The sequence below is a fragment of the Argiope bruennichi genome, chromosome 4 (assembly GCF_947563725.1).
Source record: "Argiope bruennichi chromosome 4, qqArgBrue1.1, whole genome shotgun sequence".
NCBI classification, from domain to species: domain Eukaryota; kingdom Metazoa; phylum Arthropoda; class Arachnida; order Araneae; family Araneidae; genus Argiope; species Argiope bruennichi.
Window position 1 is genome coordinate 30646258 of NC_079154.1, and position 144179 is coordinate 30790436.

At 27.9% G+C, this 144179-nt stretch overlaps 2 protein-coding genes across 3 annotated transcripts; one reads left to right on the forward strand and one right to left on the reverse strand.

Annotated features, from left to right (window-relative positions):
* Positions 1–10166: 10166 nt before the first annotated feature.
* LOC129967095 (centrosomal protein of 83 kDa-like) lies at positions 10167–27316 on the reverse strand. 2 transcript variants are annotated; one of them, XM_056081762.1, is made up of 12 exons: positions 27069–27316; positions 26824–26974; positions 25407–25628; positions 22886–23134; positions 20706–20952; positions 18868–19012; positions 18400–18549; positions 16686–16860; positions 16415–16558; positions 15185–15285; positions 14322–14514; positions 10167–10429 (listed from the first exon to the last, which is right to left on the reverse strand). In XM_056081762.1, the coding sequence occupies exons 1-12, from the start codon at positions 27182–27184 to the stop codon at positions 10247–10249; spliced, it is 2076 nt and encodes a 691-aa protein (XP_055937737.1). In that variant the 5' UTR covers positions 27185–27316; the 3' UTR covers positions 10167–10246. The 2 variants fall into 2 exon arrangements, with proteins under 2 accessions (XP_055937737.1, XP_055937739.1); XM_056081764.1 differs by having other exon boundaries at positions 27056–27178.
* A 1510-nt stretch (positions 27317–28826) lies between these two features.
* On the forward strand, positions 28827–106080 carry LOC129965617 (reelin-like). Its single transcript, XM_056079668.1, has 62 exons — positions 28827–28948; positions 29319–29591; positions 36440–36677; positions 38349–38419; positions 39952–40154; positions 40856–40907; positions 40982–41078; positions 41626–41866; positions 42794–42942; positions 43023–43174; positions 44976–45103; positions 46328–46536; positions 47842–47970; positions 48087–48196; positions 49289–49352; positions 49492–49606; positions 49809–49927; positions 50060–50221; positions 51927–52166; positions 53594–53729; positions 53834–54003; positions 54905–55042; positions 55903–56089; positions 56790–56998; positions 57739–57898; positions 58998–59165; positions 59393–59607; positions 60452–60618; positions 61458–61662; positions 62522–62766; positions 63420–63602; positions 64339–64609; positions 65558–65695; positions 67745–67922; positions 68014–68184; positions 68270–68381; positions 68887–69037; positions 69163–69262; positions 71042–71265; positions 72166–72386; positions 73275–73425; positions 74510–74774; positions 76654–76795; positions 77617–77727; positions 78324–78492; positions 78955–79095; positions 80795–80972; positions 82396–82589; positions 84493–84823; positions 88366–88580; positions 90068–90260; positions 91263–91438; positions 92415–92521; positions 92712–92986; positions 94177–94302; positions 96290–96374; positions 96467–96623; positions 98033–98202; positions 99990–100221; positions 102285–102453; positions 103885–104012; positions 105783–106080. Exons 2-62 carry the CDS (start codon positions 29333–29335, stop codon positions 105808–105810), a joined length of 10230 nt encoding a protein of 3409 aa, XP_055935643.1. The 5' UTR covers positions 28827–28948; positions 29319–29332; the 3' UTR covers positions 105811–106080.
* The last annotated feature ends 38099 nt before the right edge of the window (positions 106081–144179 follow it).

A 144179-nucleotide genomic window follows, 5' to 3' on the forward strand; every position in this document is an offset into this window, starting at 1 on the left:
ATTTATCATAAATTTCATTTTTTTTTTTTTACTTACAAAAAGAATTAAATGACGTAAATAATAATATTTTATTTTGCTTCAGTCAATGAATGTACTTCTAAAAAAAAGCTACATTTTATGTAGTTTTTTGCCCTAAGGAATCACATTCAATAAAATATTCTTGACACTCCGACATAAATAAATAAAATTATTCTATCTTTTGCGTTATCAAATTTGACCAAGTTATGAATATCATTTCTTTAAGACAATCAGCAATTTTATAATATTATGCAAATCAATCTCGGGAAAACTCCGCACGTTGATTGAAATATCTTTTTTGAAATGGAGGATGTTTAAATCTCAATTTTTGATAAAATAGATATATTCAAATTTTCATAACTCACCCAGTTTTAGTCGCAATAGTTTAGTGGGCCTTCCTTGTTATTTAAAATGTTATTATTTAAAGAATATTTTATTAAATATGAGACATAGGATATGTATAAAAATATAAAATTCGTAATTCATCAGAATATTTAGTGACCCAACTGCGTGAAACAGTATTCATTACTAAGACCATTTTTTTTATTAGTTGTATATGCCTAATACTAATTTTTTAGAAATTATGTGTTGAGACCTGGTTAGAGTGAATATATTGCATATATTAAACCATGTTTGCTGCAAACAAGATAAAGCGATTTAAATAATAATATAAATATTTTAAAAGTCACAAAAACCATTTTCTTGCATTTATTTTTCCAAAAAATATCATGATTCATAAGCATTTTATTTCTTACAGACACATGCTAAAATTTACATTTTCTATGTTTGATTTGCAGTGAAAATTAACATAAAATCTTTTAATTTGAACATATGGCAATACGTTGATAAAAGTTAATTTTTTTTCATGCAGCATAGTGTGCTCATGCAGATTAAATTTTATATTTATTGTGCATAATATATATTGATTAAAAGTACGCTTAATATATTTTATTTTTAAAAATTGAAAAAAAAAATTATAGCAAAATTATAGGTGTTATTGAAATGGCAATCTTTTGAATTTTAAGATCATGTAAAAATAATTTTTTACCGCAATATATTCGGAAGTTATCACTAAAAAATACCAATATTAAGCTTAATTTTTAATTAAATAAAATCCTAATTCCTATTAATTAAAATCGTACCAAGGCGCAAATTTCCACCTTCCGAAATATATATATATATATATATATATAAATATATATATATATATATATATATATATATATATATATACAGGGTGGTCCAAAAAAAACTTCCCCTATATATGAAACCCTAGCGGCCTATCCGCTCCACCAATCGAACCAAAATTTCAGACATGGTTGTTTCAAGGTATGCGCTGGAGATTGGGATAATTCTAAACAACGCAGAGCTCACGGTTACGGTTACAGTGAGAGAATTTCGAAATTTTCGAATGGCAACACCCACTTTTCCTTGTGCAAATTGATCAGCGTATTGAAAAACCACAAATGGCGTTGGAACGATTAGCGTGTGACGAAAATTGCCGCCGTAAAGCATATGCAAAGAAGAGCATTATAAAGGAATAATGACAACACATAGAGGAAAGAGAAAAAAAGTTTTTATTGGAATGGAAAGTTATAATTACAGGTTTTCAACGTGTTCATCTTCGCAGGCGGCAACGCATTGCATTCGGGAGGTTGTGGACAACAATGCCGAACGTAACATGAAAGGAAGAATCTGCATAACTTTACGTGTTATCGCATCTTGCAATTCTGACACAGTTGCAGAATTCCATTATTCCTGAATTGCAGCAAAGAAATGTCATTAGGGACATGTATGGATGCAAGATGGGGCTCCTCCACACGTCGTCCAATGTGTTCGACCAGTGCTGCAACAACACTTTGGTGATAGTGTCATCTCTAGTAACTTTGCAGTTTCGTGACCACCGCGATCCCCCGACTCACTCCTATGGATTTCTAGTTCTGGGGTTATCTGAAATCTAAGGTGTATACGCCTGGTCCACGAGATGTGTCAGAATTGCAAGATGTCATAACACGTGGAGTTATGCGGATTCCTCCTTTCATGTTACGTTCGACATTGTTGTCCACAATCTCCCCAATGCAATGCGTTGTCGCCTGCGAAGATGAACACGTTGAAAACCTGTAATTATAACTTTCCATTCCAATAAAAACTTTTTTTCTCTTTCCTCTATGTGTTGTCATTATTCCTTTATAATGCTCTTCTTTGCATATGCTTTACGGCGGCAATTTTCGTCACACGCTAATCGTTCCAACGCCATTTGTGGTTTTTCAATACGCTGATCAATTTGCACAAGGAAAAGTGGGTGTTGCCATTCGAAAATTTCGAAATTCTCTCACTGTAACCGTAACCGTGAGCTCTGCGTTGTTTAGAATTATCCCAATCTCCAGCGCATACCTTGAAACAACCATGTCTGAAATTTTGGTTCGATTGGTGGAGCGGATAGGCCGCTAGGGTTTCATATATAGGGGAAGTTTTTTTTGGACCACCCTGTATATATATATATATATATATATACACACACACACAAGGATATATATATATATAAACACACACAAGGATAAATTCCTTTTTATTCTAAGTAAAGATTATTTAAATTTCTAAAAACATTAATATCAATTTTGAAAAGATAACATATTTGAAATTTTGAATATTTGCTGCAGTTAGAGCTTATGAATTAAATTTAATTTAATACAAATTCTTCAAAATTAGTTTCAATGATCAGAAAATTTTCTGAACCTAACACTTGGAAAGTTATCTTATGTTTTCTCTTAAAAAAATTAAAACAGTCTATGTATAGGATATAAACTGTACATTTAAAAGTAGAAGTAAGAGAATATCATTTATTAATTTTTAAATTTGGAGTATCTTTAATTTTCCACTTATGAAAATTGGAATACATGATTCCACATATATTAGCGATGACAGCAAAGCCAGATTATTGAATAGGAAAAGTAGAAACAATTGCCTGGGGAGGGGGAACAATTTTTAAAACTCCAAAACCTCGAGATTTTTTGCATTAATTTAATAATAATTTAATTTGGTATTTTTATTGAATTTAAGAACACCTGTACTCGAGTTTTTTGAAATTAAAAATCAACTATTATTTTAATTTGGAGCATTATTCTAACAACATTCCTATTTAATTATAATTTGTAAAAAATATCCGCTAACTAAATAGAATTTAAATTGTGTTTAAAAGTGTTGTTAATCCTTTCAATGATTTGTATAAAATTATTTTAAAACCTAAATTTTGTATATTATTATACACGATATATTGGAGTCAAATTTTTTGAAAATTATCTGAAATTTAGTATTTTACTATTTCAGTTTATCAAAATGTGTTACTTAAATTACTTATCTAGATTACATTCAAATCAGTTAACCCTTTCTAGGGCCGTGGGAAGTATACTTTCCACCAAATTTATCAATCTTTGTATGAATTTATGTAGGTTGGCATAAGTTCTGACAAATTTTTTTAGAAAGACAGAAACTTAGATGCTTCAGTTCTTTGTATCAGACAAAATGATGTGTCTTAATTTATTACTTAATTATTAATTAACCAAATTAATTAATTAATCAAATTAAATTTATCTAATAAGCTAAACGATTCCCTTGTCTTATTCTAATTTCAAGCCTCAAAATATTTTAACATAATATGACTAGAAAAAAATGGCCCTTCAAAGGGTTAAATATATATCTGACTTACGACGTTGGGCAGAGGGAAAAGGAAAGTCTGAGAATCCCATCGCCTAAAGGATCCTAGAAGGAATGATCTGACAACAGATGATCATAAATTTTTTATTGAAGACTCACTATCTTCTTTAAACAAATCCTTCATTCTCGTATGTATTATGTTTCAATTATAAATTGCTATCATTCTAATACATCGGAGTGCTGAGAAAAAATATGGAAATCTAAATTTGCCTTAGAAATCTAATTTTGGCAAATTGGTAATATTGGTCTGCAGCTTGGCGAAATAAAAAGAACTGACGTCACAGGTTAGCATAAGGCACAGTGAAGTTTGAAAACATATGGGTTTATGTTTTTGATTTGATTATTATATAAAATAAATTGTGACAGTATATTTTCACTTTTTGTTAAATGATTTTCACAATGCAATCAACATCGAGTCTTTTGTTTAGAAATGTAGTGGATACAAAAAAGACTTAATTTATTAATATATATGGACATAAGCATCCTTTGAATGGATCTCATTCAAAATTTGATAGAAATCGACACATCTGATCACAAATTGCATTTTATCCGTCTATCTCGAAGCGTTTTTGAGTCTTCGTATTCACAGAAAAATGTAATCCCAAAAATGTATTTTTCATATTCGGAAAGGTTTAAAGCATGAACAATTGTGAAAATGCCAAGTTCGAAATTTTAAAATTATTATTATCGAAAAAATAAAACCAGCGGGAGTGGCCTCCATAAAACTTTCTAATAAACTGGTCGTGCCAGAAAATGCCTTGTATGGAATTGGCTTACAATAGTTACGAAATATTAAATTTTGATGCAAATTTAGCATCTTTACTTATTTTATCGTGTCATCCTTGGCGAATTCTGTGACGGTTAATCCCTGCATGGGTTAAAAGTATCCAAAAGTCGAATTTGTGTTTTAGACACGTTTTTCTCCTCTGATTGAAACAAAAATTTGATACAAAACAACACTTACAGTCACAAAATCCCATACCAAATTTGTTGTATTTAAGTCATTGCGTTTCTGAATGTACAGACCAAGAGTCAATCCATAGTTGGATGTGGCTCACACTTTAGATGTATACCGAATTTTATCCGTCTACCTTTCTTCGTTTTGTAATTATCGTGTTAACTTACGTTCGTACAGACGAACTTCGTCTGGGTAGATTTTCACTCGTAATTTTATAGAAATCTACAAATTTGTGTAAAGTCCGTACACTAAATTCAATGCTTTTATCTCAAAGTTTTTTTTGAATTATCTTTATCACAGACAGACAGACTGGCATTTTTCAAAAACGTCTTTTTCGAGCTTGGTGAGATCTAAAACGTGAAAATTGTGAAAATTTCGAGTTCGAATTTCGTGGCGATTATATTAAATATATTCTTTAATGCGCGTGTTATCGTTATTATAATTAAGAATATGTTTAAGATATAACTTAAAGGTGGACAAATCAAAACTAGGGTTTATACAAAAACCGACTTTTTGAAAAACCGGTTTTCGAATTCCATATTTCCAAAAAACCCGCTTTTAGCCGGTTTTCGAATTTTTGTCAAAAAAAAAAAATGAATATAAAATAACAAAAAACGAAATCAATATAAAAGTCAAAATATAAAAAAACAAAATTAAAGATTACATATACATATTATTTACACAAAATAACGAAAACTTAAACAAAAATTTTGAATAATACTTATATTATTTTCACTAATTTTAATTTCTCCTAAGAAAATAGGATTTAAAAAAACATGAAATATCCACTGAACGGTGGCTAAGCCTCGTTCTTATTTTGGACACACTATTGCCTGAAATTGAAAATACTCGTCCACTAGTTACTGAGTTTGGCATCAAATTACAAATCTAAGTTTTTTGTTCTTTCATTCGTTTGTTCAAATAATGGAAATTCAGCTTTCAATGTCTTTGGATTTGTAAGTTTTTCTTCGGGGTCTTCAAGAAACTAAACAATTATATTATTTCCGACAATTATTTAATGAACTGCTTTCAAATGATTATGTAGATTGCTCGTAAATGATCCTTTGCAGCTCAGCATTTTATTACAATGATTTCAGATTGCCTTGCTTATTCCGAAATTTTTGCGACTATCCCAAACTTCCGGCTTATTCATTTTTATCTAAAAATGAAATTAAAGTTATTGAATAAATATTTTTGACGTTTATTTAACAATTTTATTATTTTAACTATTAATATTAATGCAATTTAAAATAATCTAATCTACACATTTTCTAGGAATTTCGAAAAAAAAAAAACACCCCTTAATCTAATTCCGATGCTTGCTAAAGACATAATTTATGTTAAAACGTTGCGAAAGGAAATATGGAATATTTTAACACCCTGTGTTTTATTTAAAATTCCATTAAACAGAAGCCAGAACTTCTTATTTTACACTAATTTTTGATAGAAGAAATTTATATAATAAAATTTAAATTTTAAAATGTAAAATAGAAAATATAAACATAAAAATTAAACATACTTAATACTCAAGTTATTTTTTTTCACGTGTATGTGAGTGTTATGTCATTTCTGACAGCATTTTATTTTAACTGAATATTTCATATTGATATGGCTAGTTCAAGTGGTGTAAAAAAGCTTTCAGGAGTGGTACGAAGAAAATTTTATATGATATCATTAAATACTATGATCAAGAAGCAGAAAACGGGGAATTATTTATTCCTTTCGCACGTTCTTCGAAACGAGTCAGTCAAATTGCTGATGTTTCCATTAGCACAGACTTCATACCGATAGACAAAACATCCGACGAGAAGCAAGAGATGAACTTTATCAAACTTTTGTTTCACCTAGAAAAAAAAGTGAAAAGGGATGTTCATGAAAAACATAAATTGACGAATTCGAGGTGCAATTGTGCAGTGCACAAGCATTAGCCAACGCAAATTGCAACGTTGAAAAAAAACGTATTTGCTGCCCGTTGCATAGAATGAATAGCAAATTAAATAAGTTCAAAATTAATTTTTACATAATAATATGAATTCTTAAAACCGGTTTTCGAATGTGACACATTTACTTTAAAAAACCGGTTTTTTAAAACCGTCAAACCCTAATCAAAACTAAAACTTCTTCCTGTTCTGTGTTTTGAAAGGAGAGATCCGAATCTCCTTTAATTCCTGTTTCTCAATTTTGGAAATTAATACAATAAAATATTAGTAATGACTATTAAAAAAGTAAAGAAATCTGCGGTTTATATAGATACGTTTTGCATGAAAAAAAAGTGTGTGATAGATCTGCCAGTTAATAAAAATATCAATGAGATTTTTTTTATTGGACAGTATATTTTATTACTCATACTCATTTTCAATATATTATAAATAGCCAGACAATTAATTACATACTTATTAATTGCCTGACTTGATTCCCTCGGACTCTTGTGTGCCCGTAAATACAAAACTAAGTAACATTAAGCGCACTTGTATTTAATCTTAGGCTCGTTTATTGCTAGAATGTCGGTTCACCTCAATATAAAATTTCAATTTCTCTACTAAAATAAATTTTGAAGTTGAGAGAAGTTTAGGATGCTTCTTTACCTCACCAAGGACCCTCCCCCGGGGGGGGGCACCTCGAAATGAGGATAATATGCTTCCGGTACGGTGGTTGGATCTTGCCACCCTGGAGGGTACACAAAAAGGTGGGGGATCTGGCTCCTCCCATCGATGAAGGGACGTACTTCCTTCGGGAAGGGTTGTACCGTGGCCGGTGATGGCTCTTAAGACTCAACCACAGTTCCCGCCAGTATTGCTGTTGCGGCGGTCTGATCATTCCGTATTATTTATCCGTGTGCCTTCGGGCGGATCGGAAAGTCAGTGATATGACTTATCTCACCAAGGATGTCAAGTTTAAAATCAAAATAGCTAACGATAGCAGTTTTATAGTTTTGTTTATCTAGCCAGCCCTCTTCGTGGGAAACTTGACATTGTTGGCCAGAAGAAAGGGTACCCTAAATTAGATTTTAACCAAATTAAATACACTGCGTCAAAAGCCGATAAAAAAAAATCCTATCTACCTATCTAATTCATTGCTGTAGGCTTTGTACTAGCTGATAGAAAGGAACGTCGGTAACAAAAAATAATAAATAGACTAGAGATGGCTTCAAATAACGACAACAGCAGTAAACAACATAAGATTATACAACAAATGCGTGAATCAGCAACAATGTAGTTCTCTACTTTCAACAAGCTGTACATTAAAATATGCATTGTAACGATTTGGAATGCTAACTTATTTATGTTTCTTATTTTCAGAGTTCCCTTCAGATGATCACACAAGAACATTCCGAGTCTAATTCGTCCGTTTCCAGTAACCATGATCCTTTGCACCGTTTAACTTCCCTTCCTCCAATGTCCTAGATAATACACAGTGGGTTGTTTTTTCCCCCACTTTGCACTCCTTAGTCTTCCTATAGCAACATTCCTCATTTTATCAAACCCAACACAGGAAATTTATCAAACTGGCACCAAAATACTTCTCAAAATAACAAAATCCATGGCGCGAATAATGATGCTTCTACAAGGGCAGACATGACACCATCATGGTTGTCATTATTACCAATTAAGACATTTTTTGTCACAATTCCTGTTACATGTTAATCTTTTAATATATTATTCCCTCACACTTAATTCTTATGCTGAGAGGGTGTTGTTTAGTTATAAACCTTATTAGATCGGTTACATCCCACTGGCGTTATAATAATTCACTAAAGTCACCTCCCCCCCCCCCCCACACAAAACAATTCTCGTGGGTTCGGAACATCCAATGACGGAAATCAACAAGTTGAATATGCCCTTTTATGGAATTTCTGATCAATTTCCAGAATGGCGACGGCTTCGGTGTGGGATGCTCTTAAACAATTGGTTTAAATATGACCAATCACTTGTGGTCATATATTTGCTGCATACCTTTAACAGACTTTGTCAATCGACAATACACTAAGAATGACTCCAAATGTACATGAATTTCTTTAAATGGACTTCTAATTTATGGTGCACAGAATGATAATCTTGCTCCACCTCATCTAGAAATTGCTGGCCTATTCACATGATAAAATATCAACAAGAAATATTTAACTAAGTAAGGAATCAGCATTATAGAAGAGATATGAAGATTTTGCCACTGATTACAAATATTAAATTCAAAGAATTGTATGAATCTCAGCAACCTCTCAATATCTATACATTGCTTTTAAGATGAATAAGCAAATCAAACAGATGATATAGCATGTATATATATGTTAGTATCTGTAAATATTGTTTTTAAAATAAAGAAGCCAAACAGTTATACGATATACCAGGTATCATATTTTTACAGATCACCGGGTTCTTTTAAGATTTGATGGTCGATGCAGAAATAAACATTTTAGTAGAAAACAACAACGACGTTCATTAAACACAAAAATACAGACGACAAATATGTACAGCCGAGACGAACACACAGGACAGCACACTACAACAATCCGTAGCCCTCAAATAGAATCGACCACAGCACACAAAGCGGCCGGAAATAATCCAGCAGGAAAGGGGATCCTCGGAGTATCGCTCTACGGTCTCTCCAAAAGACTGCACATTCTCCACTGTCTCCTCGCTTTAGCTGTATCCAGCTGCCGACACACTACTACACGACTGGCTACTCCTCACAGAACTCGATGCTATTTCCACAATAAACAACAAGGACTCGGCACACAACCCAGTTCAGCAATAGCTTGGACTCCACACGACGTTGACACTCCACCGCTGCTTCGCTATTCTCCCGAAGACTCGTTACTTGTCTACAACTCCGACTTAATTCACAACTCCTTGCAGCTTGAGACCTTTTATAGTTCCCGGGAGGCGGGCCTAGAACCTTCTGGGCCAATCAGGTGTATCTCAGTTCCTAATGGATGGATTGTTAAAATTCTCGAAGTTTCCAGCATTATCCACTTTGTTGCCAAGCTCTGAGATCACTGGCTCGGTACTCGAGCAGCATCCAATACAGATGATTGTAAGAAGATATGTCAATCAATGTGGACGTTTCCAACACATGGCTGCCAATTGGGAGGAAAAAAGCTCACCCCCCCACAAAATGAAATAACTTTGTAAATGAATTATACACTAAAATATTAAAATCTTCGCATTTCAAACATCTTAAATTCGAAATCGACTTCAGGAATTTTCACAAAGGACAATTGCTAAAAGGAACAGAAAATAATCATTCAGCATATTGTTTGATAAAGCATCATCAGTAATAATTAAAATATAATATAATTATGAGATAAAACATCTGCTTAGTAAGCATATCTCTCAAAGCAAACAGAACAATTAAAAAAAAGTCGTCAAAGTTTCAAGTAAAATTTCAAAATCTATTGGATTGTGTGATATTTTAAAAAGGAATAATATCAGACTATAAATATATAAATAATTTAATTATAAAAATATAAATCACAGTTTTCATCATTCAAATTAATACACTGATTAAAACACATAAAAATTTGATCTTAATACACATATATCTTGATTAAATTCTGTGTCATAAATTGTGAAGATCCAAGTCACTACTTGAACTAATAATGGGACTAGATATTTTGGACTGTTGTGCCTTTTCTCTCATCTTTAATGATTTACGTCGAGGTCGAACTATCTTCTTGGAAAGTTCTTTCTCAGTAGAATTTTCTTTCGTGTTTTGAAGCAAGCCAGTTTGTCCATCCAAACCCTGTAAAACAAAGAGAAATTAATAACTAATTTGACACTTGTGAGCCAGTTTCTTTCCTGGATAGCCAGGAAGTCTATCTTCACTGACACCATCCATCTCATTTTGGGTCTGCCTCCTTTTCTATTTGTTAGAGGTTTATGTATTTTTTTTTTTTTTTAAATATGGAATCATCATCCATTCTAAATATATGAGCTGTCCAGTTCATCCGATTTATTTTTATGAACTTGATAATAGCTGACTCTCTATAGATTTTATATCTTCTTCTCCAAACATTGTTGATTTCTATCCCAACAATGGCTCTCAGAATTTTTCTTTCAAAAATGGCTATTTTATTTTCTCCAGCTTTGGTCAGGGTCCAGGTCTCTGAGCAATAAGTATTGGTCTAATTAAGGTTTTATATACTAAAAATTTTTATAGTAGTGAGGATTTAAAAAAATCCTTTTAGTCTGTAAAAGGCTTTATTTGCATTTATTAGACGACATTGGATCTCCTTGACTATGCTATTGTCATCAGTAACTATAGAACCAAGATAAATAAAACTTTTTACAACCTGAAATTTGTTGAAAGCCAGTTGGGATTAATGGAAGATTCCATTACTTAGTACAGGAATATATTTGCTATTTATGATGTCTTTTCGCTATTTATGATAAGTATCATGGTATTAGCAGCATGCTCTGAAGAAAGAAAAGCACATTTTAATGCAGAAACAGTTCTTGAGGTGATGTCAATATCGTCCGCATAGGTCAAAATTTGTGTTCATTTTGAGAATATATTACCTTTGATGGTAATTCCTGAATCTCTTATGACTTTCTCTAAAGCAACGTTAAAAAGAAGATAGGATAAAAGAATCACCCTGCCTGACTCCATTATTGACACTAATTTCTTCTGATAAAGATCCTAAAAATTTGACCCTGCAAGTGGTATTACACATACCTGCAACTACAAGTCTAATTATTTAAGCGATATGTATTAATACTATCAAAAGCTGCTGTGATGTCTATAAAAAGATGATGTGTAGTATTACCAAATTCTCTTGTCTTTTCCAAAATTTGCCTAAGTGCAAAAACTTGATCTTTAAGAGATTTTCCCTTGCGAAAACCACATTGATAACTTCCAATTTGAGGGTTTATATATTGTGTAAGTCTTTTGTATAACTAGCCAGCTCAGCTAAATGGAAAATGCGATGCAAGCTTAACTAGAGAAATTGACCGAGGGAATGAAAGCCCGACAAGAGAAACTTATGGAGGAAATGAAAGCCGGGCGGAGTGAATTAAAGAAAGACCTTTCGTCGGTGAAAGAAACTTTAGAAGAAACACTCTCTATATGGGTAATAGAATTAATCATGAGGAATAAGAAAAGGCCGAAGATCGAATGGTGTCACCGTAAAGGAGCTTAGGAGGATGAATAGAAGTTTAATAGGGAGAGGCATGAACAAGGAGACTGAACAAATAATTTCAAGAAAAATAGCTTGCGGTCAACTTGCAAAGCAGAAACAATCTTCTCCGAATGAGAACCCTGAAGTGGAATCGAAAATGCAGGCTCTTGGGGATGAACTCTGTTTGGATGGGCCTATTAGTGTTCGATGCCAATAGATACAGGAGTTAATGCGACCCTGTTTCGAATGGATTCGTCCCAGAGGTTAATAGGACAATCTCTTTGTAAGCCTCTTGGTATCTCTTTAAGGAGTGCTACGGGTGAAGACTACGTGGCTGGAATCACCGATCCCAGTATTCTCGGCTTTGATTTTCTTCAAGAATTCAGCTTTGCTGTGCATTTAGAATAGGAGTGTAATGTAAATAAGAGCCGAGGAATCTCCTGCAAATCCGGACAAATTACGTCGTCGCAGAGGAACCTTCCAGCAAGGGCAGGCGCGCTTGTTTGAAGATCTTGTGTTGAGAGCTGCGGACAGTTCTCGAGTGTCGAGAATGAGCCGGGAATAGGTGAAAATATTTTCGTGAAAACTTTGCCGATGAAGGCGAATCCCCCCCCGATGCCGAATCCCCCTTTGCCGATGAAGTGGAATCTGGAAGGCATTGTTCGACCATCCTAATATTCGGTTGATTCGATGGAGGAAGTTCAAAATCGACCAGCCTGGCTAGAATTCGTTCCACAGAATTCTGTTACAATACGATGTTTGGCTCGATGGGACACTTTACATTTTAAAGAGCGAAATCAAGTTTGGATATACAATCCGAAACGACGAAGAGGTCTAAGTCAAAAGCAGCGAGAAGGTTCGGAAAGATCCTTAGCTGTCACCAATTTAGTAAATGATGTCATCACAGAAAGTGCGGAAGTCACTCAAAGCCGGATCAAAGATTGTTCACATCGATCGGTGGTTTACGGTAGCTGTTGGATCGTAGTGGGACTGTCGGGGCGTCAGTCCTTAAAGAGGGGAACAATGTTACAAATCTGTAATATTGCTTCCCAGCACGGTTAGTTCAAAGACAGTTTTACGATCAGCTCTATTGGATGCCTAATCAGTGATCTCAAAGGTTAGCGACAAACATGGCGACAAAATAGATAATACTGGAATCTTCCAGAATTTTGGTGATAGAGCCAACAGGAGCCTAGATATGACTGATTATTCCAGAACCTTCTCTTCCTGGCTAAAGAGCTATAAAAAGCCGGCAGTTTGAGCTGAAGACAATCGTGGATAGTCGTCAAGAGGTTTAGAGCTGCATAGGCAGTCAACGGCGGAATAGTTGGATTAGTCCAGCAAAGCGTGAGCGTTATGTGGAACTCAAGCGATTGCTGAATTGAGCTGTGTGCCGAGTTCTGGAATTTATAGTAGGAGCAGCATTGAGTCGTGTTAGGAGTACCCATTCGCGTAGTAGTGAATTGGATACAACTAAAGCGAGGAGACTGGAGAATTGCAGCCGTTTGGAGAGACCGTAGAGAGTAGCTAAGATTCCCTCCTCCTCCTGAATTCTGTCAGGCCGCTTTGTGTGCTACAGTTGTTATTACTACCGATTACTACTTGTGGGCTGCTGTTTGTTGTAGTGTGCTGCTGTATGTTACTTGTGTACGTCTCGGCTGTGCATTTGTTGCCTGCGTATTCTGGTTTTGATGTTAATAAAATCGTCATTTGTTACTGAGGCATGTTGATTGTGTTTCTTCATTGACTAATAAAATCGAAAGAACCTCGAATTCATAAAAATATGATTAAAAAATTCATTAATTAAAGACTAAAATTAGACGAGTTATAGTCATTAACCTAAATAGAACCATATACAAATTTATTTTAAAGAAAAAATTTATAAAAATAAAATGCTTGGAGGAAATCAAAAGTTTGAACATAATTTTTCATTGGTTCATAATTTTGATAGAAAAATATTTTAAAAACATGACGGGAAAACTAAACCCTGGTTATTACAAAATAAAGTAATATTTAAAATGCGATTATAATCAATAATTATTATATTACAATTATAATCAAAGTTCTAGTCTGTATGGACCATCATAACTAACGAAGTCTCATCTCAACGAAGTATTTCTTCCCACATACCCCCATTACATAAAGGTTAAAGAATCAAAACGTAATATAGAAAAGTTAAATACCCACAAGCAATTATTGAATATACATAAAGGGACATCAGCATGCTTCACATAATCAGGCATAAAATGGACTATCACATGGATGCTCAATAGGTGGTCAAAGGAAGTTAGGGAGAAAAATAATTACTCAAGCAAAATTTTTAAATTTCCATGAGTATTGTGTGGAATTTTTTCTCTCTATTATTTATAAGAAAGTTGAGGCAATTAGAAATCAATGCAATTGCTTTGAATGAACTTTCATAAATACACAGAATCAAAGAAATGAAAGTTTAAAATTTTGTTAGGAAAATTTTTTACACCCCCCCCCCCCCGCATATTCTTGGATGAATAAACTTACCTGTTGAGGTAAAGTTTGATACTGAATATTTTTTATATCTGTCAGCAACTTGTCAGAAAATGATGTGGATGGTATATTTCTTATGGATGGACTTGGATCAATGCCAATTAGTTGTCGATATCTTTCCAATTTTCTATGTAGTTCTGTTAATTGATTTTGTACTTGTAAATGAGTTTCAGGAGGGATGTTTTTCCTAGAAAAAGTATTTATTTATTCAAATAATGAACTTAGATGTTTACTGATCCTTGCAGTAATTTTATAAGGGATACTTCATTACAAAAATCAATTCTACTTCTTTTTTTTCACTACTAATACATGGTTTTATAAATTAATATAATTTGTATATTATATATATATAAAGTATATGAAATATTTGCATGGAATAAACATGCTCCAAATCATGTAGTGATGAAATATTTTTTGTACAAACTATATTAGAATACTGAAACAAAGAAGTACATTTTTACATTAAAATTTAATAAAAGTAAATTAAAATTTTACGGAAGCTTGTATAAAAGTAAAGATGTGAGAAGATTAATAAAAATTTAATAATGTTAAATATATTAAATATGATTAAAAAAATTTTTTTAATTAAACTGAAAAAAGTGGTGAGAAGAGATTTAATAGCATTTTAAGAATTTAAACAAGAATACTAAAATACAATTAACTTTAAAAACATAATTCAAATTGGACAGGACATTAAAAGTTATTATAAATACATATAATAAGAAAAATAATGAGTATTATTTTTCTATTTAAGAGTTATACAAAAGAAATACAGAACAGTCATGAAAATCAAGAATATCTTTTTGATTTTAAAGGTTAATTTATCTAAACCCAAAAAAATAACTTAAAAAAATTACTTTAAAGTATCTTTCTGATGTTCCAGCTCTTCATTTTCTTTTTTCTGCAATTCTAACCTTTCTCTTAATTTATTAATTTGTTTTGTGTATTGCTTCAATTTCTAGAAATTAAAACACAAACTGGTAAATACTGTGCAATTAAGGATATATTACTCATAATAGATATTTTTTCATCACAAAAAGTAAGTTATACATAATTTAAAATTCCTCAATTTCGATACATTGAAAAAAAAAAAGATATATATGTATGCACATCAGAAAAAGTATGTATTACATAAAAGATATTTAGAAAAATCTGCATAGGTATATATAACATTTTTATACAAAAATTTACAGCATTATCTTAAATAATAAAAACTACATCAAATTTAATTTCAGCACCATTCTTTTGATAAATTAGAAGACCATTTAGCAGTTTTATAAATGGGAACAAAAGCAATTAGATATTGTATACAGCAAAACATATTTATCAATTTACTAAACAATTTTAATAAGTCAGAAAAACATGCATAAATTAAAGAATTAATGAATAATTGTTTAGTAAATTGATAAAATTCGATTGTTTCATTTCATGAGGAAAAGTATCGAAAATACATTTAAAATTAAATAAAATGATACCTTACAAAAATAATTTCAAAACTTGAATTGGTTGAAAACGATTGATTTCGAAACAGGATCAAATATAATTAATAACTGCCTGCAACTTAAAAATATATACAGTTCTAACAGAGCATTTATTAAAAAAAAAATTTATAACATAAACAAACAAAAAGAAAGAAAAACAACATTACATATGCCATGGCATTTAAAAAAAATTCCATCTAATGGTTTTCTTTAAGGTAAATTAAAAATTAAAACTAATAAAATATTTATGCACATAATACTTTCTAAAATTAATTCTTATAGGAAGCAGCAAAGCAGAAAGAAAAACCACAATAAAATATGTATAAGACCAGTTATATCACTTTAGCTAATAATTAATCTCTTCAATTTTTAAAAGGAATCTAACATTCAAACATTATTTTCGAATTGGGGCATGAAAAATCCAATGTGGCAATTCATTTAAAAATAAAGAAATGATATCTACAGATTGAGACAATGTATATTTTTAAAAGATATCTGAATATATCTATATGATATTTTGTGATTAGAAATATACATAAATATATTTTAAGTAACTATTACTAATGTAAATTATTAAACTATACTTATAAATAAAATATTCCTTACAAATTCAAGTTCTCGTTTTTCAGCCACTGAAACACTTCTAGACTCCCTTAACTGAGATTCTAATTCTTCTAAACGCTGCTGGAATTGAAGTTTTTGCTGTTCCCAATCTAATTTTAGCTGCATTACTTCATAATCGGATTTAGACTAAAGAGATTCAAAATGAAATTTAAAAATACAAATATACTGATTTTTGTCAATTTTTTTATCATAAAAAATGAATAGAAGATATATATATTGTTAAATTATCTATACCATTCTTCATATTACTCACAGCTGATTTGGTACGTGTATTGTGAAAAGTATCTCCTAGACTTTGTAAGTTGCCAGAAGATAATAAATCAATTCTTTCTTTCAAATCTCTTATTTCTTTTTCATAATTTAATCCCTGATGAGAAGGGATTTCATTTGCTTGGTCTCCAACATGTTTTGAGGCTTCCAACTGTTCTCTGAAATAAAATGCGATCATTATTTGGACAATCTAAATTACAATTCTTCTTATGGCAAAGTGAATAATAATAATGAAAAAAGATTCTATTGGCTGGAGATAAGAGATAAATCAAACTTTTTTTAGCCTAAGAATGCATATATTTTTTGAGCACATGTTGAATATTCTGTGGAATCTAGCTTCAAAAAAGTCAACTTTCTGTCTTGAAGTGAGACTATAAAGAGGCTTCTGCACTATTGATGGATCCAGAACAATAAACTTATATTATGATCTTTTTATTTATGAGTAGGGTTATAAACTCATAATATCTAAGAAGTAGGAAATAACAACAACAAAAAAACTTCTGAGTACAAACATTATTTATTATAATGTGGCAATTATTCCCCTAATTTGAATAATCTTGCTATTTTCAATTAAAGAAATAAAGAAAATTTCAACCCCTACCATATTCTTCCCTTTTAACCCTATGAGCCCTGACCGTCCAATATCGCCCCATTCAACAGGGACCTGACTCAAGCACTTTGGGGTGATTAAATGAGTTTAAGGGGTGAAAGGGATTTCTCAACGAGTGCTCATTTAAACTAATTTAACATCAACAAGCTTGAGTCAGGCCCTGTTGAATGGGGCGATATTGGGTGGTCAGGGCTCTAGGCTAAAGAAAGATGTTTAATTTACAAACTCAGCTGATAATTTCATCTGTTCTACCACATATTACCTGTCGAATAAAACTAATTAAAAATACCTACTATTATTATATATGTATAAGATAGTATAGGTACAACAATACATAATCATTGGACAAAGAATAATTTTGAGTGTTGTGATCATGACTATCTAGAAATGCAGAAACTTCCCAACAGTTACATCAAAAGAATTATTGCAATATGCATATCTACTAAAATAAACTCATCTATTTAAAGTCGCCTGAAAAAATCATAATACAATGTAAAAGAATGAGAATAGTTTATTAGTGTAATTTTTATTTAATGAAAACAGTGTCATAAATAAATGAATCATAAAAATTACAAAAATATGCATTATATTCTATAAAAATATTTATTTTAAGTACATGTATGAATTTACAATAATACAACCATGCTTTATAAATGATGAATAAATGTGCATCCTACATGTATTTCTATAGCTCCTGCATTTCTTATATAACATTCATAAAATCAAATAATCCATATCTTACTCAAAAATTTTGTGATTGATTCAAAGATTTTATCGAGTAAATTAAACCATCTGCATTATAAAAACAATATAAAAAGATAAAAACATGTATTTTCAATAATAAAAAGTTTCAAAAAGCTGAACATTAGCACTATATAAATTATTAATCATGGGTAACAATTTGAATTTAGTAAACTGGAGATGGGGGGGGGGATGAGGGAGGTAAAAAATATTACATCCCTACTTTTGAAATTTTATGTAGTATTTTACTTTTTCCAAATTACTAAGAAAGAAAATATATATATATATATATACTCCACCCCCAAAAAAAAAATGTTTAACTCAGTACAAATATAATAATGCTAACCTGAGAGATACAACTTCTTTTTCCAATTCTGCTTTAGACGTAGAACAAAGATTTAATCTTTGTTTCAAAGCTGCAACTTCTTGCTTTAGTTGAGAAATCAGATCATCTCTCTCAGCCTCCAGATCTCTAATTTTTCTTTCAAATTTCTCTCTAAAAAATATAATTTCATTACTTGAAGCAATTTAAAGCTTCATAATTAGTTTAGTAATTAATAATAATTTAACTGTGCCTTTTTTTAAAGATAGAATCAATGCTAAAAATTTTAATATAACAAAATTTATATTAATACATTAACTGCTGCAGAACTTTGCCAGATAATCTTGCAAATTTGATAATTTTTTAATGTGATTTCAAAAGATAAAACTATTCAATATATATATATATATATATATATATATATATATAGAAAAAATACATGAAATAAAAGTAATAAAAATAATAAGTAATTTATTTGAAATAATAACTAACTTCTCTTGATTCATTTCTCTTGATTGTTTCCAAAGTTGTTGCCTTAAAGCTGATAAGCTTTGCTGTAGATCTTGTTCTTTGGCAATCATAGACTGACGTTCTTTTGTTAAATTATCATTCAGATTCTGTAATTCTGACTTCAATCCTAAAAAATCAATTCTAATCTTTACACATTTAAGAGATTATTTAGCAGTGGGGTAAACCCCTAAATTTCAATTTTACAATTCAAATCAGAAATGTCTTGCATATAATCCTTATTAAAATGCAAAAATGCTTCATGAAATATTCTAAGAAATAAAATTTCTATTAATCATTATATATAAATGCCACATTAAATTAATAGATAAATTGCTTAAATAAAAAAAAATTATTTTAATATTTGCACAAAATATAACAAGTATAAAGTAATATATATCTTTTGCATATGTAAGAATATATATATATATATTTACATATGTAGGCAAAAAATTTAACACCTGTAATCACACATTGACTACTCCAATCCGCTCTGAAACATAGGGATAAAACTGAATGACTAGACCTCGGGATCTGAGGATGAGTCTTAAGGGCCATCACTAACCATGGTATAAGCCTTTCCATAGGAAGCCTGTCCCATTGTCGACAGGAGATAACTGACCCCAAATGATATTTATATCCACTCAGGTGGTAAGAACCAACCACCATGCCAAAAGATTCTTATCCTCATATTTGAGGTGCCCCCAGATGGGAGTTAGCATTGTAACTTTTCCCTCACATGGTTAAGGGCATCCAGATCAGATGTAACATCCTCTGTTTTCCCACACATAGTTAAGCGTATACAGAGCTCCATATGTGGATCTTTCTCAATAGGAAAGCAATTGTGTCTGATCAATTGTTACTATATCCAGGTGTAGGAAAACAAATGTTTATTCCCTCATTTCAAATAGATCCATCATGTCTTCAAGGGAGAGGAAAATTAAAAGATCTGGATACTAAACTTTTATTTTTATGAAGATATTCCTGACGACTACTCAAGTCATCAGGAACCGATAATCACCAGCAATCATTATCATTAAGTGTCGAACCCCAGTGCATTTCAGACGGTATTAGCTCCAAATTGATTGTAATTGACATGTGATCAAAAGGCGGTCGGCCACAAAGATGGTTCCTTTACATACACTCCCTCAGTCAGGTTTAGACCACTGAGGAAGCATTGTTGAACAGATATTGGATGATAGGGAACAAGTTCACCAATGGGAAACCAGAGGAGGGTATCTGATGAAAATAATGAAAAGAAAGAGAGAAAAAAAAAATGGGAAGAGCGAATTAGAATTCAGAGAGGCTTTGGTGTGCAGAAAAGTTGCTCCTGTTTTTTTTTTTTTTTTTTTTTTTTTTTTTTTAGAAGCTCTGTGTGATTTGGGATTTTGTGTAGGGATTTCTGAAGTTACCCTGAGTAGCCATTTAGAGCTAACAGCCCGTAAGCAGTTTTTTGATGACTTATTCTCCAATTTGATATTTTGTGTCTCAACACTATTTCGTAATTGAACTGTCATTTGATTTTTGTAAATAATATCAATTTAGATTAGAATTTAGATTAGTTGTTCTTTGTAAATATATAAGGCTTTAATAAAAGAATTATTTTGTTACACTACTCTCTTTTTGATTGGTCTTGATCAAGATATTACAACACTTGCAAGATCAACTTCCATACACTAAAAAATATTTTACATGGAGTATTGAATAAACATAGATAAACTAATGGAACACTATAAAAAAATCATAAAATTCATTTATCTTTGAAAACCATAGTAATAGAAACCATCTTATAACAAAGAAATTTAGCTTTTCCAAATGCTTACTTGATATTTCATCCATAAATTGCTCATGTTCAGATTCTTTAGAGTTTTTCCACTGTTCCATTTCTATTTGAAGATTTGTCATCATCATGTGACATTTATGTTCACATTCTTCCAGTTTGTTCTTTAGAGTAAGAACCTCTCGCCTACTAGTACTGAGTTCATTATTTAAGATTTTGCGATGTTCTTGAGAATTTGTAAGTTCCTTTTCTAGGATTTCTTTCTGCATTATTGCCTTTAGCTTTTCTGACTGAAAAAAAAAAATAAGTAAGTATTTTCAACTGAACTGACCAGTTGAACATGAAAATTTCCAGTAAATTTTTCTTAAATTGTAAATAAAGACATATGTAAAAGACAATCTATTAAAATAATGAAATATTTGTTAAAATATCTACAATAATAAGGAAACATTACTGCATATAGTACTACTTTAAAAAAACTGCATACAAAAGTAATGCTCATTTTGAAACATATTATAATGAATTTCGATATTAAAAATAATTCTTTAATATCATTTTATGTGACTGCATTACATCAACAAACAGCTAGGAAATAAAGTTAATTAATAAAATAATGTAAGACAACCAGGCAAGAAGTAATGAAGAGGAAATAATTGAATCAAATAAGACAGATGAAATGGACCTCTCAAAACTTTCTCACATATTCTCTAATAAAGGTGTAATTCCCTTCCTCCTGCATAAAATTGTGAACCTTAGACAAGGCCGGAAATGCCACAAAAATTCAAAATTTTTATTTCTAAAATCATACATATGAGATTTGTATGCTTCATAGTACAGTAAAGAAAACAAAGTACTTGTTTATTAATTGCACAGCATTGGCAAACAATTAAGAAATATCAATCTTTGGCATTAATTGAGTGTGCAATTTTTGGAGAAAGATCACTGGCATGCAGTTAATATACAAGTACCAAAGAATCAAATAAGTATTTAGAATGTTCTTTTTCCAATTGATTGGAAACAAAATTTGACAAAGAATTATAATTGTAGTCACAAAATTGCATATTATATTTACTTCCTTCAAGCAATTGCATTTATATGCCTACAAAAATAACATGTACCTAACGCCTTGATGGATTTGGTTCCGAATCTGATATAGATCCACATAGTCTCTAATCTATATACTCAAATCTGATACTATCTATATAGATGCTTAACTTATTAAAAAAATTTGTCAAGCTAACTCTACATTTTCTAATTTATCATGCCCATTTTTCATTGAACTGTTGAGCACACAAAGTTCTCCCCAGATTAGGTTTCATTTATAATTTGAAAGATATCTACAAATTTGGCATAAAACATATATACTGAATTTTATCCATGGAGCTTAAATGTAATTTTGAGTTATCCTATTCACAAACATATTACAAAAATGCGTTTTTTGGGACCAAACAGGTTTGAAATGTGGAGATTTATCAAAATTTGAAGCTTGAAGATTACAATACTTTTGTCCTCAAATACAATAAAATAATAAATAATTAATTATTTCATTAAAACATCCCAATTATCAAATTCCTATAAGAACGATGAAATTGATTTAGTTTAGTTTAGTTATATTAACGTCCCATTTTAAAGCAATACTAGGGCTATTTGGAACGGACCTCGTAATTCTGAACCTTGGTCAGATGACGAGGACAACACCTGAGCTAGCAATCCCCTCCCTCTCCAAACCACACCAGCAGGATGACGAAATTGAAGTAATTTCTATAGGAGTATTAACATTATCAATAGATATTTATAAGGAATTTGGAACCCATTATGTACTTTATTATATAATTCCTAATATTTTCTTTTATTAATACTACATTTTTTAATATGAATCTTTTCTGGAGTTGCGGCAAACTTTAAAGAAATGATGTTTGCATAAAATAATAAAATATTTATAATTTCATAGTTTGATATCAAACAGCAGAATATATGAATAACTCTTTAAAAATGATAGAGATTTGTATATTCATTTGCTAAATAATTGAGAAATTTATTTTTTGAACAATGATATTATAGATAAAAATGCAATCAATATAATTAAGCTCAACAGTCAATAAATTCAAACAGTCAAATTTCTTATACAAAAAGAAATTAAAATAAATTCATAAAAATTATTATGATTTAAGCTGTCAAAATCAATCTAATTATAATAATTAAACAAGCACTATAGAATTATACCTCTAGAGTTCTGATATTAGCTAAATAATTTGATATTTCTTTAGAGTGAGTTCTATTTATGCTGTTTAGTTGCAAACTAAGGTTTTCATTCTCAGCTCGTAATTCTTCACATTCTGCAAGTAGAGCCTTCATTCTGGAATTTAATTGCATTACTTCTCGCTTGGAAGATTTTAACTCTACAGCATAGGTGTCCGACGGAAGGATTTTTTCCTTTTCTAGAGATTCAATTCTATTCTGCAACTGTTCAATCTATATAAAACAAATTATAAAATTAATAATTGGCAAAAATAAAAAAAAGTCTGTTCATAATTTAAAAACTAATTAAAATGCCCAGAAAATTAATAAATAACAGATTAATTTTATATAAATATGAAATTCAAAATTAATCAAACTTTAAATATTTTTATTTAATCAAAGAAAAAAAGTTTTTAATTAAATATATCTTGGAGAAAATCACACAAAAATTGCAGATACTGGAAAATAACTTAAATTTTTCAAAGACATATGTATCAAATGCCATTAAAAAATAAACAGAAAAGTATTAATGTTTAAAGCACAGCTTTATTCTTTTCTTTCATTATCAGGCCAAGTGCTCATCTTCTAAACAATTTTATAGTTTCTTTGTCCAATCATGATCAAAAACTTGAGCAGCATGTCTAACATTATAGTTTGGGGGGTGGGGGGAACTAGGTGAATTAAATCGGTTTAAATGCATTCCAGAAATAACATTAAAAAAAAAAAAAAAACTGAATACATATTTTTTCAGACAAGTGGTTTTTACTTGATAGGGAGCCCAACATTAGATTATTAAAATTACAGGAATTAAATCTCAAAAGATGTAGCAAAAAGCTTGTGAAATTTAGAAATAGGAGCAGCTTTTAACTCTAAGTTATGAAATAAGTTAAAAAATAATAATTTGAATTTATCACATACACACACACATATATATATATATTAATTATAAAGCTACAATATTTTTTCTGATACGAAGTAACCATTACTCAATAATCACAATTAAAAAAAAGTATATAAAAATTTTGATTTAAAACTTTATCTAGAGAAATGCAAATAGAGAATTTTTATCAGATTTTTAAAGAGATATAGTTTGTTATATTTTACAAAATATTTTGTTAATTTTACCAAGAAATGATTCAAATAATAATTCTAGCACAATAACAAACGAAACCCATTAATTTTAGTTTAAACTTCATTGAAGTAGACACAAATCTAACAGCTAATTATTTAATCCACATATTATTTTATTGATTTTTAATAAAGCAAAACATATATAAATAATAATGCAATATTGGTAAAAGCAGGTGAAGCAGATGAAGATCAAAATTGCCACTTATGCTTTATTCATTGCCTACGCGATTTCGAACTTCAATTATTCATTGCCTATACGAGCTTCAAAACTCCCTGACCAAAAACAATATCATTTTCTCTCGCATGATAAAAAATCTACTAACTTTATTATTTTTTATTCATTTATATCTAGATTATGAAAACAGCAAATCAGTTAAAAAATTACTATAGTATAGAGGGTTTCATTCTAACTGCAAATTTATTTTTATACTGTTAAACAGCCATAAAGTTTCAAATGGAATTATATGCTATTTAATGGAATTGAATGCTATTTTAGATGATTTTAGGCCATTTCAAGTGGTTACCTTAAGGACCACTCAATGCATTTTGTATCCTATAAGTAATTATTAGTTAGCCTAAAAAGTGAAATTCAAAGTTTCATAACCAAGTCAATTTTGATTACAAAAGATTCAAAATTTGTTTAAAATGTTAGTGTGAAAGTTAATGTATATGATTAATAGGATCAATGACTTTATAAAAATTTACATTTTTATAAAGTTATTTATTTTTTATTAACAGTTATTTATTTTTTGGAATAACACTAATTTTTTTTACATCATATAAAGCATTTTTCTAATTTGAATTATATATCAATTTCTAGAAGTTAACCATTGGACTATGGTTAGAACAAATATTTAGTTAACCTATAAAAATGGGAATTTTTGTTGCTGCTCTGATAATAACAGATCAGTATAGATGTTTAAAACAAATCTAATATTTAAATAATTATTATTAACATTTAATCAAATAAATAGTTATAAATAATTAGTGTCTTCATAAATAAGGATAATAAAATTAAAAACAAATACTACAAATATTTAAACTTCAAACTCATGGATGAATATGCTTAGGGTTTTTTTAATACAATTAAATATTTTAAATGAAAGCTTATAAAATGAAATAAAACTGAAATGATATTAAAGCGTTTAGTGACAGTTTTGTATAAACTTCAAATATTCTTATAGAAATCTATTTTTTTAATAACTCACAGAAAAAAATGCATAATAATTGAATTACCTGAATTTCAAATATTTCAGGAAAAATAACTTTTATATATTAATAATTTTAAGAGCATTTTATTTGAATTACAATCTGACATATCATAAAAGAGCACTGACAATTATTATGAAAAATAACTGGAAAATAGTAAGCCTACCTCATTCTGGTGTTGCAAACTAACTCTTTCAATAGTTCGAGAATGTTCAGCCTCCCGACTTTCAAATTTACACTTTAAAATTGCATTTTCATAATGCAAATTGTTGTACTGTTCACGTACTTTATCAGCCTCAACATGCAATTCTTTTATTTTTGCTTCATAATGTGCTGTTGCTTCTTCAAATACTGCAGTTTGAATTTTCTTCTCATCATATGCTTTTAACTATAAGAGAAACAAACTAATTCAATTAGAAATTTGACTATTTGAGCAATAGAATAATTTAAACATCATAAATAAAGGATATATGAGGGGAAGCCAAAAATTAAAGGGGTTTTTGCAATTCCCTACCCAAGGTTTGGTAATATGGTTAGTATCTAGCCCTGAAATAGTGTAGTCGGCAACACTTCTATGCAGCATGTCATTCTTATTCCCAAATGAGTCATTGGAACATAGCAGACCGTAAAATATGGTAATTCCATTGTCGATCAGCACCAAAGAAGAAATGAGGATAGCGATCTGCTTATTGCTTATGGAAAGCGTTAAACATGCGAATATTATTCATCAATATGGTGACAGCTGTTCATCGTGAAACAAGATCTACAAAAGGATAGAACATTTCAAACAGGGAAGAACTTCTTTATGTGATAATGATCAGGCAGGCCATTAAAGTCAACCACTGAGGACAATTTGAAAGTCATTAAGGGCATTGTGATAGTAAACAGATGAAATCGCCAATACTTTATATATTGTTCATGGTTCAGCACATTTAATCTTACATAACAGGCAAAAATTTTAAAAAGTGTGTGCAAGGTATATTTGCCCAATGGACGGGCAAAACAATAAAGGGGTTAGAATTTAAAGTGCTGGAACACCCACCATACAGTCCAGACCTGGCTCCAAGTGATTTTCATACATTTGGGACATTGAAGAAGTCATTTAGGGGTATATGATTTGCAACTGACGAAGAAATCCATGGTGTGGTGCAAAATTGGTCAGATACAAGCAAAAATTTTTTTTCGATGCAATAAAAAAACTTGTGAAAGATTTGGAAAAGTGTGCTGAAATCCAGGATCCTTATATAGAAAAATAATGTATGTTTCAGTTTTCTATCATAAGAATAAATGCACCTTTTCTCAAATGTCCCATTACTATTTGGCTCTCCCGTGTAAATTTACAATAGTTGTTCACATTAGCTTTATTATTCTTGTTTACAGTAATGGTTAAAAATATTCAATGCTGAGATAACACTACATTTTCTAAAAAGAATCGTAATGAGATACAAGAGAGGGGAAAAAATACTAAATCATTTGCACTGAACATTGAAGCCTCAAGGAATTAAGTAAAAAGTGCATGATAATTGATAATTTAAAAAAAAATAATTTCAGTGCTTTATTTTAAATAGCAAAATCATACATACTTTTTTAAGCAATGCATTTATTTCGTTTTGTTGTTCCTTTATTTTAGATTCTAATTTACGCACATTAGCTTCACTTGCTGCTTTGAGTTTCTCATTTTGAGAAGTTACTTCTTTTAGTTGTTCGTAGATTAATGCTAATTCATCACGTACTCTAAAGAAAAAATAAAAATATCGATACAAAACAAATAATGAGAAATTTTTTACAGAATACAATATTGAAAAATAACTCGACCTTATCATCTTACTTGCCATGCTCTTCTTTTAAAGTTTGATAATACTGTTTATGCTCGTTACATCTCTTCCTTTCGTCCAATAAAAGCTTTTCGAGCTCAGATTCCCTTGATTCAGCTCCTTGTATCATTTCACGGTTCTTTGATTAATATATTTAGAAAGAAAGAGATATATAAAAAGCTACAAATTTAAATTGTAACGGATATTGTAAACAAACAGAAAACCCTAAACATTTCTCCCCCCAAATTCAAAATTAAACAGCTGTCATTATCCGGTTGCCAAAACTAGGTGAAATTAATATTAAATATATAACTTCGATTTTAAATAAAAAGATGTATTTGAATTAATATCTCAAAATGTATTTTGAATGCATAATTATTTCTCAGATTTTTTTTACTACAGTTTTAATAATTTTTTAAGCTGCTTTTTCACATTTTATATAAAACGTCCAAACCCTCCATTTCTTTTTCAAGCAATCAAACAGACGGAATTTCATAATCGTACTATCGTCTGCTATTGTTTTTCAATTTTCATTCAAATAAATTACTTAGTTTGCAATATTTATATTTTTTTGTTCTTTGTTTTATTTTTTTAGCAGGGAAGTGCGATGCAGCTTGATTTTAACTAAAATAACTCTAGAAGGCAACATTTGTTAAGAGTTACAAGATAAAACATCAGCTTTTGGCGGAATATTTAAATTCTCAAGTAAGAAAATAAGCTTACTAAATATGAAAAAATAAAAATAATTATTAAAACTGATAACTGTTGAAGTGCTTTTTTGGGACAAATATTTTATTTTTTAATTAAATTTTTAATCTGGTTCTTTGTTTATAGATATGTATTAAAATGTCAACAAATTTCATTTCCAGAAAAATGCACTTAAACATTTGACAGATATACATATTTATTCATTCAAAATTGCCATTACATATAGATGAAATGCTAATATATTTTGTAAAACGTTTTATAAAATTTTCGCGTTATTATGGCTTATTTTGAAATTTCCAACAATCATGTTCTCATTTATTTCAAACAATTTATGAATTAAAATATTTTGTAATGACAAATATATGTATATACATATAATAATAAATAAATAAATAAAATAAAAAATCTATTAATTAGATTTCATTTTAAAGAACTTAATAAGCTACTATGCTACTATGACAATTAATTAAATTTTATAATTTTTGTATTTAAGTATTATGGTTTGATGATCATTGTTTAATTACTCTTTTTATAATCTGTTTTATAAACTGCAGAAGTCCTTAAGTTTTGTAAATAATAATCACAGGCACTTTCACATTCAAGTTCATTAGAACAGTTTTAGTTTGTTAAAGTGTTAAGTTAAATAGGCTATAATCAAATTATATTTTGTAATAAAATGAATGATTTTTCATTATGATATAATCTGCTCATTTTTTATTTATGTCCTGCTTGTTTTCCATTGTTATGAATTTTTTATGCAATTAAACAGAAGCCAAAATTGTTTCTAATGGCTTTGACTTTTCAATTTTTTTTCTTCTATTTTTTCTTTTACTTCTTATGTAATATAACTTTCTAAATATTTATTTGAGCTCTATTGCACGCACTTCTTAATATTTGATGTTTTTTTTTTTGTCATAGAAAAATAAATAGCAAAGCAACAATGCAGCCAGGAAGTGAGCATTCAAGAATTGTTTTTTATCAGTTGGCTACTATAGGGCAGTTCCTATTGGATACTGGATAACTGAGTTACTTCCTATCGTTTCTTTAGAACTTCCTGTTGCTTCAGTAGGGTGTTTAAGATCTGCGTAAGTGGATTAAAATAAATGTTTCCTTAACTATCATGTGAGGTTTAATAATAAAAAACTCGCATAATATTAGTTTATCATTGTGTATATTTAAATATAAGGTGAATATAAATTTTTTATTACTTTCTGATATTAATTAATTTATGTTTTTTCTTTTTTATTAATGTTCGAATTTAATTTATAATAAATTTTGATATTTTAGTTAAAAGATTTAAAAAAATCATGTTGATATTGAATACAGAACAGTATCTATTTAAAATAAAACTATTTCAAAACATTTGAAAGCATGATATAAGGTACTCAGGTGCTTTATAATCTCTATTCTACTATAAAATCTATAGCATTATTATATTTTTATTATGAAATACTGAAATACTTTTTAAACATTTGTGTTTATTTTAAAGCTATTTAAACTTAATTTTTTTTTCTTTTAAATGAATTTTAACTTTAATTCTTTTATTTATTTTGCAGTTTTATGATTTATCATGAAGGACATTAAATGGAAAAAACTGGCAGCTATGTTACAAAATCCACTTCTTGTGTTCTGTCTCACCATTTTTTTCATTAATTTAAATATCAAATATGTAAATGCACAGAATGTGGCTTCAGTGGCTTCACCATTCTTTTTCCTTTGCCAATACCATCGAGATCTTGATCAACCAGGGGCAGTTCGAGGTGAAATAGCATTGTCAGTTAATATCAAAGGTAATCCAGAGTATTATGAACCTGGAAAAGTTTATGAAGGTATGTATATATTTTCTTTTAATAAAGATGTAAGATAACTGTTTATAAATGCATGCAAATTTAGAATTCTAAAATAAATCGATTTTATTTGCATGATTTAATCTCTGATTGGAAAATACCTATATTACATTGAATTTAAATTATATTCACTGGCACCTCAGTTATCCTGGTCTCCATCAATCATTTTGTAAATCAAACTAGTACAAAAAAAATCAGGTAGATTTTTATTTTTTTAATAATTATTGAATGTTATAAAACAGGCTGTTAAATTTAGCATTTAAGCCAATGTTCAAAATATGGATATCAAAGATGATAATTTATAACTCAACAAGCTATTTGGAAGATGGGAAAAAAAGAAAAAAAATCCATTTTCAAGCAATTCAACAGTGGTGTGAGTTACTTATATATACTTTCACACACACACACACACACACACACACACACACACACACACACACACACACACACAAATAAGTTTCATGTTTTTGTTCAGAAAATTTCTTGTTTTTTTATGGAGGGAAAATATTCTTTTTAGTACACCATTAAATAAACTTTGGGGAAAATACAAAAGCAACCATATAATAAGTAACAGTCCTTCATCTTTTTATTAAAGCTAATTGATTAAGAAAAGTGACTATAATCAGTTTGATAACCAATAAAAGAGTTAGTTAAAAATGTTAATAAATGATAGACTTGTAGATTTATTTTTATTATTTTAAATAACCACTTTTAGAAAAAGTTAGTAGAAGAAAGGAGGATAAACTTTTAAATTTAATCTCTATTACTTGCCCTTGATAGCTTGGCACTATATACACAAGGTGTTACTATTCTTACAATCCAACCATATCAATTTTAAAAGATATATATAAAAAATACTGGTGTTAATCCTATGTCGAGTGAAAACAAAACGAGAAGGGGGGGGGGGTCTTGTTTGTGATCCTTGTAAAACAAAAATCTTGATGAAATGTTATTGCAAGTAATTTACAGAATTAAAAAAAAATAAAAAAAAAATCAATTTTTGTGGTTAGTTCTGCAGTTATTAATAAATCTGATGTCAGATGAGTGAAATAAGTTAAAGAAATCAAAATTTCCTCAGTTACTAGTTGAAAAAAAATTAATTCATTAATTCAGGATTTTATATAATTATCAAATATTTTTTACAAATTAAAAAAAATCATAATCACTTTGAAATTTATATTTTTTTTATATAATTTTCAGTTTTTTAATGCCAATGAAATAATGATCCAGATGTTTGTTCTCAATTTTAGGAATGCTAATTAAATAATTAGAAACTATAGTGATAAAATATCATACATTTAAACTTTTATTTTTATACTGTTTAGTTTAAAAAAAAGAACATGATCACTTAATCATGCATAATTTTTTTTTCAATTAAAAAAAAGACACTTGTTTACATGAGAAAAATGTTCTGAAATGAAGACAATATTTGGAAATAGAAAAGGACATATCAGTTAATGTAACTAGAAGTTGTTTATTTAAAAATGTATATTTAACAATAAATAATTTTTTTTAAATTCAAGATGATTTCCTACTTTTTATTTTACGTAAAAACATTGGATAATTTGTAAGAAAGTTCTGTGAAAGTCCCCCCCCCCAGTACTTCTCAATCAATCTTTCTTGAGGCTTCACTTACAATTTAAGATTGACTATTAACAGCTGTCTTAAATAGCATGAAATTATATATTCCTCTTTCTTTTTCTCTCTTTGTTTGATGGTGTTATTCCTAATTATATCCTGCATATAAATTATTGGTTTTGTAACGTGCTTGCTAACTTTTTGTCTTAGTGCTTAAGAAAACGTTTGAGAGAACTTGCCAAACTTTTTTGTCAATAGTATTTTATATCAAAAAAGTTTAAAATTGTTATTTTTTGGCAACTATTATATCACATTACTCATTAATATTGATGATGAATAATGCTTATTTTTTATGAATTATAATAAGTGTTGTTACAACATGACATTCATTAAATGGGCACAGTAAGAAATTATGTAACATTTATCCTGTGTTGCATAAGAATTAAAAGGGGTATCAAGAAAAAAGAAGCCTGATATGTTATCAAATGAGGTTATTCTATTGCGTGGTAATACACTGGTTGACTTTGAAAGATATATGCCAAGATTTTATGCTTCCTCTTGTTTGGAAGGATGCCATATTACTTATTTGCTCCAGACATTTTATGCAATGGGGTATCTTACGAAAGTTCCACCTTTCTTTTTGTTTGTTTGATCATCTAGATTGTATGAAAGTGCCATCTGCAAAATGTTATTGCAGTTAATATTTTGAGTTTATTCAAGATATCTTCATGATATCCTGGATACATTTGTACTAACTGATAACTGTTTATTTCAAATAATACAATGATTCAAGAACTATTAAATATTGCTCAAAATTTAAATCTATACACAAAATTTAGAAAAAAAGACATTAAATACACTTTTGTTAAATCAATTTTTTGTTGTTTTCCTACAATTTAAATTTTATTAAGTTAATTTTTTTTGTGATTAATAGATGATATTGAATTGATCTAAATTACAGTTTTTCATACAACTTATACATTTACAATAAGAAAACTGAACTTGAGAATTATAAATGAATATTTACCTATGAAATGAAGTTCTGAAAATACATTCTTAAACTTTTTACAAAAATTCAAGCAAAATATTTTGAAGCATTGCATTTTTAAGTAGACTTGTTCAGTGTTGGACCAAATAAAATTTGTATATCTATATCTGATCCATATAAAACATAAATGTATGAATAAAGTAAGCAATAATTTTCTTGGAAGAAATATGTTCACATAATTTATTTTACTATAAAACTCTTTTATTTATTTAAATTAAAATGCTAATACTTTTTTGTTTGTAAATTATAGCAAATTCTTGATATTTGAATATCATTAAATAGTTTTAACATCATCTAAAAGTTTGATTGTCTAATAATTATAAATATTTCATTAGTGAAAAAATGTGAAAAAGAATGTATTTAAAGTGTGATTTCTGCCAATTAGAATTGTTTTAGAAACATATTCATGCTAAAATTACACACTTTTTTGGTGCATTATGTTGGTTAAAGGAATTGCTTGTTTTATTTAAAAAAAAAAAACTGCATTATTATAAAATTGAAACAGAAATTATTTGCTTTTAATCTCTTGATATTGATAACCAATTTCTTAAAAGGTGTTTTTAATTTTTGCAAAACTATTTTAGATATTTAAGATAGCCCAACAATGAAAGTTTTGTAAATGTGCCATTTATAGATGTTATATATAAATTTCTCTAGGTTTTAATAATTTATTCATTTTCTTTGTTTCATTATACAGTTTGCTTTCAACATTTTTTTTCTGGCAGCAATTTATAACAGAATATTTTATTTAAATGATTTTTAATTATAATTTTTTACATTATTTTTACTAAATATCTTTTAACAATTATGAATGTTTAATTGTTAAAAGAATTAAAAATTCATAATAACAGCAATTTATAATACAATATTAAATTTAAATGTTTTTTTAATTATAATTTTTTACATTATTTTTACTACGATTATTTTTTTTTAATTTGAGAAATAATATATTGTTAAAATTTAGTCTTGTTATTATTTTCTATTTAAGTATATTAATTCCATTTTAGGCATTTTTAAAAATGATAGATGCATAAATAAACAAAAGTAAAAAATTTACAGAATAATTTTAAAATTTGAATTCCAAGTTTAATTTTTTAATTAAAATTATTTAAATTCTCTTGCTTGCTTAAAATGTTGTAGTTAATTTATTATCTTAAATATTAATATTTTATTTTATGCGTTTTAACTTTCCTTTTGATTTTTTGTAGTATGTATACTATTTTTTTTTGCTAAATTATTTTCCTGACTTTATATACATACATATATATAAAGCAGATTGTATGTGTTCTTTATGCAAATCCACATTTTGCCAAATTTCGATGAAATCCAGCACATGCATTCCTCAAAGCAACCGGAAATTCACTGTCAGCTTTTCAAATTTAAAAAAATAATTAAAATTTTAATTAACTAAATATTGATATTTTTAGTTATATTTTCTAAAAATATTATTTTGCAAAAAAATTATTATTATTACACCATTTAAAAATTCAGAAAATTAGCTTTTCAGTGATATCAAGCTCATTCCGGAACAATTTTTTTCTTTAATTTCAATAAGTTTTTCAAAATTACATTTTGTATACTTGTAATAATATTTTTTACTATTATACACTTGATATTAGATATATATAAAAAATTGCAACTCACTGCCTAACTAATCATAAAATGTCTCAAACTGAAGCGTAGAAACTTGCAATTGACAGTTACTTCTTGGTTATATTAACCCTGGATGTATTTTGTAATTTTATTATCTACTAAGTTTTGCCTTGCACACACATTCAGTTTTTACTTGATATTAAAGTGCTTTATTTTCAAAGCAAGTTTAGGATAAACATATTATTTTAAAATAACAATTTTAATTAAATTTGTATTTTTAGCTTTATTTAACAACAAATATAAAATTTTAATAAATTTCCAAAAAAACAGAAATTATTATTCTTGTCTCTTATTTTTCTTTTATAATTCATTTAAATCATTATCATTCTTTTAAATTTTATACAGAAAATTGTTAAAATAAATTAGTAAATTTAATCCAATATTTATCTTATACACATTAGTGGGACAGAAGAAATGTAATGTAATAAGCCACATTAATTGAATAAAAGTAACCCTTGAATCAATAGGAAACAATTATAAGCTTGTTCCTAAGGTTCAGTGTTTCCTGTTTTGATAAATATGTTCACATTCAGGAAGAGTAGCATTACTGATAGGAGACTTTTGACCTCCTTGTTGGGCGCCAAGATTTTTCCTGTTGAGAACCACAACACTGTTCTGAGAAAAATGATTAATAGGAAATGCGCAAGTTTCTTTCCTTATTTTTTTTTAATTGTCCTAGTAGATAATATAATTGTCTCTTTTTAATTCACTTATCATTAAGAGAATTTCTTTTTAAAAGTACTTTTTTCTTTATAAAATTGAAAAATGTACACAGTTATTAACATGTTATATTACATTTCTATAACACCAAACTTTAATAAATATTAAATTTCCTAATTTTGTGAAATTAAAATTTCTTGGATGCTGAATTTAATAAACTTTTCTAGATGTTTTATTTATAAAGAAAATTGGATAGATAATTTGAAAATTCTTTCTTATACTTTTAAAACATTTATTCAACTTTTTTCTTACACTTTTAAAATTGTTGAATTTAATAAACATCTAAAACAACAACAATAATATATATAATATGAATATCCTAAAATTCTTTTACATTAAAATTAATTTTCTATTCTATGATTTGTATTAATCTATGTGTCTATGTTAATAATAATACAAAATTAATGAGAAAAAAAAATACCTTTAATTTCTAAAAGTATTAATTCATGAAATAAAACATTCCACAAAAGAAGCTATAATTTCTTTCTTTTTTTTTGCATTACTTTAATCCTTTTTTTAATTCTTTGCTTTGTTAATCTAATGCTTTTTTATGATTCTTATATGATTTGGATAACAATATTGAATCATTTAAAAATTTAATTTATAACATGTATACATAATTTATGATTTCCCAACCACTTCTATTTTGACTTATATAATATATTCACATGAATTGATATTGGTCTTTGTTTCAAATAATTGAGTAATTTGCCCCAATCTATTCTTAGAATTTAAAATGTCTTTTATTTCATTTTCTTAAATAGTATTTCTTAAATTAATAGTTTTGTTTTATCTTTCATTATATAAAATATTCAAATAAGTATATTTTTAGCTAAGAAAAGAGCATACTTACGATGAATTAAGTTATATATTTAATTAAATCATGAAACTATAAAACAGACATATTATATTTCATTTGAAATATATTCACCAAACAGTTAATTTAAAATATGAAATACATATATATTCATAATTTTTTTTGACCTTTTTCTAAATAAAATTTTGTTTTTTTAAATTTCAGCACATATTATGTTTTAATCAATTTATTTTCTTTTTGTTTTATCTATATTTAAAAGTAAAGTGTTTATAATGAATTGGAAATTCTAAACATAATTTCTGCAGTAGTAAACAGAAATTATGTTTCAAATATCCAATCTTTTATTTTCTTGCAATAATAAAAGAGCAGAAAATTTTTAAAAAGAACTATTTAGTGTTAATTTTGTAATTCTTTGCATTTGTGTAAAAATTGCATCAAACTATGATTAATTTATGGTGATCAAAAACGATTTCAAATTTTAATTTTTATGTAAAATTTATTATTGCAATTTTCTTTTAATTCATGGAAATTTTCTATTATTATATGAATTTCATGTTCTTCTTGTTGAAAATGTTCTTTAACTGAACTTATTTTTCTAGTAAGGTTCATTTACGAAGTTCTGTACTAAATTCATTTAAATTCAACCATATTTTCTCTCTTTCTTTAAATACAAAATGATTTCTGCTTCAACTTATTCAAAAAAAAAATAATAATAAATAAATAAATAAAATAAAATAAATAAATAAATAAAAAAATGAAAATTTCAATTTTTTTAAATATAAAATTGTTATTTATAATTTTGTCTTAAATGTTGGAGCTGTGCATTTTCAATCTGTTGCAAATATTTATATTTTCTTTGTTATAACCAATTATTATTTGTTAATCTGGTAAATAAGATTGTTGTCTTACTATAAATTTAATTAATTTTTGCTGCTCAAATAATTTAACCATTTCTTTTTTATATTTTTTATGAGAATGTTTTGTAAACTGATTATTTATATTTTGCTTTTGCAGTCACTGTGTCTTCAAGTCTGGATTTTGATGGATTTCTTATGACTGGACTTTATACAGCTCCTTCTGGGACTGTGGGAAAAACTATGAATTTACTCAGTAGTAAACTTCCTAATGAGCCAGATGGTGTAAAAGGACTTGTTTGTGCTATTGTTCATTCACATTTGTCCCATAGGCCTGCAAAGTCATTGATGTTTTTATGGATGGCACCTCCCTCTGGCACAGGTTGTGTGAATTTCTTGTAAGTGTTGTATCATTTCAAACTCTTTTTATTTTGACTCTTTTTTTGGAGCGATTGTTATTCAGATGTAATTAAAATGTCAGTTTTATTACTTCCTGAAATCCAGAATTTCTAATTCTGATGTTCATTTCTCATATTTGTATTTAGAGCAAATACGAGATACAAAAAATAATTACTTATGTAATATGATAAAATGAAGGATGGGACAATGTAATTATAAAACTCAATAAGGATTTGGAAAATATTAAAAACTTACATCTAGATGTCCTGCTAATCGTACTGAATTTTCATTTGTTTGAAAATATAACAATATCTGAACTCATTTTTTTCCCCCAGTTATCAAATATCAAACAAGCTATGACAATTTAAATTCTTTGTGAATTGTTGCTATGAAACATAAATTACTCTCTAACAAATTTTAAAATATACAATATACCTTTTTTGTAGTAAATATGTTTTTTACATGTTCGCATATTTTTATTATATTAATGTTCCAAATTAGTTGTTATTATGCATATATCTATTCTACTTGAATTTTCTCCCTTTATTGAATAGATATGAAGTTAATGCTGCTGAATGTAATGTTACATAATTTGTATAAAATATTATAAAAATAAATATTTTATTACATAAATTGTATAAAATGTAATGATACATAAGTGAAATAAATTGGTATTCTTTTATGTAAATGAATTATAACCTTTAGAACTTCCAATGGGATAATATCTTTCCATTTCAGACAAATCATTTTTCTAATGAAAAGAATTGTTCATTAATTTTATTTCAATGATAACTAATTTTCACGAGAATGTTTATTCTTATATTTTGCTATAGCTGTTTTTATTTTTTCCCCTTATCTAATCTTGAAGATCCATATTGATATATGTTATGTAATTTTTTTGTGAGATATCAGACATTTGAAATTAACATCTTAAATTTGAAATGTATTAGAATTCATTTTACACCAAAAATAGTATTTTGTTTTTGTTTTTATGCATCTTTTGAGCATTGAGGTAAAAAAAAAAAAAAAAAAAATTTATTTTATAGCAAAATAGATACCTTGTGCATATTTGATTAAAAATATTGCTTGGATTAATGTTCTACTTCTGTGTAATTAGGCAACTATTTGTTCATGCATCTAATATTTTAGTCCTAGATTGAATTAAATGTCAAGATTAAAAATATTAATGAAATTATGGAATACAATTGTAACAAAGTATGTAAAAATATTCCTTAAAAAGGTTTAATGTATATTAGAATTCATAACATTAAATTTTTTTTATTAACCTTCACATTTATAATTTATGCTATTATCAGCATGATATTTATTTATGAAAAAGTAATGGATCTATTGATCTCAAATTATGTGGTTTGCTTCAAAATCAAATTGAGATGAATAAACTGCAAGCATTTTGAAATAAAGTCACACTTCAAATAAAGACTGTAAACTTATTTAGAAAAAATATATCCTTTCATGTAGAGTTGATATGAAAACTGTTAGTGCCGTTTTAATATATTAACTTGAGTTAATAATTTTTAATTATTAATTTTAATTATAAACTATTTTATTATGTAATGATATTAAATAATTAAAGCACATTTTCAGTTCTTTCTATGCTTTATTTTATAAGTTTTTTTTTGTCTAATATATAATCATTTTATTTCATTTAGAGCAACAGCCACATTAGGTCATGAAGTGCTATTCAAAGACACATTAGCTCTACAATTGTGTGAAGCTGGAGGTACGTTTTAGCTTAAATTTTATAGGCATAAATATCTTAGTAAACATCTTTAATGTAACAAAAATATTAGTAATGCATTTTTTATTTGTTCTATTTCTATTTAAAAGGTTATTATCCATTATTTAACTTTTTTGTTATTTTTAAATATTATCTTCCTATGTTAATATAATTCTTTTGGGAATTCAGAGTTATTAGTTTTAATTTATCAAGTTATAATTTAGTCATTATTCTATCTAAGCAAAAATATTTCTTTTTGAAATGCTTATATTATTTTTTAAGTAAAAAATATCACCTGCATTTCTATATTATTGATGCAAAACTGGTGTAATTGGCTGATATATATATATATATATGTAATGATATTTTAAACTTTAATTTCAACTTAATTAATTTCCAAAGTTTTTTCTTAATCTAGCCCATAATAAGTTCATTCTCTTATTTCGTGATCCAATTCCACTGTTTCTACTTAATTAATTCAAGAGAAGCTTTATAAAATTGCTTAGTCAGCTAAATGTCGATATTTTCACACGCTCGGCGTGAAGGGGTAAAAATGTCCAGTTAGCACATTTTTTCTTAAAAGATCCCTGTGTTTCCCTTACATGTGATTGACATGCATTAGAAATCCCTATGAGAATCTTATTAATATATTGGCACTGTGGAGAAATATTTTCCCTATCAAAATCTAGGTATTATAAGGCGAGGGATAATTTATTTCGGCCCTTCTTCCCCACTTCGGCTTTTGTCTGCGCTGCGGCGGACGTCTTGTCTGCTTCTCTGCTTGTAAATAATTATGCTTTCCCGATGGATATTAAAAAGAATTTAAAAATGTTAAAAGGTCTCTTCACTGCTGGTCACAACTGTATCCTGCTTCACAACAAATAATGTTACATATTAAAACGCCGACAGGATTCAAAATTATTACATATATATATATATATTATTAGGGAACAAGGGTTTCATATTTTTTTTTCTGTCATGCTACTCAAACTTGTTGAATTTGATTGGCTTATGATGAAAAAAGACACCAATAAATTTTCTTAAATGGAATTTTTTTTTTAAATTCATGACTTTTTGAATGATAAAACATTTTAATTTTTATATATTCACTTTAATTGTCAGAAAGTAGAAACTTGTGGTTGAATGCTCTAGCTATGAAAGAGATAATAACTATTTCTTAATGTCCTACTGTTATATTTCTGCTTGCCACAAAATTAAATGACAATTATTTTAAGTATAGAGTTATAGTACTCAAAATATTTATCACTGGAATAAAATTAAATTCTGTTCAAACATATTATTTTTTATATAACAGGATTATTTCAACTCTAATTGATAGGTTAATTTTACATTGCTATTTCTTTCCTAATTCTGTCAACTTGTATGATCAAGGATTGTAGTAAGCATCATGATCTGAAGTTGAATGAATCATTTTTCAAAGTTTAATTCATATTATTCATTCATTTCAATATTTAATTCATTTCAAAGTTTAATTCATAAACTAATCTATTTATTCATTCTTTTTCATTAATTAGAATCGATCAAAGCTGTTGATGTTCCATTAATGAGTGGAGTGCATGATCCAGGACTTGTAATTAGAGAAGATTTTGAAACTTATGATGAAGCTAATTCTCTAATATGGTCTGAAATAATCAGTGGTACAGTTAATGATCAATGTGGCTCTGTTCTGCATGGAAAAGCTGCTACATTTTGTAATCCTACGGGGCCTCGATCTATGGTATGTTTTAATATCTGTCATGTGAAATAACTACATATGTAAAAATTAATTTTTACATATTTTATTTTCAAATTGAATTAGTAGAAATGAATAAATTAAGTGCATAAAAAATATGATTATATTTTAAATAAATACTCCAACTTTGAAAGATTTTATTTAAAAACTGAAAAATCACAAAAAAGGTGCTCAGGTGTCCTTTTCATCATCTAATTGCAGTTTAAAATTAGCCCTAGTGTTGCTTTAAAATGGGACGCTAGTTTAATTAAACTAAACTGAAAAGATATATCCTTTCAAGTTGATTTAATCTTTTATAACCATTCTGTGTATATTATTATTTTATACTATTTTATATATTAGAGTAAATGCAAGATTTTGTAAATGTAATAATTGTTAGGAGATTTGCTTAAAAGCCTTTTTTTATATTTTGATTGATTTTGAAGTATAAATTTTAAGTATTTTTCAAAAACCAAAATTTAATTTTACTTTACAGTTTATCATTAAGATGAGTTTTTTTTCTATTATTTAATTCCTTTGTTTTCCTTTTTTTTTTTTTTTTTGAAATTCGCACACATTTTATGTATTTTTCAAAATTTAGAATTTAATAATTACTTTACAATTTATTATAAAAATATTTTTTTCTTGTAAATAATTTGTTTGTTTTTAAATTTCAAATTATTAATAACTGAATTTTTATTTTTCAGACTACTGTGCCTTTGAATACTACAACAGCTTCAACATTACAATTTGCATTAGGTATTTATTAAAAAATTATTTAAATATCAATATTTTAAATAGTTAAATATATTATTAATATGCATGATTTGTAGGTGCTGGAAATTGTACAATTGCTGCTGATGATCCTCCTATCACTGTGTATTATGGAACAGAAAAATGTACAAAATGGCATGAATTAGAACAAATAAGGTAATATATTTCTTCTTCATATAAAAGTATATGATTTTCAGAAGCTCATTATTTTTATAAATGGTATGAAATAAAAGAAATTTTAAAAGTATTTTTTATTATATTCAATATTATTTAAAATATTTACAGAAATTATTTTAAGCATATTTTATCAGCTTTTTTTGTTTGTTTTTGTTTTTACATATACTGTTTATGCTTTTAACAATCAATATTTCAATAGTCAAACAATGATGTTTTCCTAAATTGAATGCTCAGGTAATTATTACAATTCTGTTATTGAATCCATGCCTTCGTACAGAAGTGCATAAAAAATAATATATTAATACCATCTTAACTTCAAAAAAAAGGGATTATTCATTGTATAATGTTATTTTCAATCGTCACATTGACTACTCAGTATTTCTGAATTCAAATCACTTGCATATTTTGTTAATAAAATATGCCTATATTAAAGCAGTATATTAAATATATATATTTTTTGTATCTTTTAAATAATGTACAAGTTTGTATATTTATATTTTAGAATAATATTATATTTCATTTTAAGGCTTCAACCAGCTATTGAAACCACAGTGCATATACTTTGCTTACCACCTTTAGCAAAATCTACAGATGTTTGTATTCAGTGGCACCAAGAAGCTACTTCCAGTACTGGGAAATTCAAAGGGTGTTGGGCTATAGACAACATTGTTATAAGCAGTGTATCAGATCGTCCTAAATTTGTTGAAGATAATTTTGATCCAATAGATCCAGGAAACTTTTTATTTTTTCCTGGTGGTACTGTACAGGTAATTTTTTTCTAAACTAATCATTGAATTTCTCTTTTCAAAACTTACATCTTTAGATAATTCCTTTTGTTCTCATATATATTTGTATGTATGTATGATTACATTATCTAGAAATTGGTACATTATCTAGAAATTGGTGTTTTAATTCTCATTATAAGAAATAAATTTACCTACCTCTCAAAATAATAGCTTTAAATCGATTATAAATATATATTTTTTTGAAGCTAACAAATATCTCATTATATTATCAAAAAAAAAAAAAAAATCCTATTTTACTTTGCTCTTTTTAATATAATCTATTCAAATAGTTAGTGTTATTGAATGCAGTAATTATTTGTAGGATTAAATATTTTATTCAAGCAACTAAGACTTGATATTATTAATAAATTATAGTAAAAAATGGTAGAAATACTGGATTATAAAAATATAAAATGTTGCATTTGGTAATTTTTTTTCTGTAGCTTTTTTTTAATCGAAATTATAGTCAGAACTTTTAAAAGAAATATTAGTTTACATTATTAATACTTACATAATGAAAATTAATATATTCTTTACTATTGAAGTCTAAAGAAAGATTTACAAAGTAGCATATACCGAGGATGAATGTACATCGAAAAGTTTTGACAGCATTAATTTTAGAATTTTAAAATAAGGGTATGTAGAATTTTTTTAAAATTTCAAATAAAAGGTTTTATTTTATATTACATATAAAATTTCTTTCAACAGATTTAATTTAAAACTGATACTAACAGGTTAGAAAAAAAAATTATGTGTGTTCATTTATTATTATTTTTTGAATTTACATATAATGGTAAAAGTTCAATGTTTTGAAGAAATTTATTTCTAGTTATATGAATGACATGCAAATTTTTGATTTTATGTATAAAACTCAGATTTCTGACTTTAAAAAAATTTAATATCATTAAGAGGAAGTGTCATTCAGATGGAAATGCTTTAACATTCTCTGGCCATGGACGACATCGTAGAATAGTTATAACAAGGGATTTAGATATGTCAACAATTATTGCATCTGAAGACATTATTTTCAATGAACAGTTCAGTAAAGGAATTACTTCGTAAGTATTAAATATTCTATTTTTTGTGGTAATTATTATTTTATGACTGATTTTTACTGCAATATTTATTATTTTTATAGATGGGTTGTGAAAGGAGGGGAAGTAAGCTCTAGATGTGAAATATTCAAATATAAACAAGCCTTGTTGATGTCTGCAAAAGGAACTCGAATATTTTGTACACCATTTGTTAATGCTGCAAGAGCTGGAAATCTACGGTTCCATTTTCTGTTTGGTGAGATACAGTTATTTTGATAAAATAATTTATACAATTAAAGTTTTACATTAAATTTATTTTATTGGATTTTAAAACAATTCACTCTTTTTTTAGATGAAATATAAATTGTAAATAATTCTGTGATGTTAAAATGACTTTTCAATTTGAATTATGCTTATAATATTTTGTCGTTCATCCATTAGCACCACAGGGAAGCAGAAGTTTATACATTTATTTTTAAACTTTAATTATTATTTTATTTTTTCATAATGACTATCATGGTTTCTTATAAAAAGGGTTCTAAGTTATATATAAATAGATATTAAATTTTTTTGTTAGTCACTCATATAACTATAACTATGATATAAAGTTGTACTCTACAGCACATGGAATCAATGCAAATGTAAATTGATAATTAGAGCTTAATGGGACCTAGCACAGAACAGCTTAAATGTTTTCACAAAATCTCTGCTCATGCTGATATTTCAATTAAATAAGGAACAAGTAGAGTTTAGATTTTCAGAAGTACTAGACTATTTCTATGGTGGTTCATCAGCTTAGAAGGCAGCAGTGTTGCAAAAATGTATTTACCAAGAGATTGTAATTTTAAAAATATCTACCCATAAGTAGTATTAAATTTTTAATTTGAAATCCTAATTGTTGTATTTCAACCCTTTTAGTTTTGCATTATGAAAATTATATGAATTTTTATTTAAAATTATATGAATGTTGAAGAAATAATTCTACAGATAAAATACCAGAACCTCTTCTTGCACATGTCCTCCGGCTGTGAGAGGGGGACAGCTCAGATGTCATTCTCGTCATCTGATGTGGTTGAAAATTACAAGATCCATCCAAAATAGCTTTAGTGTTGCTTTAAAATAGAACGTTAATATAACTGAAATAAACTCTTTTTTGCACACACACTTCCATTTTCATCCAGCCAGTAGCTGTTTTATATTTTTATTGCTTTTTCCCATTTCCATCAATCACTGGATTCTCAAAATGACAAAATAAGCAAAGAGTATTGAAGTCTCAAATTAGTAAACTCAGAAAGTTACTTTACAAAAAATAAAATTTAAGTTTTAAAAATAAGTTTAAAGAGTGCTGCATTCTGTAGCCCATATGGATGAACCACTAATGCACTAATCACAGGGTGATTCATAAGTTGACACTCTTTTTATTTTTAACTCCATCTTTCTCATTCTTTTCTTAATAAGCTTTTCATGGTTTTATTTATTATTATTTTCATCATTTTCCTATAATATTTACAAGAAGAAAGTATTTTTAATTTAATATATGTTAAGGTGTTTTCTTGAGTTTTATTAAAGTAATTCTTTAACTCATATGAATTGATTTTCACTAAAAAAAAATAAAAATAAAGGAATTTTGAAGTATTTTTTTTCATTAACTTCTAACATGAGTGGGAATAGGGCTAACTATTTACTTGTGCTGGGGAAATAGTTTTATCTACATACATATTTTAAATGTTTTTTAATCTTTAGTACAGATAAGCGCCCCCCCCAATGGATATTTAGTGCAATGAAAATGTTGCACTAAATATCCATTTTAATTTTTGAGAAATGATTTGCAATACGGCTGAATTTTTTAGTGAATTTGAACTATCAATCATAACGGTTTTAGATATAACTAAATTCATGATCAACTTAAAAAGAAGTACTTCCTTTGTAAGTTGATCATGAATTTTAATGATGAAAATATAATTATTATTTTAAATTATATTAATTATTTAAAATTAACAGATTTTCTTTTACTCAGTTGAATATTATCTGCTTCTACTTTTAAATTTCTTTTGTAGGTGGTGAAAATTGTTCTGCAGTTCAGCCAGATACTGATATGAGTCATAATACTCCAGTCTTGGTATATGCAGAAACAGCTCGTGGAGAACAAATCATGTTAACTGATGTAATCCATGCTGCAGTCATGGTAAATATCATCATGTTTCTATATATATGGATATCTACAAAAGAAATAGAATAGTGCTTGACTTAAATACTTAATCCTGCTGAATATTCTGTATACAAGTTTTTAAAAAAGTGTATGCTTTTGCTATTAAGTATGCAATATTTCAAATTCTAATATGGATGTAATGATTTTGTAATTATTATTTTTATGATTATACATAATATATAATTTTTTTAAAAATCTAATTTAAATTTTAATTAATTTCTAATTTTTATCTTAATTTAATCTGTATTAACTTCATTCTAAAATTATCTCTTATTTCCTGATCGGATTCCCACTTTTTATTTTATTGCTTTTAATATGCACTCTTAAAAAAAATACATGATGACTTAAGCATTATTTATGCTCTGAGAGAAGGAATAAAAATCCCTAATGCTTGCAACATTCTTTCAAAAATGTCAAAGAAATCCCTATCAAATTCTCATTGTAAAACCAGTTTGGAAAAGTTTTGGTCTCTTCTGCTCTTGTGTTGCAATGTAGACTGATGTATTTCTTACAATTTATTCTTTGTACGTAAATTATGCGTACGTATTTGTACGTATTCTTCTTCTAGGCCACACATCTGCTAAAATGTGTTGACTTATATATCACATTTGTTTTGATACTGAATATTATATTCAATTTGAATTGTATAAAAATGTTTAAGGATAAAATAATATTTTAAGCTTCATTGAAAATTGCTTTATATAATTTTTTCTCAAAATTATAATATTGTATTCTTAGAAATGACTTTTAATAGTTTGAAATTGAGAAAAAAAAATGTTGCTTAATAAGCAACATTAACTATTTCAATTAAAAAAATATCAAAAGAAAGAATCTGCTGAAATTTTTGCAACCTATGATGAATATTTCTGATTTTTTTCCCACTGGTGTGAACATGTGCTGTCATGTTCATATCAGTTGGTTAGGGCTTGTATGTTCATCTTCATATAAAAAAAATACAAGAAAAAGTCAGATATTCTCTATTAGCTAGAGAAAATTCATTTTTCTCTTCCCTTAGTAAATATTAGAAAATTCCGACATGCTATTTTTTGTTTAATGATAAAAATGGATCAGGTAAAAAGTCAATAGTAACACACTGATATAAATAAATTGGCTTTTAAATGAAGATATTTACTTGCCTCACCTAGATTATCGTATTAATCAAATTCACGTTTTAATGCATATTTTGCTGTAATTCGTCAGGAACCAACTCTTGTGTCCCTTCCAATACCTGCAGAGGCCCAAACATCAAAAACTAGATTTTGTTGGAGTCAAGCATCAAACAATGGAAAAGATAAGGACATGTGGGTTGTGGATAATGTTCTTATTTTGCCCATGTTACAATCAGAAATTACTCATGTTTTGAATTTCAAGATCAACTTTCAATGTGGAGCTAATTTGACAGCTAATGCGTAAGTGTCATGTTTTTGATTCTTGTTTTATATTATTAAAGGTTTATTGAGTGCGTTGATTTTGTAGATGACTGCATATCAAGAAATAAATGAATATATCTGTTAATTTTGTTAAATTAAGAAAATACCTTTTCATTAAGGAATAAAAATTATAATTTTGTTGAAATCTAGTAATGAGTTTGAATATGACTTGGAATGTCTATCTAAGTAAAAATTATCTTATCTGGAAAGTGGAAAATTTTAGATAACGATTCAAATTCAATAAATAAAATTCTATTTTTACTTGTATGTTAATATATATAATCTGTTATTAATGTTAGTTTTTATCGCCATATGCTCTAATAGAAATATATCCATTTATCATATTGTTTTCATAGAAAAATTATAGTCCCTTCCTAAAATCTAAATATATTTAGTATATTTTTTTTATTGTTTTTGCAAAATTTATAATAATACTTGTTCACTTCTTTTAAATTTCATGTTTTCATGTAGCTATTTTTAATTTTTAATCTATGTATTTGCCAAAAAGTATTTTTAAATCAACAAAAAAAATTTCACAATTATCTTTCAATTTTTACCAGGAAAGAAAAAAATTATACCTTTGTAAGCATAATAACAACTACCATAGTGTGAATTTATCAGGAATTCCTAGAATTCTTTCTTAAACTACTGCTTTAGTTATTCTTACTATAGAATGTTTGGTTTTCACTATGAAAGGAAATAATGTAATAGGGTTTTTTTTCATAAAGGACATCTGGTAGTAGGAGCTTTTACCTTAAAATCAGAGTTGTCTTCCTGGCATATTCAGATCTACCAAATGCTTACAATATATATATTTATATATATGTGTGTATGTGACATTTGTAATACATTAAACCTATTAACATCAAACCTTCTGCTATGTTAGAGTAGATGCTTAGAGATGAATTCTGATATAGATTTCATCTTTTTCATCTGAACACTATTCAAAATATTAAATTCTGAAATTGCTCTAGTGAAATTAAGCCAAAACTCTATTATTCTCATTCCAAAAATTTATTATCCTTTTACTGTGCATTTTTAACACAAAGAATAGTAAACTTTACTATTTCGAAAATAATTAATTTCTTTTTTCTTTTCTAGTAACTAATATGATATCATGCAAAAGTTTTTGACTGGTTTCAATATTTATTAACAGTTTTCCATTCTATTAATTCTTTCTTACTTATTAATAGGCTTATAAATGACCATTTCTCATATTTTGAATTTGACACTGTTACCTCTATAGAAAAAAAATTGTATTAAAAATATCTTTTTTTTTTTCAGAGTTGCTGTGGAGTTTAGTACCACATCTGGTCATAACTGGCACTCATTGCATGAAATGTGTCTTCCTCCTATATGTAATGGTACTCATTCATCTTTAAAATCACGTTTAACATCTTTTGACATGAAAGGGTAAATTGAAGTTTCTTTATTTCTTTTTGAATATGATTATTTTCTCATTGCTTTTTAAAAAAGATATGAAAAAAAAATGTAAGTACATTGACTTTTTTTTATTGCGATTATTTTAGGTGGAACAAAGTTTCCTATCCTATACCTTATGCAGCTCTTATAGATGGAGTTCGATTCCGTATAAAACAATCTGGAAAATTTTCAGCTTCTAATTGGGCAATTGATGATGGTATGAATATACATTTGTTTTGTGTAGAAAAGTTATTTATCAACTTTACTTTACATTATTTTTTAAAATTTTTTCATTTGCATTTGTACAAATCTATATAAATTGTGTGAAAAACATAAGAAAAAATGTTTAATAATAATAGATAATAATATAAATAATATTATACTGTGTTAACTTTGATTATGCTTATAAATTAAGGTTTAATTAAAATAACTGTTCTTTAGTAATTTTTTTTTACTAAAAATCTTATTTGAAGTTAAAAGTGAATTATTTAATTTTATATAATAATAATAATTGTTATATTAATTATTAAACTACTAATTATTATGACAATCATTAAATTATTAATTATTATATTAATAATTACATTATCAATTATTATATTAATTATTAAATTCAATTATAGTCCAAGGCTATGATATTCAAATGTTATTTTTATAAGCATGACGCCTTTATCAGATGGTTGTTTAAAATATAATACTGCTATTTTTTTGAGATATAAAGCAATGCTCATTCTGCAGCAGTTATTGATGAAATTTGAAATTATAATATATTATTAACTTTTACAAATGCAAATAATTTTTTAATGTTGCCATTTTTTACTTTAAAATAGATTAATATCTTATAGAGAATTTTAGATGGGATATTTTTTCTTAAAAAAAATGAATTTAATTATTGAACACCTGATAAAGAAAGTAAAGAAATGTATGAATATAAATTATTTTGGCATGAAATTTATTGTTTATTACAGTTATAAAATCATTACATCATTATTCTTTTAAATTCTTACTATAAGATTATTGGATTATTTATGATCTTGATACTGGAAGGTATTTGTACAGTATGTGAAAAAATAATCAGCAATAAAGACTCATATAGGCAGTTGTTACTGTATTTTATTATTATTGTTAGAGTTCCATGAAACTAAGAGTCACATGAAAACTTACTTATGATTCGGATAGCATCTTCAAAAAAATTAACTTCTTAAATTCTCTTATGTCCAGTAAAATGGAACAATTTTTTTTATTGTTTTGTGTGATTTATTTTATTTTTAACGGCACTTTTCATCAGTATATTTTCTGTTTTTTTTAGTTTACATTGGAATGTGTCCAAATGGCTGCAGTGGCCATGGAAAGTGTACTAATTCTGGATGTCTGTAAGTGCTTCTAAGCATATATATTTAACTTGTTGTATCTCTTTAACTAGAGTAAAGCATTTAATATTTATAATATTTACAATGTTAATAATATTATCATCATTACATGAACATTTTTACATCCATAATTATTTTTCAGATGTGATATGGGATATTCTGGCCAGAAATGTGCAATAGCATCTGTTACAATTCCATCTTATTTATCTGAAATGTTTCAGTCACCTAAAGTCAGTGAAATGCCTGGCATTACAAATGTGAGTATTTCACTTGCATATTAATATTTTGTATTAATCTCGATATTTTGCTTTTTGGTTCTTATTGAAATTTATTTATTTCTGCAAGGTATATAAATATTCAAATAATGTTTAATGGATCATTTAATAATCTTTTTTTAATTAATTTTAAAAAATTGTAAAAATTTGAAATAAAACTATTAATTTTATCAAATTCTTGTAGTTACTTGGAGCTGAAATGGGGTATCAGTGTGGATCACTGGGTAGTGGAAAAGCTGTAGTATTTGATCAACCAGGTCCTAGATTTGTAATTACAAAAGAAGTCAACACTACTTTTGTGAGGTAATTTTTGAAAATCTTTTAAAACCATATACATTAATACAAGAAGAATTCAATGGATTCTCAATACAAATTCAAAATAAAATATTTCTTTCATGTGTTTTTAAAAAACTAAATATTTCTTATGTTTCTTAGATTTTTCCAGTTTACTTTGCGAATTGGTAGCTCATCAAAGAAAAGTCCCTGTTTGTCACCAGATCATCCATCAGAAGTTGTTTATATTCATTATTCTTGCAATGGAGGCTTAACATGGGATCTTCTGGAGCTGTTTGAGAAAGCCAAATATCGAGAACCAAAGTGAGATTTATATACTTTATTTTCTAGTCATCTTTCCCTCTCTGTTCCACCTGAATGTAAAAGTTTCATTAAAAAAATGCTTGAGCAGTGCAAATAGATCACCATAAATTTAAAGTTCTCATAGAAAGGAAAATTACTTTATCCTCTATGACTTTGTATAGTTGGAAAAAAAAGATAGCCATTTTTTCATTTATTTATTTTGCTTTTTAAAATTTTTCCTGTGAATTATTAATTTTAAATAGTTAAAAAAACTGTTTATAATACATTAACATAGTTAACAATACTTATTATTTATTTTATATCCTGTAACTTGTTGAATGCTTTATATCGAGTAGTAAGGTTTTGTCTTAGAGAGAGAGAGAGGTAAATGCAACATATATTGAGAAAAATAAAGGTATATTTAAATTACACTTGTAACACAACAAATGTTTTTATTAAATATTTTAGAAGTCAAAACTACCTATATTAAAATCTTATTTTTTAAAATCAAAATTATATTTTTTTACCAAATTATAATACTTTGAGTATAGAATAAATTAATGTCAGAAAAAATGTTTGAGTTATAAATAAATCGCAGATTGATTTAATTTGTTATTTTAATGTACAGTTTATTGAAAAAAAAGCTGCAGTTATGAAATTTTAATAAAAAATTATGATACTTTAAAGAAGTGATGTGATTTTAGGAAAGTCTTCTTAACAAAATATAAGATACATTCCTCAAACAGAAAATACAAAGTTCGAAAAATGAAAATTTTTAATATTAGTTTTGATAGATAACTTTCAAATACACACTTCAGCTCTTAACTATGGAATTCACATCAATTTTATGTCTAAATACAATAAACACCAAAAGTTCAAGTAAGCATCTAATGATCTGGAGTTTATTTCTTCCGAATTCAAATTTTCAGTTTTATTAAAATTTCATTTTTTGTAAAGATGTATCTGTTCCTATCTTATATTCTAATTCATATGCTACATGACAATTATTACACATAAGTGTATAATTTTATAAATGAAGGCGTAATTTTAGAAATATAAATTTGTCATTATTTCATCAAAAATAATAGTAAATCTCATGGTTTTTAACATTATAATTAGTAAAAATATTTAACTGAAAATTTTTTTCAAGGAAAAAAATAAATGGAGGAAAAAGTGTAATGGCAAATTTTTTTGCAAAGCTTAGATTTTTGCAAAATCTAAGCTTCATTGTTACAAGATCTTTGATTTGAATCCTATTAATATTCATTCATATTTATAGGCCTGCTGACAAATTATGAGAGTCCTGAATTTAATCACATTATTATGTGTTGAAATTTTTAATTATGTGATTGATATTATGACATTGATTAAATTATGATATTGATATTAAAATTATGAGATTGATCCCTTTAGATCCTAAAATAATTTCTGAACTGGAGGTTTATTTAAAAAAAATCAAATTAAAACAATTATTTAGAAATATATAATGGATGTTTTTAAATGTCTATACATCATGAAGATGAATTACTTTCCAATTCATTTCTCTACAATGCCTCTCTAAGAAAAGGGGAATTTTTGATTTGTTATATATTTATTAAAAATTTATTTATTTAGTACTTTTCAAGTACTAAATAATTTGTACAAATATCAAAGATTTATTATTAAAACTCATTCATCATTATTTAATTTATGAATCATACTATAATATATTTATCAAATGTTTCAGAATTGTATCTCTACCATTGACAAATGATGCAAAAAAGGAATGGTGTATGTTTAAAATTTGGCAGCCTTATCATTCAGGAAAATCAGAAGACGTTTGGGCCATTGATGATATAAGTTTATCTTCCTCTCTCCTGAATGTCATCAGTTTGAACTTTTCTGATCTCAAAGCAATGAATACTTCGATTCGTTACAGTTCTGGGGTGGTAAAAAAATATTGTACCTCTGAAGGGGATGCAGTGGTGTAAGTTCATGACTTAAATTTTCCATTAAAAAATTGCTACTGAATAAAGATTTTTATTAATTGTTTAAAGTTTAAAAAATAGGTTTTGTAATTAATTTTAATATTAAAAAATTATAAAATATTTTGATGATTTTTCAATATTGATTTGTTATGCCTTTAGAGGAGAAAGTTTGATTTGGTTTTTTGGCACAAGGGCCATAGATTTGGCCATGCTGTGCCAGACTAGGTAAAATTCTTTCAAGTTAAAATTTCAAAATTCCTTGGTATAGGAAACAATGTGGAGGAGAACGAGTTGCTTTTAAGTTTATTAACTTTAGAATTGTGTGCATATATTACTTAAAGAAATAAATATATGGCTTGTATAGAAAATTCTTATCAAATCTCATGCTGTTCCAAATAAATTAAAGATAAATACCAGTATCTATAGAGAGTAATGGTATCGTTTTTGACTGAACTATGTATTACAAATAATTATTATATAAGGAAATAGGATACAATGCACAGTTTTATTGACATAGATATATTTTAAAATGTTGATTTCACTAATGGCAATAAACTGAATTAAAATGAAGTAAGGCTTTAAAAATGTGTTTTGTATGTATATTTAACTAATATTAGTGTTAATCATTAGAACTTTCCATGATTAAAATTCTTTGTACTCCCAGGACATTTTCATTCTTTTATCAGTTCCTTATCTCTAATATCTGTTGTACTATGCATACTTCAGGTTCCTTCCAGATATTTGAAGGATTTTGTGAAAGGCAATTTCCTAAATCAAAATAAATTTAAATTTGATAGTAAGGAAAAATACATACTTGATTCTTAAAATTTCACTTTTCTTTTCCATACAAAAAAAAAAAAAAAAAAAGGCAAACTAAAAGCCAATTATTTTTTAAAAATGGCAAGATTATTGTAAAATGATGTAATTTTATATAAATGAACGTTTAATAACCATTTAAAATTTATACATTTTTCTGCTCTAGTGAAATTGTTTTAAAATCTTGTGATATGCATGTACATATATTTATAGCGATATTATTGTGAATTGTTTAAAATTTTATCATTTTACTCCATGATATTTTTTTATTTTTTTAAAGGCATATCAATTAACAGTAATAAAATTTTAATCTTTATGTCTCAACATTGTCATCAGTGCATTTTAGTTACTGAAGATTTCACATTTCCATTAGTCACTGCTTTGATATTGACAAAATCTATAAAATTATTTGTTACAAATATTCATAATTCTCTATTTTTGTATTTCATCTGAAATTTCTTTTACAAATATTTTCATGAAAGAAATATTTTGTTAATTTTAAATAAAATAAGTGACTTTCACTAATATTTTTATAAATTTGCATTGTAGTTAAACCAGAAACAAATTTATTCATATGAATATAAATGGTAATAAAAATTTCTTTTTACAGATTTGATGAAGAAGTATATAATGGAGTTACAAGGTCACTTGAAACAAAATCAATTACTGTTGGGCCTTCTTATATGGTACAGTTCGATTTGTTGATGGGATGTAGTTCAGTATTTTCTTCTGAAAAGAAAAATCAAGTAAAAGTCTAGTGCATTTATTTATTATTCATTAATTGATATTAAAATACTCATTAATTATGTTATTATTTATCTATTTATTTGAATGTGGAAATGTTATGCAGGTACGTTTGGAATTTTCGACAAATCATGGCATGAACTGGTTTCCAGTATACAAACCTTGCTTGCCGTCCAATGGCAGTTGTAATGGAGTCTTCACTAAAGGAACTGTATATGATGCAACTGAATTCAGCAAATGGAAACGGGTTACAGTAAGCCTTCTACCAGCAACATGGTATGTTTAATGTTGACAATTGGGTATTTTTCATATACATAAAAAAATTACTTTTCAGCATTTAAATGTGAGAACAAAATTATATTATTCTTTTGATGTCTGTTTATAAAAAAATTTCTGATATAAATACCTTAAAATTCTTTAAACAAATATTTATGACAATGGTGTATTCTCATTCAAGTCATATTAAGTTGCTCTTTTCAAATATGTATATCATTATTGAATCTTGATTTGTGTTTTTAAATGCTGAATGGCATTTCATGTTCACAATTGATTTAATATTTCATGAAAAAGCTTCTAGTAACTAATAAGAAAAAAAATGAGGCAATCATTTAATTAATTAAATTTTTTTTTGTCCTGAAAGAAGATAAAACAATTATGATTATTTTGAACAAGAGTTTAGCAATAGTTTCTCATTTGGAGGAAATTACTGATTCGATCAGAATGAAATTAAAACTTGAACCTTGTAATATTACTCAAATATCTTTTTCAAATGCAGTTTGATATTTCAGTTTCTATTGTTTGTGATTTTCTTTTCTCAAGAAGTCTAATAAAGCTAGTTTGGCTCTTTGGATCTGAATATAATAATGAAATAAAAAAGTGCAGAATAGATTTTTGGTGTTTTTTTAAAGATATAATTGTTCTATGAATCATTGTTTATCTGCAGAAGTTCATTTTCATGTGTGTTTCCTATTATATAAAACAAGCTAAATACATATTTTCTGGTCTTGTGCATCATATGAAATGATATGAGTGGTCAGAACATTATTGATGTGTTTATCAGAATGCTTCATGTGTCAGGATTCTGATAATTTCTATGATTCAAAATACAATGAAAGTGATTTTCATTTCTTGAATCTGTTATACAAAACAATTCTCCTTTAAAAATTTTTTATTCTAGGTCAAGTTCAACTCGTTTCCGCTTCATCCAACATGAATTTGATACCAGTGATAACTGGGCAATAGATAATTTATATATTGGACCTCAATGTAAAGATATGTGCAGTGGTCATGGAAGATGTATAGAGGGCTCTTGTGTGTAAGTATTGAATAATTTTATATTTAAAAAGGGGTTTTTCACATTAATCCTTTAAATAAAAATTGTTATTAAATGCCATTTGCAATACAATTTTATAATTTATTTTAAAAAAAATTTGAAACATGCGTTTTTTTTTGTTTTTTTTTTTGTTTCATTTGGGAGGGGGGGACCCTCAAAATCAGTTTTTGAATATTCAATTAAACTAAATAAGAGAAAGCTTCTGAAATACCTTAAATGATATAAATTGAAGAAATGTGAAGTTTTCTGTTCTCTAAAATAGATTCTTAAATAAAAATCAGAACTCCATTGCAATTTCTAAAACAATAGAAAACCCCAATTTCATTATTTTATATCAGCTTATGGGACTTTTTTTATGAAACAGAGTCTATTAATTGAATAATCTTTCTTAAGGCAGCACTGAAATGGTCTAACTGATATTTAAAGTTTCATAACTAGGTTAATTTTAATGACAGAAGTGTTAAATTTTTTATATAAAATGTTACTGTGGCATGAACATTTTATAAAATAAAATAAACAAGATCAAGGGCCTGTATAAAAACTTAGATGTCATAATTTTTCAGTATATTTATTGACAGAAAAATATAAAGTATTATTCTTTACATCATTAAAAGTAATTTCCTAACTGGAAATATATACTTCTTATTAATGGTTTGGAAATTATCTTTTGGGTCTGGGTTAAAATGAACATTCTGCTTATGTGAATATATAAAGCAAAATAATTTGTTTAAAAGTAACAATAGCTTGAAAGCTAACTCGATTTAAATTTTCATTTATATAATATTGCATTTTTATTTTGTGTGTCAAAAATGTTATATATTAACAAAGTTAATGATTAATAGGTGTGATCCTGGATTCTTTGGCAAAAGTTGTGTTCCTCAAGACAAACTGAAAAATAAAATGATCAAAAAGTTTGAATCTCCTGAAGAGCTTGTGAAGGGAAATTTTGACATTAGTGGTGGTTCAGTTATGCCTGCAGATGAAGGATGTGGACCCATAGGTTCTGGATCTGCTGTGTATTTCTATCAAGTTAGTAACTTTTATTCCAAATGTTTAAAAATTATATTGCATAACTTTTAAAACTTGCCACTCATGAACTTTATCATTGATATTCCAGTTGACTTTATTCATTGATATAAGCATTAATTAATTTATTTTATTCATTGATGTAAAATATTAAACTAGGAAAGTATTAATTTTCTATATGTTTTCCACTTGGAAAAATCTATTTTTGACACTAATTACTCAATAGATAATTTCACTCATCTATTTTCATTTGTATCATTACCAGTATAGTCGTCCAGTTTCTTATCATAGAGGGAGAGGAAAATAGGCAAATCTATGTATGAAAATAAAGGACAATAGTCGTTTTCATTAAAAGACTGAATATTTCTTACATAAAAACATTTATTTTTTTATCAGATTCTTAAAATTGAAAAAAAAAAAAGAGATTTTATCTGTAATTTTGAAATTCAACATTACTGAAAGTATTTATTTTAGTAAGAATAAATTATATTTTATCTTTTTTTGTGAATTTTATATTTAAAAAATCCAATAGACATTTCTAACATATTCATACTTTTAAGGAATGTAAAGTATTTTCAATGTATTTTCTAATGTAGTCAATTTTTATTGGAATCCCATTTGTAAATTTAATTATAAGTTGATAAAATTTCCTTTTCTTAATTAATTTTTATTGATATTATTAAATATTTTAAAAATTTTATAGGATGGTATTAGACAACTTGTTACAAGTGATATGGATACTGAAAATACTGATTTTATGCAATTTTTTATTCGTATCGGAGGAGGAGATCCGGCTACATGTAATAATGCCTCACAAAAAGATGAAGGGGTATTAGTTCAGTATTCAAATGATGCTGGCATTTCATGGAATTTGTTGAAAGAACTGGATCCTCAAAACTACAGAAATCCCAGGTTGTTCTTCTCACATTTAACTTAAAATTTAGTAATTACATTAGTGCAATTTTAGAAGAAATATAGGCTATAAAGAAATTTAACATAGATAAATTTATTTGTTATTCCTGTTATATAATCTACTTATTAATAAAAAACGAATTAATTAATTTTAAAAACCAAATGAGTTCTGTAGAAATTCTGTATTTTTGTGTATATTATTGAACCTGAGAAAGCTTTTATAGGCCCCAATTATTTTTATTTTACACCAAAATATGTATAATTGAAACTAATTTTTTGACAGATAAAATTATTTTATTATAATAAAATTTTAATTTTTAAAAATAAATATATATAATTATTATATGTGAATAATGTCTGGATACTGAAATGCTTAACTTTTCTGGATAGCTCTTAAATTTTTACTATAATTATGTTTGCTGAATGCTGAATAATTAGAGGAAAATAAAATGATTAGGCTTCATTGATTGGTACAAGCAGTTGAGAAATACTTTTTGCTTTAATAAAACTCATTATGAAATTTTGATTAACTTGTTCTTTATTTGAAATTTGCAATTAGTATTACTATTGCTTCATTATTTAAATTCTCTTCTTTTTAAGCAATTAAGTTATCTGGATATCTCTTTTCAAGTATATATTGCAGTATGTTTGAAATCTTTCTATAATCCATTAAATTAGATTGATATTTTTTTGTTTTATTTTTGCTACCTATTTTTGTTATAATGTCATATTTCAATTAGATTAGAGCATGTTACACTTCCCTTTACGGCTCGAACCTACAGCACACGAGTTCGTTGGTGGCAGCCTCAACATTCAGGTGAAGGCAAAGACCAGTGGGCTCTTGATGACGTCTATTTGAATGCTAACAGTAAGCCGGATAATTTAGAGGCCATGCAGCAAGTAAGTATATTTGAATGATATTTTCATGTATGAAGAATATCTATGCTTGTGGTATTCTCATTACCTTTTTTGTGCTTGTTCTTTTATTTTCATTATTTGTTTGGAATCAAATGAAATTATTTAATCAATGTTTTTGTTATAAAAAGTAGTTACCTCTCTCTCTTTATTGAATGATCATTACTGGGAAACAGATAGCTGCATTTTGTAACCCATACATACTGATTAAATATGTCAAATGTACAAAACATAAAGTACAGAAAAAAAGAAAAAAAGGACTGATTAACATTGAAGAATAGGATTTGTATTGTAATAAATGCTGCAAGTCTGAATAGCAATGAAGAATATAGTCAATATATGCATATTCAGTTTTCAGATTAATTATTTGAAAAGGAAGTAAGCAATTAGAATTCTTAGTTTCATGCAATATATTTACTAATAGCATGAAAATGAACTCAGGAATTCTTTTTTATTGTTCTTGCATGAAGACTCTTTGATTAGCCAATGCATTTATTTTTTTTTGACATATTAAAAGAAAAAAACCCTATGATATTTGATAAGGTAAAAATATTTGAAGCTAATAAAATAAAGTCTTTTCGATATCTTTTCTATTAAAAATTATTTACCTGATAAAATATCTATCTATTAATGCATTACCTTTTTCTGCCCCTTATTTGCTTATTCACATATACTTTTGAGACTGCTTTTTAAAAGTTTTGGCAAAAAATGAGTTAATAATATATTAAAAAATGACAAACAAATATATTCTACATTGATTCCTGCTACTTTCTCATACTATTATTTAAACTGTATCTATTAATTTTAGTAATCATTTATTAAAGATCATTCTGTCTGTGAAAATACTATCGTATTCTTTTTTGGCATCGCTGGAAAATGACAAACAAATAAATTGAAGGAACATCCACCAAATAATTTAGAATTTTCATTTGGTTTATTAGTTAGAAATTGTGAAATTGAACAAAATTTAATTGCTTCATAAATAATATTTTTATAAAACATGTTCTTAATCTCTGTTTTACTTATTGTTATTAGTTAAAATGAATCTGTACATCATATTTAAGCTCATCAAATGTTATTTTAGGTTTCAGCCCCAGAAGAACAAAAGATGGTATCTGCAATTACAAAATCATCAATGCAGCACTATTGTAACTCAACAAGAAAAGTTCTGCTATTAAATGGATATGAACGGTTTAAATTTCTCATAACCAGACCACTTTACTTGAGAGAAGGGCAAGTCATCATGTTCCAGGTATTTATTTATGATTAATTCTATTGTAGTACAAATTAAAATCTTTTTTCTTTTTTTTTTTTTTTCCATTTGTACATTTCATCATAGAATGTTTTTATGAATGGAAGATACAGTTTTAACGTTGAGAATTTACATTCTGAAATCTAATAAATAATAGAAATTTCATTATTTTTACAAGGATTATATTTTAATGAAATGATGATTTATATGTTTGCTTGATATTGCAGATAAATGTAGGTTGCTCTAATAAATTTGACTGGGATAGTGCTGTCCAGTTAGAGTACTCACATGATTCTGGTGTTACTTGGTCATTAGTTGAAGAGCAATGTTTCTCAGGCTCGCAGTGTTATGAATCTGCACATGAAGCTTCAATATACTATTCTGGTCTTTATGGAACATGGAGACGTGTGCTTATTCCTGTAACACATCACTTAGCACAAAAGTAAAACTCTATTTTTATGACATTAATTTATGAATATTTCATATATGTTTTAAATAAATATGGATTTTTTTTTCATATCTATTAACTTTAACTTAAAAATCCTGTTTTGCTATTTATGATAAAAACAAAGATTTTTCTATTTTTCTAATTTCAATTGTAATAAATTTAGAACTGCAAAATTATGACTACGAAAGTAGTTTCGTAGGCTTTGCATATTCATCGACAGGATGGATTTGTATTAATACATTTTGGCAATTGTAAAAGACTAGAAATGGGATTTAAAAACTAGTATATATGTGTAACAATAAAAAGTAACTATATTCAAAAGAAAATCTTTAGAAAAAATTTAATCAATATATAATTAAGGGCAAGAAAAATGGGCAATACTTTGTTAAATTATGCTTGCATTTTTAATATTAAACATTTAAAAGTGCTACAAACTATTAATTTCTTTTACAATTCCTTCTAATTAAATATAAAATTTTTATTTGTTCTGTATACCTATTATATTTTGTTTATGTCTATAACTTTAAATCTGCTCTTTTAAGATTTTAAAGAAGCATTATAGCATCTATAAAAAGTTTATTTATAAATTTTAGTTTATGATTAAAAAATCATATTTTATGAATAAGAAATGAATATAAAATAAGCTTAAAGGAACTATTAATATTAATTTGTGCTTAAAATTATATTAATTTTGAATTTATTATTATTTTATAAACATTACTTGATAATTAAGGAATTTTGTAAAGTTGTTACTTTTCATTTTCTTTTATATACTTATTCAAAAAGTAAAAATTATTTTAAAAAGTAAAAATTTTACAATTTCAATTATTTTATTTAGGCAAACCTTACTGCGTTGGAAACAAGAATCACAATTTGCTGGAAAATTTGTTCAACTGCCTCCATTTGCAATTGATGAATTTTATGTTGGATATCCATGTCCTTTGCATTGCTCTGGCCATGGAACTTGTGAAAATCAAGTGTGTGTATGTGATCCTGGTTTCCATGGTAAGAAATGGATTAAAAGAAAACACTTATATATGTATATATACACAAGTTTTTATGTAGGAAATAACTTGTTCATAATTTAGTTATATTTTAAAACTCTCATTACAAATGAAAAAAAAAAGCATGTTAATGTTTACTTATATAAATGGAGTTTATTATTTTGAATCTGTGATATGCAGTAATAATATCATTGCTGAATATAGAAATTCACAAATATTCTCAATGGATGCCAGACAGTGCCCTTGGCCTTGGGTTATAAAAGATGAAGAGCCCACACTAAGAATAATTTTCTCTTTGAAGTGTTATCATATTGAAAGCAAGTGTGCTAAGTGCTATTGTGATTATTTAAGTAACAATTTGCTGTCTGCTTGTATGTTGCTGATTTCTGCTAATGCTGACTTTATAAATACTCCAGCCATATTTTGTTACTTATTTTTTTCATATTTCCTTGTGTTAGCAAGCATTGTTATCCATTGTTGAGCTTGTTGGCCATCTTCCACTGTATACTCACTTGATGAATTTTTGTACCAATATTTATTGTTATATTTGACTTCAATTGTGTACCATCAATAATTTATTCATTTTTTTAAAGTTTGTACAGAAATATTTTTTTATCAGCTAAGGATGCAAATATAAGTAAAAAAAAAATAGATTAAAAAATTTTTTTTACAGTTATTAACTAAAAAAAATTATTGAATCAATGATGCATATTTTATAATGAAGTAAGTTGAAATAGTATGAAAAAGTCATTTTCTTCTGATTTAATGTTATATAAAATTGTTGTTGCTTATATATATGAATGAAGTAAATTTATTTTTATTTCATTCTTTTTACTTAAGGACCAACATGTAGTAGCATTCAGCAAAATCCTTCTGGTATGATTGATCGATTTGATGATGCCCATGAGTTGCTGGAAAAGTGGGAAGTTTTTGGAGGTCAGCTTGGATTGGGTTGTGGGAATTTATCCTTAGGAAATTCACTTTATTTTGGGAAACCTGGTTATCGCCTTGCCCAGACAATGGATTTGGACACCACGAATTTAAAGTAAACCCATGATATATTTTTAATTTATATATGTTGATATAATTTCTATTTTTAGTAATTTATTGTTGTCTCTGAATTATATTTGAAATTTCTATACAAAAAATATATTCTTTTATTAAATAGGCCATATTAAGTCACTAATAGCAGGTGGAAATCTTCAATAAAAATATCTCTAAATTTATTAATTTTTCATATTTTTTAAAAAAATATTAATTTAATTGTTTTCAAAATATTATTAATTTAATTTAATTTTTTTTAAAAAATTGAATTAAAGCTATATCCTTTTTTACAGAATAGCATCATGAATGTATTTAATGTATTTCTCCAGAAATACGACCTGTCTTGTATTAATTTCTGCTCTTAGAGTTATTTTGGGGAAATGTTATTTTTGTGTTGAATTCTTTTGACAATATGAATCACTATGTTGCTTTTGCAAGGACAAATGCTTAAATATCAGTGTTCCGAACAATGAAGCACTTGATATTTCTATCAATAATTCATTCAAACATGGTTTTAAAATATTTGACTTCTTAATTTAATTTTTAATAAAAATATTTTTTTTTCAAATAAGAATTTTTTTGTGTGTGTTTTGAATGATAATCACGTGATCAAAAATAAAATGCACACACACAAAGAAATGAAATAAAAAAACTGTGATGGATTTCATATTCTTCTTCATGATGTTAAAATAGTAGTAAGTATTTATAATAGAGCATTATGCAAATACTGCATTTTATAGATTTATACATGCTAATATATAAATTAAAATAACTTAGTGAATTACTTTTTAATTAAATATATAATAAATTGTTGTTAAAATGAGAATTATTATTAAAAATATTTTATAAATACATTACAGGACACTGCAATTCATTGTTCAGTTGGGAAGCGTTCAAAATACAGCTACATGTCGAAGACCTCTTGATCGCAGGGAAAATGTTTTTGTTCAGTTTTCTACAGATCATGGCTTAACTTGGCAAACTTTAAGAGAACTGGACTATGAAATTTTTAGTTTGAAGCCAACATCTGTAGAACTTCCATTATTTAAAGAAGCAAAATCAAGTGCTACATCATTCAGGTGGTGGCAACCTTTGAATAAAAGAGGTATATCTTTTTAATATGATAAGGCTACTTTTGCATAAATAATTCTATACTACTATATACAGCTAATGCATAAAAAAATAGCTAATTGATACTTTTATGTTTGTGACCCAAATACTATTTACAAATTTAATTTATGCCGCATTTTGATGCAAAAAAATCGGCCAATATTTTCTATAGGACAGATCATTGGACCTGAAACTACCGAAATTACTTTTTAAAATGAGGTGCCTTCTAAGATTTTTAAAAATTATTGAAGTAAAATTTTGAAATAATTAAAGATTTTCCTCGATAACTTTGAAGTATATTATCGTAAAAAACATTCTTATACTATTTTAAACTTTAAAAAATTAGTGTATTAGTGTAATGACAACTTTATTTTATTTCTATATTTTCTCTAATTTATAAAAATATTTTTAAGAGTTTATTAAAATTTGAGAAAAATTGAACTTTTAAAATTTTAATAACTTTTTTATTTTAATTATTGCATTTATACTTTTACATTAGTAATTCGAAATTATTTTTATTATTATTTTGAACTTTATATAATTTTATTACTTTTTTTCTATACTTTTAATACCTTTATGCATGCTGTTGATAATTGTTTTATATATAAGTTGTAAAATATTTATTTGTAAATCATGCTTTTATTGCAGGTAAAGAAAATGCTCAGTGGGCTATTGATAATGTGCAAGTACTTGGAAATCATAAGAATGCTAAAGGATTTCAGGATAATTTCAATCCAATTGTTGTTGAAAATTGGTTTTTGACTCAGCATGGAACACCCAGAGCAGGTTGTGCTGCTGCTGGTCGAGCACTGACTTTTGCTGCAGATCATAGTAAGATTATTATTATTTTTAATTATTATTAATTACTTTTCATGTAAAAATTATTGAAATTCATTCAGTGCTTGATTATTTATGATTTCAAAATAAAGTTTTATTTTATTTCATGCAAAATCTTGCAGCAAATATTTTTTTTAAAAAATTTGCAAGATAATGATTTGTATGATTCATTTTAACATTGTTTTCTTATACATTGACAAAACAAGTAGGAATTGAATTACTTAGATTTAAATTATTTTATAATAATTATAATACAACTTTCTATTAGCTAATTTTTGCTTTTTTCATAAAGATATTTTTTTAAACCTCTAATTTCTAACACTTCCTTTCTGACTTCTTTTTCTAATTCTTTTCTTCTTTCAAAAGCAATTAAATCTATTCCTTCTAGAAAAAAACTATTTTTCCTGGAAATTCTTTTAAACATTAGTTATATATGAATATAATCTCATAGATCATATTAATTTAATATTTTTTTTACAAGTAACTTTCATGCTTAAATTATTTTTGTTTTTCATTTTGATAAATTTTACTATATTTATTTTTCTTTTACAATATTAATCCATACATAATGCAGTCTTATTTATTATAAATATTCAGCAATTTTTTTCATAAAGAGTTATTGATTTTAATGAATTAAAATGAATGTTTTTGTATTGAATATTAGTATTACTTACCCCATAATGATAATAGTAATTGGCAATTATTGATATATTTTAATTATGCTTTTTAGCTGAAGAACATTATGCTGAAACTTGGGATTTTGAAATTCATCCTGCTTCTTTTCTTCAATATGATATCAATTTGGGCTGTGGTTATCATATCAATCCATTTAGTGTTCGGCTGGAATTTTCTTTGGATAAAGGCCGTTCATGGTCACTTGTTGCTTCTCCCTGCATGCCACCAGATGTGGGCTGTACAAGTTATTCCACTGGCACTGTTCACTCATCAGATCAGTATAGAAACTGGACCAGAGTAACTGTCTATCTGCCACAAAGAGCCTTGTAAGATTGTTATTTTAATGAATAGTAAAATCTCGTTCATAAATTGAAGTGTTTGCAGCAAAAAAAGATGGTTCAAATTCATATTTTTATGTGAAAATATTGTTTTTAATAAATTCCATAATTATTTTTACTTATTACGAAAATATTTTCTCTGAAAAATATATCCTCTAGATGATGTGAAAGAAGATTGGTGGAGCTACCTCTATTTTGCCACTAGATGTATATGCTATTTACTTCTTGAGGGCGGGAGGGGGGAATCAGCTATCACAAGATAGTTCTTGCTGTAACAGATTTAGGCACTTTAGGACCCTATGTTAGGCAAATTAAGACATCCCTCTTTTGATGTACTTATCAATTTAACAGTTTTCCATTTCAGCATAAATTTTTACTTACTTAACATATTAATGGTTTATTTTAAGTTAATTATTTTTATTTTAATAAAAATATGAAATGTATATTTGTTACTCAAGATTACATGGCATCCACGTTTGTATACAATACTATTTAAATAGGTGCTTGGTGTTAATAAATACTATAATAATGAGTCAACATATTGAAACATATAGAAATCTGATTAATTATATTTGTAAATGTTAATATTGTCCTAATATTTTATCATTCATAGAGTTTGTATTTTTCACAACATTTTTTATTTGGAAACTGGGCAAATAAAATTTTGTAATTGATTTTATGACCCTCTCTCAACCCAGCGTCATAGACAGCTTTGGTCGAAGATCCACCATCAGATTAAACATTTCCTAATGGTGCCTCTTTTTTTTTGCAACAAATCTTTTAATTATTAAATGTAAATTCAACTTGTTAAGTATTGATAATTTCTCTAACTTTATAAATGGGATTGTAAAAAATGGTTATTTATTTTTAATTAGTATAAACTGATGCTTTATCTTTTACCTTTAGTAATTTTAATTGTTAATTTTTTTCCCGTAGATCTCCATCCACACGTTTCCGTTGGATTGAAGTTATGAGACATTCTGGACACGCTTGGGCTTTGGATAATGTTTACCTTGGAGATGGCTGTCCATGGATGTGTTCAGGTCATGGTTATTGTGTTGGGACAAAATGTGTGTAAGTTTTAATAGCTTTATTTATGCTATATAAATAAGCTATACACATTTATTATACTAAATTAAGCTTTTCTGTAAATTTTTATTTAATATATATGAACATCATTTATATTTTCATTTCTATATTCATATTTTATCTTGAAAGTCTTAGTGCTACTTTTAAAATGAAAATTATTGAAGATTTATTGTATCTGAGCTGACATTTCCATATCAGTAAAGTTTTGCTTCTTAAGTTTAAGAAAAAAGAAAGAAAAATTGTAGCATCTCTTAATATCTGTATGATAAAACTCTTATTTCAAATCTGTTTATACAAATAAGTAAATACATTTTTGTAATATTAGATGTACTTATTAAAAAAATAAAAATGCTTGAAAGGTTAAATATAAAATGTGTTTTATCTTAAAGTTACTTGTTCATATGGCAATTTTACTTTATATATATACTAGCCGCCTTTGGCGACCAGCCGTTTCGCCAATTTTAATGTTCGTTAAAATTTTAATAATTAAATATTTTATGCAATTCCTACTTTAATAGCTTCTTCATCAAAATATTTTAAAACTTCTAATTTTGATTGTTATATAATTCATTCATAATATTATAAAGGCCTTCAGTCATAACGTGATATGTATCTCTCTAATTTTCTGTTAGCACCCGTAGAATTTATGCTTTAAATTAAAGTGGAAAGAATTAATCTTCAATTAATATAATAATATTTTTTACTGAAACAAAGCATTTTTTTTTTATAATCTGATTACTGAAAATAGAGTCGCTCAGCATTTAAACTTTATGGGCACTAAAGAATATCTTTTTTAATTTATGTAATATCTCAAGAATTTGTCAACAAAATTTTCTTAGATTCATTATGAGCAGATCGATTAATTAACAATGTTTAATTTTAAATGCATCAAACACTAAGAAAATAAAACGAATCGTTTAAAATAAACGGTTGAAAACTGTTTAAAAAAAAACTACTTAAAAAACGATGTACTTAAAACTATAAGCATATACAAAAAATATATAACTAACATAAATACATTTTAATTACAAAAGCATACAACGAACCTAAAAATAATTTAAATCCAGTCCGCATCCGTTGATAATAATTGTCAACACAATGCGGAATTCAGAACACAATGCGCATGCGTGAATTTTCAACGCCAGTTACGTAACGCAAATACGTGATTTTTTCTACGCCAGTTGGGGTAACGCTATGCGGATTAGAAATTTTTAATTTCCTTTATTCTGTTTTATTTTAATTCAAAAGTACTTCAGAATGAATCTAAAAGATCGATTAATTAACAGTGTTTAATTTTAAATGCATCAAACATGAAGAAAATAAACAGAATCGTTTGAAATAACCCGACGAAAAATCTTAACTCTAGCCTCATTAGTGTTGGGAGAAAAAAAAAAACTGAAGCCTTACTCATTTGGCGGTGGGGAAAATGGAAGATTTTTTTTTTGCGGAAAAGTTGGCGATGGGGAAAAATGGAAGATTTTTTTGGCGGTAAAGTTAGTTTTTAATCAATAATTAAAATTCTAATTAAAAATTCGAAAAAAGGAACCCCATGTGCACATTCCCAACCTCCAAGGTATACATGTACCAAATTTGGTAGCTGTAGGTCAAACGGTCTGGCCTGTAGAGCGCCAACACACACACACACATTGAGCTTTATTATAAGTATATATAGATATCATATAAAGAAATAATTATATTGGAAATTTTGAATACTAGTCTTATTTATCTCCCTTTATGTGTTATTTTATCTACATAAAAAATATTTTTTTATTGTTTATATTATTTTCAACAAATTTAAAGATAATTTACTCTATTAATAAAAATTCTTTGTGATGGCTTTATTCATAAATTTCCTATGTTTGATATAATCCTTATATGAGGTCTTCTACATTTTAAATGTTGCGTTTACATACATCTGATGAATAAACTGGTAATTTCTGAGTAACTAAATTTTAAATATAAGAATAAAAGTTATAAATTAAATATATACAGGAATAATATAAACTGTTTCTTTTCCATTTTTTAAAAATTTAGTTGTGACACTGGTTTTAAACCTCCCTTCTGTGTCCCAGAAGATCCTCTGCCTTGCGAATTGAGAGATACTTTTGATGTTGTATCTTCTAATAAGACAGCTTGGCCTGAAATTTATGGGGGCGAGATTAGTTCTAGATGTGGTGTGTTAGTTAGTGGAACAGCACTTGTGTTTTACAAGGTAAAATATTACATTTCTAATATAATTAGCAATTATTTATGATTTTTTAATACATAATTATTTACACTTACAAGACAATTTAATTTTTCAGGAAGGTATGAGAATGGCTGTCACTCAAGATCTAGACTTAACTGCTGCACAATACATTCAGTTCACACTCAAATATGGATGTCAGGGATCTGTGCCCCCAACAGTAACTCGTGGCAATGGCATTCTTATTCAGTATTCAAATAATGGTGGAATTACTTGGCATTTACTGAAGGTATTTTTTTGTAATTATTAGTGCATAATATTCATATTTGTATTTTAATAACATAGAGATATTTTAATATTTTAAATTCTTTTAGGAACTTCACTTTTCAGCTGAGACATCTCCCCAGTACTACATGATTCCATTAAAAGATCCTACAGCCTTAACAAATTCTACACGTTTGCGACTATGGCAGCCTTTGAATGCTGGTAAATAATAAGATAATCTTTACAATCTTAAATGAAAGATATAATTTAAATATGAAGTATTAGAAAAATTTCTGTATTAAATATAATGTTTTAAAGTACTGCAAACTTAACAAAACTATTTCTTTCTTCTGAGATTTTATCCAATAATGAATATAATTTTTATAATTTATTTTTATTAATAATTCTATGAAAAATGCTTCTATTTACAAAATGAGTCAATTGTCATGTAAGTAAATAAGCTAATGCAAAAATTACTATTAACACAAATTTTTTTACACATAAACACAAAATATTATATAATTATAAAATGTACATTTATTACATATGTACAAAAATCCTAAATATAGCTCGATTTCTTTTATAAATTATTTATTGCATGTTTAAAATATTTTAAAGCTTCTATCAGGAACCAAAAAATATTTTCTTTGGATGTAAATTAAATTACCAGTTTATTATTTTTTTTTAAGTAAATTGTTTTGATAGAAGATTGTGTTAATTTTTGCAGGAACTGATCTAATGCAGTGGGCAATTGATGATTTCTATGTTGGCGGAATGATAGTGAAGCCAAATGTTTTATATGATCCATTAGTGCATATTCCACAACCTGATGCTTGGCTATTTTGGCCTGGAGGTGCCATGGGAAATTTTTGTACAAGGTAAATCTTTGCTGTTGATTTTTTTTATGCATGGCAGTAATTTAGATATTCATGTTTTCTTGTCATTTGCATTTTCTTTGATTGAATCTTCAATTAATGTTTATTTCTGTTAATATTTTTTGTAGTGAGCCTCGAAGTGCTATGGTGTTTTCTTCTAGTGAAGGAGAAAGGTCTTTCTATACCAGAGATATGACAGTGATGGATGATTATGTTATTCAGTTTGAGGTAAATTCCTTTTATAAATTTCTTATCTATATATACATATATGTAATGATATCTCTTAATCTGATTTAAGTGCAAATTAATTTCCTAATTTTTTAATGTTAATTTAGTCCATATTAATTTTATTCTAAAATGTTCTCTTTTTCCCTAATTCAATTCTCCCTCTTTATTTAATTATTTTTAACATGCACTTTAGAAAACTGATGACATCAGTATTTTTCCATGCTCCGAGTGAAAAGACCAAAATCCCTAATGCTTATAACATTCCTTTAAAGATACCCAAGATTTGCTTTCCTAACCCAACATGTGACAAGGAGATCCCTATCAAAATCTCATATTAAAATCACTAAAGGGAAAAATTTCAGTATCTTTTACTGTTATGTCTTGTTGTAGAATGATGCATCTTTTATGATCGTTTGTTTCTTGTGCAAATTATGCCTCCAAGGATGAAATAAAGCAAAGTAAAAATTTTAAAAGTCCCTTATTCTCTGCCAAGCATTTGCTAAAACATGTTTGTATATACAAAGGAATTATCTTGGAAAATTATATAAAACTTTATTAATGCTTTTAATTTTATAAATATGTTTTGTTTGTTATTTAATTCATATGACCTATATTTTGATCACATTATCTTTTGATTCTCTGAAATAAAATTAAAGAAAATAATTGTAGTTTTCATTGTGCAATATTTTAATGAATTTTTCTTTCCCTTCAAAAAGAATAAAATTATTTCTATCTTAAACTGGCATGATCCTTTATTCTTGCTCAAATTTCTTTTCATGTTTATAGTATTTCTTTATAAGATTGAAATATTATTATATAATCAAATAAAAGGAGGGATCAACTATCAAACAAAGATATGAATATATTTCAGAGGCAATTCTTAATCTAAATTTTCTAAAATATTAACTTTCAGTGTCTTGACAATTTTAAATACTGAAATTATTTTATATTATTTTTTATTTATAAGATTATTTTATGTATTTATAATGATATTTATAAGATTTTTAAAAGCTTACATTAAAAATGAATATATATATGATATATAATAAATTTTCTTGTAACATTTCATTTCCTGAAGAAACTGTAAAAGGCAGAATTTTTTTTTAAATGAAGTTATTCTCATATAAAATTAAAAATATATAAAAATTCTTAATTAATAAAATTTATGTTTGATGTAATAATAAATTACTTTTGATTCTAAAATAAGAAAAGATTTAAACTTTTTAAATACTTTTTGGGATAAAAAGATGCTTAAAATTAATCTCTAAAACTTTATAATTTTTCTTTAAGTGTTTTTTCCCCTTTAATATACTAGTATTTATTTATAAACATATAATTCAAAAAAATAAATTAAAACTGATATGCTTGATTTGTGAAGGTGAAAATATTGAACTTTACAATTTATTTATTTCTGAAACAAGTTTCATAACTAAGAATTTCTTTTTTTTCTGTTTAAATTTTTATTGGTTCCCTTTTAAGATTTTTCATTAAAAAAAAAAAAAAAAAAAAAAAAAAAAAAAAATCTTACTTTAAATAAAATCCATCATTATTAAATACAAAGGAAAGATGCTGACATTTTTGCCTTATATGAACTCAATTTTTTCAATAAGAAAAGAACCATGTGGATAACTTTTCTTTATATTTTGTGATAGGAATGGATTTGCATAATTCCATCAGTAATTTTAATTAGATTATAGTTATAAGACTTTTATATCATCTGCATTACTAGGGCTATGGAGTTGAAATGCTAAATCTATTTAAAATGTCTATTCTTAATAGATTAAAGTTGGTTGTGGCATCACTATTTCACCTGAAGATCCAGTATATCTTGAATATTCTTCAGACCAAGGACGATCCTGGGAGTTAGTCAAATCCTCTTGGCTTCGATATGGGTCAGGTCCTGATACTGTATTGCAAGCAGAAACTCCATCAGTGTATTACAGCAATAGTCATCAGGAATGGCAAAGGATAATTGTTCCTCTTACTGGGCTGAAAATATGTGGGTATGTATGCTGTTTTTCATATTTAAATGTATTTATATTTTTATAATCAGTTTATTTTCTTAAGATATATGTGTGAAAATCTTTCACAAAATTTAGGTAATACATACTTGGATTCATTTCGAATGAACATTTATTTCATTGTAAGAAATTGACTTGAAGTTACTTACAAAAAGCTCTTCTTACTTGAGCAACTGGCATCACACAAACTATCTAAAATCTTCTCATTTATAAAATTGTATAACTTTGCTCATTCTGTCTTTTCTTCCCTTTATTTAATATATTGATATTCATACTTCTCTGAAAATAAATAAATTGGTTTTTGTCTTAAAGATTAAAAGAATTACACTCCCTTTATTCTACCTATATATTTAGTAATGCAGTTTACTATACTATTCAGTTTGAAAGTGTTTAGGCTTTATTAAATAGTATATATGTATGTAAATATTTTATATTTATGCAACTAATTATTTTATATGCTGATATATATTATAATTAATTTAATTTATAATCAAATACATTATAATTAATTATTACTTTCATTTTTATTGTTTGTACTTTGTGTTAAACTTTATAATGTGTTTAAGAATAATTATAAATGTATTATAGTAAATCATTATCAATTACATTCAAGAATATGAATTTATAATAGTAAGCGAGGATTTGTAATACTTCATAAATGCTTAATATATCTTTTATTGTACCATTTTTAGTATAATTTGTTACAAAAACTTTAAAAAAAAAATTAGTTATTTTCCTACTTTATCTGATTTTATTTCAAAATTGTAGGCTGGCAAATATTATAAATGTATAATTAAAAGCAATTATTGTTGTCTTAAATTATTTCATTTATGTTCAAAATTCAAAAGTAAACAATGAGTGTTTTTTTTTTTTTTTTTTCAGAAATGTGCGTTTTAGATGGACACAAGGCTATCATTCACTTCGAGATTCTCCATCTTCATGGGCTATTGACAACATTTACATTGGTCCTTCATGTGCTTTACATTGTATGGGTCATGGATTCTGTATCAATGGCATAATGTGCCAATGTGACTCAGGTTTTGGTGGAGATTTCTGTCATAGTCTGCAGCCTTATCCAAGTTTGCTAAAAGATGGTTTTGAAGGTATTATCAATTAATTAAAAAGTTAAATAGATGCTAATGTTCATCAGATATCCCACATGATAAATGTTTTATTCTTATAAAAAGAATAATTTTCAAGTTAGTAATATATTTTGCTTCTCACAGTTTGGCATTTCTTCCCCCCCCCCCAAAAAAAAAGAAATTTTAAGATCTTATCTGTTTTAGCCAAGGGAAGAAATGGAGAGGTCTATTTGTTATCCATATAACATTGATACTAGGAAGGTGATCTCATATTAACTTTCACAACTAATTTTAAATTGCAGTTTATAGTATATTAATTAAACAAGACAAAAGAAAGATAGTAATGTTATAAAATTAAAACATTTATCTCAGATTTGTGGTATAACTTTATCTCAACACTATTCAAATTTACTTATACCTTTTCTTTTTTGTATTTTTTAAAATTTTTATCAAGAAATTTTTACAATGCATAAATAATAATCAAATTAAAAGTGAACTGCTTAGTTGTTTGGAGCTTACTACATACTATATTTATAGTATAATTTGTTAACTATGATAGAATTTTGAAAATTTACAAGCTTTTTTTTTTATTTGTAGATTTAAAATGGATTTAAATGTAAATCTTTTCTGGAAGTGAATACTGAATTAGATGTTATATAATATTAGTACCAAATATTTCTGTTAAATATTGCTTTTTCTGTTTAAAATTTGTATTATAATAATAATGTGTAACCTTTTTTATTATTTTAATAATAATATTATTTTTCAGTGTGATGATTTTTCATATGTATTTTCTAGTAGAAAGGAGAAGGGTATGGTAAAAAGTATAAATATGTATAATTTTTTTTTACAGTGATTTATTTAGATTTTAAATCATCAGTATATATATTGAATGTATTTTTTTCCTAGAAAATAAAATTGATTCTAAAAATTGGGAACTTTGGAGTGGAACTGAAATATCTTTGAGTTGTGGAATTCTTATAAGTAGTACTAGTTTAGTTTTCACATTCCAAGGTGAAAGAATTCTTATGTCTCGAGATCTTGATTTGACATATGTTGGGTAAGAGACTTTTTTTTTTTATCTTAAATGTATTCTTTAAATAATTTAATTTAGGTCTGTCAAATGATTTTCATTAAAATATTTTGTTTGAAAAAAGAAAAGATTTTTCCCATTTATAATGGGCTATTATCATTTGATAAAATTTTATGTCAGAAAATGTGCTGTGCTGATAATTAATATTACAATAGCAAAGAAAATCTAGTCATATTTGGTACAATAAATTTATGTAATAAAAGTATAAAGGGTTATTATTTTGTATATTTGCTTAAAGCACTCAGATCATGCCTAATTCACTTATTCATAATATTCTTAAGAAATTAAAAAGAACAGGTAATATATATAATAAAAAAACTAAGTAAATTCCTACTTTTGCAAGAATTGAAATCGTATTCTTCACCTTCACGTGAAAGAAATGAAATCCTTGCATTTTACCAATTAAGCTACTGTCAGTTGATTTCAATTTTCATTACAAACTGATAAAACTCTATTTAAAGTATTAAAAATGAATTAAATTGAATAATTAATGAATTAATATTTGAAAAAAATGTTTTAACATCAAATGTCATCCACTACAAGTTTAAAAAAATGTATTTGAACTTGAGTGGATGAATAAAATGTATTTTACTAACGACTGAAAATTTGAACAAGATATATATATATATATATATATATATATATATATATATAAGGAGAAAGTGAACTAATAGTAGGAATTGAAAAAGAGATTTGGGGAATGCTGAATCAATAAAATAGATTTGCATATTTTTCATAACATTTTTCCTGCACTTACTGTTTTTATTATTTTCTTCATGTGTATTAGAACGTTTTTTTTTATGTAATTTACTTAAAATGTCTTTTTTTTAATATTAAAATTATTTCCATTATATGCATCATGTAAAAATGGCTGTACTTTATTTGCATTATGAAATACCATATGGCTCTATTTATATTCATGAAGTTTACACAGTAAAAGCTCCCATGTTTTATTGCTAAATGGAAGCATTTTTTCTGTTAAAACCATTAATAATTTTTTGTAATCATTGACAACAAATAATAAATACATTTTAATTTTTAATTAATACAGTTCAATACAGTTTTACATAAGACTTGGTTGCAAATCAGAACCACCATCCCCAGAAGAACAACCTGTTCTCCTTCAGTATTCCATAGATGGAGGAGCTACATGGAACATGCTTGAGCAGTTTGGGTTTGGTGAAAGTTCAAGAGTTTCACATCCTTCTTATATTGCAATCGAATTACCTTATCATGCCAGAACTAATGCAACCAGACTTAGATGGTGGCAGCCATCCTTTAATGGATCATTTTTAGAAGAATGGGCTTTAGATCAGGTAAAAAAAATTCTGTATTGAAATTTATCTATAAGAAATATATATGGTTCTAAAATTAGCTGTTGAATTCACCTTAGTCAGCTATTTTCTCTTTATTGAGCAATTTGATAGCTGAAATGGGCATTTTTTTTCTGTGCTGTGAATTTTTTCATTTATCATTCTTAAATAACCAGTCTGTGTACCTTTAATTTAAATTAGATGGTGATAGAATTATTAAAGAATTTGTCATGAAAATTTGAGAGTGCAAGAACAACTAAAAAATGACTCCCTTTATATTTTTAACTCACCATATCTTATAATATGAAAATTTGCAAGTGCATGAACAATTTAAAAATACTTCCTTAATATTTTAACTGACCATGTCTTATACTATGAAAATTTTTTCATAGGCTAAATTATATTTCAATATTTAGTGATTAGTTAGTGGTTATATTTTAAAGCCATTGGAATTTCAACCTGTGTGCCTTTAATTTAAATTAGATGATAATAAACTATTTAAAATTACTAATTAGTTAGTGGTTATAATATAAATTCATTGAGATTTTGTGTAGTTGTGTAATATAATTCCAATGCTATCATACTGACATATAACTTATTTAATTCATTGTATAATAATTTAGCTGCCAAACCTATACCGAATAATTGGAATTTGATTTCAGCATTCTAGAGTTAATGTAATTTAGCTTATGAAAATTTTTTTATAGTATAAGATATGGTATTTTAAAAATATTAAGGAAGTTATTTTTTAACTGTTTATGGACTAGCAAATTTTCATTTCAAATTCTTTAAAGAAAAAAAAAGGGGGGGGGTATAACTTTTCGAGAGGTATTTGTTTTTGCTTTATTTGCCAGTTTGTCACTCATAGAATTTTTTTATGTATTTATATTTAACTGATTTATTTTAAAGCTGCTTTTACATTGTTACTGAGAATATAAATACATTAATATTGTAACATACTATTTAAAAGAAGTTCTCTAGTTAATGAAAGTTTCAACAGAACCTCGACTTTAAATAACATTTACATATTATGTACTCTCCATATTACGAAAGATAATTTCTGTATAAAGAAGTTTTATTAATTTCCTTTTGAAGTTTTTTCTCTTCCCAGCTAATTTATTAATTAACAAAAGTTTATTATTATCTTCTCCCCCACCCCCAAATTTATCTAAAAAATTAGCCAAATTTACTGCCATAAAAATTGGTGTATAGGAAAGATATGGAGGTAATTATAGGAGATATAGAATTGTCTAATTTCCTTCCCATCGATAAAGTCATTGTTGAATTCCTACAGACCATTATTTATTGCAAAATACTGCAGAATGTAATGTAGACAATAAAATGAGCAAGGAAGATGATATTGAAAAATTTTCCCAAGTGTAAGTGTTAACAGTATTTCATATAATACCAGGAAATTGCAGTTTTAGGGAAATTAAATAATGAATAATAAATTTTAATATTTATAAAAGTAGATATTTTTTAAAATATTATCTTTGTAATAAACCTGCACAAAGCAGAATTACAAATATTTTACAATTTAGAATGTGTGTTAAAATCTATGAAGATAGATAAATTTCAACTTTGTTTTTTCTCATTTTTATAACTTTGTTTATATGTTTCCATTTAATGAATCATCTTCATAACAAAGTTTTTGTAAGAGATTCAATTATAATATTATTTATTTAAAACAAATCTATAAAATAAGAAAATTTAACACTTTAAAACAAGAGTTCCATGAATAATTGAGAGTTGTGTTGGAATTTAGAGAGAAAAATATTAGGTATTTCTGCTCTATTAAGCTCATATTCTGAAATTTCAATGACTTATTTTATTTTTAATACTATAAAAATCACATTTTGGTTCTTCTGTTTTCTTAAATTAGATATTCATTGGAGGAGATGCCAATGGAGTTGCAACATTAAATGATGATTTCAGCAGTACGAAAGAAGCCAACTGGGTTCTTAATCCAGGTGCTAAGCTAGAACCAACATGTGGAAGTAAACACAACTTCTTGCACTTCAAAGGTATGAAAAATTAACTTCAATAGTAAGTTAAACTTTCTGAAAAAGAAAATTTATCTTTTTAAATGTAACTTTATTTGATTTTATATTTTTCATAGATATGCTTTTTAAATTTTATTTTTCAATTAATGTTTTCAGTATTTTTCTCTGTGTCATATTCCATATTTTTACTGCATATATATATTATTTTTAATAACAGGCATTTTCTAAATATCTTGTTGAAGGAATGTTCTGAATTTTTATTTTTCATAGTTATTTTATTCAGGAATCTATTATCTAAACTTCATCAATTAAATTATAATTCAATATTCCAAAGGTATGTAGTCGCATCCATGGAAATAAATTGTCATCATTATAGAAAATGAGAAAGCATGATTAAAATTGTTGCTTATATGCAATAGAAGATCCTAAAACATAAATGTCAATAATTTATGAGTTTTGAAATGAGAAGAAATATTTTTATAATTTTTAAAAGATAACTTCAATTCTTAAAATATATTTATTTTTAAATTAATTCAATTATTAAATTGATTAAAAAATTCCATGCTTCCAAATACCATGCATGATTCAATCAAAAATTTGAATTCATTTAATATAAATAAATTTATATTATAAAATGCTTGTATTCATTTAAGTAAAAGGAGGTTTGCTTGATTATATAAGGTATTTATGTGGCAAAAGTGCTCATCTATTGTTGTGTTTCTTAATCATAGGTTTGTTATTATATTTATGTAAAATACCATTATTTGAGAATTCGTGATTTGATTTGAAATGGTTTCTAGTAATTTATTCAATTTTTAACATATGCAAATCTGTATATGCAGGTGCTGATGATAGAAGATATGCTGTAACTACTGATGTTGTAGTTAGTGAGAATACATATGTGCAGTTTGAGCTTGTCATGGGATGCAAGTCGAATTCTGCAGCTTGCTATGGTAATTTAATTTTACATTATATTGCAAATATGCTACATAAAAAAAATTAGTAAAGAGTTTATGCATAACTAAAAATGTATAAATATTTATAAATATAAAATTTATATTGTAGTATTGTAAAATAATATGCATGTTTTATATTTGAAAAATTTTAGTTTTTCTTTAAATTTAAAATAAATTTACTTCTATGGTTCTGAAATGCTAATGTTCTAATTTTATATTATGAATAATATAAAATTAGTACTCAAATTAATTGCAAATATTAGAATTATAATTTTCAATAATTTTTTTCTGTTTTTCTTAAATATTTCCTTTTTATTGCCTGTAAAATTTTTAGCACCTTTTTTGCATAAGATGTGTTTTATTTTCTTTTTATTAATAACTTTATTAAAAAATGGAAAAAAATTAAAAATAATGAAAAAAGCTAAAATTTATTTCTTAAAATATAAATAAAATTCAATCATATTTTTAAATGCATTCTTTTAAACTCAGACTTTAATCTTAATAAAAATCATTTGATTATTTGTAAATATTACATTTGTTTTGGGGAAATTGTTCCTGGATCTCTACTATACGATATTAATTTATATTCTTAGAAATACTGCTGGAGTATAGTATTGATATGGGAAAGACATGGGATTTAGTTAAACATGATTGTCTTCCAATGGAGGCTGATTGCAGTGATTATTTTGAGGGTACTGTGTTTCTCTCAGATATCTATGAGGAAATTACACGCATATCCATTCCATTACCATATTATACAAGGTATGTTTTGCTATTTATGCTAGTTAATTTTAATTTAATGTGACTTTGTTTCTGTTTTACATTTAAAAGTATATGTTTTTTTTTTTTTTAATTTCTTTCTTAAATCTGATTATGAGAGTCTGTAAATTCTTGCATGGACATTTCTATTTTTTTTTTATCAGAAGTAAATGATAATTTTATGTATGATTATTTATCTTTTTTTTAAATACCTTTTTCTTTAAATTTAACTGTCATTTTTTTATTATTACTATTGAAGGGGTGAATTAAGTCTGATGTTAATAATATTATGTTTAATAAAAAAAATCAATTATAATTTCTTATGACTATAAAAATTTCATTGCTACAAAAATCATGATTTAAATATTTAAGAGTTTTTTTTATCATTTTGCTAATTAAAAAAATTATTAATGTATTTCTTTTTATATTCATGTTTAATCTTATGATATATATTTTAAAATTAAGGACTCAGACAACAAGATTTAGATGGATTCAACCACCAGGGTTCAAATCTTCTCAAACCTGGGCTATCGGACATTTATATGTAGGTGAAGAATGTGAGAACATGTGCTCTGGTCATGGACGATGCAGCTCTGGCATCTGCAAGTATGTACCTTTATATATACATGATTATAAATATTGAATGCATAAATTTAAATATAATTTTATTCATAAAATGGTTTAAGTTTAGTAAGCACTGGTTTCTCTTAAAAAAGAGTTTCTTTTAAGAAATTTGAAAAGTTTGATAAAAATATTTTATATTGGCCTGGTTAAAGCATTTAATAACATTGTTAACAAAGGGTGTAACCAGAAATTTTTTTTTTATGGAAATCAAACTGAAATGCCTAGAATTCTTTATTTGTTGCACAACCATTTAAGCGTTCAGTTGCCAAAAAGAGTGTTAGAAAACTGTAAACAGCAATTTTATTTTACAAATTTACAAAATCATGTTAAAAGTAATTAATAAAATGAAGAATCATAGTAAGAGTGGTAACTACACCTTGAATTGAAAAATAAGGGTAGCGAGCTGAAAAGATGAACTGATTGCTGCCAAACTTACATTTCATTTTGATATGATTGCATTTATTAGCAAAACTAAATCACTAAGATCAATTTTATTGACTGAAGTAGAATTTGAATCTAGATGCTCTTGATATTTTGTAACTACAGTGAAAATGCTGTATTTCTAGCTTTACATTTTTCAAAAGTTTCTCTTCAACTTTATGCATGTATCAAAAAGTTCTAGGATTAGTTTTATGGAATGTCAACTAATTGTAGCAAATTATTGTTTGTAATGATAATAACTGCAGTAATGATACAATAGAGTGTATATCATCGCTGTAGTAGCATCATTGGGAGATTTTATAATAGTATTTTTGTGATCATATATATATATAATATGGTAATTTGCAACTGTGCAAATTGAAAATGATGAAAATTCACACAACTACACTTGTTAATAATATCACTAGACACAATGGAAACTAGTGCTGTGATTAGTCAATTCTTTACAAAGTAGTAGATTAAGGCTTCTTGTGTTACCAAATAGTGGAACCCCCTTTTTTAATAACTGTTTAATTTGGTTTCATGGTTCAACATTTTGAATTTAATCAGTATGTTATTATTTTATTTTAATTTTGAAATTTTGTTAAAATATATTTTTATTTTTTTTAAATTTTACATATTATAAAAAAATAGTTAACCTAATAATCCTCTTTAGAAACGAGCCTTAATTATCAGTTAATGATTCCTTTATTTAGAAATCAAAATGTTTCTTATTTATTTATGATTTATTATAATAATTAAAGTTCAAACATATATAAGATAAAAAATTATTATTATTATTATTTACAAAACATGTACTTAAATCCTTATAGCTAAATGAATTGTTAATATTTGTAATATTATAAATAATTATTTTAATATATTTAAAGTGATTTTAATAATTTAATTTCAACACACTTTGTAATTCGAATATATTATTTTTAAACTAATATTAATTTGTATTTTTTACCAATTTTTTATGGTATATGGTTTTTTATGGCAATTATATTCATAATGTTTTTCAATTGACTTGTCTGTAGTGGTCATAGGCATTTATTTAATCAAAAATTCACAAAAGTGTTTTTTGTATATACTTTTTTTGCATGATTATATAGATACTGCACATTCTTATTTTTAGTTGAAAAAATTTATACTTCAAATCATTTTTTAATCATTCTGACACTTTACACATAATTAAATTTCAATAACTGAAAACGACAGACTGAGGAACTACTTGATATTTTAAATAATTATTAAATAGGTGCGATGATGGCTGGACTGGTGCAGATTGTGGAGAATCTAAATCCTCTCTACCAACAGAACTGAGAGATTCTTTTGCATCTGAACCATCGAAAAGCAAATATTCACTAGTAGCAGGAGGTATACTTTCAGATCTGTGTGGTCCATTAGCTTCTGGATCAGCTTTGCACTTTTATGGAGTAAGTATTCTTTCCATATCTGGTTCTTTAAATGTGAAAAAAAATTATGCTGTGTAAATATGTTGAATCATTCAATAAAACTCCAGTGCTCTGAAAACAGGTTTCCTTATTATTAATCTACTAATGTTTGATTTATTGTGCTTCCATATTTTGTTAAATCATATACATTTATCTGAATAAAAAACAAAACCAACTATTAATAGCCATTTATGCATAATCTATATTAAAAATAAAGAAGAATGCATCTGTGTGTAGTTAGTTGTTGTATAAGCCAGATCATTAGATATAGAACTACCAAATTTGACTAATGTGTACCTCAGAGCTATATTTTTGAAATTTTAATTACATAAAAATCGAATAAAATCTTGGTGCATTTGAGAATCTTGCATCCCCAAATATCACAGCAAATAGCTGATTTTTAACATCATTTAAAAATTTGGAAGATTGTCTTTTAATGAATTCAACTTAATTGTTATGCAATGTTTTCCTGATTCAATAATAGATTTTATTACTATCCTGAGATTCACACCATTTTTATTATTTTATTATTTATTATTATATTACATATTTAATCCTTTCACTACTAACCTGGGTATAACTATTCGGTTTTAATTACCGTGTGGTGCTAAAGGTTTAATCATGTCATTTTCTTCCATTATTGCAGAAGGAAGAAGAAAGATTCTGCTAATTATATATTCCTTATGCAAACTATTCAGACAGAGAAGTTGTAATACCATGGAAGTGAGCAGATAGATCATGCAGATGCCTATTTAATAGTTCTATGTTGTTATGACACTTAATGCTGCAGGATGGGTTATGCACAAGATAGATAGAGTGGGTGTAAGAATGTTAAAATAACATTGTCTTAATGTCAGTGACAATTTGATGCTTAAAAATATTTTAATAGCAGAAGCAGAAGTATGAAATTATATATAAAAGATTTAAATGAAGTTAAAGACTAATATTTTTAGCAAACTCATCTATCACTAAAGGCAGCAAGTTAATATTAACCATATGTATTTTGTGTAAATCTGAGTTTCATATAAACTAATATTCTCAAAATTTCCAGTCATCTGATTATAAACCAGAGAGTATTTTTGGTTTTAGTTACTTTGCCAGAGCCTTCTTGTCAAAAGTTATTCATTTAATTATAATATACGAAAAATAAATGAAATGTTAAAAAAATTATTTTAGAAAATTTGAATCTGAGAGCTTCATTATTAGCATGAATTGGATTTTGAATATAATTTTACTTTTTATTATCATTTAATTTTATGAATAACAAGTAAAACAATTGATTAATTGCAAGAAAATTAAGCTTTATTTTAATTAAATGTTACAAAAGTGTATAATAAATTATTTTATATACTGGTTATGCATTTTTTAAAAAAATTAAGTGAGATATATTTAATTTTTATTTCAGAGTTGCAGTAGACAGCTTGTAACAAAGGACTTGAATTTAAGGAAAGCTACTGTGATTCATTTCTACTTCCGCTATGGTTGTATATCTCCACCAGCATCAAGTAATCATACTGTTTTCCTTCAATATTCATTGAATGGAGGAATAACATGGACAACTTTGAAGGAATTATATTTTAAGAATCATGTTTATCCCAGGTAAAGTGAGCGTTTTTGACAAAAATAATTTTTCTTCATGGTTTTCTTGCTGTTTTTATCTTAAACCCTCCACCCCACCTTTTTTTTAAATATTTTTTTCTATTGTAAAATATAATTTTCTCTCACATCCTGCAATATTTCTGTTATATATTTTAATTCTGCAATTGTGTATGGTGAGAATATTATCATAATTAAACTGTGGTTTTCATAATCAGTAGAAAATAGAATAACATAAATATTTAAAAAAAAAATACTAATAACCCCATATGAAAAAAAGAGCAAAATAATGAAATGGATTCTATCAGTTATATCATTTTTTTTTTGCTTCAATTTATTACTTTTAACTTGTCTTTTTATGTTACTACTCAGTAAATTCTACATTAAAATGTTAAATGTCTGCTTTGTAGTGAATATGTTACTTGATGTTTTCCATTTCAGATTCTTTGTAATTATTTTGTTTTAGGCTTATGTATTTAGCAATTTATGTCACATATTTTTTTTATAATGAAAAGTAATTTTCAAATTTTATTTTTTATTTGTTTTGTTTGGATACTACTTAATTTTTTCTCATAAAACTCTTCTATACTTTGATCATGATCTCACTTTCATAACTGCTTGTCACTTTTATATTCACACTTTTAGGAGACACTGGAAATTCCTTTTAAATAAGATTTAAAAAAATTTGAATGCAGATTGTCCTACCTGAAAAGCTATTTGAAATTACAAGCATTTCTCATATATAATTAGTCTTAATTATATGTTGAATTGGAACAAGGGTGTAATTTATTTGCCATAATATTTAAAAGCATTAATATACAATCGAACATCAAGGAATTCAACTTCCACCACTATATTCCTAATATTTTTTGAAGAGAAGAGCAGTTATTGCATGTTAAATAAAATTTTTATATATTTATATATTAAACAAAGCTTTTTGCTGCTTTAGGCATTGTAAAAAGAAAGTTATTTGTAGCTATGGCAGAGAAAAAGCTGCCTTTGGTTTTGTCTATAATAAGGAATATAAATTTAAATTTTTAAAAAAATCACAGATTCTTTTTGCAATAGAAATTATCAGAAAACTTTATATTCTTATAAAAAAAAACTATATTTTTTAAAAATTAGCACAAAATTTTTACTTAAAATTCAGTTAAGATTTCTTATAGTGAGTCAAATACCTCCACAACGATTTTTTATAGAGAAGTTCAGCATATTGAAGGATAAAAAGTGAAATAAAAAATTAAATTGCAAATTTTTTTTCCCAAGTCTTCTTTTTGATATATAAAAAAGCTCGATTGCATTAGAGTATAACTTTTCTCAAAAAGTGACATATAGCTTAATATCAATTTTTCATCTATTTAAATTGAAATTAGCCTTTTTATGAGAACTATAAGTATCAGTAAAGCAATGGCCTCAGAGCCCAAGTTTCGAAAGGGGTTCAAGTGAGAAGTAAAATTATTTTTAAATTATTTTTTTGTTGATTACTTTCTTTCAAAATTTATCTTCCCATTTTCAAACCGATTTTTTTTATTTAATGAGAATATAATTTCATTAATTAAATAATGATATCTGCAAACTGATCAGATTAGATAACATAAAATAGCTTCGGATATCATATCCTTTTTTATTTAACAAGATTAATTGGAAATCAAAAATATATTATCAATTATAAAGTGTAGTAAGTTACTTTTACTATTAGGATATTGATTAAACATTACTAATAGAAAAAATAGTTTAGATTTTAAGATTGGGAGAAATAATAAAGAGATGGGAGGGGAACATTATCATTTGTTACCAAAGGACAATCTAGTTATTGCACTAATCTTTGTTACTTAAAATATGAAGGTATTTCTTTCACATTTGTTTATTAATTATATATTTATATATCATTCATCTATTTATTCAGTTATGTCGCTGTTCCCCTTCACGATGATGTGAGGAAAAAGGTTGTAAGAATCCGCTGGTGGCAAGCCCAACATGGGGGTAGAGCTCATCATGACTGGGCTGTGGATAACATATTTATTGGTGGAGATGTCGACGCACCAGAAAAATACCTTTCTTTAGAAAAGGGACATTTTTTGCGTAACCGTGAGTGGCTAACTGCCACTCATATTAACCATGAGGAATATTGCAACAGTGATCATAAAGTTGCTGTTGGAAAGTCGATAACAAATGAAAACGCTGTTTTGGAAACTATCGATGTGCATGTCAAGAAACATTATGTATTGGAGTTTATGGTAAGATGTTCATTTCTACATTTTCTGTTCTCTGTTTTTGCATTTATACATGTGCTTGATTATGATAAATGTTTGTTATAATTTCCCGAAACAAAATATCAAGATAAGAAAATGAAATTCTAAATTAGTGTCTAAAATCGGGATTGCGTAGTTCGTAGAGTTAAACTCAACTTTGCTTTGGAAAAACTACTAGTTCACTATGAATATTGGTAATGTTAGATTTCCATTAAATCTTTTATGCAAAATTCAATTTTCATGTTTCCCCGAGTAACCATTTAAGTACCAAATTGTGACAGACATTTTAATATCCTTACACCTAGTTCTGATTATTATATATCTGAACTTTCCTAATATAGTGAAGTCCTATGACTGCAAAAGGCCATTAAAAATCGTAACTACTAATTATATCTACTACTTACATAATTGCTACTTGAGTAATTATCTTCTACATATGGGTGGTAGCTTCATAAGGCAGTTAACAGCCTCCGGACCGGGGTGGTCACTTTTGTCTAGTGGTTAGGTTACATGGCTAAGGACCCTAACGTCGCGAGTTCTGTTCTCGGGAATGCAATCTCCACACATACATGTTATCATTGTGAGGTATTTCTGATTCGTTTTCAGAAATTTTATTTTCTGATTCCTTATGAAAACTTCAGAGATAATAAACAGAATCTTACTGAGCATTCAATACTCGAAAAAAAAATCCCTTGATTGAATGTTTGATGAAAACAATGGAAATAGTTTGAATTCCCTATCAGTATTCAAAATATTTGAATTGAATATTGAAATATTATGAAAAATATTTAATGTTCTGTGTGTGTGTTGGTGCTCTACAGGCCAGACTGTTTGCTCTACAGCTACCAAATTTGGCATGTGTATACTTTGGAGGCCTGGAATGCGCACCTCGGAGTTATTTGTTTGAATTTTTAATTAGGATTTTAATTAATTGAAAATTAAGCGAAATTTCGATATGTTTTTACGATAACTTCTGAAAATATTACAGCACAAAATTGATTTTTGCATCAAGTTAAAACTCAAAAATTTATCTTTTAAATGATACCAATACTTTAATCTATAAATTAAGCTTCGATTTTAACGAATTTTTTAAAAAATAATCTAATTATATTTTTTATCAATTTATTTCGCACAAAATAAAAATAAAATTTAACCTGTGCAGGCATGGGAAAAAATTAGCTTTATCAAAGTGTTGCCATCACATTGATAAAAGCTCAAATTAGAAATTAAGTATATTGTTACTGGAAATTAAACCTAGAAAAGTGGAATTTTCAGCACGTGTCTGTATGAAATAAAATTAATAAGAAATATAATGTTTTCTAAAAATTATATGCAAGACAAAGTTTTCTATGATCTTTTAGGATATCTACATTTTTATTTCAATAAATCGTTTTTTTTAAACAAACATGTTTAATATATATCCTTTTAATTCAAGACCCCACGGCTAATTTGTAAAGCTTTAATAATAGATGTGTACATGTGTTAAAATGGCCTAAATAAAGTAAATAATTATATTTTATATAACTTGAACCAATAAATGTTCTAATGAACTACGAATGTTTAGCTTTTATCTGAAATCGATCAGATTTGATAGCAGATGATAGAAACGCTCATTTATTCATTTAAAAGTTGAAGTGTCAATCATATCTCGCAAAATACGATTCCTTAGGATTAAAGGAGACTGTATAAAATTTAGACTTCATTTCTTTAAGCATATTTATGGCCTGAAACAAAATAAATATTGTTGTATATGTCATTTAAATCCTTTTGAAAATAAAACTGTAAACTAAAACTGAATCTTAGAAATTTTTGTTTAATAATTATTGAGATATTACATAAACTATGAAAATTTTTCTGTATAGCGCATAAGACTTTTTCAGTACTCATATTTTTAAAAAAAATGCCTTATTTTAGTAAAAATGCGTTTAATAATTTCTACTTTAATTTAAAGTTTAAATTCTATTGAAACCGACAGAAAATTAGAGAGAGATTCATTATACATTATAGCCTATAGTCTTTATAATAGTATGTGTGAATGGTGTGACTATAAAAATTTGAAGCCTAAAAACATTTTGATAAGGAAGCTATTAAAAGACAAGAAAGATAAAATCTTTAATTGAAAATCTTAACGAGCATCAAGATTGGTAAACCAAAAAGCAGCTAGTTTAAAAAAAATACAAAATAAATTGCTTTCTAGCTAAATTATCATTGAAAAGAAAAATGTTTTTAAATTTTAAAATGGTATAAAATTTATTTTTGCACGATAATATTTTCGAAAGTTATCAGGGAAAATGCCAAAATCTCTGAATTTTTAATTAATTAAAACAAAAAATCAATCTGAAATGATCATTCTCACCCTCCAAAGAATATTTATGTGAAATTAAGTTACTGGAATGCACAGGTTATCAAAGCCGAGAAATTCAATTACAATCATCTTGGATGAAATTTTGTATGCATACACAATTTCAAAAATCTTGTTTTCAACCGACCCTGCACAGCAGGATGTTGAAATCTATGAAAATGTAATAAATTTTCAAAAGTTTTAAAAGCCTTAAAAATAAGTGGAGAAATGTGAAATACCATGCCAGTATGTTTTGCGAATAAAACATTACTTGCAATAATTTATTAAAAAATAAAATGAAACATTTTTCTTCTAGAAATGAAGCTTATCAGAACTATATAATTTGCAAGAAATTAATATCAGAATCATATCAATTTTTAGGCCCACAATTTCCTATTATGAAAGATTTTTGAAATTTATTGTATGTTTTCACATTTACATTATAAGTGCACCAAATTCAGGCTGACACTGAGTATTTTATATTCATTAGAACCTTAGATTTTGCAGAACTATATTCATTGAGAGATTTGAAATTAATCTTACAATCTTAAAATGCCAGACTTAAAATACCTGTACATCATTTGAGCATCAAATTATTTCTCCTCAAACTTATAAGTTGAAAAAACATCATACAAGGTTACTATAATTAGATCAAAATCTGCACATAATCTACAAACATCCTAAGTATTCTATATATTCTAATAGAAGAAATAGAATTACACATTCCTGAAACAGAAAATGTTATCTAATTAAATAATGGAAAACAAAAATATTAAGGGTTAAGGAGCCATGGAGCAGACCACTGTTGCTTTTAATGGTATGTTTATTAGAAATGAATTTTTTGAGAGTATCATGAACATTTGTCATTATGCATTTGGTTATAAATTAGGGAAAAACATGGAATTTTTTTAAAAAAAATTCTAATCACAATGTACAATTTTGTTTATTCTCATCATACTATTTATTTAAAAAGAAAAAAAAAACAATATAGAATCTTAATCATTAATGAAAATCAGTTGGAGCTCTTTTAGATAAATTTGCTAAATCATTTACCCAATTATTCGAAACTTCTTTATCTGACATTACACTCTCTTATATGTTGACATTTATTTCTACTATTTAACATATGAAATGATGTAAAAAGGTTTTGTATTATGTGTTTGAATATATTAATCATGCATTACAGTTTTCAATTGGATGCAATGAAAGCTGGGAAGATCCTGGTATGCCCGTAAAATTAGAATATTCAGTTGATTTTGGAGATACTTGGCAAGAGGTTGTACAAAAATGCCTTCCAATGGAGTTATCTTGTCCTGGTGTTGCGCAGCAGCCCTCCATTTATTTTGCCCCTGTTCCCTGGAAAAGATTCATTTTCCCTCTGCATGGAGATATTATTTCAAAGTAATAATGATACTTATTCTTCAATATTTAGGATTATAAAAAGTAATATATATATATATTAGTAAAATTTGCTCCTGCTTTTTATTTAGGACAGAATTTTCAAACATTTTAGAATTGTAGTTATGGAAACATAGAGGAGCATGTAATAAATTATAATTTTATCATTTCATTGTGAAAGTCATTAATTATCAAATCACCAAATCTGGATGAAAAATTTTTTTAAGTGGGAACAAAACCCCATTGGCAAATAATTTTTTGATTTTTAAATTGCTTAGTTCCTTTCATTTTGTTTAATCGATAATTTAAAAAAAATTATTTTTTTCAATAATTATGAAAGGAAGCAAAAACGAGGCCAAAAATAATATTTGTTACTCTTTTCCTGTAGTGTATTTTAATGCTAAATGATTATTAAGCATTATGATTAATGATTATAAGCTTTCACATAAATGATACAATTTGTTCATTATAAAGGAGAATATGAGAAATATTTTTCTGATAACGAATTAACATATATGTCACAGCATTTATTAATTAATATACTGTAATGTTAAGAAAGAATATATATATATATATATATATATATATATATATATATATATATATATATATATATATATTTCATTCAAATTAATGCTATGAAAAGAAAGTAAAATATTCTACTTTCTTTTACTTCCCATTTTTAAGATTCTTGTACATCCACAATGTTTATTTAATAACTGGCATTTCATTTTTTAAAAAATATTTTTCTATCTAAATTTTTTTTGTAAAATTTCAGAATAGCCATCATCATATTCAATTCAAATTATCAAGGAAATAATTAATTTGAATTTCATTAAATATTTCATTTTTTGTTCTTTTAAATCTGTTCCAGAGCGTTTTTGAATTTATACCAACAATTGTAGCTACTTTCAAAATAAGTAAATGATATGAATATTGTGAATAAGAATATGTTGGAAACTGTGGCATATTAAAAATATTTTCTTTTCTGTTCTTTATGTTAAGTTGATTCAGATATAATATTTTGGTAATATTCTAATTGTTTTACTATGACATCTTATTAGTAAATACAAGGCATGCTAATGTGCGTACAATATATATGCTGATTTTTCTGAAAAACATTCTTTCCATATTTTCTGTAGTTATTTAATGATTAATAATGCTTTATTATATCTATATAATTGTATATTTTTTATATTACTCATCTCTTTCCATACAGTGTATGTACTATTGAGATAATATTTTTTCTTTGTTTTTCGAAGGGTTTCATAGCATTTTTTTTACAATCTTAACTATTACAAATAAATCATAAAGTGCTTGATGATTTATGGATACTAAATAAAATTTAGATATCCTGTTAGTTATTTATACATGATCAATTTAAATTACTTCAAAATTTTTAACTTAGGTTTTCTTATAATTAAGGTGACATAAATAAATTTACTATTATCTATTTATCAATTTGATTTGTGGTTACATTTTTACTTTAGTTGGACGCGCTTTAGATGGAGTCAAGAAGCAACTCAAGATGCCACCCCATCCCAAATGTGGGCATTAAAAAATGTTTACATTGGACCTCAGTGTCCACATCATTGTCATGGTCATGGCTCTTGTGTAGAACTTTCTTGTGAATGTGACAAAGGATATGAAGGAGATACTTGTGCCAGAGCTGAAGACAGACCAGTATGCTGTTTAATTTTTAATTTTAAAAAGGATATTTATAACCTAAACATTTTGTTAATTTAATGACTACAGAATAAAGCATTTTTCAACTTCAGTCTGATACATTAAAATAGTCAAATTATCATCAAAATTTCATAAAAATGTTTTTTTTTTAAAAATAATGTATTAATTTTCAACAAAAATACTTTATGCTTTCTGTGTAAGTCATCACACAAGATGATATAATTTTATGAAGTCAATTTTTGATAAACAAAGTACAAAGACTATTTTCATTGCATGTTGTATTGCAGTAAGTATACAGTATGCAGTAACATTTATTTAATGTCTATGATGTTTGACAAATTCTGTCATCTTCATGCTGAAAAAATAAATTGTGTTAAATTTGAAATTTTCTTGTTCAAATCATAGAATAGTTAGGTGAAGCATTTTGCGATCTTCAGTGCATAAATTTCATGTATTAATGCAGAAAATTTTCTATCTGTGTATTATACCAGGTTTCATGAAACAAGTATTAAAGTTGAACTGATTTTAAAGTTTCATTTTTATGGTTATACTTCATATTAGTATAATTTTGTCAGATATGTGTCAATTCAAAAAAATTAGTAAAATTAATAAACAAATTTTAAATGGCTATTCATTTTTTAAGGGGATTTAAAATACTTGAAATAACATTAAAGGGTTTATGGCTAACTCTTTTAGTGTTAGTGTTAATTACATGATAGAAAATTGTAGATAGTAATTTGAAATTTGTCTTTTTTATTTATTTTTTGCCATTTTTTTTAAAAGTTTGGATATAAATAATGAAAAATTTTCGTGTATGTTAAAAATATCTGCTATTTTAAAAATACCCAATGAATAGACTTTCTAGAAATGAGTTTTGATTGTTTTTTTATATCTTCAAAAATTATGAAATTAAGAATAAATCAAAGAAAAATGTTGATAAGTATTTTATATGAAATCTTAATAGGATAGTTGAATTTTATTTTGCATTTTTCATTTTAGACATTTTTAAAAGAAGCTTTTGAAGAAAAGGCATTTGATCCTACATACTGGAGCTATGTAGTTGGGGGTCAAATCGCACTACCATGTTCTGTTCTTGTTGAAGATTTTGCTGCTGTTTTCAGTGGTGCTGGGCCACGAATTCTGGAGACAGTTGATTTGGATTTAAGAGATGCAAAGTAAATTTTTATGGCGTTTAAGTTGAATATTTATATTTTTTTATCGGATCTTAAATAAATTTTTTATTATGCTAGATGGAGGCAAATATTTCATAAGGGGCATATCTATTTGTTTTGCTTATATTATAAAAAATTCCACTTTGCACTGAAATATCTTTGTGAAAGTTTTTGTTTCAAAACATCTTCATTATTATTTTTGTAACTTTTATTAGTGTATTTTGTATAGTATTTTTAATACTTTGAAATATGTCAAGTTCCACAAAATTTTCATCAAAATGAAGAAAATTTATATTTTCTTCAGCAACTGCCATCCCTTTCAAATGCTACTATTTTTCAACCGAATTGATTTGTTTTTGTTGGAATTTTGAGAAATAAGAAGTAGCAGAGGAAAATATTTTGCTGAAAATAAATCTGTAGAATTATTTTATATAGAAATTATTTTTCTCAATGTGTAGATTAAATAACATACAAATGTCGTTTAAAGGTAATGCTCGATAGAAAATTTCATTACAAAGAAAATCTTATTAAATTGAACATTCAGTGACTTGAAACTCTTCTATATTTGTTTTCTTCATCTATTTCTAAAAGCAAAAAATGGTATCAACCATTATTGTGCAATAATTAACAGTTTCACATATTTTTCTGATACTTAGCTTTATTAACTAGAATTTGTGATAAAGTATTTTTTTTATAAAATCTTCAAAATTACTAGAATGAGAAGATTTGTCCGTGGAATTTATGTTAAAGAGTGAAGCAAAGTATTTCTTTGAAAAAAAACAAACTCTATTAGTATATTTTACTAAAACTCTATAGATAGTTTTTTATGTCTCCAATGATGTTCAATATTCTAAATGCCAGATTAAATTATGAAGATAATGTAAGATTGTTGTTGGGCATTTGCATACAAATATCACTTTTTTTTAAACCTGTATTATAACTTCATTGCAATCTTATGATATTTATAATTTTCATCTAGATTTATTCAATTTGTGGCTCAGATTGGAGGATATGGAGACAATTTAGCTTGCATTGGTGCTTCTTCACGTAATCAGAATGCATATTTGCAGTACTCAATCAATGGGGGTAAGTAAGATATTGCAAAACATCTTTTATGGATATATTTCTTTTCAAGTTAATTTATTGTTTTTCATTATGAAATAAAATTTTATTATGCCAAATAATTTTTAATACTGTGATTTTTTCTCACACAATTATTTTTATTTTATATATTTTTCAAAATTCAATTTGAGTTCAATTTTTAATTTATTTTTAGGTGTTCGCTGGCATTTGCTGCATGAATTAGATTACTCTCTTTATTCTCAACCACATGCTGATCATATATTGATTCCTGAACATGCACGAAGCCCTGCTACTCGAATTCGTTGGTGGCAACCATCTGGTTTGATTGAAGGAGAATTGCTACCTGCATTGGCTTTAGATAACATTTATATAGGAGGGTCTGAAATCAATGCATTTGAGCTGTTTGATGACTTTGAAGGCCCTGGAGGGGCTGATCCTACCAATTGGTGGTTTGGGCCATATTCTAAGGTATGTGTTAATTTTTAAAAAATGAAGATATTTAAAATTATTTCATTAAATTTGTAATAATGTTAAATGTCTAATAAATTTGATTTCCATAAATTTGATTTCCTTGTTGTGAATCAACAAGGAAATTGCTTTTTCTTTGAGGAAAAATTCATTATTTTAATCCTAGAATGCATGGTTTTTTTTTAATTTTTTAAGAAAAATATGTATGTGTATTGAATAGCTGCATATAATGTTGGAAAATTATTAAAGACAATTTTTAATTCTTTTTTATAAAATTAAAAAGTGTCAATTGAATACATTATGAATTAAACAATATTCTGATGCTATTTATTTAGCAGAATCAATACAGCTTAGAGGAATATAAATAATGTAGCATTTAATAAAGAAAAAATGATAACTATTATATTGTACATTGTTTGGAAAGAAAAAAAATGAAGAAAGAATAAAAAAATGAATATATGATACCAAAGCAAAATATAATAGTGATATAATTGTTTCTATGCAAAAATGATATTAGAAATGAGAACTATTCATATGGCAGATATCTTGGAAGTTTCCAGTGTAAAACTAACTCTAGCACTGCTGTTGCCATAGTATATCGATCTTCATTACAAACTTTTATCAAAAAGCATTTAAAAAAGAATTTCTAGACACTCATTGTTGCCCTTTGGAACTATCTTGTGAAGTTTATAAATGGCTACACTATTCACTGTAGGGTTAATATTCACTTGTATTATACAAAATATATGCAGTCTCATATATTTGAGTTTTAACTTTCTAATATGATTTTGACATCTTTTGTTTAACTAAGCTAGTTGGTGTTTTAAAAATGAAGCTGACATTTTTTTCAATCAATTTAAATTCATTTTGGAAGCAATGTAAAGCCTCTGTAATTTAACTCCTGATAGATATATAGTATTTTTATTTCTTGAGAGAATTAGAAAGAATTTAAATGATGTATTATGAGTGCACTTTATTTTCGTCATCCTGAACAAGTTTTATTGCTTAACATTTTAACATCTCAGGTGTGATTAAGTTAAATTAAAAAAGATTTTATTTCAATGATGTATGAAATTTTCCAATACTTTGCTTAAACTTAAGAACATTTTCTTATTTAATGTGTTTGATATTTCAAAATTGCTTTCACTATAAAAAAAGAATATCTGTAAGCATGTTTCTTTTTTTCAAAGGTGGAAAATTCTTATTGTTACCATCCAAGTCATGCACTCTTGTGGAAGAAAGATTCTGATATAGAAGAAAGAGGAATTACAACCAGAGAATTAATTGTGGAAAATGGCTTTATGATTCAATTTAAAGTAAGTATAAAATGAGACTAAAAACTTTTTTGAATGTATTTTATTTGAAAATATTTGTACATTTACCACAAATTTAAAAAAAATTGAGGGGAATTAAAAAAAAACATTATTAAGCTATTAAGACATATAAAATAAGCATACTTTGAATAATTATATGCATAAATAATTAATTGTATAATCAAATTTTAATAAATCAGAGCAATTAATGCAAATGTACAGTATTAACAACTATCAGCATAATTCTAGTTAACTCATGCAATATATATATATATAATGATATTTTAATTCTAATTTCAATTTAATTAATTTCCAAGATTTTATCTTAATTTAGCCCATAGAAACTTCATTCTAACATATTCTCTTATTTCGTGATCCAATTCCACTTTCAGTTTAATTAATTCCTCTGTAAAACAAATGTGCCATCAGAACTACCTATGAAATGAAAGTGATACTTTTGCCCTTTTCAAAGGTCATCATATGTAATCCAACCGCGCGTGGCCGGAAATCCTATGTTATATAAAACTAGTGATCATTTGTTTGGTACTTCTTTCTTACTCCTGCTTTTGCGCTGCGCCTTCTTGTATATAATCATGCTTGCCACTCGGAAGAGAATAAAACGAAATTAGAAATATTTAATATATTATATATTGTATAATATTTAAAGAAAAAGAATTTTATAGCCTGTGTTTTTTGTAACAAGAATATTCTTAGTTTATATATATTTAGTTTAGAGTTAGTTTTAAAGAAAAATATTTATTTAAAATACAGAATATTATTTAGTTATTTTTTCATAAATATTTGCTATTAAAATCAATAAAAATCAGTACTTTTTACGAATGAAAAAAACATTTCTAAATGCATACAGAATATTAAAATTTTAAAACTTGCATTTCATAAATTTTAGACAGAATATGCATTAGAATTGTGAACTTTCGCTAATTTCTGAATAGAGATTAACATATATTTTTTCAGTTTATAAAATGATTTAAAAAATTATATTTTATGTTGCTAAAGTGAATAAATATAATGTTGAAAAGATTATGGTCTAAATATTTATACAGCTCTTATCTATAGTTATTTTAGTCATGTTTAGTGAAATATTTATGATGGATTATAGAATTAGGGGATCCTATAAAAATTGATGCAGTTTTTTCAGATGTATATTTATTGACTGAAATATCACAGAATATAATTCTTCACTTCATTGGAAGCATTTTTCTAACTGAAAATCTATGCTTATCTCTAACGACTTTGAAGTTAACTGTTGGAAAGCACCCTGTATGAAAGCATATAAAAGCTTATTAAAATTGTTAAGAATAAAACTAATTACTTAGTAATATTTCTTGATCATTTTTATGTAAGCTTACAAATTGCTATTTTTCTCAAAATGAAGTTGTAGAATTTTGTAGAAAAATAAGTAAGACCATCAGTTATTTTGATATAGACTTTAAAACTGATTCATTCATCTATAACTAAAATATGGACAGTGGCAAATTTTCAACTATGCTGAGAAGAGGCCTCAAGCAGGTCAATTACGAAACTTTATTTTCCTAGATGAAAAAAATTATGGATATGATAGCATTGATATTCTATCAAATATAATTCATCAAGTTCCTATATATTTCATTATATTTACTTAGTTATTAGAATATTTATGAAAGTAAACATCTGCTTCAATAATTTTGTGCACAAATGTGGAACTTGGGCAGTCTGATGTCATAAAAGATAAATAATAATAAAGCATATTCTCAAAGTTAATAAAATCATTAATCTAAAATAAATCATTAACATGTTAAAAAAAATGCTGAAATGTGAAATAAAATTGACTATCTTATTAAAAAAAAGGGGTCTTATAATAAGCACTGCCTAGGGCCACAAAATATTTAAATCTGTCATTGAATATGCATAATGAAACTTCTGTTATAATATTACTCTTCTTTTCTCCTTGTACATATGGAAGTATCTAAATGTTTTTTTTATTTCATAGATTGCTGTTGGCTGTGGTGAATATACTGACAGCTGCTTGACAAATCACAGTATAAGACTAGAATATTCTAAAGAACCTGGTTCAGGTAAGTTTTTTTTCATTAAATTTTGTCTGAAATCAAATTAATACAAGTGTTATTTTTCTAATAATGAAACTCATTATTCTGGTTCATTTAAGAAAACTGGGAGTTAGTCAACAGAGCTTGCTTCCCAACCAATTCTATTCATTCCGAATGTGCACCTAACGAATTCCATAATCCGTCAATCTATTCTACTAACACTCATAAGAAATGGACATTGGTGATGCTGCATCTACCAGAGAAAACATTTTCAAGGTTAGTATTTTCCTTGTTAATAGAGGAAATTTGATCTTCTTTTTTATGTAGCAAGAATGCTAAATATAAAAGTATGCTATTCAGTTAAGGGCCGGGATAGACTGATTGGTAGGGTGTTGGATTCACATCCCTTGGGTTGTGAGTTGAATCCCTGCCGATCAAAGACTCTCCTTGTACATGGTGGCTAGTGCGCGTATAAATTCTGCCGTAGCCGCAAAGTCCTCCAAGTTGAGACCAGACCACTGGAGATGCTGGATCAGAGGTGAACGTTCTCTGATTCAGATCTAAATTACGATCTGTGGATGAGTGAAATGTATGAATGAAGTTCACCCCATGCAAAAGGCTATGATGCATGAGTAGCTAAGATGTACTCTTGGCCCTAGATGACGCTCTGAAACAAGAGACGCAAAAAATCGGCTTAAAATCGCTGATTTCGTCAATGGGCTTGTCTATGGCAAGTGCAATGAGCAACAACAACGTTCAATTTTAAAGCAGCTATTTTCCTTGAAATGAATTTTTTTTCAATTAAAAGTAATATTTTGACCTTCCTTGAAAAATTAAAAAAACAATGAACATGATATGCAGTATAAATTAAGAAAAGTGAAAGTGTCAAAATCAGTACATAGATTTCAATATTAGCCAGACAATTATTTCTGTCAGATAATATAACGTCTATTCAAATTAAATTATTTCTGTTATTGCCTTTGATTATAAAAATAAATTATTTTTCTGATTTGATTTTTTAATAAAATATAAGCTAATAAATTTAGAATATGTAAAGGAATGACTTTTAAAAAGAAAAAAAAATGAATCATGAATATTTTGCATTTATTTTTCTTTATGATAATTTAGAATGGTATATATACTATACATAATATAAAATATTTACAGCAATCTAGTATGTATATAAAATACTATACATACTTGATCAAAATACTTCCCATTTGATTATTTCTATATTTTTTTTAATAATGTATGATTTCAAAGTTACACTACTTATGATTTGGTATTAGTTTAATGCAAGAACCAAAAAAGTTGATTATTGCTAAATGTTTCACACTAGCATTAAATATAATCGATTGTTACATAAAAAGGAACTAAGCAAATTAAATAATTTATCAAATTGCGATTGGAATATTTTTATCGCTGGAGTTAGTTTAACTTATGTATTTGACTCTTATTTTAGTGATATACAAAACTTTAAAAGTTTGTGGACTTCCAATATAGCATATTTGAAACTGACATTATATTTTATTTTTTGAATTTCACTCTTCATATACTTAGTATTATGAAGTTTTTCTCCTAAATTTTTAATTACAAATTGATAATTTAATATATTCTTCGTGATTATTATATATAGTCATGCATCTTATGCAAAAATTAATAAATATATTTTTTATGTATTTCAGCACAACACAATTTAGATGGATACAGGATACACCTACCAATATACCAAAACCACGAAATTTACCAGCATGGGCTATTGATGATGTTTACATTGGAGAGGCCTGTCCATCAATGTGTCATGGAAAAGGAATTTGTGTTCAAGGGAAATGCCAATGTGATCTGGGATTTTCAGGTAGGTTTATCTCTTTCATAAGATTAAATATTTAAATGCTTTCTAAAAGAAATGGAAATAAAAAGCATTTTAGTTTATTGTAACTTCTCATATTTTGATTTGATAAGAATGTAGAAATTTCAAGAAATAAGATATATTTCACTTTAATTTCTAAACATATAAAAAACTTTCAACCCTTTAAAAGACCATTTTTTTCTGGTCATGGTATACTAAAATAGTTCTAGGATTGATATTAGCTTAAGAAAAATAATTCATTGAGCTTATTAGATAAATGTAATTTGTTTTATTAATTAATTAATAACTAATTAACAAAACAAGATACATAATTTTTGTGTGAGATAAGAAAATGAAACATCTCGGTTTTTGTCTTATTGAAAAAATGTGTGAGAACTTAAGCAAAACTACATAATTTCATACAAAGATTGATGAATTTGGTGGTAAACCTACTTCCCAAGGGGCCCTAGAAAAGGTTAAAAGATGCCATTTTTTAAATAAATAGCAAAATATAGTTAGCAAAATTTATCAAAAATTTGAATGATATGAAAGATTTATACTGAAAGCTTCAAACCTTTTTCTTAAAATTTTCTCTTAATTTCTAAATGTAAACTTATGACTTTAGCTTTCAGAAAAGAAAATTAAATCTTTTCATGAAGGTTATTGATAAAAATCTGCACTAAAATTTGTTTATTGTACAGTTTCTTTCAATTTAAAAGCAAAAGAAAAAAAAAAAATACTCCGCTTGGACTTTTTAATATTGTAATGTCCTGATCTAGACTGATCAAATAACGAAGCAGAAATTCCAGATAATACTTTATTTTACAGCCCTATATATATACAAAGAACAACTTGTTCTAATCTTGGTTAAGTAAATAGTTATTTACACTTGTAGTAGGAGATACAACAGTCAAAGGCGAAGGTTTTTCTTGAAACTCTGTTCTCCATCACGTCAACACGACTACTCCAGGGGTAGTTTCTCAGACACCGAACTCGTGGGCGTAGTCCAACCGTCTCCTGCAATTCGTTTCTTCTCTCCTCAAAAAAAAAAAAAAAATCTTCGCGCTTTATTTCGGCGACAATCTTTGCCTCTTAATTTACATTAGTCATTTGAGCTCTCTTTCGTTCTATCGGGGTTCAGCAATATGCTCTCTCAGCGGCGCCAGTGGGTCGTGGGAAAGTCCTTTCACAAAGAGAAATATCTAGCATCCAGATGTTTGGGCACCCCTTTCTCTTTGAAGGTACTATCACCTCTTGGATGAGGAATTCCACATGTGGTCTTTCATTGTAGTCGCTAATGAACAGATGCGAGACCATCCAGGTGAAAAGGTCCACCATCTGGCTATCTCGAGGAGTTTTGTAAGTAACAGCGATGACTTAGCTGGCTGTAGATGTCTTATCAGTACTGGGAAACGGGGAATGTTATAATACCAAAAAATGATGTAAGAAAAAAGCATAACGCATAGAAAATTTGGTAACATAAAATGTTTAACAAAATTTAATGAACCATATTGAAAAATTAAAATTTCTTGAAGATATTTTTGAGAACCTTTTGATTACATTATTTATAGGATATAGAGTAAATATATTTAAAATTAATTGGTTTATTATTTTTATTTATTTAAACTTATATTCATTAGTACAAAAACAACTCCAGTACTTAAATATATGATTTGAAAATTGATACTAATGAATTGAACGAATGTTATTCTAACAATTTAAAAAATTAAGAATTTAATTTTGTTTTTAGAGACAAATAGATTCACAATATTGTATTGATATTTCATTCGCAGGCGCAGATTGCAAACCGTCACGAAATTTGATCACTGCAAGGATCCTTCCAACCACTTTCTTGGACTCTTTCGAAAACGGTCTCTCGGCCGATTTGTGGGAAGTGGTGAAAGGTGGATGGATAAGTCAAGAATGCGGTTCTTTAGCGCCACATGGTGGCGGGAAACATTTATATATGGGCGAATGTGGAAGAAGAGCGATTGTTACCAAAGAGTTGGATGCATCGCTGGCAAGGTAAGAATTTCAGAAAGACTTTTGAGCACATTCTATTTTGCATGTCTCCAGTCATGAAGTTTGCAGCGTGCAATAGTTATAGTCTGAAACTAAAATAAAATGAGCCCGCCTTTCGTAACGTCATTATCGCTGAATATAAAGTGAACCTGTCGAAGTACTCGGGATGTTTTGATAAATGATTTCCGATTTTGTATCATTGTATCCAGTGTCGAATTTCAAATATTTCCGTATTTTTTCACTTAGCATTAATAATTTACTATCACTCCTTATCGTTATAGATCTTGATTTGAATACATCTCATCCTTACGAACGAATTTCTATTGTGAAATAGATTGTATTAATTTTGACAACGATGGAAGAAACTATTTTTTTCCAGACCAAGCTCTATTAAAAATGCATCAGAAGCACGAATTAATGTTCCAGATAAATACATCAAATCGGTTTTAGAAATAACTTCTTTATTAGGACCTTTGGCTTTAGATAGTATATTTAGTTCACTCAGTTTACGTCAAGAAATTTATGGCGTCTTAAATTTATTGTCATCGAAATGTCACCACAGAGGAATCGAGATCAGCTGGACTGATCTAGTGGAAGCAGGATTCATTATCCCAGGAGAATTTTTCTCTGGCTGGAAGAAATATCACATGTCCATATCGCACATGAGTGCATCTACTATATCAGAAGCTATCGATGCTGCTGAATCTGACAGTCATGAATTTTGCGAAGATTTTAAGAAATCTCTTTGCAGACTTCAATTCATCAAGAAAACTTGACGACATTCACTAGTTCAATCTTATAATTTGTTTTTTTGCCGCAAAACTGGCAAGAACGAAAGGTAATACGGGGTGACGGAAGAAGACGCCTATTGCCGAATTTGTCTTTTGTATCCGGCTTTGCATACAATGGCAGAATATTCTCAGAAAGTCCATAACAATTCTGATAGAGAAGGGGGACATTTAACCCCAAATCGCCAGGAATAAACGGATATTTCCTAAAAGAAGACTCATTTTGAAGATGTCTACGAAATAACGAGTTCTCTTCTCATGCAATATCTTAGTATTAAACTGAGTAATTTTCGTAAAATAACGGCCTCGTAGTTGCTACTAATCTCCTGTGATTTAGTTTTGCATTCTATCACCATGAAGTTGATTCATGGTAATGGGAAGAGGATAGCTTCATTTAGTAATCCAAAGATGTGGGGTACCGCAGGGATGACTGATCCAAGTGCCTGCTTGCTTAGTTGAACAAAGTGGAATGGCCTTCACGCTTTGGGTGGTCCTAGCAAGAGTATATACTCTTGATTTACTTCGTCTCTTCCGCCCTGGAATCACGAAGCAACGGAGCAGAACTTGGAGGGGACCTTAAAATTGCTATCACTTCCAATCCTGTTCATGAGTTATTACTGCATGACTCAATGAATGATAAATTTTACGTAGTTGCATGTTAATTATTTACTTAATCAATTAATACTATGTTTTTAAAGAAATCATTGAATTGTTAACTTTAGAAAATTCTATATTTTATTAAAGGATGCTCTCCACTTCACGTAGAAACTTTCGACTAAATTATAATTTCCTCAACTTAAATAGTGATATAATGATGGTGCAAATATATAGATTTGTTATTAAATCTCGAAAATTAGTTTCATCGTGAAGCGCGGTTCAAATAAAGGCCTAATAGTAAATCTGAATTTGATTTTAAAATTAACGCTGATTGTTGATGTTGGTCACATTGGAAGAATAAATGATAAAAATAATAACTGTTGGAATGAAATTTCTATGATACAGAAGAATATTTTTTAAAAAAAAAGAAGGTAAAGATGTGTGCATAAAACAACAAGCTAATGGTGTTTATTCAAGAATTCCAGCACTGTTGCCCTCTTTGTGTTTCATATTATTTTTCTGGTTATCATTTGCATTCTGATGTCTGCTTGCAGATATTTCAATACATACGATGTCCTTTGTTAAAGCACTGAAATACTCTAAATCATCCTATGGATATTTTTTTTTTATTTTGTTACATCCAGAGATTAAAGATAATAATAAGGATGTATTTATTTCCAGCAAACTGATGTTCGTCCTGCGCATTGGTACGGAAGAAGGATTTTCACAATGCCACATCAGTTTACTGCACCCATCTGCTTCGGATAAATCGGTGATACTTCAATACAGCATCAACGATGGCATTTCTTGGGAATTTATTGCTTTGCACTCAGCAATGGATTTCAAAAAAGTAAGTCATTATTGTTGTTAAAAGCCATTCTGAACTGCTGTAATATCTAATATCCCATACTTATTATGTGATGGTATTCTAACATTAGTTAAGCATATCTGGTTAAATTCACATGAATCAAAAGAGTTCCATGGTAAAATGAATGTGTGACATCATGTATTGATCGGAGAATCTGAGGCAGAAGTCTGATTAAAAGAATAGATTTCTTTCCTCAAAGCACTATCAATGGAAACTGGCCCACATTTGTATTTCAATGTGAAAACTCTTGCACCTATAATATCACCAAGCCATGAACAGGAATGGCTGAAAAGAGTCGCCAACAACTTCCTTTCCAGGCAAAAAAATCCACAGTATAATCAAATTTATAAGTGAAAATAGAGACCTATTCTTGCCTCCATAGCTCTCAACATCAAGTCTCGTACCAAAAAGAAAAAACAAGCACCGCAGTCTCCTGTCACACATCTCAATCAATCAGAGATTGTCTTCATTTCCATTTCTCAAATTATTTTCCATCTGATTTTTTTAACTGCATCCTGGTCTACTATATCATAAAAAATAAGTGAACACAAATTATATGTATATTTTTACACATTTTATCTCTCAGCACTATATTTCTAAGTTTAAAAATTATGTAAACGGTCTCATCATGATATACAATTGTAGATTCTGTAAAAAGTTATTTTTGTTTCGTTTTCCTACTGTAAATATTTTGTTAATTAAATAAAATTCCCGTAACATGCCCACCAAACCGTTCAGTGACCAGAATGGTCACGGATACGGGGGCATGAGACGGCGTTCTGTTCTGCACCTATAATAAAAGCACCCTTTAGGCCAATTAAAATTATATCGAAAGGACTTTAATAAATATGATATACATCAGCCTACATTATAACATTTTTTTTAAAATCGCGGAAATACATTGGACACAGAAATATAATATCATATCAAAAATCATAAATATATTTTCATTAAAAATTGCGGTATCATATCGAAAGATACCAGCGTTTTTCTCACCCTTGAAAGATTATTATTTGCTTTTCCATATTAATCCATCAAATTAAATATATCCGATGTGGGGTAATTTGATTCATCACTTCTATTCCGTAAAACATAATTATGAATATTTAAATTAAAAGAGGTGAGATTCTTAAAACGTGTTGTGTTCGTCTGTTAAGAGGATTTGCAAATAGCTGTTTTATAATCCTATTGAATGATTTATTAGTTTTCCCAATAAATAATATCTTTTGGAATTCTTTAAATTCCTAAGAATTGAATAATTTTAATTTAATATTTTTGAATTTCTGTCACTTTTTTTAAATGAAAAATAGTTTTTCTTAAAACGATATGACTTTATAGAAATCGACATAGCTCTAAATTTCATTTCCTAAAACCCTTTGCAGCTCTGATATTTTACTTCTTGTTTGATTTCAGCCGAGGCGATTAGTTTATGAAATCCCAGAGCCAGCCAAAGTGTACGGGGTACGTTTCCGATGGTGGCAACCGTTCCACGAAGGCAGAGGCTATGATCAATGGGCCTTGGATAACGTTGAAATAGTAAGGTACGTAAAAATGGTTTAATAATCGAATTCTGTTTATGCACATTTTTCTGCTTGGAAATCTCTATTTAGGATGTTAGGTCACGATCGCACACATTGTACAGAATGGAAATTCTTGCTCAGATTACATAAAATTATAAGGGGGAAAACTATAATTCTATGAACGCTGATGCTATGAGGAAGTTTGAAATAAGGTTTGCTGCCTTAAATGCTAACTTTATCATTAGACTGAAGTTCATCCAAATATATTCCTCTTGTAAAGCCGAAATGGAAGTTAATACGTTAAGTGCCAGGTGAGTCACCGGTGACTGAACACTGAACTTTCCATTCGTACTTGTTCTGTCGCCGGTGACTGATAATGTACTTTCATTTCGTGTCTCCTCAATGACCAATAATTGCCTGTACGCTTCGTGCAGACCCCATCAGTCACTGCTGACTGATAACATACAATTAAAATTACATTCCCTTAATACATTTTAATCTAATTATCATTAAAATACACTTAAATGTTTGCAATATTAATCGCAACTTTACATACATCTCTGGCAGTCAGAAGGCCGCGGTGGCCTGGTGGTAGGGTTTCAGGTTCGTGACCCGATTCCACCGAAGAACCGTCGTGTAAGGGGTTCTGTTGCACGTTAAATCCGCCAGACCAAACGTCCCTGCGCTGGTGTGGTGTGGTGCGGTGTGGAGAGGGGGGTGCCAGCTCAGGTGTCGTCCTCGTCATCTGACCGCGGTTCAAAATGACGAAGTCCGTCCCAAAATAGCCCTAGTGTTGCTTTACAGCGGGACGTTACAATAACTAAACTAAACTAAACTGGCAGTCAGCAGATTTAAAAGAAAAAAAAAATCGGATATCACGGACCAGACGGAAAGAATGCCAAAATAAGATTGACGCTTAAGTTCTTACCTGGCTTATATGTACAATTTTTACGTTTTGTAATTAATAGTGTATCGTTCCTTATAGCCACTGTGATTTATAATAAATACTACATTGAGCAGACATGCATTTCTGTATAGTCTTTAGTATTTGTCTTTTGTTTATTAATTTTTAATGTTTTGTAAATTATCAAATTTTTAACAACATAAATAATATTGTAATAGAAATTGTTAGCTATGCAATTAGTAATTTATAATCAAGTTTTAATAAAATTTTATTTTCTCTCAATTCCTTACGTTTGTTTAAAACTGCGGATAAAAAATGAATGCACATGTTGGAAAATTATTTTTATGCTTATTTATGAGCAAAATTGCATAGTACAATATTTTGAATTATTATTAATTATCTTCCAAATTTTACACTCACGGAAACATTTTCAACTATAGAAAAATACTAAAATATCTTTCTAACAATATCGTCTCCCTTTAAACCAAGGAAAGTGGTGGGGAAACGAATTATTACTGCACATGCTTACGAAAAGGAATTAAGATTGGATGGAAGTTCAATCCCACCAAGTTTTTATTTTCCCTATTTTTCTCTGAAGATAAAAACACCGAAAGAGAAATTGCATCAGATTGTTGATGAATTGAAATATATTATGCGCAAAATTGAAGAAATTATTAAATTTATACTCTGAAAAAAAAGTTGTGGTTGCTACCGGCCAAAAATTGTATCATGATTTTTTTGGAGGGGGGGGGGAAGGGGAGAACTGTTTTATATTGATAAGGGCTCTAGTTTACTCAATGAGTTAATATCATTATAACTTGTTCTCAATGACACTCTTACGATTTCTAATATTACATTGATATAAACTTCTCTTTTCTTCATTTCAGCACACCATACGATAGTCGAAGACATTAAAAGTTCTTGGTGAGTTTGAAAGGCAAAAATAGATTTTTTGAACCGTTTTTGTTATATACGCATTTTGTTTTATTACATGGCTTCTTCATTCGAGTACAGATGAGAATACTTATACTGCTTGTTTAATCGAGAGGCATATGTTTGATTTCATTTGTATATTTGTAAAATTTTTAATTCATCAATGAAGTTGTACATTTTATGATTATTTGATATGAAATTTTTCCCTTATATTTTTTGGATATATTTTAATAAATATGTAATGATTTTGAATGATTCGACTTTTTTTTCTGTTGGTATTGAGTCGTGACGTTTATATCGCTCGGTGCTTTATTTTTTATTCCTTAATTGATACGTGATTACATTCGGGATAAGTATTTTAAAAATCGTTTGGAAATAGTTATATTTTTGAATATTTATAATAAAAAGATTGAAAAAACTTCTATGAAACCAAATTATACCAGTTAAGTGGCAAAAGTTAAAAAAAAAATTAGGAAAAAAAAAATAGCTTTTTTTTTTTTTTTTTTTTTTTTTTGCTAAAAAGAGGCATAAAGTAAAACTTAGTTTAAAGGGTTGTCAAATGATTTCATAAAATTTTGCAAATAGCTTAAGAAATCTATTATCTAGTTCCTGAACTAAAAAATAAGCTGTTTTTCTATTCATTCAAACTGATAATTCATATAGAATTTCTCATTTGTGTAGCATTAAAATAACTATAAAGTATTTCTAAATGAATGGGTTATTTATTGTCTTGTTTAGAAACTGCATAATATATTGAGAAACTATTATACCAAAAATATGCATCTGATTTTATGAGAGTTTTATGGAATTTTCTAACAAAAAAAAAAAAAGATTAGAATTTGAGATATCATCATTAGAACGTATGCAAATATAAAAATCATTGCAATTTCCCAAAAACAGACTTGGAAACAAAATTCTAACGGTTATAAAGAAAGCTGTTCAAACATTAATATTAAATAAATAAAAAAAGTATTCATAATTTCGCAAAAAATTGGCATTTTAGCGTAGTCACTTACCTTAAAAATTTTATATTGTAGCAAAATAGGGGCCGCGGTGGCCTGGTGGTAAGGTCTCGGCCGCGGAACTGGAGGGCTTCAGGTTCGCGTCCCGATTAAAAATTTATTCTTATCATTGCTGTAATAAAGTGCACATACGCACACAAATTTATTTAACCCTTTGACTTCGAATTTTTAAAAAAATTGTTTATCTTCATTTTCAACACAAGTGAAGAGAATACATTCTGTATGAAACATACTTATTTTCCCCAAATGTTTTTTTAAGTAAGAAGCTGGGACGTAGTGGTCAAATACCCCCCCCCCCAAAAAAAAAGCTACTTTTGTTAAGAACTATTTAAACTAATTTTCAAAAGTTAGTAACATGTATATATCCCATTAGTAGTCGAAGGATTAATATCGTTGCAACGCTAGAATTTTTAAATGTAGTTACTAAAAAAATTGGAAAGTAACGCTCTAAAATCTAATATATAAAAATCTCGTATCGCGGTGTTAGTGTTCGTACTCCTCCGAAACGGCTCGACCGATTTTTATGAAATTTTTTATGTGTATTTGGTAGGTGTGAGAATAGGTCGTAAAGTATATTTCATAATGCTAGGTAATTAGGGTGCTCCGATCCACGTTCACCGTATGCTGCTGAGATCAACGCTTGGTTGAAATCATCACCAGCGTGGCGTAATGTTGAAAAAGTGCAGCTAAAAATAAACATGCACGTCCAAATGCTACAAGATCCGTCTGCTGACACATTCTCGGACCACTTGTAAGATATCGGCGGTGGAAAAGTTGCTGTCTATGAAAATGCTGGATGCATAAAATTACCCACTTATTTTTGCACTGTCGTTGATTCGCAAAATGCTCTCATTGATCGCATATTTCCCGATGTAAGCACACAATACATAAATCATGCGTGGCTGGCAGAAAGAGCCATTTTGGCAGCAAAAAATCTGGACATCGACTATTTAAACTTCAAGATGCAGCAGTCGTTGCCAGGCCACTTGGTATCATACAAATCGATCGATACAGTTTGCGATGCTATCGAAGCTGTAAATTATCCAACAGAGTTTTTGTCATTAAAAAATTGATGAAAAACATTATCGAAGCCACCATTTTGAATGGCAAATTCCGAGCCGAAAATGTTTTGCTGCCTCGAATTCCAATGATTCTCACAGACGTGTCAATTGAATTGAAACGCGTTCAATTTCCTATTAAATTGGCATTCGCAATGACAATCAATAAGTCGCAAGGCCAAACGATGTCTGTTCGCTGCTTAAATTTGGACACGCCATGTTTTCCCACAGACAATTGTACGTGGCATGTTGTTGCGTGGGCAAACTATCGAGCTTATTTGTGTTGGCTAAAGACGGACTGACAAAAAATATCGTACATTCAATGGCTCTTCGAAATGAATATTGATTTTCTTTATTTCATTTTTATAGCTTAGGATAAAAAAATATATTACTTTTTTCACTTTGCGTTTAACTTTTAAATAATCAAACAATGTATATGTTCGTTACATTAATGAAATACATTGTATTAAGAAAATGAATGTTGTTGTTTTTTTATCGGCGATCATCGTCTAGAGCGCGCCCCATTCCCCTTTCTGACATAGATCCCATCCCCACACACTTACAATTCATTAGTTATTTTTTAATTAACAACCAAAATTTTCACTAGAAATAATTTATATGGAAGAACAATGTATGCCTGGTCAGCTAGTACATTTATAATATTTATTAAATAAGAAAAAATTATACGGAAAAAATATATATCACTGACAAGTTAATATTTTAAATTTCAGTGATATAAAAAGCACTTCGAAAATATTGAGGGAACACTAAGTTTCGTTTGATTTTAAATTAAAAATATAATTAAAATTCTACAAAATTCATTTCTTAATGAAAATGTATCCTAGAATTAAATACCTGCCTAATTGGATCGCTTGAGGAGTAGTGATCTTTTTCTAAAACGTTCTGCACGATTTTTAATCACGCATGTCACAATTTACAGATAATAGTATGTCAGTTAAAAAAACATTACGTTAATATAAAATCAGCACACATTTGCATAAACTAGCTCATTAATAGAATAGATACATTAACAGGAAAGAGAAGAATGGGGGGGGGGGAGTGGACAATGCGCTTCGAAATTAGATCAAAAATAAAGCAATGAGAATTTGTGACAATAATATAATTACATGTTTGAAGACATTAATCCTTTAATTGGCAGATGGTGTTGATTTCTCTTACAGCTTCAGAAACATGTCTTGCTTTTGATCCCTAATACAAAATAAAGGCTCAAAATTGTTTCGGAAATGGATCATTTTCAGAGCCTTAACTATTATGGTAAGGGTATTAAATCGTTACCATGTCCTAATTTATCTTAATTGTCGGGACTTTAAATTTATCTTAACGCTTTTCGGACAGTTTATATATACATAGTATGAAATGAAATCTCCTGAAAGCGTCTGTATGTTTGAAAGGGAAAAACTCGAGAAATGCTTAATTGATATTGAAGATAATTGTACCATTTTGTAAGGCATTTATTGGGGAAAGTTTTATATATTGAAGTCATATCAAAATAAAAAAAGGAGTTTTATAATTGTTTAAATTATTTTCCTACTATGATTCACGCATGTTTAAAACAGTAGTATCTGTGCTTTGCACTTATCCGCGCATGTGCGAAAACCTCAAACAGGGATGCGCAAATAGCAAGAGCTGTGATATGGATTTGCGATACATTTCTTTGTTAACGTCTGCATATAAACAGGAATTTAAAACTAATTATACCCCCTCACAAAAAAAAAAAAAAAAAAAAAAAAAATATTGAAGATATTTGTGTCATTTTGTAGAGCATTTATTGGGGAAGGTATGAACATATCATATTTTTACCTTTTTAACGATCTAAATATTTCTGAATGTGTGCTATAAAAAATTATTTTGTAGTCATTTTTGATGATTTCTAAATATATTTTTTATGTTCGTTTGATGTTGCGTGGCATGCCCATGTCATATCGGGTGAAGGCTAGACGTAAGTTTAAAGCTAATTTTTCCTGTTGGATGTTATGCCACGGGCAATGCTGTGCGGGTATTGCTAGTATACCTATAAAACAAAAATTTAATGAAAAAAAAACCTTAAAATTGTAATGCTAAATTGTTTCTAAAGTAAAAGTTTCGACTATAAAATCTATTAACGTTCCAGTTTGTTGTTTTGGATCACTTACATGATATTAGCAAAAATAGTTAAAATTTTTAGATATTTTGGTTTCTTAAAAATTTCGGGTAATATGATGCAGAAGAAAAACTCTTATCATTCAGTACAAATTGTATCCATTCCCCCCCCCCTTCATTTCAATGACAAGCTTTAATAGCAAAATTAAAGATATTTATTGTTGATCATCTCTATACGATAGCAATATACAGGGTGTTTCACTTATCATAGTTTAGTAGCTGAACCGTTAAAGATATACATAAAATTGCAACTGGAAAAATACCTTAAATGAAGGAATTAATTATATTTCATATTGCTTGACGCAATAAATGCATTTTTCTGAAAAAGTCATAAAATCTTTTTTATTTATAGTTCCCAAAAATCCTATTAATCATATTTAATAAAATATTAATAGACACTGTAATATTTTAAACACAAAAAATGAATTCTTTTTCGACTAAAATTGATGGACATATTAAAAGTTAAAAATCACTGTTTTAGATGAAATTTTGCAAACAATTGTGAAGCCCCGACTGAGATCTTAAGAAATCGTTTGGAATTGAAATAATGCGCCCTAGAATTACTTTTAAAATTTATTCCTTAAAATATATCTGTATACGAACGCTATTTATAATTTACTCATTATAATTTAGTCATAAAACGATTTTTTTTAATCGTTTGTTTTAGAATGTCGAAATTTTTTTCACTAACTATGAATGATAGAAACGGGAGACCGTATAAAAAATCAGAATTCGTAAATTTATTTTTCAAAAATACATTTATTGATTAAATAAATCAAAAAACATAAAATATAATTCTTCCTGGAATTTAAGGCATTTCTTCACCTGGAACTATATGTCTGTCTCTAATGATTTAGAAATTAGCTGCTGGGCTATTATAATAAGAGAAGAGTGAAAATATTCTGAAATATCTATTTCAGAATTATGATTGCGGAGATGAGTATTATCTGAATGAAACTCTTTATTCCGGAATAATAAGGCTGTCCATTCTAACCGAGGCCCAGTTCCTAATTTCTAAATCATTAGAAATGTTCATACTACTCTAGTTGGAAAAATATTTTAAATGAAGAAAAAAAAATTAAATTTCTGTTGCTTCATTCAATAAATGGACAGCCGAAATAGCTACGAAATTTAATTCCCATTTAATCTCACAATCCTATGAGAAATATTTAATAAAATAATGTTGACACATTATTTTAAAAATTATAAGGACAGAATTTAAAATGTAAATCAAATCTTTTTATGTCTAACAGTCATAGCATACTTAACTTCAGGTGCAAATCATATGCCATGTTATTAATAATTACCTTACAGTTCCAAGCGGAAGATCAAAGACTTCCAAAGCCTATGAGCTTCCCAAGACCCTCCCCAAATGAAACAACATTTGATTAAAATTTAAACAAAAAAGATCCACTCTTCTGTGATCAAAACTGACCAAGTTATGAAGATTGGAATTTCATTATATCTCAACAATTAAGGACCGTCTGAGGGAAATGAATTGTTTCTCGCGACGGCCAATGAATAGCCTATAGCTATATTCTGTTATGATTGCAAAAGACTGGAATTTTTTTACATTTAAAGCTCTCGTTCCTAAGATCACTCCTATTCATATACTCAGAACATGGAATTTCCTCTTTTAAAAACAAAAAATAAGCAAAATTTCATTTCCTTCTACAAAAATCATAATAAAAACAGGTTGAAATCTTAAAGCAAATATATGCCGGAAGCTCTTTGAGGGTTCTAGAAAACCTCCTTGTCCTCCAAGCTCAGCTGGGTGAGCATCTCTAATGAATAAAGCATGCACCTCAGCTATTCAACCCAGAGCTGAAGGAGGAGGAAATTTCGCAATGTTACCCAAGCGTTCGGACACCTATCGTAGTTTCGTTGAACGGGCCTTTGAGGCATCTCAGTATAGACAGAGTTAAAATGGTAGTGCGGCAATATTTTGCCAAATGTAACTTAGATTACTTAATATTTTTAGTTGCACATTCATCGACTCAAACCATATAAAAAGTAGTTGGTTAGCTGAGTAAGGTATTTTCACATCGGAATTATATGAAAAATTAAGGGTTTAAAAATAAGCTATTGGGCGATGATTAGAGGGGGCATATCCTGGATAAATAAATTAGTAAGAAGAAAGTTTAGAATGCTCGTTATTGCCGATTTTCATTTTTTTCCGCTGCTTTATTTTATTTTATTTTAATTTATTTATTTACTTTTTGATTAAAACGGAAATTAGAATTTACATACAGCACATAACATTAAAGCTGTGCTTAAAGCAAAATTAATGCAAAAAGTTGACGAATGTTTGCGAAAAAAAGGGGAGGGATCTTTGTCCCATATAAAGGGGTCCCAAGATTAATGTAAGATTTGAATTTACCCCCATTCATGCAGTGAAGTGTTAACAACCCTATTAAAAAATCCATTTGACAACTGATTGTTTAGGGTTAGTTAAAATGGAGAGTTACATAAAAGAACAACGTGTTTTCATTTTTTAATAATATTACAAAAATAATGAAAGTCTGGTGACCACAGTTCGAAAATCTGAGAATCCCCCCCCCCAGATGTGTGATTTAACACCATTGGATTTATTTTTAAGTGGTTATTGGAAGTCAAAGGTCTATCCAATAAACCCAAGCACGCGCGCATTGAAAGAGGAAATCCAAAGCGGCATCAATGAAATTCAGTCACATATATGCAAAATGGTCACGGAAAAGCTCAACAAAAGAGTGCGTATGTACCAGTAAAGCTGGGAGACCATTTGCTCTATGTGCTATTCCATACTTAACCCTATCCTGTGCACTTTACGGTTCAATAAAAATATAACAATTTAACCCTTTCTAGGGTCGTGGGAAGTATGCTTCTGACCAAATTTATCAATCTTTGTGTGAAATTTTGTAGGTTGGCATAAGTTCTGACAAATTTTTTTAGTAAGTCAGAATCTTAGATGCTTCAGTTCTTTATATCACACAAAATGACGTGTCTTGATTCATTACTTAATTATTAATTAACCAAATTAATTAATCAAATTAAATTTATTTAATAAGCTAAATTAATTCCTTTTCTTATTCTAATTTCAAGCCTAAAAATAATTTAACATAATATGACTAGAAAAAATGAACCTTTAAAGGGTTAAAGAAAAAAAACTGTTTCTTTTCTTGTTAATTCAAATCTTGCATTAACACGTTGTTCTATAGTGTAACACTCCATTTTTACTAACCCTAAACTATCAGCTGTCAAATGGTTTTTTTAATAGGGTTGCCAACACTTTATCACGAATGGTTGCAAATTCAAATCTTGCGTTCATTTTGGGACACCCTTTATTTAGAATAGAGACATTATATATTATGTTGGGGTATTTGATGACTAAAAAATGTATACATAATTTAAACAAATCTGCTTCATAAAAATAATACTCGTATAACCTTTTGACTTTGGAACAAAATGTTGATATGCTAATTTTTAACCGCAAAATATTAATTAAGAACACGTAAGTCGGCGGCAAAATATAGCATTACAACATGATGAATTGTGACAAGCTAATTCTAACTGAAACAGAAAGAACATCATAATTCAAATCAAGATTTCGCCATTTTTCAAACTACATATATTCCTGCAGAAACTTAATCCAAATTAAATTTTCTGTGCCGGTATGCAATCTCACACGCCTTCCATTCGCGAACACCAAAAGAAGACATTACATCTGCGATCTAAAACAATGTATACAAAAGAAGCCAGTTGCTTAAAGAGCGCGGGTTTAAAAAACTCGATTAATATTCATCGAAATAAACTCGACATTGTTTATGGAGGTGGAAGAAGAATAAAGTGTGTGACCTGTGCAAATAGCCAGACAGATGTTAAAAATTTTATTACGTAATCAAAAGGGTGCGGATGAGCCAAACGATAAGTTGAGGGTGTGTGTTTTTGAATCCTTTTATAACGATTCTTTCTCGAGACTTACCGTCTTGTGGCAGGCATTAATTAAAATAGATAAAAATGAAGTTGGCCTTATTTGGGGTATGAAAGTTATTAAAAAAAAGAGGTTATAATTCGTTATTTAAAATTTGAAACTTAGGATTGCAGAATCATGTTTGCTATGCTTACTAGTTGAAAATTTTATGGGTAATATGCTTCCTTCAAGATGAATGAAAACGTATAAATAACAAAACAAGGAATTTTTAAATAGTGTTCTTTTTCTTTCTTTCTTTCTTTTTTTTTTTTTTTTTTTAGCTTAGTAATGAGAAGAAAGAAAATTTTAACATAGCAATATTTATAGGCTGGAATACCATTTTTAAATGGCGACTTGTACGAGGAAAAAATCATTGCAATGCTCTATAAAACAGACAGTGGGAGTTAGAGCTATTAAATTTAGAAATAAAATATTTTTTAAAGAATGGAGGCGTTCTATTAAAGAAATGAACAGCGTTGCAAAAGATTGTAGTGAAAACCAGCGGGTGCAATCTTTCCAGTACTTTTTCGCATACTCTGAAATAAAATTGTCATGCCAGAGAACTTTGTTGTTGTTTCTTATAGGCACTTGCCATGGACAAGCCCGCTGTTACGAAGACAGCGATTTTATGCCGGTGGGGGAGCGTCTCTTTTTATAGTAGCGCCATCTAGGGCCAAGAGAACGACTTAGCTACACACACGTCACAACCCTTTTTACGGGGCGGACTTCATTCCCGCACTTCATTCACTCATCCTCAGATCATAATTTAGACCTGAATCAGAGAACGATCACCCCTGATCCAGTACCCCCCAGTGGTATTATTCTCGATATGGAGGACTTGTGACCACGACGGATTTATACGCGCGTCAACCATCAAGCACGCCGGGAATCTTCGGCCGGCGGGGTTCGAACTCGCAACCTAAGGAATCCAACGCTCTACCAATCAGATTATCCCGGCACTCTGCGCATGGCATTGGCGTACAATAGTTACGAAATATTAACTTTTGGTGTGAATTTAACATTTTTACTGAATCTATCATGACATCCTTGACGAGTTATTCGGCGATTCATACGGTTAATAGTGTCCGAAAATCCAATTTGTATTTTATATTTTCTCAACCAATTGAAACCGAACTTTCACACAAAACTTCTCTTGCAATCACAAAATCGGATAGCAAATTTTATATATTTAAATCGTTGCGTTTTTTGAATTATCGCATTTACATGTTTTTGAAATTATAGACCGACAGACAGTCAACCCGTAGTTGGATTAGGCTCAACATTTGACAGGAATCTACACTATAGATTTTGAATCTGTGTGCCAAATTTTATCCATCTAGCTCCCTTCGTTTTGTAATTATCGTGTTATCTTATATTCGAATAATCGGATTTCCTTTGAACATATTTTACACAAAATTTCATAGAAATCTGCAAATTTGGTGTAAAGGCCGTATGCCAAATTTCGAATATCTAGCTCAAAGCATTTTAGAGTTATCTCTGTCACAGACGGGCGTACTCTAAAAATGTGTTTTTTGAACTCAGGGGGGAGGGTCTAAGGTTCTCGTTTGATGATTACTATACTTTCTCTATACTACGTATACGAGAAAGTGAAAACGCTATATTTTCTCATAAATAGCATTAAATTTTTTAAAAAATTTTATTTCAAAGTCAGTTATGATTTTTTTTTTTTATTTCAAGCGTAATGAATAACAAATATTCCTTATATGTAAAAATTCAGCAGATAAAAGTAACAGATTTCACGTTTATTCATTTCCATCTTCACCGCATTACCTTGCTAATGCTAATCAAAAAATGGATATCTAATGAGATGCAAGTGAATGATTTGCGAAATTCATCATTTTTGCACCCAATAATTAATAATAATTGATACCTTCGTTAAAAAAATTATCATTTGAATGACATTTTAGAAAATTATCTTCGTAGCTTTTTCACGAAGGATGACCTCTGATAGAAGAAAATGAATATTCACTAAACTCAACAGGTTTCTGGCGACGAAAGAAATAATAAATCTTTAATTAATAAACATCTAGTGAGAGAAAATAGAAGGACAAAAAAAAAGGAATTAAAAATAAAAACATTGATAGAACAATTACGAACAATAGATGGGAGTGAAAAAAAAGGTATGTTGCTCTAGCTTTCTACTTTATTTGGACGACCTGCAGCTCTGATACTTCCAAATTCAAAGGGAGAAGGAGTTTCTTTTGGTCATCAGATAAATCGCGACGAGGAGACATCATGATGTGACATGCTGGATAGGCTTGTGTCAATACGTGTTTGACAAAACTCCTATATCTACCTCCATGGAAGATGTTTTGGCTGGATAGAGTTGTCGAACATGACTCCAGGGATTTTGACTCCTAGAAACTTAATCAATTATATTTTATATCTGGCCAAGATTAGTCAGTGGAAGAACATAGCCAGAACCATCGACAAGCTAATGGAGTTGAAATCTATGTTACAGCAAAAAGCTGAGGAATGAGATTTAGTTTGGAGAGAAGGAAATAAGGGACGCAATAGAGTAACAACCTTCCAGTGAAATAAGGGAGATACTGAAAGCATGGGGAAATTACTGTATCGTTTGCTGTTAAACATCAGTCTGATAAGGCATTAGCTAATGCGAGATGTTGTGCCTTTTTCGCCAAATTTGAAAGAGTAGCCATATAGAAATGTCTCTAAATAATTTTCTTGTAAAAAATGTATGCATTATAAATAATAAACTATATTATTAAAACATTATTTATATATTTTTCAGAAATAGAAGACATTCTACTATTCTACATTCTTATGGGGGGGGGGAGAATGTGAGAGAGAGAGTAAGAGTAAGATTCAGGTAAGAACTATGCTCACTGCAGTTCTATGAGCTGTGGGCTTTCGTGGATTGCTGGAAAATAAATTCTCTTGTTCATCAGTTCATTTTCTATCTTCTCTTCGCTAATGCTTTATTATTATTTTTTTTATAAAAGCATTGTGATTGTCAGAAAAAAAGATGACATCGAGATTTGGACGAATTCTCCACGTTTTTTACCTCCCTAAGTCCCCCAAAAATCCAGATTTTTGGAATCGGGTCTGTTTATCCGTCTCTAAACGAGATAACTTAAAAACTCTTTGAACTAGATGGATGAAATTTGGTATATAGACCTTACACCTAATTTATAGATTTCCTTTCAAATTTGGAATGAAATTCATTCAAAGGAAGTCTATCTGTTCGGTGGTCCGAAAAGAAATGAGCGGGATGACGAAAAAAAAAAAAAAACGAACAAAAAACGTAACATTTTGAGCAAAAGCTAAACATTTAAAATGTAGATCTGATTTGATTTTGGATCAAATCCGTCGAGAAAGTTGGCCGTCTGTTGGTTTGTATTTTTGCATGCCAATAAATGTGACAGTTCAAAAACGTAAAATCAACAATTAAAAAATGCAATTTAACGTGATAATTCAAAAACGTTTCTTTGGTAAATAAAATTAGATTCATAGTTTAAACATCTAAAAGTGTAGATTCTTATCAATTTATCAAATGTCGGACCATCTGTCAGTCTGTTCTTTCGCGTGCATGTGAACTCAATTTAAAAAAAAGCAATTATTTAAGTAAGTGAGATATCTGGTGTGTGACTTATTTTTACTAGAACTTTGATTCTATGTTAAATGTTGTCATCAATCGGTTGAAAAAAATACATATTCGATGCTCTGGTATTTGTGTATTTATTGCAAGTCAGTAATCAATCAATCATCAAAGATCGCACGCTAGGTAAAATAAAAATACTAAATTTATTCCAAAATTTGATATTCGTAACCATAGTTTCTCTAATGCCATGTTAATCAACATACAAGTGCCGGTTTTCTTTACTGTAATACAACGTACAAAGCTCTCATGTGTGAAAATAAAAATTCTGTCTATTCGCGGCGTTGACGGCCTTGCCCACAGCCCACGTTTTACGAAAGCTTTTTCGAGACCATTCCCGTTCGTGTGGTGAAACAGTTTTGTGTCCATTGCAGTTCGATGTTTAAAAATATGCCGTTGAGCTTGGTTGGTTGGTTACATAATTATTAGTAAGTTATGCATAAGAGATTTATTTGAAATGAGTCGCCTTTGGTCACCATCTTGTTTGCCAGAGATATTGGTTATATTTAATTTCGTTAAATAATTTTAATAAAACTTCATGTCTATGATCCCAATAAGTCAGTCATTAAATCTGTGTTATTTTAATAGTCTTGCATATGTTCTATTCATTGTACATATGAATTTTCCTAATAGAGATCAGCTAGCTCCATGACGTCCTAACTCTATTATGTCACTTTTTTATTCCTCCTGTAAACTACATAGATATTAAAGAGAATCTTTCGTTGACTTTTAACAATGGAAGAAAATCACCAAATATTCGATGAAACACGCTACCAAATATTCGATGAAACAATGAAAATGATTTCGGTTTTATTTATAAGATGGAAAATAAAGTTGTGGAATACATTTAAAAACATGAAATATTTTTCAAAATTAAATCTAGACTAGAAAAAATTTACAAAAAATAAAGTGGCAGCATTGAAAAGATAATTTTTGGGCTTTAATTTTATGTAAAAATTGTTTTTGTGAGACTATTTTCAGAAGTTATAGTGGAAAAACATCAAAATTTAACTTCCTTTTTGATTAATTAAAAAAAAAGCGTTTCGAGGTGCACATTCTCACCCTTTAAAGTAAGGGTTATCTAGAAATAAGTTACCCACTTCAGAGGGCTCTAAAATGCGTTCTATTGGTCCGAATAAGATAAAATTTGAACTTCGGATTATTCAGATGATGCGTTTTACATTTATTAATTAAAAAAATTAGTACAAAAATTCACCAATAGATGGCGCTGTAATACAAATGGCAATTATTTGCATATATTGAAAATGAGAAACATAATTTGCGTTATAGCGCATGTCTATTACCACTTTTCTTTGGATAAAAAGAAGACGGATTCTGCACGAACATTATTTTTTTCTCTGTTTGTCATGCCTACATTGCAAGAAAAAGCGCTACTGCTGAGGTCATCTATAGAAAATAAAGTTCTAAGATTACAGCATATTGTTAAAAATGAAGGTGGACATACTGAGCCATTTTAATTTTACTTTATTTAACAATTATAAACCATATAAAACGGTTTTATGTGTATTACAACGCCACCTAACGGTGAATTTTCGTACTTTTTTATTTAATAAATGTAAAGCGCAACATCTCAATAATCTGTAGATCAAATTTTATCTCATTTGGATCAATAGAACGCATTTCAGAGCCCTCTGAAGAGCCTAAATATCTGGACCAAATTTGGAAGCTATAGGCTAAACTGTCTGGCCTACACAGCCCCAGGGCGCGCGCTCACACACACACACACTTTTATGACAAGTAGAGATTAAAGATAAACAATATTTCCGGCTAAACTGTTGGCTTTCAAAGACGGTTATTTAGTAATATAAATATTCATTCATAGGAAATTTGTTAATGAAGGCTAGCTTTAATGCTCAATTAATCTTTCTAATTACAGTTATTCGACAACTGAATCTTCCAGCGATAAAGGAATCCATTAACACGTGTTAAGTGTGCATAGTTCGTCACTATCACATTTTAATTATCCTTAGCTTCTTAATGATACTGTAATTGATGATATTTACTTTTAGTAACAATTAGAGATGCATCATGTCACACATTGAAAAATGTTTTGAGTACGAAGAATCGTACTTTTAGCAGGGTGGAATATATTCGGTTTCCTGTCACAACTTATGGCTTTATCTAATGAAATGCTGGCCATCTGATTTTTAAGACGAAGAGGTAGCATTTAATCTATCACTTCACAGGCTCACTTGATCACATTTCGATAAAGCTTTTGCATGGAAGAATGATATATTATATACACAGTTGTGTGGCCGAATGGAACGAACTTTTTAAATTTTAAAACTTCGATTTATTTCACCACTGGAGGCATAATTTACGTACAAAGTCTAAGTGGTAAGAAATATGTCAGTCTACACCTCGACACAAGAGCAGAAGAGACCAAATTTTTTCCCTTCAATAATTTTACATTGAGATTTTGATAGGGATTTCTTTGACACGCATAGACTTAGGAAAGGAATTTTAGGTATCTTTAAAAGAACGTTGTAAGCTATAGGAATTTTTATCCCTTCTCTCAGAGTGTGACAACTTTAGGTATTCAGCAGTTTTATAAAGAGCGTGTAGAATTAATGAAATACAAAAGTGAGAATTGAATCAAAAAATAAAAGAACATTTTAGAATGAAGTTAATATGGCCAAAATAAGATAAACATTAGGAAATTAATTAGAATTTGAATTATATTAAGAGATATCATTGCATTATATATTGTTACGAATCTGTGATGCGGCTTCGCAGCATAGTTGGTTCCATAGGAGGTCCCAGAGCTTGGCGACAAACTTGGTGACCATTTGGCGACTTGGCGCCAAAATAGATTATACCCGAAACATTGAGAATTTTCCCGCTCCGTCGAGTAGGAACCGAGAGACGCCTCGAACGTTCCTGATTGGTTGAGAGGCTTCTAGCCCCGCCTCCTGAGACTTATAAAAGGAGCAGCCTGCAGCTGCCGAGTCATCGTGAGCCAGAGAGTAGTCGGAATCGACGGTGAAGAACTGGTCTTCCAGGGATTAGCAGAGCAGCGACGGAGTCAAGCTAGTGCTGAACTAAGCTGTGTGCTATTGTCTGCAGTAGAGTCTTGTTGTGTGCTGCTGTGTGCACGTCTCGCGGCTGAAGATAATCGTCTTCTGTGCTGTATATAGTTGTCGTCTTTGTGTTGTCCTGTGTGTCTTCGTGTAAATAGACGTCGTTGTTTTATTTTCTACTGCCGCCTGCTGATTGAGTGTTCTCCACACCATATAACTCCCACTATTCAAACGAACCCCGGGAAATTTCGTAATATATATATATATATACATAAATTGAAAGCCAGTTACAATCAACAAGCTTAAAGCTTGCACTGGATAAGAATATACTCAAATATCACCTCACATATTTAAGTAGCAATGTTTGCAATTTCTTTTGATGAATTCGATTGCTAATCATTTCGAAGGCATCAGATATCCATTTATCTATAAATTAATTATTCTAAATGCGTATGCAGTTTTTTTGGGGAGCACGGCATATTTTTTTGCATATAGGTAATTGCCTATAAATCATATTCTTATTAGATAATAAAATATAAACAACGATTAAAAAGCGATTTTTTAAAAATTCATTTTTTATTCTTGTGACCTTGATTCCCAAGTTCAAGTTTTCCAATAAGTGCCATCCAAACCTCCTACGCTCGTGTTTAGTATGCACCTCGGGGCGGATCTTTGTTTCCTGATTAATTGGCAAACGAGTGAAAGTGATGAGAAATCACCGAAAGATCTCGTGAATTCTAATTTGTCGTTTATCTCTAATTGAGAAAAGTAATTAATTAAAAAAGTGACGATTTGATAAATTGAAACCTTTAGGGAAATGGTAATTAACTGGCTCATTAAATATGTTCGGAATGACTAGAATTGTGCTTGTTTTGCTGTGTTACCAACGTAATACTTTGGGGATTTGCTATTTAAGAGTTGAATAAAATAAAAATATTGTATGCAATACATTAAATGTACAAATTTCGATCTTGAAAATCAACTTGTCGACAGTGGCGATTAGTCTAAAATAAGGCTTAGAAGACTTTCTTAGAGTGTGAAAATTATAAATCGTCTAGTCAAAGGACTTACAATTTAGTTTGATTCTTTTGGCTTTTGATTTCCTGAAACTGTTTTGGAGGATTCACATGGATAATCGAGGATGTGGCCGTACATTTTCACTATTCGATTTGACCATTGGTCGAATACATTAGATAGACCATTCACTTGTATGTGACCAATACTGTGAGACTGTCTGAAATAATGTGAACTTGGTTAATCGTATGTCTACTATCGGTTGGTGACCTATCTGATTCAGGTTTTTTTTTTTTTTTGGCATGTTATTTATAAATCAGTACGGGTATTCTTCCTTCGCCCAGATTTTCTTGTGATGCCACATCAAGTACCTAATTTTTAAAATTGCTTAACTTTTCACTCATACTGTACATTCATCTAGTTTTATTGTACTCCAGATAGTTTTCTTCTTTTTTTTATTTTCATTTATGTTTTATGTATTCGTATTTTGTCATTTGTATTCTTCTTTCCGATTGATTGCAGTATATATATTTGTTTTTGCTTTTAATGAAATCTATCAACATATATATCAAACAAGCTAGAGACCACACGAGCTTTAGAATTTGGAGGTGTGTTATTGAGTGTACATTAATGCGATTTTGCACATTTTAACTTCCATCTATACTTATAATAAAGCTCAATGTGTGTGTGTGTGTGTGTTGGCGCTCTACAGGCCAGGTCATTTGACATACAGCTACCAAATTTGGTACATGTATACCTTAGAGGTTGGGAATGTGCACCTGGGGTTTCTTTTTTCGAATTTTTAATTAGAATTTTAATTATTAATTAAAAACTAACTTTCCCGCCAAAAAAATCTTCCATTTTCCCCAGCGCCAACTTTCCCGCCAAAAAAATCTTCCATTATCCCCAGCGCCAAACGAGAAAGGCTTCAGTTTTTTTTTCTCCCAACAGTAATGAGGCTAGGGTTAAAAATTTTCGGCGGATTATTTCAATCGGTTCTGTTTATTTTCTTAATGTTTGATGCATTTAAAATTAAACATTGTTAATGAATCGATCTTTCAGATTCATTCTGAAGTACTTTTGAATTAAAATAAAACAGAATAAAGGAAATTAAAAATTTCTAATCCGCATAGCGTTACCCCAACTGGCGTAGAAAAAATCACGTATTTGCGTTACGTAACCGGCGAAGAAAATTCACGCATGCGCATTCTGTTCTCATTGTTGCCATGACAACATGTATATGCTTATAGTTTTAAGTACAACGTTTTTTAAGTAGTTTTTTTAAAACCTTTCAACCGATTATTTTAAACGATTCGTTTTATTTTCTTAGTGTTTGATGCATTTAAATTTAAACATTGTTAATGAATCGATCTGCTCATAATGAATCTAAGAAAATTTTGTTGATCAACTCTTGAGATATTACATAAATTTAAAAAGATATTCTTTAGTGCCCATAAAGTTTAAACGCTGAGTGACTCTATTTTCAGTAATCAGATTATAAAAAAATGCTTTGTTTCAGTAAAAAATATTATTATATTAATTGAAGATAAATTCTTTCCACTTTAATTTAAAGCATAAATTCTACGGGTGCTAACAGAAAATGAGAGAGATACATATTACGTTATGACTGAAGGCCTTTATAATATTATGAATGAATTATATGATAATCAAAATTTGAAGTTTTAAAATATTTTGATGAAGAAGCTATTAAAGTAGAAATTGCATAAAATATTTAATTATTAAAATTTTAACGAACATTAAGATTGGCGAACCGGCTGGTCGCCAAAGGCGGCTAGTTGTATAATAAAGAAAGCATATTTTGAGCATTGATTAAATCTCATATTTAAATCAGATATACAGTTTTGGTGACAAATCCATTTGCTAATTCTTTTTAAATTTAAAATAGGGGTTTCTGGAACTATCTCATTCAGAGATGCAAGAATACGCCGATCGACTTACCGTCAACCCTCTGATGAATTTGATTCAAAATTTGACTTCAAATCTAGAATTATAATGATAAAAATTCATACTAAATTTCATCCACATAGCTTTTTTCATTTTAGAAATATCAATAAACAGATGGATAGACAAACCGTCTTTTAATGGATTTCTTCTAATTTTTGAAAGAAATCTAGATTTTGGTGCAAAAAACATGTACTGAATTTCAACCATCTATATTATAGAGTTCTTTTTTTTTAATTTATAGGCACACATGACACAAATAGAGACAGGCACTTCAAGAATGCGTTTAAAAAAAAAATCTCAGGGAAGCCAAAAACGTTCAATTGCGTCAAAATCTTGAGTTCGATTTTTTTTTTTTTTTTTTTTTAAATTTTGCAATAATTTTTTCTTTGTATACGAGGAAGAAAGAAAAAAGAATTCTACACAGCTTAGTGATTAGTATTTGCTATTTATATCTTTTTAGAACTTTTTTTTAATATTTACTACGAATAAGAATTCTTTCTACATTTTTTTTATTTGACCGATAAAAAAACCTTAAAGAAATTTTGTTTATATAATTAATTTTTTTAATCAATTAATTTCTATTTAATGTTAAAATGGCAATTAACTTTTCACTTTTTTTATTACAGTACACTCAACACAGTGTCGAGTTAAATTATGTCAGGGAAACGTTAATTAACATAGTTGCACTTCAATAATCAATACAATGTTATTTTATGCTTTCTCTATTACTGTCAAGTTTATTATAAAAGTATTCTGATTGCTTGTATTAATTCGCATTGTTATTGTTTCGAATAAAAGTATTTCAAAAGCCTTGATTTATTTTTTCTTTCTATGGCACTAATATATATTTTCCTGATTAAATATTATAAACAATAGCTAAATTGCGGTTCATTAATGTCATTGAAAGTAAAAAATATATATACATATCTGCTTTAGAATCGTTTTCAATTTTAGTTCAAGGAATAAAATGATACGACGACTCAAACTAGAAATATTTCTACTTTTTAAAAGCTTTAGGATATATTTTTTCAATCAAAAAGTACTTATCTGCTTAATTCCTATAACTGTTTGTTTAAAATTGATGCAACATCCATTTGCAAAAACTTTATAACTTTTTTTATTACTTAAATTTTTTTTAACCTGTAATAAAATATTAGAATTCGTACAGGAATTGCTATCGTTTTTAAGAGTCAATATTCGTGAAAGAATAAACACTACTGTATTTGTTTATCTTCAGAATTTCTAACTACTCATTTCAAGAATTTATTTTATTTTTTTATGTATTTTTATTTCCACAGAAAATCCACAATGTTTATTTAGTTGATCTCTCATATTTCAATCATTTTCTTATCGCTTAAGAAGATAATTCGATATCAACGAGTTTGTTTTGCGTTATTAAGAATTTTTCTGATTAAAGTATTTTAGATCAAGAATCAATTCACGTTAAATTTCATTTTTTAACCTATTTAATCAAATTCCGGATACATTGAGGAATAAGAAGTTTATCATAAACCACGTTGATAGTTTCGAGTAGAAAATAATAAATGAAATTTTAAATCTTTACTGAAATGGCAATTCCAGAATATAATTCACAAAACGATTTTCAAACGTTTTTATGTCGTGCAAACTCGGATTAATTCACGAATTCTTATTTATTTCTTTGCTGTAGGCATTCGAATTTACACATCTGGATTTGGAATTTAAATTGTGACATAACCACATGTTCGAATCAAGAAAAACAAAATAACTAGTTTCGAATGATCTGTTGTTGTGGATCGTTTCTTCCTTTGAGCTATTTTAACTGTGACCACACCTTCTTCATTTCGTGTCTTTTTTTGCGTAACCCATTTTTGAAGATGATGCATTAGTCGATCGTGCTACATTTTGTTCCAAGTTTCTTTTAATTAAAAAAATCATTTGAAACATTGGATAAATTTCCTTGAACAACAGACCTCTTTGACGTTGTACACAATAGAAGCTGTATTCGCGTGAATTCTCAATAGGTAGACTTTACTGATGAGAGTTTTTGTTTAAAGAATTAGTGAATAGAGCTTCATCAAGTAACTCGTAGCACAATCTCGTAATTATTTTAATTTTAAAAAAATGGCAAGATCTTTTTCATAACCGGATACAGGTTTCATTTAAAAAAGATCACCAGGCTTACTGCAGTTGTTTTTGAGTTTCTAAATATATGATTGCTAATACCTGTTTTATAATAAACAAACCGTTCATTCTTACTGCATATTGTAATTGTTTAATTTTGCTGTCGGATTCAACCTACTTTTAATCCGAATTTCTAAAGAACATTTCCATCATGTATTTTAATATTAAAAGCGAGAAAATATTAAAAAGTAGAGCATTGTATAATAAAGAAGATATCAGAGTGTGTTTTGTGTAATTATTTTGTATTTGAAAGGTTTTTAAACGTCATATGCTTTGTAAATGGTTAGAGAATAAAATAATCAACTATTATTTAAAATTTTCATTATAGTCGGTTGATTTCATTAACTTAAGAGTGATTTTAAATAACAAAGGAGTATATTGAATTTTGGTCACGATATAAGTATATTGTAAATGTTGGGCTTTGATAAAAACATAAGTAATGTTCCTAAGTTTATTACTCTTTGTGCTATTTATTGATCCTCAGATTTTTACCCTATAAACTATCCAATATAGATAATTTGCTCCAAATTTTGCAGATAGCTTAAGAAATATATTATCTAGTTCCTGAACTAAATTTCAAACTATTTCTATCCATTCTTTCTTTAAATATTGATATACACGATATTCTTTCGCCATGAAGCATTAAAACGACTGTAAAATACTTGTAAATGAATAGATTATTTATTCTCTAGTTCAGGAACTGCAAAAAATATTAAGAATTTTTAATGTCAAATTTGAACAAAAAAATACGCATTAGATTTTAATTTATGAGGGTTTTTTCGTAAGAAAATTCTTTCAAAGATTAGAATTTCAGAAAATATTATCTAAAGATGTAAAATAACTTTAAAAAATAGTTTAACTTCCCCAAAAAATAGGCTTAGAAAATGATTTTCATGATTTTATAAAAAAAACCTGTTCAAACATTAAAAATATTAAATTTAAAAAAAAATTCAAAATCTCGCAAAAAATTGACTATTCAACATAGTCATCTACTTTAAAATAAAACTGTAGATTTGTTTTAAGTTTCAATTCAAATTTGTGTTTACTTAAATTGTACTTGATTTCTTTTATATATATTTAAAATATATTTAAAAATAGCTAATTACATTTCAATATGAAAATAAAAAGTGACTATAAATTGAGGAAACAATGAAAACGAGTTGCATTTCATAAAAAGAAGAAAAGATGTCATGAACTGCAATTTAGAAATGAAGTTGGAATAAATAAAAAATAATTAAAAAAAAACTTTACAATCAGTCTTGTCATCAGAAAAATAATTTTTAGAGTTTTAATATAGTTTAAAAATTATTTTTTCCGATTAAATTGTTCCAACATAATCGTGGAGAGACATCAGACCTCCGATTTCAAAAGTCAACAGTAACAAACCATAAGTGCAAACACCATTTTGATTATATTTATGGGATTTTTATTGAAACGTCGTGAGTATTTGGCAGCCTAACAGAAGCATGACATCTTTTTGCCCTCATGGTATCAGGGACATTCTTATGAAGAAATTAAAGAATCTTCCTGATTAAATTCAGATATGCATACTGATATTATGATATTTAAATATATTTCACATCTATAATTATTATTTTGAACACTGAATGCATCTGCGTTTAGATATTTCTGGTAGGGTATAAATGATAGAATATTTTTATATATTATATTTTAGTACATTTTCTGAGTTTCTTAACTCATTAAAATATTTATTTTAAGCATTATCATAAATGTTCTCAAAGAAACAATGTTATTTTGAAGTGTTTTTAAGATTTTTTTTTAAGTTTTTAAGATTTCATCAATACCAAAGGCTCTAAATAGAAAATACCCTCTTCAAATAGTTTCTATTTTACGAAGATTTTGAGTTAGATACTTCCTAGTAACAAAAATTAATTTTTCAGTCAATGCATTAATTAAATTGTTATTTTCGTTTTAAACAGCATCTAGAGTGCCCTAGAACACAATTGATCAAATCGAATAAAACTTAAATTTCAGTTTATTAAAACCAAATATATGAAGCAAATACATTAGCTAATAATGACGGATTTTCAATTCGGACCACAAGAGAGTCGATTAAAATAATTATTTACTTATTAGCTGCCACATAAATTTGTAAAAAATACAAATTTAATTATAAAATACTAGGACTATAATGTATTTTTGCATTGAATTATTAAATCAATTAATATATAATTAATTAACTGTTTATAATATATTGGAATATTAATCATTTCTTTAAATGTTTATATAACATTCCATTTGACATGTCATATAAAATGTTAACTTTTATTGCTATTTTTTGTATAATCATAATAATGAAATATTTTTATTTCCAAAAAAGAAAAAATTAAATAATAATCAAGGTTAACCTTTTCAATTTATATACAGGGTGATTATAATTAAAGTTGCACTTTAGAATGGTCATAAAAGGAAAACTACTGGACCAAATGTTGTCAAACCTAGTAATAATTTAAAGGAAGTCATAGAAATTTATTTTCTGCCCCCCGCCCCCGAAAAAAGTTTAAAAACTCACCACCAGGTGTGAAATGGCGCTGTGTGCAATATTGTTAAACAAAATAGGACATGAAGACATCGGTTTAAAATGTGTTTAATCGTTTATGAAATGTATTTGCAAAGCATGTTTAATGTGTGTTATCTCAAAAAGCACTGTTAATGGTGATAATCTGAACAGTTTGGTGGAACTGAAAGATGCGATGCACCGACATGTGCGTAACATTCCTCCTGATATGCTAAGAGCTGCTGTTGAGAATGCAGTAATGCGATTTAACTTGCCTTCAGAAAATGGTGGACGCCACACAAACATTAAACACATTTTGTTCTAATTTGCTTAACAACATTGCATACAGGCGCCCTTCCCCCGGTGGTGAGTTTTTGAACTTTTATTTTTGGGAATCGGCGACGGAAAAGAAATTCCCACGAACTTTTTTAAACGATTGCCAAGTTTGATAATATTTGGTCCAGTAGTTTTCCTTTTATGCCCATTTCAAAGTGGAACTTTAGTTACCACCACCCTGTATATTAAATTAATAAATTAATTTTTCACAAAGTTACTAGATTAAAAAATAAACTAACTTAAATCATTAGGAGGTTGATTAGGATAAAAATGTGCTAAAATATGAAACTAAATGGACTAGTTATGAAAAAAAAGTGTCCCTTAATGGATACTACCTGAGGCTAAAATATGCCACTCGCAGTAATGCAAAATAAAAACAAAAACTTAAGAAAAAAAAATTCTTCAAAATAAATTTTCTAACTAAAGAACTCTCAAGTCACGTTTTCTGCACGTGTATTTTATTTATGCCGCGTTATGTTTCTTTTTAACTAAATGTGACTTCGTTGAATTCAGAGATAATTATCACTGTTTCCATCAATAAACTGGGAGAGGGGGGGGGGCACAAGGACATAAATCAGAATCGCCCATACTTTATCAAGATTCGGTCACAGTTGCAGTTAATAAGAAAAGTTCGCTCATTCCACATTTATCAAGGTTGTCAGATATGACTAGAAAAAAAAATTGAATAGTATTCGAAATCTGTTCTAACATCATAGAAAGAATTCCAATAAATCATGGAACATTTTTTTTATCATTTATATTATTTCAAAGAATTGCAGCAATTATCCAAAAAAAAAAAATTCGAATCTTAAGAGTCATTTTCTTTCTATAGCAGGAATTGTTCCATTTGATATCTTTAATAACTTATTCAATAATTCAATGTTTTTATTAAATATTCCGTTTATCCTTAGTGTAAGATTTAATAACTAATAAAAAGATAAGTTCCGTGATTCAATGGAAGCAGAGCAATTTTATGAAAATCAACTTGCAATTAGTCGCTATCTTATTAAATACTTGAGGACAACACAGCCAGCTACCTTGCACTTTCAACTTTTTCTCCCAAATATCATTTCATCTAAGAAACACCAAAGACCATTAATTAACATGAAGAGTAATGATAGCTTAAAGGGAAGGCATTTTACAAAACAAAGTTAAATACATTCTGTTATCAGCACGAGGTAGTCACAGCGAGGTCAAATGGAACAGAGAAATTTTTGTGTAAATTAACCTACTTGGCTCAACTAACTGCGCAGGGGATGACAAATTTTCCTTGACCGCTTCTTCTCTTACGCCAGAGGGCCCTTCGAATAGAAATGATTTTAAAGCCAAACGATTTTTGTTCGATTTTTCTCCCTTTTTTTGATGCAAAAGATTCCATTTATCTTTGAAAGAGAAATATAAAATAAATCGAATATTAAATTGGAAACTTTTTCTTGATTCTAGTTAGTGCAATACCGATATTCGTGATAAATGCTCATGTGACCTGTTTTGAGCGATCTTTCACAATTAAATGGCATAAGCACTGGTTTCTATTAGTCAAATGTTTTGAAAAATAAATGGATATATGAGCTTGTCAAAAATGGATGTTTTGTTATTTAACAGCAGTTATTTGAAAAATAGTTTTCCGGTAGTATTTAAATCAAAAGAAAATATTAATCGAAATTTTACAATAAATTGCTTTATGTGTTTTTGCTTGAGAAAGGTATTTCGTTTTTTTTAAAAAGAAAAATAAGCAGTTTATTAAGAATTATTTGATGTCGAAAAAACAGACAAAATAGCAATAAAAAAATACCGTTACAAATTTAAGAAAAAAGAATTCTATTTGTATCATTATCCTTGATTTCTTTATCATATTCGCAAAGTTGCTCGTTTTCTTTTAAATATTATTTTCGTTGCTATATTCTTATTAAATATTTTTTTATCTGATTAAAAAAGAATCGTTTACGAAAAAAAAATTCCCACTATTTAGTTCAAGCTGGAAATCCTTTGCTTGAAATACTAATGATATATTTTTAACAAATTAAAATGGAAAATATTTGCAGCCAATAAAGAGTATTTTTCTTGAAGTCTATTTTCTTCATTCGAAATAAAAAAAAAGCATAATAATAACTACTAATAATAAAAATGATTGTCGGTGTGTTGAGGATATACAGGCAGACCATTTGATATATAGCTATTAAATTTGACACATTTATACCTCAGAAGATGAAAATGTACATTTAGGAGCGATTTTTTAAAAGAATTGAGTTTTAATCAAATCGAAATTAAGTTGAATTTTTGCGTTCGTTCTCAATTTGAGCTAGTGATTGGGAATTTGGTATATGGCCTATAGAACAAATTTGCAAACTTCTATCAAATTTTGAGTAAATCTGCTCATAGGGGTTCGTCTTCCAGCAGTTCGAACATAAGTTATCGTGTTAACTACAAAATGAAGAGATCTACATATTTAATATTCGATACTCAGAATTAATATCTATAATATGCAGGATTAACATCTATAGGCACTTACCAAGTCTAATGAGAGATTGACCGTCTGTTGCTCTGTAGTCTTAGAAATATGTAAGCTATAACTGAAAGTCGCAATGACTTAAACATATTAAACATAATATCTGATTTTGTGACTACAAGTGCTGTTTTTTGTCAAATCTTTGTTTTAATCAACTGAGAAAAACTTGTCTAAAGCACACATTCGATTTTTGGATACTATGCACCCCTTTCCAGGGATGAATTGTCAAAAAACTCACCAAGGATTAGATGATAGATTCAATAAAAGGCTACATTCTCCTCAAAAAATTCAATGTTAAATTTAAGTTAATATTTCGTAACTATTGTATGCCAATGTCATGCAATGTGTTCTCTGGCCTGACAAGTTTATTAGAGAGAATGCGGTTAAGTTTTGGGAGACCACCTCCCGCTTGTTTATGATAGCAATTTGATAGCCGCGTGAATTTTTCCTGGAGTTCGTCAATTAAAAAAAAAATGTTTATTTCCAATAATAGGTTATATTTTTGCAATGAAATTCAAATCGTTTTCATCGTTTCGTTAAATACTGAATAGCTTGATTTTCTTCCATTGTTAAAAGCTAAAGAACGAGAATTCCGTTTATATCTGTGTAGTTTACAAAAAAAAATAAAGTTATAATATCATGAAATTTAGAAAATAGATTAATACGATATTTGCGTTTTCAATAATGATGTTGGATGTTATGGGAATTTAAATGAGACACCATTAGATAAGTTAATGCACACAATAAACAGAATTTAAGTAATACATTTAAAATAACACGGCTTTAATGACAGGCAATCTGGTGGAATCATCGGCATGAAGTTATATCTAAACGATTGATCTGAAATCAAATATAACCAATATCCCTGACGAATCAGGATTGTTAGATAACCTTGAAAGCTACGCTTTTAACAGATTATGATGTCATGGGATTTTATTCTATTAGGATACAAAAGTAACAGATATCAGATTATTAAAATTATTCGGTTTTGACGTTTGTCGTAGTTTGATGTTTAAAAGCAATTTATTGGAAGAATCGTAAAAATTAAGTTATGTATAAGAAATTTAATTAAAAGTAAAAAACCCCACCCATTTACCCTGTGAAATAGCTTGTTCTCCAAAGGAAATATTTGTAACAGATGAAATGAAATTTGCAATTATATTCAGATCGGAAATAAAAAGCAGAGAATTCTTGTCATATTTACAGCAGACGAAATGAAACTAATTCATCTGTTGAAAAATTGCACTTTAATTTAGAACATAAAACTATATACAATTGTTTTTAAACTTTTTTATTTGTTTATTTGGAAGGAAAAAATCGGCTAATTCGCACTTAAACAATTATTTTTAGGGAGTTGAAATTTATACAAAATCCCCAAATGGGGATCTTTTCTTCTAGTGAGTTAAGCGTCAAAAAATTGGAATTCGAAATTTTGATGTATCAACAAATTACTGACTGAAACTCATTTTTAAGATTACGCCTGTCTGTCTGCCTTTCTGTGAACATAGCGTTTAAATTGGGCGGTAACTTTATAAATTCGTAGATTTTAAATAGACTTTATAAATTTGTTGATAGTCACTTCAAATTGAGTATATGAACTTGACACCAAATTTGTCGATTTCTATCAAATTTGAACGAAATCCATTGAGAGAAATCCTGGCTATTGGAGTACAAGCGAATACAAAACCTTCAAATCATAAAGAACCAGATGCAATAAAATTTGGTGCATATGTTTAGCATCTAAAATGTTGGTTTTTATCAATTGATTAAACAAATCCCCCAAAGAGATGACAATCTTCAATCCGTACTTTCGAATGCTTTGTAAACTCAATAAATAGAAAACGCAATGATTCAAATAAAAGGAATTTAATATGTGATATTGTAACTAAATTTGTAATACTTTATTGAATTTTGATTTCAATTGTTTGAAAAAAAGAGGCCCAAATTACATATTCGATTTTTGGATACTTGTGAATGAACCGCATGCAGTAAGTAATTGCCAAATAGAAAATTGAAAAAGATCGATATTTCGTAACTACTGTTCGCCAATGACATGCAAACAATACAAAAGTACTGACTTTTCTTGTTAAATTACAGAACAATCAATTCTCAAGAGTGGTACTTTGATAGTTAAAACCTGAGCAATCATAGTATTGACAGCCTTCTTCGTGCTGGGATAGCCTGATTGGTAGGGCGTTGGATTCGTATCCCTTGGGTTGAGAATCCGAATCCCGCCGGCCGAAGATTCCCCGTGTATGTGGTGGCTGATGCACGTATAAATCTGTCGTGGCCACAAAGTATTCCATGTTGTAACAATACCACTGGGGGTACTGGTTCAGAGATGATCGTTCTCTGATTCAGGTCCAAATTACGATCTGTGGATAAGTGAATGAAATGCATGAATGCATGCCCTTAAAAAGGGTTGTGACGCCTGAGTAGCTAAGTCGTACTCTTGGCCCTAGACGGCGCTACTGAAACAAGAGACGCTCTCTCGAGCTAAAATCGCAGAATTTGTCAGCGGGCTTGTCTATAACAAGTGCCATAAGAAGCAACACAGCCTTCCTAAGGTCCATAATATTGCTGGCAACGAAATGTTTGGAATGTCGAAGGTCATATTTTGGTATCCATGATTTAAAAAAAATTGTTCAAATGCCATTGGAAACCATAGGAAAAAGAGCTACAAAATTTTGCAACTAGTTGACATGTATAGATGTCAATCAAAATCTCCATTTTGGCGTATCGATGTGCAATTTTTATCCAATAAAAAAAAAACCTTATTCGCTTTATTATGATCTTTTACAAAATTTACTATGCAGCCATTTGTATTGCATTGGATATGTATATACGTCATCGCTTAACTTTAAGAAGGATGACTTCAGAGACTTTAGAAAATGAATTCCGCAGTTTGTTAAGAAAAGTCTTTTTTTTCCCCTAAATTTTTTATTTTGTGTACAATTAAAAATTAAAGTATTTTTGGCGTTTTCTTTTACTAAATTCGGAGCATTTTATTGCACAATAGATTTTATTACACTATTCAAAATTAAAAAAACAAGCGTTTCAGTGATTTATTTCCGATTTTATTTTTAATTTTTTTTTAATTTTACAAATATTTTAATGTATATTTTTTGTATACTTATCATCGGTTTAGTTCACATTTACTAGTTATACTGACACAGTTTAGATATTTTGAAGCGTATCACATTATTATAAAATTATATTTTTTGTGTGCGCTTTATGACTTCTGTATAATTAATTTTAAATTTCGAAAATAAAATAATGATAGATCAATCACACCTGGAACTTTACCACGCTATGTTCCGGGCTAAAGGTTCGAACTTTCATTAATTTATTTTGATTCACTGGGTTAGATTCCATTCTTTTTATTTTGACCAAAGTTGTTTCTCTGCTTTCATCAGTTTTCGGCACTCGACTTCCGCATTGATTAGCGATATTTTTGAACTAGCATATATTCTTGCAATTATGCATGTTCCATATCACGCGATTTCCTGCTGCGTGGAATGTAATCCCCCCTCCCCCCCAGCCTGCAATTGTACGAAAGTCCACTTTAAATTATATCGTAAATCTAAGCCATGTGGGATTGTCATAGAATTTTTTTTCATGCAAAGGAAGGAATGACGTTTATGGACGTCACAATAAATATGACAAATGTCATTCTACATTTTATCGAATTTTGAATTACTTATTTTATACGAAGCTGTGCTTGGCGATTTTTTAAATTTTGCAAGAATGTATAATGGATTTTAATTAAATTACAATAGCATGTTTGACATGTGTCATGTGAATATGAATTAATTATATGAGTTATTTCCATTAACTTTTTAATAGTCATTCCTGCCTATTATACGGACAGCAAGTTCGAAAAAAGTTTATCATGCTGTGACCGGCTGTGGTTCCTCAACATCACATGGAAATTCTAATGTTATCGTTTGCATATAGTACAGGGTGTTCATTAATTATTGTCGGGGTTTCTGTACCTCATAACTTTCGAATAAAAAATATTACGCAAAAACCGATTATGTATTCGAAAATTACAACTCAAAGAATTTTATTAATGATATTAAAGTGTAAAGCTTGCACAATTTGCTCTTTGTAGGCATTCAGCTGAAGGAGATTCTTTGAGTTGTACTTTACGAATACATAATTCTTCGAGTTGTAATTTACGTATTCATAATTCTTTGAATTGTAATTTACGAATAAATAATTCTTTGAGTTGTAATTTACGAATACATAATTCTTTGAGTTGTAATTTGCGAATACATAATTCTTTGAGTTGTAATTTACGAATACATAATTCTTTGAGTTGTAATTTACGAATACATAATTCTTTGAGTTGTAATTTACGAATACATAATCGCCTTCAGCTGAATGCCTACAAAGTGCAAATTGTGCAAGCTTTACACTTTAATATCATTAATAAAATTCTTTGAGTTGTAATTTTCGAATACGTAATCGGTTTTTGCGTAATATTTTTTATTCGGAAGTTATGAGGTACGGAAATCCCGACAATAATTAATGAACACCCTGTATTATTGTGCAATTATTTCATCGACGTCAGCTCAAAGATTTAATTTAATTATCTATTTTTAAGTCAATAATGTGTTATTCACAATAATTAGGACGGTAATGATAACACTTCAAAGTTTCCATTTTAAAATTTTTGGAAGACAAGCATTTCGAAGGAGTAAAAAGATCTAAATTTTGAAGAACAAATTGGCTTTCGGTATGCATATTATAATTCAAAATTTAGTTAGAAATTTGTTTTTCAAAAACTTTATAGTTATCCTAAATTATGTTAAATTAAGACATCAGACATTTAATATAACAATATAAAACGTTTATAACATAGTATTTTTTTAATTCTAAATTTTGAGATATATGAAGAAAGCTATATTAGTTGACAAAAAATGTTAATAAGTAAACAATTTTTTTAAAAAATGTTACATTTACAGGAAGTATAGTATTTTTATATTATTAAGCACGAAATTTTATGAAAATATAAAAAGATAAACAAGATGATATTTTTAAATACCACTAGCTTGGCTTAAAAAAACATGAAAACGTTTTTAGGAGTTACAAATAACTGTTTGAGCACGAATTATGGTTTTTAAAATATCCATTAGGAGCATTAACTCGATAAACTGACTACCGAGAGTTATAAAACAATCTTTTTCTCGAATGTATTTTCTATTAGAATCCAAATAAATTGTATTTACATAAAAATGTGAACTTATGAGTTTTTGAAATGAAACATACTATTTTTTGAAATCGAAGTATTAAGTAAGAAATAAAAATATTAATTTTTTTTGAAAGAAAGTATTTGAAATAAAAGTATTAAAGTATAAGTTTGTTTAAACTTATGAATTATTAACATCAATAGTTTAAATATAAGTATTACTTAAAAATATATTGATATATTAATTATTCATTAGCTATATTTCAAATGAAAGGTGAAATTATTTCAGTAAGCAAATATATTCAAATGAACTTATTTCAATTATAATGTATAACCATAGAATAGCGCTTTTGATGTTATATTTATTTCAATAAATAATATATTTATTAATAGTTATATTTGTAAGTAAGGAAATAATTAAATTAATTTTTAGTTCATTTTTCAAAAATCATATTTAATTCAGTTATTTTTAAATAAACATAATTACTAAAATAAAAATAATTAAATAACACAAAATTACAAAAATAAATAATTAACTAAAATAAACCATAAATATTTTAAGTCAAAAATTTGTTTAAATGAAAAATTAAATTGACCTGTCCTCTATCAAAAGATGAGCCTCATAATATAATTCGCCTAGGGTCTCAAAACGTTTGATTATACCACTGAATTACACCATCAATATCGGTCATTAATTTCCTTTTTGAAGCAAACTGAGCACCAACAATAAACTTCATAATGTTGATCAATTTGTTATTAAACATATCTTTTATTTTTTTTAAACTACTCAAATTGGGTATTTTGTTCAGCTTTCTGAATCAAAATACCCAATTGAAGTGATTGACATGTTCTCATGAATCAATCGAACATTTTCGAATGCAAATGAATTCATTTTATTCTTGCATGATTAAGCAAACGAAGGTTTCACATGATGTCAAAAGGTTGTCCGACAGCATGTCGTATCACAAATTAAACATTCCCCGGAATAAATCATGAAAAAAAAAAGAAGAAAAAATGTGACAAAGATAGACAGAGTCAGAACCTCCACTTGAAGGTGAATACAGAGGCAGCTTTCAAAAATGGCGACAGCTGCTGTGTTTACATTAAGCATTATAAGTTTATGAATGATTCAAACATGCGGCCAAGGTGAGATGGTGATGTCATGCTGCGCAACTGATTTCACTTTTGGGTTTTGTTGGGAAGAGGCAAAATTCTTTTGTAGCTTTAACCCTATTCGCGAAAGAAAAAGTTCGTTTTCTAAGATGACATGCAAGGTGACGCAGATAAATTCCATCATTTTAGACATGCTATCATCGTTCTAAAAGTTAAAATTACTCAAAATCCAAACAATTTATATGCTCATAAATCATTCAAAATTGAAAACAAGACATTCTTATTGTGTTATAATGATTGATTGTTTTGACATGAGTGTTTAAATTTTTTGCGATCATGTCATATGATAAATATGATATGATGGAAAAGGTATCTAATTTGAAAATTCAGTTTAAATCTATCAATATGCATTGGTCTTTCCGTAATTCTGTATTCTTCAGAAAAAAAAAAAAAAAAAAAAAAAAAAACGGTTTCTGCATTTTCCTGTAAGATTAATAAAAGAAAGAAAAATAATAGCTATACAATTTATTTCATTTATAGTTACAGTTACAGTGCTAAAATAATACAAAAAACTGCATTGCAACAGAAATTCCGATTATGCGGTGTCGATATAATACAATGAAAAAACGGCAGGAGTGATGTTCACTAAACTTTCTCGCATACTCTGTAATGAAGGTTTTATCTCAGAAAACGACTTGCATGGCATTAGCGTACAATAGTCAAGAAATATTAACCTTTGGCGAGAATTTGGCATTTTTACTGAATTTATCGTGTGATTTTTGGCTATCAATTTATGCCAAGCGGTTAATACTGTAGCTGAAAATCGAATTTGTATTTTAGACACGTTTTTGCCAACCAATCTAAACAAAAATTTGATACAAAGCTGTCATTGTAGTGAGAAAATTATGTGCCAAATTTGAAATATTAAAGTCATTACATCTCCAACTTAAACGAGAGGGTAGACGATCAACGATGACGTAATCATGGGTTTTCAAATAAAATGAAAATTGTCGAAATCAGTATAGTGATAGGAGTTGGAGAACTCTGTTGCGTTTTTTCCCTCCTTCTTATAGAGAATATACAATAAAATAGAATTTTTGAAATGTCTCACAAGAATAGACGTTGAAGGGACGCATGCAAATATGCAAATATTGATGGTCTATCTAAGGATCATAAATTTATATATTAATATAAATGAAAGTCATTGTGTTTACATATACGCACGTATACATATTACATATTTCCTCCTAAACAGTTGTGCAGAATTCAGATACACTTTGCACACTTATTAAATAAGACAAGAAAAATACGGTCCGATTTTCAAAATCACAAAAACCATTAAAATAATTATTCAGTTAAAAATTGACAAAGTATAGCTATCATTTAAAAAAATTTATTTTAACACACTTGTTTTGATAATACTTCTACTGGTACTTAAAGTAGTGGTTTAGGCATGCTTAAAACCGAATTTAAATCAATCACTCATATGAAAACGACTTTTGTAATACTTCAGACTTTGTGAAAAAAAATCGCAATATTAATATAATCTAAGGAGAAAATTAGCTTTCGGTGGTTTTTAAAATTTGTTAACTTGATATTCTAATTTTAATTGAAAGCAGATGATAAAAGTATTTTACACATTATAATCTTTTATGCAAAAATAATTTTTATGTTAAAATACTCTATATGAAATCATTTAAATCTGTAGCAACACCGGGTATAATAACTAGTTTAAAATAAAAATTGACGAAATCGATTCAGTGGTTGGGGATGGAAAGGCGATTCTTTGGTTCTCTTATTCATTTTAATTATATAAAATTTTGAACGAGACACCCCTGGCGATGAATTAATGGTTCCTGCACGTGGAGCAACAGCCAATGAAATTACAAGTAAAACTACAAGTGTAAAATATCTTAGAGTGTTACACTATTGTCTAAGAATTATATTCAGTTATCACTATTGTCTATTATCTAATAAAATTTTTGTGCATAATATATGAAATTTTGTAATTTTTTTCAGCAATATTTACATTAAACAATCATAAATCCACTTCTCGAGCATTCAACATCAAATCCATACTTCATTACATTCTGCATAACGTAACAATTATAAATTTCTTTAAGATATCTTGATTATTTTTTGAGATATGACGCGATACTCGTACAATAGAATAATGAAAAACCTTGTTCTTCAGAAAATGCATTTAAAATTTTTAAATGCTTATAAATAAGCTTCGCTTACACGTCAATATTTTACTATAACTTGACTTCTAACTGATATAGACAAAATAAAGATATCAATGGAAACGGAAACGTTCCTATTTTTTGAAACTTCAAATAAATAAATAAAATTTCATCCAAATTCATGTTTTTAACCTATTGTTTGCCAACGGATTCTAAAACCCTCCACGCTTTTGCGTATACGTTAGGATGAGTTTAATTCGACAAAATAGGGGTGAGAGGAACGATGAAAGGAGGAGATGTTTATATTGAGCAATAAAGTTAATTCCGGAAATGTGCACTTCCTTTCGCCTCTCACCCCTTAGTGAGACAGAATCGTCGAAAAGTGGTCGTCTCAGGATACTGAAATGAACAATAGTCGGATACTTTACTTCATCTTCCTTTCTGTTGTCTATTATCTAATAATGCATATAAATAATTAATCTAAACTTTCATTAGTTTTCATTATTTAAAATACAAAAAAAAAAAACTTTCTATAGCAGCATCTTATTTTGAGCAATCGCATTTGTTTTCATGCAACGAAACCATGAATTATCCCCGTGGCAGTTTAACGACAAACAGATCCTCTATAAATTTACGAACTTGAACCGAAATAGATGACACCAGCAGTTACAACCCCATCAATGAAAATAATTTTCAAATGTCACCATTCGGGCGTTCTACTTATCGAGTTTTAATACTTTTATTGCTCTTTTTGCTTTTTTGATTCTCAGTAACATCTGAATGGGCACTGAATTATACGTAATCATCGCAGATGGCACTTGCGGTTGTTGAGAACTCTGCATATTGCTCGCGGGTCTCATAATTTCCATCTGCAAAACATAAATAGGACGGGAGAGGGGTATTTATTTCTTCACCACGAAAAAAAATGCAGTTTAAAGCATAATAACCACACTATATTTTAACGAGGTTGATATGTCGATGGCTGAAACACGACTTTCTTTATGCTTATTTCTGCGGTATGACTGACTGCGTTGGAGGAAATGGAAGCAGTTTAGGTTATTTAGTAATTGCTTCCTTCAGGAGGTGGATTGGATTGGATTTTTTTTTCTTTCCGTATTTGGATTTGAATTCGGTTTTTTGCGAAGTATGTATGTTGGGCAAAGATAATCTTTTCGTTCTTTACAGTTCACGTCTTGGAAGTATAATTTTCTCCCACATGGATATACATACTTTTGGAAATGGAAACAAATGATTAAGATCTAGAAAGTTCACATGTGAGAAATGCGGCATAGAAAATGCGGCTATTTCATTTTTTAAACGTGATTTTGTAAAAAAGATGTTAATTCGTTTCATTTTTTTTATATCTCGTGATTACGCATAAGTTAACAAAGCACGAAAAATTCCAGAATTTTGAAATTTCCAGGATTAAATGTTAAGTTATATTCTTGGAATATTGTTTGATAATTGTTCATAACAATAACGAGGAAAATATTCATCAAGAATTCAAAGAAAATAAAGCTTCTTTCCGAGAAATTCACTGATTTAGTTCCAATATTTTGAAATTCCTAGGGATAAATTTTAAGAAATATTCTTCGAGTACTGTTTGAATAATTGTTCAAAATATTAACAAAAATAATATTCCGTAAAGAATTCAATGAAAATAAAGCTTCTTTATGAGAAATCACAAATTTAGTTCCAAAATTTTGAGATTCCTAGGAATACATTTTAAGAAATATTCTTCGAATACTATTTGAGAATAATTCATAACAATAACGAGAAAATATTCTATCAAGAATTCAAAGAAAATAAAGTTTTTTCCCGAGAAATTTACTAATTTTCATAACGAGTTAAAATTTAGTGAATTATTATCAAGAAAGGCTAAGATATTTCCAAAATATGGCAGAAACACTGATTGGTAAACACAAACGCTATTTCATCAAATATTCAAAAAACAAAAGAAAAAAGGCATCGATCCAAGAAGTTAAATAATTATTTACAGAATTTTGAAATTACAAGGAATAAATTCTTCGAATGCTATTTGAGTATGGTTCACAAGAATACTGAGAAAAATATTCCAACAAGAATTCAAAGAAAAGAAAGCCTCTCTTCAAGAAATTCACTAATTTTCATAAGTTGAGATTTAGGGAAATGTTATCAAGAAAGGCTAAAATATTTCCAAAGTAGCGTAAAAACATTGTTTGGAGAATATGAATGTTATTCCATCAAACACTAAAAAAATCAAGAAGAAGCCAGCGGAAATGGTCTCCCCGAAACTTTCTCGTATACTCTCTAATAAACTTGTGATGCCAAAGATCGCTTTATATGACATTGGTGAATAATAGATACAAAATATTAACTTTTGGCATGAAATTAGTATCATTACTGTATCAATTGTGCCATCCTTGGCGAGTTTTTTGGCGATTAATTAGTGGTTTACCGTTAATAGTATCCGAAAATCGAAATAGATACAAAATATTAACTTTTGGCATGAAATTAGTATTATTACTGTATTAATCCTGTTATCCTTGGCGAGTTTTTTAGCGATTAATTAGTGGCTTACAATTAATAGTATCCGAAAATAGAAATAGGGCTTTAGACACGTTTTTCTTAATATCGATTGAAATTAAGATTTGACAAAATAACTGCAATTGTAATACAAAAAAACAAAAAAAAACCATACCTAATTTGATATATTTAAGTTATTGCATTTTTGAATTATCGTTTGAAAGTTTCTGAAAGTGCAGAACAACAGACAGTCAACCGATAGTTAGTTTTGGATCAAACTTTGACAGGTGTCTAACTATAAATCTGTGTACCGAATCTTATCTATCTAGCTCTCATCGTTTTGTAGTTATCGTGTTGACTTATATTCGAACTGTCGGACAGACGGAATTTCTCAATACAGATTTTTCCAAAAATGTGTTTTCCGAACTCAGGGAGATCTGAAACGTGGAGATTCGTCAAAATCTGAAATTCGATTTTATCGATGATTATTATACTTCCTCTTTTACTACGTATACGAGAAACTAAAAAAGTGGTGATCTTTGTTTTTCTAATTAAAAGCATTTATTATGATTAAATATCACCATGATGCCATCGTCTAGGTGGAATTAATAATTTAAAGGGGAAAAGGGAGGAAACTGTGTGTGTTCGCAATTGACAATAATAATAGCTGTAATAAAAAAGTTTCTTGGATATTGAATAGTTTAGTCATCATGTAATCCTTGTTGATAATAACTGTATTCGTAACTATTAACATAATTAATTTGAAGAAAATGCACCCTATAAAGCATTGCTCTAAAAGAACATATAATGTGGTTCATTAAACTTCTAAATCAAATTAAATCAAAATAAATAGATTTGCTACTTGTTGATATTTATCTGTTTTCTTGATTCTTTCTAAAGCCATTTAAGGTCCATTATATATTTAAGTTATTGCATTTTTGAATTATCGTTTGAAAGTTTCTGAAAGTACAGAACAACAGACAGTCAACCGATAGTTAGTTTTGGATCAAACTTTGACAGGTGTCTAACTATAAATCTGTGTACCGAATCTTATCTATCTAGCTCTCATCGTTTTGTAGTTATCGTGTTGACTTATATTTGAACAGCCGGACTTCCACTGAACAGATTTTATTCTAAATTTGACAGAAATTTTCAAATTGTGTGTAAAGACCGTATACCAAATTTCAGCCTTCTAGTTCTAAGCATTTTTGAGTTATCTTTGTCACAAACAGACAGAAGAACCTTTTCCAAAATCGCATTTTTCGAATTCAAGGAGATCTAAAACGTGGAGATTCGTCAAAATCTCACGTTCGAATTTTTTAACGATTACTATACTTCCTCTATATTACGTATACGGGAAAATCAAAAGGCATCGAATCGAGAAATTAAATAATTATTTTCAGGATTTTGAAATTCCGGTTAACGAGATTTAGAATTATTCTTCGGATAATGTATGAAAGCAATTCACTGTACAACTATGGAAAATTCTCCATCAAACACATAAAGAACAAGAAAAAAATTCGCTCCAAGAAATTAAATAATTTTTACTAAAAGTTGAAATTTAAGAAAACGTTTCTTATGAGGACTAAGATATTTCCAGAATTTAAAAACTCCATTGAATACATTTAAGAATTATTCTACGTTACAATATAAAGGCAATCTACATAAATGAAGGATGATTACTAAATTTAATGTACGTAACTTAAATGTTTTTTATTTTAATTTTTTTATCATTAAAATAACTTCTCTGTTATTTTAATAATAAAAATAGAATATTTTTGTAATTTATTTACTTTTAGAATAATATCATTAACTTTTCATGAAATCCATTTGAAAGTAGAAAAAAAAAGATAGCGTTATTGCATAATATATTGGGTCTTAAGCCCAGTTAAGGAAGCTAATTTCACGTAAGTGGACTACAATTTTTTTGCAATTAAAATGAAAGTATTTTTGATTTGACACACAGCATACCAACCAAAGTGTG

Excerpts from the sequence above, each read along its gene's own strand:
- LOC129967095 (XM_056081762.1), bottom strand. The coding sequence starts at position 27,184 with ATGATACAAGGAGCTGAATCAAGGGAATCTGAGCTCGAAAAGCTTTTA. Across the intron at positions 23,135-25,406 it reads GTTTGCAACACCAGAATGAG|ATTGAACAGTTGCAGAATAG; the intron begins GTAGGCTTACTA and ends TGTTTTATATAG. Across the intron at positions 20,953-22,885 it reads CTAATATCAGAACTCTAGAG|TCAGAAAAGCTAAAGGCAAT; the intron begins GTATAATTCTAT and ends TTTTTTTTTCAG.
- LOC129965617 (XM_056079668.1), top strand. The coding sequence starts at position 29,333 with ATGAAGGACATTAAATGGAAAAAACTGGCAGCTATGTTACAAAATCCA. Across the intron at positions 53,730-53,833 it reads CTTCTGAAAAGAAAAATCAA|GTACGTTTGGAATTTTCGAC; the intron begins GTAAAAGTCTAG and ends AATGTTATGCAG. Across the intron at positions 55,043-55,902 it reads TGTATAGAGGGCTCTTGTGT|GTGTGATCCTGGATTCTTTG; the intron begins GTAAGTATTGAA and ends AATGATTAATAG.